Raw genomic sequence first — 132603 nt, 5'->3', positions numbered from 1 at the left:
CTAATCAGCCGGGTTGCATTCGGTATGTTGTTGTTCCTCAGAAGCAAGGAGGAGGAGAAGGGCCTGAGCGATGAGAATGTGCGGAGGGCACTCGAGGACTCTCCGTTACCTCAGTGATTCACAAGCAGCAGTTTCCAACCTCATAGCTGCAGACCTGGGTGTCTGTTCTGTTCTGTTCTTCTCTCTCTTCTGCTCCTCTGTTTGCTTTACACTCTCATAACTGCTCAGCGCCTACAGGTCCCCACCCGGCCTCCTTCTGCTCCATCCCATGTGTGGAGTATCGGTTTAAACATTGAGACAGATTGTTTTTTAAACTTGCATTTAAGGGAAGATGCTAAATAATTGCATTACTCAGGAGTAACAAGAGAATGTCAATGCCACTCTTCTGTCGGTGAACTTAATAGCTTAATAAAAGCTATCCAGCAACAGCATGATAGCTCACCTACAGAAATATATAAAGCCCAATAACATACATAGTACATCCAATTTCTTTCATATGTGCAAAATCGTGCTGGACTATTTCTGGGATTGGCCTTAATTAAGTGGTCCAGGCTTACTGTGAATGCACATGCTCCTCAGACGGCCCCATTTCCCGAATAAATAAGTTGTTGTTCCGACTTCTGTGTGTTCAAGTCCTTTGAAGTCAGAACGTGAGGAAAACTTGGAGGCTGTAAACAAAGTGTGTTGTATTTAAGTGTTCTGAGTATTTAAACAGCTTTTTCAGTTATTAGCATAATAAGGAGGAATGAAAAGGAATCAGGAGTGACAGGCAAGTAGATAATTTAAAATAGGCTGAAAATACGTATGCATAACAATCGTAAAATCGTCTATTTTGTGGTGTTTGTGAGAAACAGACATTCAGCATGAATGTGATAAAGCTGATTGTAAAATGTTGGTTAATAAGTGATGACGTCAGCAACTCGCCAAAAGGTGTACCTACATTTTTGCCAACTTTCCGACTTGTTCAGACTTGAGCTGACCTTCACATGAATTTTTCTAGTTGAGAACAAATTCTTCTGATATTGCGACACCACGTGAAAGCACTATTAGTAACCTCCTGCCTGGCTCACTGCTGATCCGTTGCCAGGAGGTCAAGAGTTTGTCCAAAATATTGCATTTCCTCATTATGCTCAGCTCAGCTAACCAGCTGCTGCTGTTGTCTTACAACTAACAAACATAAGAGGAGACCAACCACTAATGTGATCGGAGGAGGTAGAACATCTCTCCACAACTCTTTCATCCTACATGCCAATATTCCATCCTCCTCCCTTCATTTCACATTTGAAACAACTTGACTGATTTCTCATCCACTCCATCATTATTTCTGCCCCCATCCAGCCAATCTCATTTTGCTGGAACAGTTTCATTTGAATGCAGAACCGCAGCTTTTCGAAGTCTCGCTTTTGCTGCAGGCCGTCTATTAGATCAAGGCCTTTTGCTGTTTCATCTTTAGAAAAGGAGAAGAAGAGGAATTTCCCCAGTTCCTTTCCTGTACCGGTGGCTGCCCGGCCTTTACACGACACATCATCAAATGGATAGTGAGACGGCGGAAAGGAGCCATGGAGATTAAAGAGTGATAGACGGAGCTGAGATCAAGGTCCCGACGGAGGCCAGCACTCCCACTCACTCCACGCTGATGACTCACAGAAAGGACATCAGCCGGTCAGCTTTCCATCTGCCGCACAAACAGGCCGAGATGAGACACAGAGAACTACACCTCCTGCTACGTTCAAAGAAAACATTGGCTGTTTGAGTTAAAAAACGTCTAAGTTGACATAATTTACAGCACTTGGTACACAAAACACCCATTCATCTGATCAGGTGTCTGTCACACACAGATACATGCAAACATTGAGTAGAGAGCCCTCATTGATTTGTTCACCCCGGATGAATTTATCCTGAACCATGAAATAACAGTAACAGGAACAACCATGATTAGTACAATCCTCCCACAATGCACTGGGGCAACAGATTGATTGACATGTCTAATTTTAAGTGTATTTCTCTTCACTTCACTTTTCTAATTTTGCTATGCTATTGCAATTTGAACTTGATTTATAAATGTTTTAATATCATACATCCGGTGTTTCGTCATTTGCATTTTACTAAATTTATAATGACGTTTTCTCAGCCTCAAGGGGCTGCCAGTCAGCCATGTCTCAGGTTGGCTGCCTGGATGAGGTGGCTATTAATGATAAATATTAAGATCTATTACCTTATAAGTTACATGCAACACTGACATCACTAGATTAAAGGTGATTAAATATGCTACACAATGGTTGTAAAAAACTGTATCAGATTGTGCTCCTTTGCTCCTCCTCAGTTTTAGCAGCTGTACCTAGACCTGTGTATGGGATGATTCTGGGGTGTCATTCAAACCGGCTTTGTCCCGAGTCTTACTGTCATATTTGGGCGTTACAGGTTATTTTTTCTGGCCTGCCAGATTCAAGCCAATATTGGGTCAAATCGTTTATGTTTCTCTATAGGAGCATGTTTGTGAAACAGGAAAAAGCTTAGACAGAATCTAATTAACATTTATAATTTTGATAATACTTAATTATTCGGTGGTGGTGTGATGTCAAAACTCGAATTAACTTACCTCAAGTTGCATCTACAACCACAGCAGCGTGAGACAGGGTACAAGCAGGTCTTCCCTGATTGGACAGTTTAACTTCGATTGGATGGTCACGGGACACTATGCTGGTTAGCTGGACAGCTCAGGAATAGCATCAAAATCATGCCTGTAACTCTTAGCTGGAAGCATGTAACTGCACTGTCACATGCACAGGTAAGAAATTATTTTTAGTGGTTTTAGTGAAACACCAATGTGTAAATTGTTCCTGCACTCATTGAGGGTGATACTTGCAGAAATAGAAGATATTGCTATGACAATGGCCTCAGCAGATTTGTTTGTAGATTGAAGAACGAAGAAATCCTGTCTAATGAGAAATCAACGATCAAATCAAACTCCAAAATCCCTCTTCCATTTTTAAGAGCCGTTTCGAACTAATGAACTGAATAATGCAGTCACAATTACAATCCTTTCGCTGTCCACTCAACTAAAAGTGGATCACCTTAACCGACCCAAGTCTCATTAATCCGCCTGCTTTAGTTAAGCGTATTGCAGACAGTAAACATGCACTCATCCTTTCTCATCTTACTTAACCACCAGAGCTCAGGCGTTGCCTTGAAGCTTTGTTTTCCTGAACGCCTTGACAGTTCAGATTCCACTGAAACAATAAATCAAACACCAGCAGCGACGAAAGCTTTACAGGCTGCAGACATGCATTCAGCCTTGTTTGGTTTGTAAAACATTTAGAGACAAACCGCAGAGGAAATGAACTCTAAATGTTGCTGCAGTGAGGTTGTAATGAAACTTGGAGTTCAACACATCTGTCATTTGTCTTCGGCAACACCCATAAAGGTCAAGGGAATTTTTCAGAGTAAGCAGCATGCAGATAGTTTTTTTAAAGCCTCTGCAACTGATTGAACTTGTGGGTGTCTGCTCAAGTGAATGATGACCCTGAAGACCGGGTCGGTATAGACCATTAACTCTGAATGTAGAGAAGGAAAAAAAAACCACATAGGCTTTAAAAGAATGGCCCACACTCTGGGTAACATGGAGCAGAGCTGGAGGGCTGTGTCCATCTAGTGTTCAGACATGGTAACTGAAAGACTTGTGATAACTATATTACAGTAGAGCAAGCTACAGGAACAAGTGTGGTTTCCGTATCTTAAAATATCAGCATGTTTCTGTAATCGTGACTCATTTCACACTCACACACTTCAGTTTAATCTTCCATTTTTACTATGCCTGTGAAACAATGAGATTATCATGACTGATACAAGAACTCTTCTGTCAAGCGACAAACCAGCGGAGGGAAATGGTTTTAACCACCATTTTATTTGGCATAATTTAAAATCATCTCACTGTTAGTTCATTTATACAAATATGCTTTTGTTATATATAAAACAATTACAAACAGATTTCTACAAATCAAGTTCCCAGTGTAAAAGCGCAGTACCACGCACACGATAGCATACAGCTCCGGGACACAGACATACAGAGCCCACAGGTGTATGTTCCACTTCAACAGCATTATCTGAGTGAAATCCGGACATGGCAAAAAAACACGCTCACCACAGTTGACAGTTTGACATATTGTGCACTTACATTCAACCCTCCACACACCGATCTGGACAATTTTCACACATCTCTAGGCAGATCTCAAACCGCATCGCTGCTATTACACAAACCCTCCCGCTCGTGTTACGCTTCGGTTGTTCTGGACTTTACACAGGCCACGATCTAAGGTTGACTTTTAATACACCCCGCTCGAGTGAGTAGATGAAAATGACTATTTTTAAAAGGGCTGCTTTTATTACTGGCAGCTGTAAGCACAAATGGGCACCAATTCTTACTTAAAATTGTTTTTTTTTTATAAAATGTATAAAAAAGGCACGTTCCACCGACACATCTCCTGCTAACCATATGTGCAAGTTGTGCTTGTGCCTTGCCCTCACTGCACCATGCAATGCAGGGAAGTAAACCACAATCTTTTAAAGGGATGTGGGTCATGAGCGCTCTGTTCAAAAATAAACATGCACAAAGACTTGCCGCGGAAGATGTCAGTTTAGCACCTGTGTCTTACAAAGAGTGCCGTACATGGGAACTAAGTCAGAGAGCTTGTGAATGTTTTCATAAACGAAACCCAGGGTTGTTTGGACCTGTATTTAAAAAAGGTCTTGTGGCACTTATCGCTGTAATGAACACCTTTGGGTTGGACTAGGGAGCACTGCTAAGGTCTTTGGTTGAGATAAGGCACCTGACCCAATAAAATGCTCCTTCCATACTGTAACTCAACTGCTGTTACATTGTTAACAAGGCAGCTATGACAATGATTATTCCAAGGTGAAATGATTTTCACCTAATCAAGACAATAAAGGTAAAGAAGTATAAAGCCTAGGATCAGCCAGTTAAGAGATGTTCTGGAATGATATGCTTCAATAAATCAATTATGCAGTGGTAATAGGCTGCTGACCTTTAATGTCAGGCAATCACTGACAATGATGAAGTTGCGGTTTATCAAATCTGAGTATTAAGTACAAAATCTTAATGATGAAATAAACATTACAAAAAAATATATTCCACTTTGGCCATTACCACACTCAAAGGTTAAAAAACATTTGAGGGAGAGAAAAAAAAATCATTTACAGAGACAATTAAACATAATTAGACAAAATATAGTCTATTTGACACCACCCTGTCATAAAGTCACTCTTAGGCATGTTTTAATGGCACTGTGTGTGTGAGCATTAAGAGTTAAGAGGAAGACAGAGGAGAGCTGTATTACAACCTGACTTCCGGATGATGGAAGCCCAATAAATCCAGTACCGGTGTGGCCTAATTTGGCAGAGGCCTTATGGCACCTGCTCCTCGATTACTGTTGGGGGAGAAATGGTTGGCCGCTTCTAATGGTCCGGTTTATCATCAGAGGCCTACTGGCTCTTCCATGCGTGACAGTGACAGAGCAGTGCGAGAGGCTGGAGGGGGGGCAGCCTGCCAGACAGCTCTAACATGCCACAGTGAACACAAGGGGAACTGCAGCTCAGCAGTTTAACCTCTCATGTGGGGATATCGGGTCAGGGGTACTGGCATTTGTCCAGGAATCATTGCACCTTTTTCTGGACTCAAGCTGCTTGAAATGAAAAACGTGTTCACCTGCTGCTTGTTGGTTTATTGCATCTAAATAGGCAAGTCGAAGCATTTGGATGGTGACGTCGCTTGAGACTCATGAGATGCAACCTAGGTGAGACTGAGGTAGTCATTATTTCTCCACCTGAACAAAGGCAGATCTCTTCTCTCCAGTCAAACAGGGTAGCTTGGTTGGTTGGTTGGATGTTATTATGGCTTGTAACAACCACTATCAGCATTTTATGAAGCAAAGCAGAGTATCTATAAATCTAGAACAGATGTAAAACTGGGGGGGGGGAAGAGTGTAAATATAAAAAGTTAAAATGTAAGAAAAATAGAGGAGATTCAGTCTGTTGCCCCCATTTTGGCATAGTCACTTTGGTGATGATGGCAACGGAGAGAAGTCCTCCAGGAGATGAGTAAGGAAGAGAGCAGTAACAGGGTAGCTGAGCAGAGTCTGAACTGCTGGAAGTGGCGTGGAGGCAGCCGGGTGATGCCCTTCGTTCCTCAGCCTTCCTTTGCATCTGTGGATCTCCATCGTTTATCGACACAGTCCAAAAGTGGGAACCATTTATTACAACAGCACGCACTTCTTGGGGTTCTTTTTCGTGACTGGGTACAACACTGCCCTCACGGCGTCGGCGAACACCTCCCTGACTCCATCCTGCTGCAGAGCTGAACACTCCATGTATTTGACCGCCCCGATCTGCTTGGCGAGGGCGTTGCCCTGCTGCTGGGTGGTCGGGGCCAGGCTCTGCTCCTTCAGCTTCTTCACCGTCTCGGCGTCGGCCCTCAGGTCCTTCTTGGTGCCCACGAGCAGGATGGGCACATTGGGGCAGTGGTGGGACACCTCGGGGTGCCACTTGTGTCTGACGTTGGCGTGGGAGGATGGGCTGCCGATGGAGAAGCAGATGATGAAGACGTTGGTCTGGGGGTAGGAGAGGGTGCGCAGGCGGTCGTACTCCTCCTGGCCGGCCGTGTCCCACAGGTTGAGGCTGACGGTGCGGCCGTCCACGCTCATCTGAGCGCTGTAGTTGTCGAACACGGTGGGGATGTACTCCTCGGGGAAGGCGTTGGTGGTGTAAGAGATGAGCAGACAGGTTTTACCCACTGCCCCGTCACCCACAACCACACACTTAATGGTCTGCATCCTGCCTACGACCACTGGGGCTGCAGCACCTGACAACAGAACACAGGGCACCTGGGTCACATCGAGTTCCACCACTCAAAGCTCCAAGAGGCGGATGAACACTTCACATTAACACTGATGAGCGACATGATTATTATACTTTGAAGAACAGATGTAAAATCACCGACTAGTGCCTCAGTGAAGTCACTAATGCAGCTCTTCACCCAGTTAGCAGACAAGCTAACCGACATTAGCTCATCGTCGGTAAGTAACGGTACATGGCTCTAACTTCAGCGACTATTTCCGCCCTTCACTTATAAACAAGGTCTAGAAAGTTTACATAACTTCAACCAGGACGAGAGACAACGAGTGAAGCCGGGGGCCCCAGTGCTGTACTGGTTTGTATTACTTCGCACTGGTCACCTATGATACTAGGCGTTCCCCTACTAACTAGCGTCAAGCTAAGGAACTAGCGCGTTTGGTGGCTAGCAACCTAGCTAGTTAGCAAACAAGCTGGAAGTTTTCCTGGCGAGCCGCTCCTCCAGACGGTCTGTTCCTGAGCCCGAGACTCGCACAAGTTACTTTAAAAATCACGCCATGTTCCAACATGTGTCTCCGCGGCGGTTCTCTGCTGTAAGAGTGAAATGTGGAGGATTGGAGGACTTACCGCCACTTGGCTTTCGATCTCTTTTTGCCTGGTATAGTCAATCACAGCCGCATCCGGGGAGCTGTCCATTACGTAAAACACGACGTGCGGCAGCAATGCACGCCGGGAGTTGTGGTTTCATTTTGCCACTGACGGTTATCGGACACTGGGGGGCGTCGTTACGCTGTTCCTGCGATTCCTCGGAAACTCCTTGAGGCATAAATAGAGTTAAAGCACAGATACTTCAGCACCTTAGTCAAAACAACAGCCAGCCTTCAGCAAAAATACAGAAGTACACAGTTAAACACAGTACAGTCAGGTGCACCATAAACACAAAGTCTTGTAAAAGGTTGAGAATATTTGAATAAAAATACAAGGCAAGTAGTGTGATCGTCTTATAGTACAAGGTGCATATATGTTTACAGTGCTAAGAAATTACTCATTTAGTCCAGTGTCATGTTCACATGACATGAATTGAAAAGTCTGATAGAAGTCAGCAGGAATGACCTCCTGTACCATGAAGTGGAAAATAAAACAAAAACAAATAAGTTGAAGTATATAAGTACCAGTAGAGGTATCATAAACATAATCCAATTATACGCAAAAGTAAAAGTACAGTATAATACAGTGTTTAGGATAAACTGAGCCGTTATAGCTGGTCCAAGTGCAATGATTTTTACTGTTCAATCCACTGGTGGAAGCGGAAACGTCATATTTGTTGTAAAAGTAAAATCTTAATCTGCAAACACACAGCCTTGTGAATGAGAGAGAAAAAGATGTATGATACTGATGAAACACATTAGACAGAAATCCCTACTTTTAATAAAAAGTAGGAGAAAATGGAAATACTAAAGTACATGCACATCAAAACTGAACTTGAGTAAATGTACTTTACAGATATCTCTGCTATATCCTCCTTCATGTGCAGAACACGTCCTCACACAGTTGCACCTTTAAATAAGGGCATATTAAACTGCCAGGTTTATGAATGGAGTGTGATGTGATATTTTCCCCTGCCACTGACAGCATTTATTTCCTCCAGTAATTACAACAGATTATACCAGACAACTTTTCCATGAGAGTAATCCCTTCAGCCACCATAATGAGCATTTAAGATTGCATTACATCTTGTGTCAAATATTGAGAAGGGAGTCCCTAAACTTTTCTCACGTCCAGTCTCACACTTTAAATCCAGTCAATGTCACAGCAAATGAGGGAGGCTTGGCCCGGGTTTTATCTGCCTGTCAAGATTTCAAAAGTTGTCTGAATGCCTTCTGGACACCTATAGACTTGTTACTTTGTCCTAACCCTTTCTCTTGAACTTGGGACTTTATGCAATTAAATGCCACCGACAACACTTTAAGTATACAAACAGGCCATAAAGCAACCCTGTCTCCCTTCTTCTGGGCCTCGTCCTCTCTGTGGTCAGCTCCGGTCTTAAAGCCCATACATCATTTATTGACCTTCAGACGCGACATTATTCTCACTGAGCTTTCAGATCAATGCAGAATACATGAAGGCCTCTAAAGAAAGGGGATCACTTTGGACGACTCCATCCTGCACCCTTGGAGACCTGTTGATGATGTCACCTCCATACACTGGTCCGGGTTAAGAGGCCAACGCTGACCGACAACTGGACACTCAAGAGCACAAAGAGGCACCGGTTTATTGCCTTTCCCAAGAGGTACTGGCGTCACTGCAGGCCTATAAAGAGAGACTTCCCACTGGGAGCCTACACCCACAGTCACCCTCCACCGCCAACCCATTGCACCCCAATTACTCTGCCAGAAGATTCCACGGGACATCCCTGGCATTGCCATAACAACAGCCACCGACAGGATTGGGGGTGACTGTGTCAAGAGATGCAACGAGCGGCACTCGGGATAAAGAAGGAGACAGAAAAATGAGGGTGACTAGAAGAAAGAGGACGGGGTGATGCAAGTGCAGCAGTTGATGAGGTAGAGTGGGAACCTTGAAAGTGAAAGCTCTCATAGTAAGTGCTTTCCTGAATACAAAACCCACAAAAACAGATTCAAGAACATCACTTACATTCACTGGAAGTGTAATCGACACAACAAAAACTCTATTCAAATCAACATCTTTATTCATCTTCTTTTATTTACAAATCCACATAATGCAGTGAATAACAACCAATGCTATTCAATAAAGTTATAGATTTTTTTTTAATATAAAACAGAAATGACACAATTCATCTCCTCGCAGCCTCTTCTTCAGGTTGTAAAGTGCATCAGACTGATGAGGCCTCTCTACAAGAGGATGAACAGTTCGATAGTACCAAATTAAGTTTGGACTGTGAGACAGTCATGTGTGAGAACGCAGTGATCACTTTGCAGAAGGGTCACAGTATTCAAAAAATTTGGATAACTCCTAAAACAAAATATATATTTTTTTTTAATCTGCGCCAGAGTGATTGAAACAGTTCCCCATATCATAGCTCTTACAAAGCAAGCTCCAACAACACAGTGTTTTCACTTGGTTGAATCTTTTTTACTAACATGGAATTTACTGTGTTAAACTGTTCGATAGGTCTCTTTGTAGTGTCCTATTGCCTGCATAGGACACAATCCGATGTAAAAAGAGGTAGGATTTTAAGAATCTATTTCTGCTTTTCTAACAGTGGGTGAAATACATGAGACAGGATCCCAGCTGCTCCCAGTGCAGCTCTGTGTCACATTTGTGAACCTACGCACTTACAGCTACACACAAATGTCAGAAAGTTGACTTTAGATGAACTTAAGTTGATGAGAGAGCTGATTGAGACCAGTTGACTTACATCATTCATGTCTGCCCACGCTGAATATATTAAGACTGAAATACATAAAAAATCCTGAAGAAAGCACAGTGTAGGCACTTTTTCATTTCCGTCACCTCCAGAGTGCCGGAGCTGCAGCAGCTCGAGCCATTTTGGGACCAGGCAGCCGAGAAGCTGCAGGGATTTTGGAGCTAGTGGGGGACGAGCTTGTGCTTGTGGTCTTGGCAGTTTTATTGCGGGCTGCAGATATGACTGCCGTGCGTATGGTCTTGGCCGTGGTGGAGGATGGACTGTGAGCAGTGTGAGGCTGGGAGGAAACCTGAGTCTCAGAGTGTGGGGCAAGTCGTTTGGACACACGCAGAGGAGACCCTCGGACGAAAGCCTGCTGGGTGCTGCTTGACACCTTCTCTAAAACGGATCTGTCCGAGGCCCTACGGGTCAGGGTGGGCTTTACTGGAGTCTGTGATTCACTTACAGTCCTCTCTCGAGTGCTATTGCTTCGTTTCGCCTCTCCCTGAGCGGTGGCAGGCCGAGTGATGGGAGATGAGCGCATTGATACACTGCGAGGATTAGACAGCCGGCTGGGACTGGAGGGGTTTGTAGTGGCTGGGGAACCATTTGGAGACTCAGTTTTAGAGCGTACCCTGGGAATGCCTGTGTTGCTGGAAAGTCCTGGCCGTGACACAAGTCCCCTTTTGGATCCTATTCCGCTGCGCACAGGGACCTTCATGGTGTGACTCCCATGTGATGAAGGAGACCCTGGAGTTGTCCCCTCTGGAAGGTCAACCTTCCTCTCTTTCCGCCACTTGGAGCAGAGGCTTGGCGCAGGTCGTGGGAGTGGAGAGGTTGGGGCTGAAAAGGCGTCATAGGATCGGAGGCCTTTCACCAAAGTGTGGCACTCCAGCGTTTCACCGACACGGGAGTACGACCTCTCGGGGCTGGGCAGGTCAGAGCACTCCACTGGCTGCGACGGGCTGAACTCCGGTAAACTGGGGGGCATCCAGCTTTCTCCCACAGGTGTTGGCGCCACTTCTGTATCCGTCTGCTCAGTTAATCCAGCGTCGGGCAAAGACAACACAGCATGCGTCTCTCTCATCTGCGATTGTGACTGGGCTTTATCGGGACTATTTACAGATGTTTGCGATGGTGATTGGCTCTCAGATCTCTGGTACCTCAACAGGCGAGGCCGGGCGTCACTATGGGAAAGTACTCCACTCGTACGAACAGACTGGGGAACAGGCTCAGTGACTGAAGGGGCATTAGGTTTACTCTGGAGAGAGGGATTATTGTCCGTTAGAGGCGGGCCAAACCTTTGACTATGAGGAGAGGTTTTAACACACAGGGCAGGTGTATCAGTGTTTATAGCAGCAGGAATAGTACAGGAATTGTGTGAAGATTCAATGTTCATGGAAGGCATGTGTTCATGTGAAAACTCTGCTTCTTTTTCAAGTCCTGCTTCCTTCGGTTGTCCTGGTAGCACAAAGGAAATTCTCTCAGACCCTTGTTTGACTCTGAAGCTACGTCCATGCTGAGAATGACTAAATGTAGCAACAGGCGAATCCTTAACTACTTCCATGCTCCGACTAGTGGTTGGACTGGGCTGAACCCTGCTCCCTCTGGTCGGTACCGACTCACGGCCAGTGGGGGAACATATCCCGTCAGTCTCTGGTGAGCTACAAAGTAGTATGGTGCTCTCGTGATCAGAGGAGCAGTTTGAGTGACAACTGGTCGGGCTGCTGCCCAACTCAGGGAAGCTCTTTAGTATGGATGTGCTACAGAGGTGGGTGTCACTGTGCGGGTGGTGTGAATGTCTCCGGGAGTCAGAGCTTCTCAGGCTACGACGACTCCAAGTGTGGCTCAGGTTCTTCTCTAAGAGTTTCTCCAGCTCGTCTTGGTTCTCCTGACCATGTGGCTCCCTGACAAGACTCGGGCCGAGGTCCAGCCCCGTACAAATAGCCACTGACCGACGTTTCTCCTTCTCCCCCATCTCGCGCTGACGCTCTAGACGTTTCTGTTCCTTCAGCTCTCGCTCTGCATTCTCCTGCAGAAAAGGGATCTTTTGTTAAAATTTGTTCAATCATCATGCTAGGCTCTTAATGATAACAAATGAGATCAAAAGACTTTTCCTCTAGATCTAACCTGGACAGCTCTTTGGAAGCGGTAACAAAACAAGTGGAAGACCCGGCAGGCCTCCTCAAGTTTGAAAGTGCTGTCGTCCTCACAGAAGAACTCCACCAGAGCCTGACTCGACATCCTCATACCCTCCACTTCATCCTCGGCTTCCTTCAGACGTTCCTCAGCTACCTGCACAAAGACGGAAAGATATTTTACCACTGTAAGATTTTCTTCCTCCTTGCTTTTTTTACCTTTCATGAAAATGCTAAATCATGCGGAAGATCGTTGGCGTGTTGAAAATCGATAAATGTTGTATACCTCCAGGTAAGGTTGTGTGAGCTGCTGAATCTCCGTTTCCGTCTGGATGTTTGCCTTGAGGGCAACCACCCTGCTTTTTAGCTTTGATAAATCCTCCAGCACAGACTCCTCAGAAAGCCTGCAAGGAATGAGTACACATGTGATACACAATTACGTTAACAACTGTATAGACATAGCTGTGTAACATGTCTTGAGAAAGGTTTTTCAACTGAAAATAGAAAATCAAATGCAAAGTGTGCAGGAGTTTTACAATGAACTCGGACTTGAGTTGTCAGTTTAAATCCAACAAGAAAGGAAGCAGTAGCAAAACAATATGCTTCATCTTAAAGAAGTATCAGGAACTGTGCAAAACTCTCTAGCAGGGCTTGAATATTGTCTTGGAGTATCTATGTTGTCATGACCCACTTTTAATCAGGCAGAAAGCTGATGCTAACAGCTGGGTTCCTCGCCTTGACAGAGAAGGAAAATAGATATGGATTGTGTTTGTTTAAATAGGAGTCAGATTTTGGCGATATAAGGCAGGGCAGGTAGTGTGTTCCAGACTCTGCGACTGTTGGATATGATGGCGAGTGAGGTTTGGGAAAAGACTGACCTGGAGGCGGAGCCAACATGGCCTAGTTGGCTGGGAAACGACAGTAAACTCTGGTCCTTTTTCACAGCTTCCTGTGGAGACAAACACAAATGATTATCCAGCTATTGTTTCAGAAAGAGCAACACACGTCATTTGCAATTGTAGACTAAATCATATGCTCTGTGGAGCAGTCTGGATGGACGGGCTACTGTTCCCTGAACTCTCATCACAACTTGTTTGTGTCTCACAACAACTGTTAAATACTCATACAAATGCTGTCAATATTAAAACCCTTTTTACTTTTAGACCCTGTACAGTCCTGGTATTAACATCGATCCTGAGTGATCCCGTCACAAGTTGTCAGCCCTAAAAACACATCTTATTACAACCAAATGTTCCTGAATGTGTCAGAAGATCCGATCGCTCAGACCACATTAGGAGATGGTGTGGGACGCATGTGGCCTCTTTTACAAATGCATCCTTGGCCACATATGAAGGACCACCTACTTACCATATGCCCTCTGACGTGCTGCAGTTTAAAGTTTCTTTTTTATGTTTCTCAGCTCCCAAACGTTTTCAAAAAATAATCAACACTGATCACCACAGACTGACTGATACCGTTATACAGCTGTGCGCATTCATTCACTCCTGGCTGACTTCAATTGTTCTCCAAACAAAATGACATCAGACATAACTGTGAACTCCTATTTTTCTAAACTTTACTTTGTTTTGTCCAAAATGTCCAAATGGTTTGTTTAAACTATTAAATTCATTCAGAGCCTGTGTTGCCTTTATACTTCAGTTCTTACCATGGCTACAAAATGCAGCAGATTCATGCCAGGCTTGTTGGCTTTGGTGTCGGCCAGTTTGAGCAGCGATGAGATTCGGAACCCAGCGGCATTCCCCGAGTATCCACCCTGAGAAACCACGAACAAGGTTAGAATAACACACACACACACACACACGTCATGTGACAACTTTAAACAAACAAGACAAAGCCCAGGTGCACCGTCAGAGTGACGCCCCTGAACACACACTCAGACCACTGGTGACTGGTGTACACAAATTTTAAAAAAGAAAAGAGGGACTGGCTCTGCTTTGTGAAGCTGAAGAAAGGAAAATAAAACAGATAAAATAAAGACGCACTCACAGCGTTCATATAGTTCCCAGCTTTCAGCACCAAACGAAGGATGGAGTGTAATTCTGGACAGCTCAGCAGTTCTAGGAGGGTAAAACACAGATATTGGATATTGTACCGCAAGGTTGATGCATAGTATCAAATGTACATGCAAGTTGCAAGTAACATCGAGGTTTTAAAATACATCAACAACTTTGTTTTGAAGAACTAAGGCTCAAATTGGCTGATGAAATATACAAAACATTTTAACAGAGAGCAGGTTTCTCCCCCCGAAATCAGTTATTTAATCTGAATTCTAACAATGTTATATAGTGTTTGCATATTGGATCCGCATGTTGCCACAATACATGGGAGGACTTAAACAGAAAAATAGTAAGAGATCTTTATAGTGGTGGACTACACAACTCCCTGCTGTTACTCTACCTCTGGCCGCCTCCCTCAGACATCTGGCTGCCACACACAGAGAGGTCACAGCAGGGTCAAACTCTTGTTGCAGGATCATGGCATCCAGTCGAAGCCGAAAGCTAATGGAACAGGGAAGAGAAAGACGAATGGATGAATGGACAGGGTTGACGACAGAGACAAAAAGGGCACTCCTGATCACTCATCACTTAAACAAGCACATGTCATCGCAAAGTGAAGCCTGTCAGATGGACAAGTGTCCCATAAAATAAACAGGAAACAAAGAGGAGTTTTAAAGGCTAAAAACAACTTAATCAGTTGGAAATGCAGTTTTGGAAAGCAGTTTTCTCCAGATCTGAGGTGGGGGTGTACCTGGGGACTTCCACTAGCAGCAACATTAAAAGATCCGGCTCTCCAAGCCAGCTCCGCTCCCCACTGAACCTCCTCAGGCGGGACTCCTGAGAGAGAACCGATGCAGAGTAAAAATCTGGAAAACAGCTTCAATAAAAACCCCAAAATGTCTGAAATACTAAAAACCCCACATGCCGTTAACAGTCAATTCCAATATCTTTCCGCGTGTTGCTTTGCTGGAAACAGACCACATCTTAGGACATGGAGTAATGGCAAACTTTTGATCATCCTAACCAGAGCCAGATGATGAGTAAGAGGAGAGGTAGTGGGGGTGGGGTGGGGAGGGGGTCGTCACTGTAGTATTTGTATGCCAAAGAAAAGGCACTTTACCTCCTCGCTGTCGGGGAGCAATTTGCAAAGCTCTGCGAGCTTCTCCGCTCCGTAACGGTCCCCAGCACCATGCCTGATATCCTCAACTATCTCTTTAGCAGGCCTGCGGAAAAAACAGCAAACATATTTTTAGTATGACATCATAGCTGACGTGCACGTGGAGGTTTGCAGCCTGAGAAAAGGCATGACACCCTCTAAGAAAACTAATTTAATGAGCAGTATCAGCCCTATTGTTTCACACGTTATTGAGGCTTATCCTGCTCTTATCAGTCACAGTGTCGGGACAGAGCCGGTTGTTCAACGCCACACTGGCGACGCCGAGCGGCATATCCAGTCGGCAGATAAAGGGCAGACAGGGAGAGAGGACGTCAGAAAAGGCCTCGGGGATATCAAGGTGAAAGACCAGAAACTGAGCCGGCTGACTGTTAAGCCTCTGACTTACTTCTTCCGATTTGACACATCTGTCCTTTATTGCAGCACTTTTTCCTTCATCCTCTCCCCTCCCCCCCGTCTCACCGCCCATCGCACACGTTCATAATCCATCACGTGTGCACGCTACTGTGTGTAGCCTTTATTCTCATTCACATTCAAGTCTTTGACAACAACACATCCACAGTACACTGAGAATATTAATACAACAAAACTCTTTAAAAACTCTTTATCATTTGCCTCTACTAGTTCTAAAAAAACACAATGCTGAGTGAAATGGCCTATAAATAGAGCTGGGATGAAACGATTGTGAAAGGGCTGCTGAGACACAGATGACATTATAAAACCGCATTTATTTAAACTACACCCACATTTGAACAGTACCTGTATCTCTGCTCACAGCAGAGGGAACATAAGCTCCCAACAAGATGAATGTTTGTGTACAAAAGAGGCTCTTTGCATAATGGCTTCCCGTACAAGTCCTGACAAATCTAGTGCTCTTCAGTTGAAAGGTGGGATGAGAAAATAGCAGCTCAGCTCTTTCTTTCTATTCATTTATCTATTTGATTTCTACCGGCACACTATTCCCAGTGATAATGTCTCAGATGCCAAAACCTGGCAAAGACGCTTAAGAGGATCTGAGTGGATGAATATGACAGTCCACCAGTGGGGTCTGTCTCTCTCACTCTCTCTCTGCAGGGGGTTGTATCTTTAGCTTTTTACAAGCAGGTGTAAACCCTTGACTCCTAAACCTATCCACGGCTACTTACCCTTCAAGACACCCCCCCCTTGCCCTCAACCAAAGTCCAGCTGCTCAGTTCCCCTGAACCTTTACCCTGCAATATACTCCAGACTCTTCTCTGTGTCTCAATGAGGCTTCACACTTCTTACACACACTGAACACACACACGCCCATCCCTGCTTGATATATGGCCACACACTCCAGTTCAATCTCAAGGGAAGTTACTGTTCCCCTGGGCCCAGTGGGACACACTTCTGTTTCCTGCACTTAAAACTTCCTCCATCTTTGACTGATGGTGACCTCCAGCAAATGCCATTGAAAAGTTGTAAATGGTCAAGTCTAACAAGGCTGCAGATTACAATAATTTACATCAGTGATCGGTCGGGTAATTCATAGTTTTTCTCCACTCATCGTTCTACCAATGGTTTCTACCCATCTTTTTTTTTCCAAAGTCTAAAGTGCCTTGAGATAATGTATGTTATGATTTGGCGCTATACAAATAAAATTGAATTTATGAATTGTCAAACTAATTTGTGGAAATAAATGTCCATTACAATTCCTCACAGCTCAATACGAAATCCTCGAAATGTCCAATGTCTAACCATTGAACCGAAACACAAAGATTTTTCATTTCCAGTGATAGAAAATAGAAACTAAAGGAATCTTCCCATTGGAGAAGTTGTAACTTGTTTTTTTGGCACTTTTGCTCGTACATAATTGATCATTTAAGAGTTGCTAAGCAATCCTTTGTTGAATAAATGACTAACATTTTAGCTCGAGTTAGAAATGAGGAGGCTTACATCTTGAACTGGCGGAGAAATATTCCGATGTTCATACTGCGTTTGGAGTCCAACAGGGAGATCTGTGAAGAGGCAAAGGAAACTGATAAGGGTCTGTCTTCATTTACAGAGAAACATCACTGCAGTCCTTCTGATCTGACCTCTTCCAAACTGTCCTGAGGTGATCTGCAGCGAAGCAGAGAGGAGCGGCGCCTCAGGGTGCTGGTCCTGTCCCGAGGCTTACTGTCCTTCTGACCAAACAGCTCATCCAGAGAGTGGAGGTCGATGGGGAACTCGTCCTCGCCCGGGGCCGCCCCATTCCACACACTCTTCCTCCCCTCCACCTTCTCTATGGGGATACGCTCCCAGTTCAGCTTCCGCAACCGGCTCCGACAGACACTGTCCGCCCTGCTGAAAGGTGAGGAGGAGAAGGAAGCAGGCGGAGGTGGGGGAGGAGGAGGTGGCGGCGGAGGTGGTGGAGGTGCTAGGGAAGGCGTCGGAGGGGTGACCAGCACCGGACGTGACTCCATGGCCGTCACTTCCACAGCGTCAGGGGCAGCAGCCGGGTGGGCAGGCACTGTTCCATGAAAGGCAAGAGTATCCTTGAAGGCCACTGTCAGGTTGATGAGCATAGAGACGGCCTGGGAGCAGGAGGGGGGGGGAGGAGATGCCCGACGAACACTCTCTGCTTAGTCAGACAGTAATATTCCCCTTTCAAGTTCGGTTCAAAGGTCCATCGATAATTCCAGCCTTGGGAATAAGACAAGAAAAATGTTAAATCCCGCACAGACAGACAGTAAATCACTGCTGTCCTGCAGGTTTTCCCATATTTAGTAACTCCGGCAGTTTGAAGTGCGGCCAATGACCTCACCTGAGCTGACACCTGGCCTGACTTCTCCTTTCATTAGCATTGTTCCACTGAACTCACTGAACTTACCAGTGGTTTCCCCCGAAAATATGTAACCCCTGCTTCAACTTTCAGTAGAAGTTCAAGGCGTTTTTGGGGAAAGTACAATGCCCCCCCCAGCACCACCTCCCTCTGTAGGCCTTTTGAACAGCTTGTCCCATCCTGTTCAGTTTCTCCTCTCCTCGCAAATACACACACACACACACAGACACACACACAGACACACACACCTCTACCGTGCGCCCTCTCCCTTCTAATTAGAATACATGGAGACACCACAGGCAACAGTAGATGATTGGTCAACCCCAGGGCTGCAAAACTGAGGGTCTGCTACAGAATCCATGAGTTTATGATATTCTTAGGGTTAGGCCTTAAGTTATATGCGAGACTCCTCATCTCAAAGCCGGTTGCGCACACTTGCACCAGCAAGTTTGAAAGGAGGAGTAGTAATGCAGTTTGGGAATGACTCAGAGGATTCAGGCGTCTGGTTCAGGAGGTGGAGGAAGTCTTTAATCATGACATGGCTTGCATGTCACCAGAAAACACATCGTCCCCTCTCCTGCTCTAGACGTGGGTCACACAACTTTGGGGGGGGCGGGGGTTCCACCGTGCGCCGCAGGACAGCCCCGCCAGCGGGTCATCTCATGCCGCCTCCATCATTTAATGAGATGTGTGTCTTTACAAGCGCCAAGACCCATTTGTCAGATATTATCGCCCAAGTAAAGATACACGTAAACATTAATAACATTTAAAAAACACACACAAAACGCAAACATAACACCGCCAAATTAGATTTTCATTGAGATTAATGCAACAAATTCCGTGTTGACATTTCTGAAGTATGATCACACTATCTCTCCTAACCTCAGACTTGATCCCGCTTTAACCAGCATTACATGTTACGCGTCAGTGACAGATCACCACAAGACCGATCACCTCACTCTGAGTCAGAGATTCAACACAAACTAATCACTTCACTTACCGACTGTTCCTGACTCCTCTTCTCTGTGAGGTAACTCCACAAACACGAACAACAGCCTCCGCTTTACTTAGAGCTGAAACTAGAATAAATCTTTCTCTCAGTAGTTTTTGTTTCGTTTGTTGGATCTCCTTGTTCCTGGCGTCTAGTGCCGCTCCACTCCCAGCAGTCCTCTCGTCCTCCTCAACTTGCAAGGAAACTTCCAACACGAATTACCAGGCGCGCGCAGGCGCGTACCCGCACGCTGATATGCCTTCATTGTATCCTCCCAGTTTCCCATGGGCGGATTTAGGGGTTTCAGGTGCCAGAGAGCTCGGTCCTCATTCTATGGAAGAGCATTTCCACCACTTTGTCACTCAACAAATCCTGTAAGCCATTATAATGACAAGCTCTCAAAAAAGTGGCAAAAAGAAGGACCTAACTTAAAAACGGAATTAGTAACTCTAAATAATCTCTTACTAATTCAAAAAATGATATACCAACTTTAAAAAATGACATACCAAATCTAAATAAGGTCTTACTAAATCAAGAAATGACGGATTAACTTGTTAAATTACCTTCTAACTATAAATAAGGACTTAATAACTTAAAATTAGTAAATTAGAAAAAAATGACATACTAATTAAAAAATGACTTACTGACTCAAAATAATGACTTAATATCACACAATTTCTATTTTAATCTCATATTTTCGATTTAGCATTCATCCTTGATTTCTTTCCCCTGGCAGAAATTGGCCTCCATATTGTTCCACTCATCCATGTTTACAGGCTTAACATATGTTTTGGTTGAGATAAATGTCTGGCCTGTTTACCAAGTGGGGAAAAATAGATAAAGTTAGAAGATCCTCAACAATATAGATAACTCAAAGGTTTAAAGTATTATTTCTGTAATCCTTTGAAGTTAATAACCTTGATATGTCATGTTATGTTTTTACACCAATGTTTGACAAGACTGGGATAAGGTTGTAAATGAAAGCTTATACTGTCAGGAGTTGTATGGACAACTCAATAAGTCTCTATTTCAGGCTAATCATCCTAGTGGGCAGGACTCTGATCTGTAATTGGTGCAGAAGGCCTTGATCAGGCAAAGAAGAGGCTGCTATTGTGAACCTGAGCGCAGGAGCAGATTGCTATCGGATATGGGAAAGGATGTCCACATCTCCTCCCTGCACCAAGAACCGGGCACCGGTGAAAGCCAAGAGGCCAGAAGTCCCAGTCGGGTGCTGAAATGGCCCCAGGTGCTGGGATGTAGACCCATAACACCGACCTTTCATCCAAGGTGCTGGAGCGTTCTTGGCCCATGTCACCTGGGGCTCCCGAGCCGGGCTCAGGTAGCCCCTGTCACAGGCCACGCTGACAGGCCTTCGTCATCACTTCTCGGGCTGCGGTAATTAGGGGGTTACGACCCATGAGACCTGGCTATTGTTGGGCCTGTACAGCAGGGCATGCTATAGTGCAGCCGTGCCAGAATAAACTCCTCTCAGGAAACTGCGCTTTCTAGTCAGTCACTTCACTTCTCAGAATACAAGGAAATGCCAGTGTTGAGAGATGGCAGCTTTATAGTCCAGAAAGGGGCTGAGCAACCCTGCACAATTCCACATATTATCCTAGAGATAATGCTACAGGGACATTGTGACAGTGATTAATGGACAGCGAGGAGTTAACATGGCATTCCTTACTTGTTTTACCAAGACGGTCAAATTGCATGGAGACAAAACAGTGTGTGATGTGTTTACTGGGCTCACTCACAGCCGGTCCCCCCTTTGCATAACAGTGAGCTACAGAGGCCATGCTGCATTCGGCCAATTCTTTAGAGGATGAATGTGCATGAGGCTGCTCATGTGTAAGGTTCGTGTGTGAGTCTGCGTCACTGTGAGAGGGGATCCATGCATTCGAGTTCGTGCTGCTCAAACAAAACTCATTCAGAAAAACATCTCAAAACTGGCGGATCATGAGCTCGACTTTTCTCTGATGTCCTCGAGAACCTCGCTACCTTTTCCTCGAAATTGAGAAATCAGGATTAACACATGAGACCCCAAACGCCAGCAAGCCTTTAGAAGCTCAGGTTGCTTAGTTTGATGGGGCGGTTGCAGCCATGCAGCAAGTGTTAGCCCTTCGCCATCTCTCCTTCTTAATCTTACTTTGAAGTTCCAGAAGGGTTACATAAAGGTGAAGGCTATTAGCTCCCTCCTCCCCGAACTTACACACACATAATCACTAGTGCTCTCTCTCTTTCTCTCTCTTTCTTACACACACACACACATTTACAGGGACAAAAACACAGAATTGTATTTGTTTTACTGAGTACTTTTCCTATGTGGATCAAATTCTCTGCGGTGACCTTTGCTACAGTTGCGTTTTCACACTGCAGAAATGAATCCGGATGTAAAGAAATCAATACAATAGATTTTTTTATGCCCATATAACCCATTTATATAGCGTGTAAACGTGGCTGTAAAAGTCTGGTCGGCCTCCTGGGTCTTGGCTATTTCCATGGTGGAGTAAATAGGTCAGTGTGACTGCGACTCTGTGGGGGTATGAAACACATGCATAGACATGCACCCGCACATGGGTCTGATCCCAGACTGGGACAGTAGGTCTGGGGGAGGTATTCCTAATCCAAACCAGCTTCCTCAGATAGCTCTCAGTTTCTCAGCTGCACTCGGATCACGTGCAGTTATCCAGAATGGCCTGACAAGGATCTCTGGCTTTGGTCAGACCGCCGGCCTGATAAGGAGAGACAGCGAAAGACAGACAACACAGATGTACTTTAAGTGTCTTGCTCTGTTTTCCTCCAAAAGTTATCTTGCGCACAAACACACACATGCACTTATTCGGACTTATATATGACTGCTGCACACATGAGAATGCATAGTATGTTCACTCCCACACAAACTTATGTTATACATGATAGTAAAGGGTTCACAGACAGGTCACTGGATAATGACACAAACATCACAGAGACAGAAAGAGGAGAGCGTTGTGAGTCATCCTTGTGTATAAAAGAAAGGATTTATCTGTCACAGCGTCTCGTCTCTTAGTCAGAACAGGTTTGTGTGTTTAGAAGTGTCCTTAAGCTTCCTGCGCATTGATTACTGATGAGCTTCCAGTGTGTTCCTTTCCGACAACATAAGCCACGGCTCCTCCGACCTTTATCGATTGAGAGAGCCGACGAACCTGAGCACAGCTGAACCTAGGATCTCGATTTGTTTTCATGGACTGTCCTAAGTACACAGCTGATGCCTTGCTTTGTTTACCAAGCTGTCTACTGTTACAACATTTTTAGCACTGAATCCCTGTGTGTGTGTGTGTGTCTGTCAGGCAGGTGGTGATAAAGTAACATTCCCCAGGCTGGACGTAGGAGATGCTAGTGGAGGGCCTTGTGGTCCGTTAGGGGTGTGTGTGTGTGTGTGTGTGTGTGTGTGTGTGTGTGTGTGTGTGTGTGTGTGTGTGTGTGTGTGTTTGTGTGTGTGTGTGTGTGTGTGTGTGTGTGTGTGTGTGTGTGTGTGTGTGTGTGTGTGTGTGTGTGTGTTTGCGAATTCAGCTCAGCAGGGTGGCAGGGAAGGTGAGGAGCTTGTGTTCATTTGTCCTTGGGGGGCTGCATCGACCGCGTTTGTCTTTGCACATCTGGCCACTAGAGCCACTTCCGACTCCAATTAGGATTTCCTGAGGCTCAATAAAGGGGATTATTGGCCTGCAAAAAAACACTAGGCCAGACTCTCCCACCCTAAGTCGCCTTCCTGCCCCAGCTGCTACGCTCATTACACCAGTCAGAACTACAGTCGCACTCCACTAGAGGCTCACAATGACACGGCGACATAAAGCGACATAGACGTATCGTCCCCTTTCGTCCCCTTGCTTTTCTTGCATCTCCTCTCTTTGTTTGCGAGATTTAAGACCCCTCTCATATTTGATCCCCGGTTTAAACTCTCCTCATATGTGAAACGAATCAAGTGCTGCATCAATGATGTCAGAGAACCAACGGAAAGTAGAATTTTTCCCTAACTGGCCGATGTGAGACCACAAGAGTCTGTGTGGACCAAGCTGTGGTCGGGCACAAAGCCCTGGTGCAGAGAGCAGGGGAGCTGGGCTGCGTCGATAGGGGGTCCCGAGCGGCTGCTTGTGTGGCAAGAGTGATCACACAGTTAATATTCAAAGGGCTGGGCCTGTTGTAAAGAAGCCACTAAATGGGGGTTGACAAAGCGCATCGTACTGACAAAGGCTCCTTCCTAAGTAGGCTGTGTATATAGCAGGGAGCGCAGTGAACGGACGGGCTTTTCTGGGGTGGTCATGTATGGAGTCTATAGTGAGTTATTAAAGCAGTTCCTCCTGCTCGTCCTCCCCCAACATCACCAGCCCAGTTACTCATTCTTTGTTTCATGTCTCTTTGGCTTTAAATTCTTTTTTTTTATTAGATTCTGGTACATCTTATTGCATATGTAAGTTCATTTTTATGAATTAAGAAGTGCTAGTTAGATACAGACTGTATTATCTATTTTTATTTTATTGCAATGAACGCATTCCGATCAACGGCATTATTTCCCCTAGTTTCCATTCGAGTAATGATTATAACTTCTACGTGCTTCATGTTGAGTATAGCCTTGCAAATTCCCTTCTGCATCAGCACGCACACACACAGTTACTTCAGCCATCTAAACCTAATTATTCTCCCCCTGCTTCCCTGTGCCAACAAGTGATGTCACCCACAGAAGAGAGGAGAGGAGAGTAGAGGAGAGGAGAGGAGAGGAGAGGAGAGGAGAGGAGAGGAGAGGAGAGGAGAGGAGAGGAGAGGAGAGGAGAGGAGAGGAGAGGAGAGGAGAGGAGAGGAGAGGAGAGGAGAGGAGAGGAGAGGAGAGGAGAGGAGAGGAGAGGAAGAAGGGAGAAGAAAAAAGGGGAGGAGAGGTTAGCAAAGAAGGAAAATGAGGGGGGACCCCAAGAGCTTGGCTGGCCCCTGTGTTGGGGCTGCAGGGATTAACCAGCCTGCTTTGCCGCTGAACCCACAGAATCCAGCCCCCTTCTTTTCTGTTCCTTTTCCGACTTCGATAAACATTCAGCCAACACATTTAAGGCTGAATGGAAAAACATGGAGGAGCTATGAGGGGCCGGGCCCTGAGGCGACTCCCTCTGGGATTAACCTGCGTGCACCTCTCTTCCCATCATCTCCCCTGGCATTCACTTGACCTGCGCTGAAAACCTATTCATCCACACTAAACTGTTGCATAACAATGCGGTCTGCCTTTTGCTGCAGCACTGAAGCTTTCGGTAAAACAAGGCACTCCTGGGCCCCCAAAACCCTGTGCCCAAGGTCCAATTTCTCGTGTTGTGGGGGAACCTTTGGCAGCTAGAGCTGTTGTTGAGTGACCGGACATGAGGGACACACGTCAGAGTGGAGCCTGGAATTAATAAGTGGCGCGTAAGATGTGAAATTAGTCAGAGTAAAAAGGTAAACAATCAATTAGAGAATTTCAGATATATACTTGTTTGCTTTCTTGCCCAGCTAAAATGATCCATCACTCCTTTAACTGAAGCTGTCAATATTTTGACCTGATGTACTCTGGAAAATGTCTGGAAAATTGGTACCGGACCTTTTCCGGACTTTGCCCATCACATATGAAGAACGCAGCAGGAGATTATCCAAGTCAGGAAAATGTCTGGAACATTCAGGGGTGGGTTGGCTTCTGGGTATATCATTCAGGAGGCAGGACATAATGCAAAAATTTCACTGCAGAAATCATGTATTTTTCCTCACAGCACATTTACACTTGCGTCAGCCCTTATCGCCAAAGGTTCTTGAATCTCGCTGTCTTTCCAAGTTGACATCTTTGTCTTCCACATGTATGGCGCCTCTTTTTCATCCTGAGATATATGTATTCTTTTATTAAGTTTAGCGTCTGTTACATGTTAGTGACGTCATCAACACACCCACTCGCTGGAAGGGAATTTTCCAGACATTTTCCTGCTGTATTCTCACTTGGGCTAACTTTTAAATTTTCCAGACATTTTCCTCTGGGGCTAAATGTTCCGCATAATGTCCAGAGCAACTAACTGACATTTGTGCTCTCACGTGCAACTCCGGATAATTTCTGAAAAATATCTTGAGTTCAGTGCATATATGAAAGTGATTTTAGTTGCTGTGTTTGTTTATGGGCCAAGAAATGGAGTATAAACACCTGTATTGTCAGGCATTGCCACTTTAAACATCGTTTTTTGTATATGATAAACAAACAGGTCTGTGTTAATTAACTATGTTTAAAGGTGTTGCAGATTTGGTTACCCCTGGACAGTGCTAGGCTGGATCTTACCCTTTGTTTTCTGTCTTTATGCTAAGCTACCCTCACAGAAAGACATATAAGAGCTTCAATACAGGTCTTTCCAAAAAAGTTGAAGTATTCCTTTAAGTGTTGCTGAGAGTATGAAGTTGTCTCTGACTTGGGGTCCCGCTGGTCTCCTTAAACATGACAAAGACAGCCTCTGTCAAAGGCACCAGCAGTTAACATCACCTCTTGAAGGACAAGACGATCTCAAAGCCACAGAAGGAGACGGACAGAATCAGGCAGCAATGACTTAATGTGGGTCAGATAAATGGGAAGACAGCATGGGGTTCGTTCTGCGCTCTGGAAATCACGTGCAAAGCCTCTCTCCCTTCCTTCCTCTTTCTCTCTGACACATGGAGATCTGGCATGTTTGGCACGGAGAGAAAAGAGCGGTAACAAAAGGATGGGCGACCAATGCAGAGTTGTGATGGCCAGCTGAGTTATTTGGTCAAAACCCAGTAAAATGGAAGGACAGGCTGTTGCTAGGCTGTGCTGGGAGAAAGGGAGAGCACTCTGGGGGTGAGCTCACTGAAAAGAACCAGGCCTCTGTTTACTCACACAGATATTCCACTTTAGGAGCTCTGCAATCAGCACCAATTAGTATTATTACCCACTATTACCTCCTATCACTCTCTTTGAGCCTTCATTAACCACTCAACCTGTTGAAGGGGATCTTAAGAACTTACCAAGAGGTTGGGAGGAGGCCCAAGTAGGACTGAGTGATGGGTGTAAAAGAGGTTTCAGACTTGAACTCTTGGGAAGGCACTCTGGTCACAGCAGGAGATTGTCAGACGCATTCCCAACAACAGGGAAATGTGGGTAAACCATGCAGGAGGCAGAACATGACGTATAAATTCTGCTGCGGAGAGTACAGTGTTTTTGTTTGCAGCTCATCAACATGACATCAGCCCTTATCACCAAAAGTGTTTCATCTATTCCAAGTTGACATCTTTGTGTGGCACCACTTTTTCATTTCTATTCTTCCAGTTTTGCATTTGCCTCATGTTAGAAACTCACATAGGCTCACTCTAATATTTCCTGGACATTTTACTGGGAGCTATCTTGTAATTTTGCGTTGTCACCTACAGCTCCTCTGGAAATTTTCAAGAGGAGTTCAGCAGCTGAAGATAGTGGACCTGGAAATTTACGATGCCCTGAATATGTTTTGTAACTCGCATTATTACATATAACTGCACTTAAATATGACACATATCCCCACCCTGTTCAAACCACTCCCTATTGTCTGCTTACACTCAACAACTCCACAACTCTGAATCTACAGTCAACTGTTTGCACACTGTACTTTCATCGCTTTGGACAAAATGTGAAAGTGTTGAATCAAATGTCCACACTGAGTGTCAGAGTAATGACCTCTCTGTTCTTGACAAAACACCACACACCAAAACACACACAACTCACACTGAGGACAAATCACACCCCTGTTTAACCCCTGTGTAATAATTACAGGCCACAATGGGCCAAACTCCTGGAAATATATGGTTCTATGTAAATTATATATGTAAATATGTAAAAATATTTAGAGAATAAGTCGATATTCTATACTTCCAATAGTTTTATTTTTTCCAGCAAATCAAAACGTGTTGATCCTGCTAAGAAGAATGATTTAGCTTAATATCTGTTTTTGTTTTTTTATTATGTAAAAATAAAATATTTTTATGTAAAATTTATTTTAGTTATTCTCACATTCATTGCATAATACTCAAAAACACACTATTTTGTCCTGCTTGGCAAATCTTTGTTTCCAGCTGTTTCGAGTTACAGACTTGTTTCACTAAGAAAGTGAAACAATATATTTGTGATCCGATATCAAAGATTTACACCTTCTGAGAGGATTAGAAAAACACACAAACTATGCAGCGCTGTTCACTCCTCAAGTGTACACCACAGCAGCCTCTGGCTCCGTGTTGTGAAAACTTAGGATGGGCTCCGCAGGAGACAGACTCAAAGGATTAGCTTGGGCCGGCCCTACGCAGAAACCACAAAAAGAGAGAGAGAGAGAGAGAGAGAGAGAGAGAGAGAGAGAGAGAGAGAGAGAGAGAGAGGGAAGAGAGAGAGAGAGAGAGAGAGAGAGAGAGAGAGAGAGAGAGAGAGAGAGAGAGAGAGAGAGAGAGAGAGAGAGAGAGGAAGCAAAACAGAGAGAGAAAATGGAAACCCCGTTAAGATATATGTGTTGAATCCCTAGAGGCCAATGTCTTGTTTGAAGAGCCCTGAGGTTAAGGTCAGAGGTCACAGGTTAGGCCCAGAGGTTATCAGTGCCTGTTTGGGGTTAACAGCGATTGTCCGAGTTGATGAGCACTCCTCCAGTTAAACGGATTAACCCAGTGAAGGTATTCAGGGGTTACAACCAGAGTGCCCATACAGCCTCAAAGATACAAAAGAAAAAGTGTATACACTTTTTGCGCAGATGTATCGTACTCTGGCAGACACACACGGGGGATCGTCGTGTCTGTTGTTGCTCGGGGTGTGGTCCAATGTGGAGCTGGGGTGTGAGAGGAAGTCCATGGGGAGCAGAAGTGTTGAACCCTGTCATCCTGTTGTTACTGGTCACACCTGCCTGTTGTTCCCACACAGTGTGGAGAGTTAACAGGAGGTGCTGTGGTTGTGTATCTGAAGGCCATGAGGTCCAACATATAGGAACCAGGTAATTAGGACGATGTAATGATAACTCATTGCTGAGAGGCCCAGGGGATTTACAGAGCACATGCAGCTACAACAACCCCCACTCCCCCAATACACACACACACTCACACACATTCATATACACAGACGCACACGTAAATGATAATGGTTGTTTTACACCTCTTTCATTCAGCAAGCTGGGGGATTACCACAGTGTAGTTCTTAGTGGTCCCCCGACTGTGACCTGAGCAAGTGGTGAGGAATAGGAGAAGGAGGAGGTGGTGTTAAGAATAGAAGGAGGGATGAGAGGAGAGAGGCAATAACTTAAAGATTTAGAAAAAGAAAAAGCTTTGTATACATTCTCCTCACTGGCCTAAATCCAAGGCACCACATATTTGACCTATTCCTTTGTGTATTCACTTGTTTTCATTCAGAATCACTTCTGTACATTCCTGGAGTTATTGCATTTGACTAAAGCTATTTGCAGAAGTGAGAAGTAAAAATACTTTGTTATTTTAGTTAAGTAGAGTTTTCAGGTATCTGTACTTTGCTTTAGTAGACTTTTTATTTGTATTAACACTATTATTTAACACTATCTGTACTCTCTCCTCCATACATTTTCAAAACAGGCTCGTTTAGGCTGTGTAGGTAACGGACTTCCCCATAATCGAGACAGATTTCAACCTGAATGGACAACAACACAGAAACAACGGTTCCTTATCTATAAGTGCATATTACACACAACGTTTAGAGCAAGCCGTAAAAGACTTATCTAGACCAATCAGGCAAGCCAGGGAGACTCGACCATGGGGAGGGAGTGACTCATCACACATGTCATATATGTGACAAGGAATAACAACATAGAAGAATGTGAAGAATCAGCCAACATCACACATAATGTCGAAACTAACTTCCACAATGAAGCAGAAAACATACCTCATCCCTGGCCTTATTCAAATGAAGAATACCTCACTCAACACATTGGGATAATTTCCAGTGCAGCTCAATATTCATCAAACTATATTGATGTCACATGAGTCTCAGTTTGCTTTGCGCAGATACAGACAGTGGAGGGGGAACTTTTTATTTAAACTTAAACTTGAGTAAAGGGATTGAATCAGTACTTCTACTTGAGTAAAGAATGTGTGTACTTTTGCCCCCTCTGGCTATTTGTCAGAAGTGCAGCCACCACACATTACAGCCCAGTCACAGCAGCCGTGTCCATGAAAGACACCCATCTCTGCTTCGACTTGGCAAATGTCATTATTTTGGTCCTTGTCGCAATGGAGACCCCACGGTGAATTCTGTGTATTTTCGGCCGACATCAGTCGTCTCTAGTGACCCGCAGAGGCGTTGCACATGGGACACGGCAGTCAGAAGGTCCAGCTCTGGTTGACTGGTGCTGTGATCAAACATAAACAGGGCACGCCTGATTACTTCCATAGGACTCGGTGACAATGTGGACATCAAAGTAGAGATGGGTGCCACTATGTTGAATGTCAGAGCTGTAGGGTCCAGGGGCACAGATCTGGGCACAGAGCGGGTCTTTCATAGCGGGCACCCTGATTCCTGACTGACATGGAAGTTCTTTTGAAGTGCTGCTTGGTGAGGCCTAAACTCCGAAGCTGGTTAAACGTGTTGAAATGGATCCTTTGTGTTCCTGCTCTCGGATCCCATTTCCCCCGTGTATGTTACACAATGTTTGATCTTTACTGATGACTGAGATGTGTGGAGGAGAGGCTTATATATAGAATTGTAATGACATGTTTGAGTCTTAATGTTAATTCTGTGCTTGACATGGGGGTAAAAAGAGGGGAGGGCCACAGATTATGCGGTCACAGTGCTCCAAAGGCAATAATAACACAGTGCACATAAAAATAGCAGATAAGGTAGAGGTGCTTATTACAACTGACAGAGATAATAAAGTCTGCTCGGCAGTGGGATGCTCTGGTCTTTCTCTGGCAGAGCCGATTATAAACAAGCAAACCTGTGACAAAACATACCCTTGCATATTTGTCAACATAAGTATGTTAAATGAAAATTGAAATGTGTCATGAGAGTGTAACAGACATGGTATAATGTGCTGCACATTTGCATGACTCCAATATAACCGTTCATGCAATAGTCCCTCTTTCACTCCCAGTATCCCCAGGTGCACTGGGCAAGTCTTGGCTGGGTAATACTAATTATGAGATCGTTGGTTTCAGCATTGTGTTTCACACAAAGGGAATTTGCTCCAAACCAAACCCATGCCGTAAAAACAGGCCTGCACACACCGCATAAAGCCGGAATGTACGACTTGCTGGTTATGTCACGTCACTCCTTCCATTTGGCAATAATATCTGCAATATAAGCACAACTACAACAACAGGTCAAATAATGATATTGCAAATAATAAGAAAAAACGGATATTAATTCACGAGAGATTAAAAGTAAAACAATAGACTGTATTTAAAGATGGACCACGCGTCCCCACCTCCTCCCACTATCTAGGAATGACGATAATATATCGTGGACAAGAATGTCCAGTAGTGATTGTATTGAGGGGCTGCGGTAACGAGGTATCACCAATGCACAAGGTCAACCAATTGGGAGTCAGTCTGAGCTCGATCATGACATCTAATCCTGTTTTTGTAGCATCAATATTTAGTAGGGCACCGTCATGTCAACCATCTTTATATTCAATATATGGTAAAACACGATGTGAGGTACTGTATGTACATGACATTTTTCCTTACTAGTCAAATGTTCAAAAACCTTCAAAAATCATAATAATTGCTTGGACATCTTTATTTTATTTATTCTATCCATGGCTTCTGTTCCCCTCTCACTCTGAATGAATTAGTCTGTAGTTCTTGTTTCTGTGGCCAGCGTCACTGTTCATAGCCAATTTGACAACAGGGCGGCCACAGTCTCCATTTTCCTTCAGCTAAGTGTTTCTCTATCTTGACTTCAAAGTGACTAAACGTTAGGGTCAACATTTGTTATCTGTCTTTTCCTGCTGTTGATATATTATGTTCTCGTTTGGAGAAGCTGGAACGGCCGACATCCTTCATACTTCACTTGGTCGTGTTTTTCTCCTGTTTTAGGTGAAAAAAAGATTGGCCCTTATCTGGAAGAAACATGCCCTCATATGGTCGAGTCAGTGCTGCAGTCTGAGCCAATATTCATTTCTAAATTAACTTTCACTTCCCTTCGTATGGCTGTCCGTCTCTCTTTCACAGCTGGGCGTTCGACACCTTCCAACAACAACATGAAGGCAGGCCCGTGAATACTAGTCTCTGGACTGCTGCCTGCAACTGACATTTTGGATTCAATTAGCCAATATGTAAATACACAAACACACCTAGAGGCTACTGATGGACTATGCTGAATACATTAGCCAAAATGTTTGCCCATTCTTCATATTCTCATACCTCATGAGTTTAGCATGTTCAATTTTGATCATTGTGATAAAATACTGATTTAAGAAATTAGCTTCCCTAGCATAACAGTTATAATAATGAATATCTTAAGTTGTGTAATGCAGGTCATGAATCCCGCCTCCTCCATGTTAGAGGTTAGGACATGAACCGAAAAACATAGTGTAATTCATCTTCATTTATACTGTGTGCATGTGACACAAAATACAATAATACGTTATTTATTGTTGTTAGCTACATATCGGCTAGTTTATTAGATTATTACGATATTTACAATACATGTGTTATCAATATACATTTGAGCTCTCTGAAGAGCTTTTATATATAGCATATAGGAAAATGAATAAGTGGTACAGTATAATAACAGCTGTATTTCATTTAAATGTGTCAATATCTCCAAGTGTTGTCCAATAGTTAACTGGCCTGGCTTATTGAGACAGTTGAATGGAATAGAGCCATTACATGTGCTATTACTTCCACCTGTGCTTTTGATGAGTCAAACTGAGCACTGTGAAAAAGTTGTTCTGTGGGGAATCTGACATAAAACCTAAGGAATGTAATAGCAATAGCAATCAGATTATATGATCAGGGAAACACCACTCAGTATGTAGCAAGACTATAAAAATGTGTTCACATGCAATAGCAGTAAGATCACATTTGTAATTCATATTGTCAAAATAATAATTTATGTTACTCATTTGACCTGTGCTGCATATTCTACAACTGTATGCAGCACACTTTATTTGGCCCTCAGTGGGTTCATTGAATGCTTATAAACTGGATCTATATTAATATATAATAGACCAGAGATGCAAACACATAGTGAGTAATTGTAACTTGATAGGTGATTAAAGGCTTGGAGTCTGCAACTCTGTGACTGGGATGTCAAAGGTCACCCCACCACTCCCCATGGCCCCTGTTTCTGCACCAGCAACCTCTGACCTCCCCCCAGCCCAGCCCCCCATGTTTCCCCCTGGTTGGTCCCATCTCTCAGCGGGGCTGTCTCCGAGGTGAGACCCTGAGCTGTGGAGAAGAAGAGTAAAGATCACTCAAGAATACAGAGCTGCTAATGAGGGAGGTAAGACTTTAGTGCAACACCTGTAGCTTTGTGTAGAGGAATGACTCTTAACACCTTCTGACAGATTTCAGATGAGTATTGTGTGATCACCAACATACGGATCACCAGTTCTACTTCTTCATATAAACCTTGCAAAAAAAAGAAAGAGTGCCCGACCTTGGGCCCAGTTTAATAACCTCGTTGTTTCACTTTCAGTCAATGGACTCAGCAAGACAAAAGTCCCCTGTAATTCCTGCCATTGTTTTGTGGGAGATAACACAGGAAAAAGAGAGGATGTAATTCACGAAAATGAATTACATTTAAAAAAAATTTAATTAATTAATTAAAATTAATTCTCTTGGAATTGACAGTATTATTAGAAAGTACAGTAGATTTCACAAGTCTCTCCTCCCTTGGTGGCCTTTGCCCCTGAGGGTTTCTCCACCGCAGCGGTTTCTGAATACTGTCCCATGTCGCCTACTCCGTGTCTACACTTTTAACCTGAACAGCTACAACAAGAATAGTAAGGACCGTTTTCCTAAAGATTTAAACTCATATGCTCAATAAACAATTTTTTAATTTAAAATATAATTGTTGTTGTATATGCCTAGTAAGAGTCTCAAAAGAGTTTAGTTTTGCCATGATTTGATTAAGTCAATATGTTGTGTGACCTTGAGTAGATAATGACATAATCCCTGTCTACGTGAATTGAACAGCCCAGTTTAAACAAAGATCGGGAGATGATCAAAATGAGTGCTCATTGCTCCACGGTAGCCAAGTCCCACACAGATTAGTCACTCAATTATCCTTTCTACTAAGAGGTCAGCACGTCTACAATAATAGTCAGCTCTGTACCTTGTCATCAGGGTCTCATATCTGAGCATACACGTGTGTAAATGTGTGTGAAGTTGTCTCCAGCGTGTGTTTTATTGCACCCTGTGGCAAAGGCAGTGGATGTGGCGGCCAACAGGCAGCAGCTACGCCTTTTCCTCCAGACTCCTTCCCTGTTCCTTCCACGGCCGCTGTGGTCCAGCCCGTTTCCGACCTATGCTGTGTACACACAGATACAGACGCACAAAGACACACACACTTGAATCGGCAAGATGTGATTGCACACGTTACCCTAACATAGAGTAGTTCAGTTATCTTTGGCTAAGAGATATAAAGACACCTTAGCTGTCATATGGAAAGACCCAGACTTGAGAAAAGTTAGAATGACAATATTTACTAAATGTTGTCGGAACCTTTCCTTCATACACCCACTAAAATCTAGTCCGTATTGTATTTTGAAATGTGTCCAAGTTTCCGCAATATTTCTACAACTGTGCATGTCGTATAAACAGGATATCTAGAGAGGAAAAGAACAGGGTGGGAAAAAGACAGAGGCAGGCTGAGATTAGAGGTGAAGTGTTAAACAACTTGCAGGAACAAATAGTCGAACAACTATTGTATGAGAGGAATCACCACATGAGAGAATGGGCCAAATAAACAGATCCATTTATGAACTATAGGTGGGAGCTGCAACTGATGATGTTGAATGGGAGCACATGTGAAATGTAAACAACTCGCAGGTTGGAAATCCAGCCCTGAGCTGCTGCTTATTATTATTATTATGAAGCTTATTTTCTCAAACTTGGTCTAATCCTTTATTGTGGCATAGTATGCAGTTACATAACTTGGAACAGCATCAATAAGAAAGAGAGGGAAATGTTCTCACACACAGGGGAAGACCATAATAATTTTGTCGTGACTCAAGCAGCATCAGCCTGTAATATGAACAGGTGCAGTAAGTACAGTTCACATGGGCATAAGCTGCTTATAGGAAGGTGGCAAGTGGAGACCTTTGCTTTTAGGACGAACAGTGGCGTATTGTGCCCTGAGCCGGGTGAAAGGCTGATTTCTACTCTCTGGACGTGACCCTCTTTTCCGAACAAAGTGCTCCCCCCACCAGAACTGACTCACAAGGTACGGCCTATTACGCAACCAGTGGGAGGAGAGGGGCTACGAGAGGGGAGAGGGGGTTAGTGATGGATGATCCATTTTTCTGGATAAAAGGTTTCACAAAGTGGATGACTTCTGCGTGAGAATGGGGCACAACACAAGTCCTATTTGCTGAGGGCTGGCCACAGGTCAATTATGCTGTAACTGTCACTGGTGAGGAAAGCCGTTTGAATGATGCAGAGAAACCCAGAGAGACACCAGAGGAGGTAGAAACTACCTGGTGAATGACTAGCCTCATTAGTCCAGAGAAAGAGGACCACCGCACACGCAGATTGTTGTTTTATGTGGTAGAAACGTGGAGCGTGAGTCCATGAGTCCCACCGAGCAACATCCACACATGTATCCCTGTGTTTATAGTGCATGTACGGCTAGTAATTATAAGGTTTACCCCTGACAGCTTGTTTGTGTTTTTCATTTTACGGTCCCACCTCCAGCTGATCCTGACCAAACACAGGGATGGGCCACAACAAGTGCTCTGTTCACAATGGAAAGAGCCGAGAGGTCACAGAGGAGCAGTGAGCGTGTGTCCAGAGTTATGGAGTGGACAGACACTTTGTTATCAACTTCATTTTGAATTAGAAGACACAGCAAGACATTAAAAAGAGGGTATCAAATAAAGGATTAACATCTAAAAGAACGAGTTTATAAAGTAATTAAACAAACTGAGGACAAGACTCAATGTTTGAACGAGCAAGTGAAAGCCCACATCACACTCATAAAGTAAATGAAAACAAGCTTGAAGATGAAGAACTGTTTTAAAAAGCATCTGTTAAACTGTGAGAGTAAACATGAAAAGACACAAGGGAGTTCCAATCTAAGGCTGCACACTGATTCACAGAGGATGAAATGCAACAGCAACATCAAATGGTCACATAGACTCCAGGGCGAGCCTCTCAGATAGTCTAGGACCCCGGCCAGCCATGGGGAGAGTCTCCTCTAATCCCTCCCCACCCCAGACATGCCGTCTCTGGGATTGCACGCCACTCAATGCCCCCTCAGGTGGATCTAAATGAGATCAGGCAAAGCTGGGATAAGTGGGGTTTTTCTTCCAGGACTTTTTTACATTGGAGAGTGAGTCTCTATTAAACCCTGGGAGAAGTCAAATTTTCCCCATGAAAATACAAATGCTGTGTGCAGTGACCTCTTTTAAATATTCCTATAGAGTTCGGGTAACGGAGGAGGTGCTAGGTGGGAGTGGACTGGAGGAGGCTGCTGTTGTGACTGGTCGATTCCTACAGGGGTGAATATAAACTAAGAGGGTCAGAGAGGGTGTCAGTCAGCCGGTGCAACTGTGAGGAGAGACGGACAGCTGGTGTCAGGAGAGGTGTCGCCGGGCCTTTGGTCAACGCTGCCACTCCGCTCCTCCTCACAAAGAGAGGAGCTGAAAAAGAGAGGAGCGGTCAGGGTGAGATGCGAAGGGTCAGGGAGTCAGAGGAGGGATGACAGGTGATAAATGCAGAGATTTAAAGGAGGCACCAGACGAGTCATGATACCTTTGCTGCAAAACACCAGCCCTGACCTGCCCCCGTTTCGGCCCCCTGACGATGTGATGGACACAGAAACAGACAGGGTTAAAGAGTAAAGCAACCTGGAGCAATATAAAAGCACTTCAAAGAGTCGTTATATGACTTGAATCATGATGAACGATAATGATCTGCTATTTGTGTTTTTATCCCCGTCTGCACTCAGCGACTTAGCTCAATGTGAGAGTAACTCAAAACAGACGTATGTTTCCACCTGTACAGAATAACTTGGAGGACATGAGTATTAAATGTAACTTCAAACAGAAACAGACAGTTTACAGCTGTGCATTTTCTTTTTGCATAGTTGAGATGCTCAGACACAACTTCTAACCGCAAAATGTGTTAGCCTATAAAAGATCCGTCTGCACCTGACAAATGTCTTAAATAAAGACCACAGGAGCATGAATCAAACGACTAGTACCTGGTGATTAACCTAGCTGGCAGCGAGAAGCCAGAAGTGTTCTCTACAGAGAGCAGTTATTCTTAGCACTCTCCAATTATATGAAAAGTCATCACCAATGGGATAGGGCTGTAATATCCTAAATTACACTGATATTACGCTTTTGAAAAATGCCTCAGTTTCATCTTGTGCTAGTTTGTCAACAATCACAGCAGGTATGCTGGCTCGTGCTCTGGAGGAAATGCCTTTGTTCTGCGTCTTTTTTCACGTCTGTCTTACAGAGAGGAAGCCTAACGTGACAAATATGTCTGTCGCTGGAGGCCATCTGGAAAAGCAATAAAGCGCTGCGCTTGTGCAGGAGTTACGGTCGTCTACCTCTCTGCCATTTACTTAATCGGAACCTTCATCTCATTTACCTTTTACTAGGGATCCTGTAAGTGCAGCAATTTGTTGTTGTTCCCATCACCACGCTCTACGTGAAGACAGCTCACACATTCAGGAGGAGGCATACTTGCACTAATGGTTCTCCCTTCACATGCAAGTTATAATCCAGAGGGCAAGTCTGGCAGCTGCAGGATCGCTTGTTAATGTCCTATCTTGCAGGGTATTTATGTACAAAAATGTAATTCTAAGTGGAACATATTGGTTCAGCTATCGTCATCACTTTGGTCATGCTATGTCAGCATCATAAAGTGGAATTTAGCATGTTCATAAAGGTCTACTTTTACAGATGGTTGGGTCTAATTTCACCCAGAAAATGAAATAAAAATTGTATTTTAAGCATAACTTCAGGACATCAGCTCTGAATTATATGAACTGTAAAACACAAATAACACAGCCATAAAATCAGGAGCGTGCATTGATCAGCGAGCCTGAAGCTGCAGATGGGAGCTGAGAACGCGACTGGCCCATGATAGCTGTTCCAGATGTAAGTGAGCAAGAGTCACTCAGGAAAATATGCTTCTCTGTCTTCATGCACCATAAGACATGAGTAGTTTTGAGTTACGGAATGGAGCAAAAAGATATGTAACTGATGAACAAATAACACCCTCTGTAACCCAAAGCAACCCTATTCAAGTTTCCAATAAACCATTCCACACACTTCAAATGATGTGGGTCATCTGCTTGCGTTGGATCGTCTCCTGAAATAAATGGGCTGAAATTACAGCGCAGCAAACTCCCGATATCTCCAGGCCGAGCTGAGATGTCAATCGCGGCCAGTCGAACTTGACCTGGGAGTGAATGAATCTCTTGCTCTCACGTGCTTCCTAAAATAGCCTTCTGTGAAAGCAGGGTCTGTTGTGGAGAGCTGTGGCCCACCCTTTAGGCAAGAAAATATGTGTTCACCCTGACCGGCTTCCTAGTGACTGTAGCTTGCACAAAGATAAAGCATGTCAGAGGCAATTGCCGTGAACACACAGTGGCCATGACATCATTCTGCGCACAAGTGACCGCGGAGCTGCCGTGAAGGGTGAGAGCAGAAGGAGAGGAACGTGTGGAAGAGTACACAAACCCTGCTCCCTATGCATGCGTTAAGCACACAGAGCAAAGCCAACATGGGCGATGATGTCAACTGTTTTCCCATAGAGGGGCTCTGGGAAAAAAGTGGGGTGCAGAAAGCAGTAGCCCCCTTTTCAGCATCTAACGGGCAGAGTGGCACATTAATTACTTCACGGGCCACATCCTAGAAACTGTCGTGTTAACCTGTGATGTGAAAAGATTCCGTGCAGAGTAAGGGGATGAAATGAGAGCCCTTGTTTTCCTGTAAGTAGGAATCAAATGAATATTGACTGAGGTTTTTATTCAAACTGTGATGTTGGTCAAAATGCTATTAAACTGAACAGAAGCCTTTTTTGGAGGATGGGAACATGCAACAGTATTTAATATTTTGCATAGTAATATTGCAATCAAGAGGATCCTACTGGCAAATAAAGACAGGTGAGTATCATATATGTGAGACCTGCAGAAATAACTAAATATAAACTGAATCTTGTGCAAAGTTTCACATCCACAGGGGCCCTAGGAATCTTTATTTGAAATAGGATGCCCCCTGTTGGTGATTATAAGTGCTGCATACTGTGTGTGCAGCAGCAGTGCTTTTACTGATGGGCTCTCATCTTAACCTTACACATTTTTGATCCCAAAAAATACAGGTCGGTCACATTTTTATGCAAAGGTAGTGCTCCTCTGCATAAGACTCAAACTGGATGTGGGTAGCGATGGGAAAATCAGACTTTTCTTGAATTGATTGGGAAACAATTTAATACATTTAATAATATTCAAAATGTCCCTGGACTTTGGCATAGCACAATTATGACAATGACAGACAATACAATTGCATGACTTAAAAATGGGTACAGGTGCATCTGTGGAAACATGCACTACTGAATGAATCTGTCCCTATTCTGATGGTTAAAGAAAACTGAGTTCATCATAGTTCTTGTAGTTCATTCTTTGATCTGCAGTTTTCAATTACATGTGCTGTTTTTAGGCTGCAATAACAAACTGCTGATTAAAAGTTAAAAGTGCTTTGTGTCTTCCTTCATGTGTGTGCAGTTTGTTTAAAGGTACATCCATTTTCTAACTTGGATGTAATGTACGTGCTGGAACTACAATGCAACTGACTGAAAATTTAATAATCTTGTTTTATTAAACATTAAGCTTTTGCACTAGTCGCTCCAATCCCAGCTGCGCAGGAATAGTTGTCTATACTTTTGTGCTTTTGCGTGCAGTTTATTCTGTTGTGTGCTGTATTTAAACAGGACAATTATGACATTATTTTAACTCAGGTCTCTGAATTAAAATAATGTCATAATTTTCCTGTTTGATTATTTTTTTATCTGTTGCCTTGAATCCTACAGACCTTACCATGTCAAATATATTTAAATGTTATATGACGTCCAATATTAAATGTATCCTATTTATACTTGAAGCATGTGTATGGTCCATGGCGCGGCTTTATCTTTGAAACACAGTGATATCGTTTGAGCGCGGTCTCAATGCACCAATGTCTCCTTCCGCCCAGTGTTATATTTCATTTATTTATCTCATGTTTCGCGTGTAGCAGGTGAAAGTTTAAAACCAAACGTCCGCACAGCACATTTCAAGGCCACGTCTGGTTGATTATCGTTTTCCTGACACGACATTTTACGCGGGTTTCGTGGTAATGGCGATGGGAGGATCTACTTTCCCCTGACAAAACGAGGTCCACCCACTTCGCCATTTCACGAACTGTGGCAGCTTCGCAGCGAGGAGCAGAGGAGTCGTGACTCTAGCGCCAGTTTGAGCTTCCACCATTTCAACTCTGGGTATTTCTGACTTCCTCAGATGATTAACTAACACCAGACCGTCCACTGACCAGTGTGGGACCAGCGGGGATCTGCTGTGCGAGGCGAGGACGAGACAAACCAGCCATCGAAGGTCGGGCTAGCTAGTGAGCTAACACTTAGCCATCGAGCTAACACCTAGCCTGCCCCGCAACGTGCGTGCTGGTCGCCGCCGACAAAGACTCCACGTCGGTCGCTTTTTCTTTCTGATCCCCGTCGCCTGCAGGAAGACACGTTGACGACCACCGTGCAGGACACGAAGGCCAAGGAGATGGCGAGCTCCGTGGGGAACGTGGCTGACAGCACAGGTTGGTTGACCCCCCCCACCCCCTGCTTGACTCACGTTTAGCAGCGAAGCGAGCTGCAGAGACACCGCCACCATCTTCCGTGTCGGCCCGGGCCTGTGGCTCCCCATTCAAGCAAATGCAAATCAATGAAAGGAAATCGAACACAACAGCATTAGCTTTGTTTGTCCACAACCACTCTCGTGTTTGATCACATTAAAGCAGAGTAAAGGGCCGTGGACTCGGGCTAATGCTATTGTTAGCATACCTAGCAGCAGTCAGTGCCAAACCAATGGATTTTCATCGTAATCAGATGGTCGATCATTTCGACGACTAACTTAGCAGAATACATGAATCTCGGAAGTATTACTGGTGCGGATTGTTTTTTGGATGGATTTTGCGTATGGGCATTTTGCTGGTGGCCATCATGTAGCATCATCGGTAGCCAAACGCTGTTGTTGTGTTGCACGCCAGAAAATGGCTCCCTCCATTTTCACACCACAGACAAACCACGTCAGGTGCCAGAGGACTGACACCAGCGACTGCAAGTCATGGTTTCTCCATCTATTAAAACGAGTCATGTCGTTCTCAGTTTGTGTCCATCACACTTCGGAGTATGCTTTATCTGATTGTGGTCACTCACTAAGTCTATCGTTATGTAATACAACCCCCCCGCCATGCACATGCATGTATGAGGACGTAGTTATTATGGGTGGATGAAGCTGATCTACTGCGATCATGACTTGTGATTCAGCAGAATGGCGGCTGTGTGCAGGTGTGTGTTTAAAGTTCCTCCCCCCCACCTGCTGTACACTGACTGTACAGTATGTGTCTGTGGCTTCATGTTGTTGCTGCCACACCCACAGTGAACTGAGCTCAGGTTACACTTCAGGTTCATATTTAATTTAAGATGTGGGTAAATATAACACATCGAGTAGCAATATAAACAGGGTTCCTACGGTCATGGAAAAGTCATGAAAATCATGGAAATCCATTGGTCAAAATGTGTATGAACCCTGTATAAATCAGAGAAGAAATATTGCTAATGATAAACAATATATATATTCAATACACACAAGGTGGTTTTTGAATTTAAGTTTGATGTGACAGATGTACTTTTGTCTTTTTCTAAGGGAGATGCCAGAATTTCTGAGTTGCTGTCATTGTATCCCTCCCCCTGTTAGTCCTTTCTTCCTGTGCATTCATATTTTTTTCCCACCTTTTTGTTCTGTTCTACTGACCATATGTGTTTAACTGATGGACACACAACTTCATAATTCATTCAGCCTGAACTTATATGAAGTTATAATCAGCAGCACATAGCAACGTACACAAATATTAAGGACTAAATTGTTTGACAATATGAAGTTACTGGTTAGTGTATGAGCAGTGCAACCTTACATTTTCTCAAGAGTAATATTCAACACAAACTAGATTTTTAATTCAACTGTAAATCTAAAAATGTAAATGTAAAGTAATATACATGTGTTAAGATTGCAACGCATGATCATTGGCAGCATTAGACAAATCTCCTTATTTGTTTGTGTGTTTTTCATTTGTCAGCTTTAATTTCTTCCATCACCTCTAACGTGTTGTTTCCCCCTGTTTGGGATGTGTTGGTGCTCCAGAACCAACAAAACGTATGCTTTCCTTCCAAGGGTTGGCAGAGCTGGCGCACCGGGAGTATCAGTCAGGAGACTTTGAGGCAGCCGAGCGCCACTGCATGCAGCTGTGGAGACAGGAGCCCGATAACACGGGCGTGCTGCTGCTCCTGTCCTCCATCCACTTCCAGTGCCGAAGACTTGACAGGTGAGGTGCGGGGGGGCCGACCACTGAACATGCGGAAGTGGCAGCGAACAATGGGGGATTCTCTTGACTTTCAAAGCACACAGCTGCTCTGGGGAAGTGATAGGCAACAACTGCGCTGGAAATAGTTCTTGCTTGGTTTAATCTTGTCTTTTGCTTTCCTCTCAATCATAACACTGTTGGTGGGAATCACTTTGCTTCACAGGTGCCATGGTGGAGGTTATGGGTGTTGTGAATCACAGGTTAAAATGTTTGATGATGTTTCTGCTTCCTTTAATGCACCTAATGCAAACCGTATACTCCAAGGTGATTTTGAAGTTCATTTGCTGGCATTCTCCTGTCAAGTGCAGCACTAACAGAAATCAGTCAGTCATCTTACATTGTTCATTAAGATGAACATTTAACTTTAAAGAATGCATATGTTCTGCTGTGTGTGAAGTATTAATCTTTTCAGCGTTTTAAGGATATTCATCCAAATGTGCTGTTTCAGTGCTCACCCTAACTTCTTAAAACAACTTTTTCCTTCCATTCACTCGCACCTTGACGCTGCCTCTACGCAACCCATCGAGTCAACACTGCCAGCCACTCCCTTCAGCACTGTAACCATTATGTTAACTGTTCTGGTCCTACAGGTCCGCTCACTTCAGCACCTTGGCCATCAAACAGAACCCAATGTTGGCGGAGGCCTACTCCAACCTAGGGAATGTGTACAAGGAGCGCGGCCAACTGCAGGAGGCCATAGAGCATTATCGCCATGCTCTGAGACTAAAGCCCGATTTTATTGACGGATACATCAACCTGGCAGCAGCGCTGGTGGCCGCGGGAGACATGGAGGGAGCAGTGCAGGCTTATGTGTCGGCATTACAGTATAACCCTGTGAGTGAAATGGTATATGTTGAAATCTTAATCTACTGAGAGTTCGAAGAAAAATACATACATATGTGGTTTATTATAGCAATAAAATATATTTTTTTTTCCTCCTCAGGATCTTTACTGTGTGCGCAGTGACTTGGGCAACTTGCTCAAAGCCCTTGGGCGTTTGGAAGAGGCCAAGGTACGTTACAGCGCGATGGCATTTGTTTAGATGTGGTGTTTGTGTTTATTTTTTTGTTTCCTTTTATTTCCCCTTTCCATACATTTTAGTTTTAACTTTCCCCCACTAGGGTCATAGATGTCCCTTTTTCCTTCTGATATTTTTTAAGCCACGTGGATTTCTTTCCCTTCCACCCCTTTGGCAAAAATTAAGGAGGTCAAATTGTAGCTTTTTCACATAATTCAGTTCAGTGAGCTTCTCACCCTTAACCTACCAGAAACCATTGGGAAATTTGGACTGGAATGAGTCAGCAGCCATATAAGGCAACTGACCCTTCAGTAATTTTTAAAATCATACTACACATACTTTCCATTGCTAACTTTTTACACAGCCACATGTAAATCGTTTTTCAGTATAGTCTTTAAATTACATATGTCCCCATTCTGTATCACTTTTACTCACAATGTTCTTTGCTTTACCCCTGGCCTTTAACCAGAGGTCAGCCCCTCCCCTTTCAGGAAGAAAGGCTGGAGTTTAAATTTACAAAGTGAATCGATTTGGTTATTTGTGAACCTCGGCCTATGCATTTTCATATTGCCTTTGGAGGGAAAATGCTGGCTCGGTCTTTGAAGAATACGTGAACTGATGAGAAGCTAGTAAGACTTTGCCTTGCATAAGATAAGATGGTTTCTAGCCTGACCACTATACTCCAATGTAATTCATCAAGTTCCCAAAGACAAGTGTTTGGTCCCAGTTTGCTGTCAGCACATTTGCTGCCAGTGTGAATTTTTTTATTTTTTTTTTATTTTAAATGTTTCACTTGCAATGTTTTAACTTGCATTGTCACTCTATTACAGGGGGTTTCTGGGTTGGGTCAAATCTAGAGATGTGGAGTTGTCCTACTGGTTACAGGCCATCTTATCTTGTGCTAGAGGGGGGTTAAGGAGTGGGGAGGAGCATCAGGGAGCCGCAAGCTCCCCTGCTCTGTCGCTCCACCCCCCGCGCGCTCGCTAAGGATTGGTGGAGTGCGCGCATAGAGCTGTCTTCCTGACCCTTCTGCTATGACCAATTGGTGTTAGTTATTTTTATTAGAAATTTGATCGCTAATAAAATCTGTGCTCAGCTGGTTATCAACTCTGATCACCGCTGCCATTGAATCGATTTCTTTAACAGAGCTAGTTTTCAAGTCACTTAAAATGGTCCATGCGGCATCAGGCAGATAGCTCCCAATCTGCATTCCACCACCTGCGTCAGATGCTGGTATAGAAAGGCAAAAGTACGCGCAGCAACAGCGATGATCTCTTTATTTCAGATTTGTGGAGGCTTCTAGATACAAATAATTAAACCACAGACTTTTCTCCCTACCCCATTGGCCAGGATTCAAGAAAGCAGGCCAGGATAAAGAAATCCAAGTCTGAAAAACATTTCATGAAAATGCTAAAAGAATAACTGAAAGGCAATGATTAATACTTTTTCCCTTTTCTTTCAAACGTGTAATATTCCCGGAGACATGGGATCAGTTCATTTGGGTAAGATCAAGCCAGTAACTGCCCTCCTGTAGTTGGACAAGCAAACCAAATTGATGGACAGCTGGATGCCTGACAATATTTAATTGATAAACTGATCACATCAGAGCCTTTCTTCCCTCCTTGTTACTCTTCAAGCATTCCTTTTGTTTTCTTTGAAATGAAACATTCATTGCATGAATGGAAACTACGAATAGTCAGTTTTCTGTTTGTTGTGATTTGGAAGAACCTGTTATATCTCCATATTTTAAAAAAAGAATTTATTGTTTGAAAACTTTACTAACGATCTTGTTGTCTGATTTTGTCTTTTTTGGTTTTTCCACAACTGATATTGTTATTTAGAAGGTTTCAGGTGGGTGAAACTATTCCTGCGTAGGTGCCTGGCGGAAAGGAACACTAGGGCAGCCTCAGTCCTCTCCTCTTCTTCCAGCCAGCTGCGGCCACCACTCTGACAAAGTCCAAAAATATGGTAACGGGTTTGTAACTGCCAACAAAAGAAAAACCACCTCACTTTATGCTTGAGCTCCTCTATCTTGTGGCTTCCATTGAAGTAACAAAACAAATTACAATAAGCATTTCTTAAAATATTCTATACTAATTACCCAATTCTGTATTAGTAAAGAGAAACTTGGATTTGGAAGCAATAATCGTGAAAGAAAAGTAAGAACCCTCTAACTCTTACATGTTGGTTATTTTTCCTATTATGTTTTGTTTTTCCTTCTTTATTCGGAGTTGCAGCGTTCTGATGATGCAGATAGTGCGCTGTGAGTCTGCAGTAGCGCAGGGGCTGCGCAGCGAAACCCTCCAAGCGACCAAAAAGTCGGAAAGCGCAAGCATGCGACCCCCACCCCCTCTCTACCTTGGGCCTGTTTGTTGTGGACCTCTCCCCACTCTCAACCAGCCTCGCTCCCAAATGCCCCAGATCTCAGATTTAATATTGGCTTCTTAGAAACATTCCTGCCTTGTTCAGGAAATGTTGTTTACTCATTCAACGACAAACAATTGTAAAGTTCCAAATGCCCAATGTTTTAACATCAGTCTTGTCACTGGTTGAAATCTCCTTCCCCACAATTCCCCTGTATTCTGAGATACTTGATGGGTGCTGAGTGTGTGCCAGTCTGGTGTCGCAGGTGTTCTGCTAGGGGTTGGTGGTCTGCAGCTCTCTCATCTGGCCTTTTAGCGAGCGCACAGCGAACGCAATGACCTTTGCCAGGCGCAAGGTCACGCAAGCGGCATACTGTGGTGATAGTGGCAATACACACACCGCGCGCTTGCGTTTGTTGCGCATGCATTACAGGGACCATCACCTGCACAAGACGTCATTCATCCCAGGTTGTGAGATATAATAACCACATCAATTAAGCATAATTTGTGGAGACAAACTATTTTATTCAAATTTTAATTTAGGACACTACAAATCTATAATGGTATTATTCAAGAGCCATTTTTATACCAGAATGTGGAAACCACTACATTTGGCGAGTGTTTTCATAACTGCAGGATGAGGGCTGACGTGTGGGTGTTGGTTGGATTTGCGCAGCGCAGGAAAAAGCAAAGCAGCTTAGCGCTGCAGACGTGCGCAAGCAAGCCCATGCTGTAGACTCACTTTTTGCCATCATGGAGAATTGTCACTAATTTTGCTTTCTCTGCCCTTTTTGTTTTTTTCTTACTTTTATTCTCAATCTTCTATTTATTTTTTTTATTTTACAATCCCTTGTCCTCCCCTCTACAAACTATACCTCTCCCACTCTACCTCTCCTCCTTTCCTGTGGTTTTTCAATGTGAACCCACTGAAGGCTTGTTACCTGAAAGCCATTGAGACTCAGCCCAACTTTGCAGTGGCTTGGAGCAACCTGGGCTGTGTCTTCAATGCCCAGGGAGAGATATGGCTGGCCATACACCATTTTGAAAAGGTATTTGTTGTCACACCTTCTACTACTTTCTGTCTTTATATATTCTTGTTGTGATCCATGTTGCTAAGCTTGGTTTCATTTTTTAGGCGGTCACTCTGGACCCAAATTTCCTGGATGCTTATATCAACTTAGGAAATGTTTTGAAGGAAGCCAGAATCTTTGACAGGTGAGTCCAAATCATGACATGTACCCTAATACTCCATTAATGTATTAATGTCTAGTCCTTTGTATTTTTGAAAAGTAACCACACCTCTTGTGGAATTTTAAAATGAGTCAAGAACATAGTTTGTTTTATTTCCTCCCTGGCTGTGTTGGTCTTGCAGCTGTGTTTTCACATGCCATTGTTAAAGCAGGGGAAGTGAGCTGTATCTGCTTAAACAGCTATTATGGCCAGGACTGTGAGTTCAGCTGCTGAAACTGGTTTTACTGTAGATTTCAAAAGTTAAACAATGTGCCCCAATAGTTTTGAAGTCTGAAATATTTTCAATAAGGCCTCTCTTAATACCCCTAATGGCTTGTTAAAGATATTTGAAGAAAATAAAACTACAGTTAAAATGTCAGTATATTGAGGCCTTGTCTTCACCTTGTGTTTCCAGGGCTGTAGCTGGTTACCTGAGAGCCCTGAGTCTTAGCCCCAACCACGCGGTTGTCCATGGAAACCTGGCCTGTGTCTACTACGAGCAAGGTCTCATTGACCTGGCTATTGACACCTACCGTCGTGCTATTGAACTGCAGCCCCACTTCCCAGATGCCTACTGCAACTTGGCAAATGCCCTGAAGGAGAAAGGCAATGTAAGGCACTACTTGATATGTGTGACCGTTTTCAACAACACAATCTTGAATCTTTATCGGGTCTTTTTGAGTCATAAGCATTTACTGAAATTAGCTTAAAGTCCCACCGTCTCTCCCAGGTGTCGGAAGCAGAAGAGTGCTACAACACGGCCTTGCGTTTGTGTCCAACCCACGCGGACTCCCTTAACAACTTGGCCAATATCAAGCGTGAGCAAGGCAACATTGAGGATGCAGTGCAGCTGTACAGAAAAGCCCTAGAGGTGAGTTAAGAATTGTATCCCTGTCTGGTATGATGGGGAAATATTGCTGTGTTCTGTATATTAGCATGGTATATAGGACTGTTCTGTTGTAACCTTTTTTTTTTTTTTTTTTTTTATCCATCAGGTGTTCCCAGAGTTTGCAGCAGCTCACTCTAACTTGGCCAGTGTCCTGCAGCAGCAGGGGAAACTCCAGGAAGCACTCATGCACTACAAGGAGGCCATTAGGTTTGAAAATGCTTTAGGAGCCTTCTGGCTTACTTTATGTTAATGAGGTGTTATGCCCACATAGTAGAGGCAAAAATACCAGTATTGTGTAATACAGTAAATCTGACCATATTTGAGTTTCTTACATAGGTTGGTGTTTTTCTTTTTGATTTTAGAATCAGCCCCACATTTGCTGATGCCTACTCAAACATGGGTAATACACTGAAGGAGATGCAGGATGTACAAGGCGCTCTTCAATGCTACACCCGTGCCATCCAGATAAACCCTGCCTTTGCTGATGCACACAGCAATTTGGCCTCAATCCACAAGGTATGGATAGTTCTTACTTTTGATATCATTCTCTTATGACTTTCAGTTGCGATAAAGATTGTAATGGATTTGGAAACCCTCCCTCCTCTCCCTGAGACGTAGTGCAGCTCTCTGTCCTGTTTGGGGAAGTGCAAGAGCATGGCCAAGGTCAAAGGCTTCACTCCCTAGTCAACACAGATATGCGACTGCATAAGCAGGCAATACTGTATCCAGAACTAGAAAATACATTTACTAGTTCAGGAACTAGCCAAACACAAACTAAATGATCTTTGAGGGGTTTAAAGTGTGACCTCAGGAAATCAGACGTCAGAATATGAGAGGACATCATGCACAGTTGTATTAATTGATTCTGATTTTCTCCATGGCCTAGCTTCGATATATTTCAGCATAACGTTAATTGCAGATGTATTTTTAAAACATCAAAATTTCTACTTTACCAAGAGACAAATATATAATTTTACATTTTTGCAACTTCGGGCATTGTCGTATTTTAATCTTTGTCTTTAATTTCAGGATTCTGGAAACATCCCAGAGGCCATTGCATCTTACCGCACAGCCTTGAAACTCAAGCCAGACTTCCCAGATGCTTACTGCAACTTGGCACATTGCCTCCAGGTTCGTAGATATGTGTTCTTTTATACGAGCAGAAATTATTCAAAGTGAATAGTACATTACTAACTTCTGTAATTGTTATCACTCCTCCAGATTGTGTGTGACTGGACAGATTATGATGAGCGAATGAAGAAGCTTGTGAGCATCGTCGCTGATCAGCTGGATAAGAACCGCTTGCCTTCGGTGCACCCACACCACAGCATGCTTTACCCACTCTCTCACAACTTCCGCAAGGCGATTGCTGAGCGCCACGGGAACCTTTGTCTGGACAAGGTACACAAAATGATGAAAGCAAGTAACCTTTAATTCACTTTTTTGGGAGGTGGATGGTGATGGCAGTGGCTGTCTGCTGGGATAAGTGGGAAGGTAAGGGTTGGGTGAGATACAAGATGTTTCTGACTTTGTAGGAAAAGAGCAATATGGTGGTGAATGGGTTGCTTGCAGGGATTATGTTAAGGGTTGTTGCTGGACATGATTTGAGAACAAGATATGTCAAGTTTTTTTTATCCTATCTAAGTCAATGTAGAATGGGTTGTCTTGCTGTAGTTATATTTTTACCCTCGTGGTCATCCTACAGGTCAACGCGCTGCACAAACCTGCTTTTGAGTATCCCAAAGACCTGAAGGCCAGCAGTGGACGTCTGCGTGTCGGATATGTCAGCTCTGACTTTGGCAACCACCCGACGTCTCATCTGATGCAGTCCATTCCTGGAATGCACAATCCTGAGAAATTTGAGGTGGGTGATCTTAATAGTGATTTTATTTCTAGAGATGATCAACTCAACGTGCAATATAGACCCTTTTGTATGTTGAAGCGTTTATTTGTTTAACCCATCAGTGAATAACTTATTTTCCTCCAGGTGTTCTGCTATGCGCTAAGCCCGGACGATAGCACCAACTTCCGTGTCAAAGTGGTAGCAGAGGCTCATCATTTCACAGACCTCTCACAGGTAACTGTCACAGCCAGGAGTTGCTTCTTTATATGTGGTTTTAATTCCTTAAAAAATATAATAAATGATTCCCTTTCCTCCAGATCCCTTGCAATGGCAAGGCAGCTGATCGCATTCACCAGGACGGACTTCACATTCTAGTCAACATGAACGGATACACCAAAGGAGCCCGAAATGAGCTGTTCGCCCTCCGCCCAGCCCCCTTACAGGTAAACTCTTAAGATGTCTTCAAGTTGACACAATTGAGGAAAAACACGTAAACGCTTCCTTGCTTACATTCAGTCTGATCTCTATTGATGAGAGAATACAGCGAATGGTTTGCCTCAAATAATTCACTAAACGTTGGTCTCTTTTTTTTATATCAGTGTATGTGGCTGGGTTACCCTGGAACCAGCGGGGCTCCCTTCATGGACTACATTATCACTGACAAGGAGACCTCACCTTTGGAGGTGGCCGATCAGTATTCTGAAAAACTTGCCTACATGCCCCACACGTTCTTCATTGGAGATCACGCCAACATGTTCCCTCACCTCAAGGTCTGTCCATCCTCACAACGCTGCTCTCTTTCAAATAAAAGTAACTAGATGGTGAATAAAATTAAATTTTTTTCATTCACAGAAAAAGGCAGTGATTGATTTCAAGTCTAATGGACACATCTTCGACAACCGCATTGTCCTTAATGGTATAGATCTGAAGGCCTTCCTGGACAGTCTGCCAGATGTTAAAGTAATAAAGGTGAGTTTTGGGCTTCTACAGCATTGTTTCACTGTCCATGTTGCATTGTGGAGTTTTGGTCTCACTGACAAACCAGAATGAAACACTATGTTTATTGATGATACAGCACTGAACTATACCCAGGCATTAAAGTTGAAACTGTTCTTTTTGACAGATGAAGTGTGACAACAACCAGGAACCTGCTGGGGAAACTAATGGAGCTCTGTCCATGCCAGTTATTCCCATGAACACTGCAGCTGAAGCCATCATCAACATGATCAATCAAGGTCAAATCCAGGTCACAATTAATGGCTTCACTGTCAGCAATGGCCTGGCCACCACACAGGTACGTCTGGCTCGGACACACTTGACAGTATAAATGCACATAATGAGCTGTATCGTATGGGCCTAAAGAGTCTGCAAATGCTGATACCAAGTCCAGAGCAGCAAATTAATATAGCTCGCTGCTTTTCCAGATCTTTTCAGCAGCCTCTCAGACTATGTTCCTAAAGGTAATGTTCGATCATGAAAGTAAGGTGGTAGCGCAGAAGTGTTGGTGAAGGGAACTGGTGTCACAAGGGACTGGGCTCAACATAATCCTACAATCATAGCTTGGCAGGATACTAATATCAATTGGTTCAACAATTAAGACCAGTCACACAGAAGCACTTTGGCAACTTCACCGTAAAACACTTTTGTCCCCCCCTCCCCACCCGTAGATCAACAACAAAGCTGCTACTGGCGAGGAGGTTCCCCGCACAATCGTTGTCACAACCCGCTCCCAGTATGGTCTTCCAGAGGACTCCATCGTCTACTGCAACTTCAACCAGCTCTACAAGATTGACCCCCCTACTCTTCAGATGTGGGCCAATGTAAGTTAGCCATACATGGATATAACTACTTTGAATGTTCCTTCAACTCTGCAAAAAATGAATATTTGTCTCAACTGCCTTCTCATTGCAGATCCTAAAGCGTGTATCCAACAGCGTGTTGTGGCTTCTTCGCTTCCCTGCCGTGGGCGAGCCGAACATCCAGCAGTACGCTCAGAACATGGGTCTGCCTGGCTCTCGCATCATCTTCTCCCCTGTGGCACCCAAGGAGGAGCATGTGAGGAGGGGCCAACTGGCTGATGTGTGCTTGGACACTCCTCTTTGCAATGGTCACACCACAGGCATGGACGTTCTCTGGGCTGGAACACCCATGGTCACCATGCCAGGTGAGGGCACTAGGATTTCCGCATCATGATTTGTTTATTCTAATTCAAAAATTCTGAAACTACAATGGTACCTTCAGCCAGGCCCAAGCGCCCCTATGAAACCACATTTAAATTCAATGCATCTGGATTTTTATTTGGATCTGCACGAAATTACACACACTCATAAATATCATTCCAACATAAAGATCAATGAGTTATACTCTCTAGGCTGCTTTTTAATTGTGAAACCTCTTTGTAAAGGTGAGACCCTGGCCTCCCGTGTGGCTGCCTCACAGCTCAACTGTCTGGGCTGCCCTGAGCTCATAGCCCAGAGTCGTCAGGACTATGAGGACATAGCGGTCAAACTGGGCTCTGACATGGAATAGTAAGTACACCTGATCCATTTGATCCATTACAAAACATCTTTTCGCAACACCAAGTCTGAACATTTTTCTCCCTTCCCTCCAGCCTGAAGATGGTTAGAGCACGTGTGTGGAAGCAGCGAATCTGCAGCCCTCTTTTCAACACCAAGCAGTACTCCATGGACCTGGAGAGGCTCTACCTGCAGATGTGGGACCACCATAGCAAGGGCCACAAGCCAGAACCTCTGGTCAATTTCCAGACAGAGACGAGTGAGAATGCCTGAAGTGGAAGATATCGTTTCCCCATTTACCCGAGCCATGTATATCCCTTGCCATCTGGTTATTTGTTTTTTTCAGCCCCCCAGCTTGAATCGTCAGCCTCCACTCCCTCCCCCGTTTCTGAGCAACTCCATCTGTCTGTCATTTACTATTGATGGGACTCTTATTTGTGAAGGAGCCTAAAGATGCACACATGTGACACCCCATCACATCATCTCATCTGCATTTCCTGAGCCAGATAGAGCCTGAGACTTTCAGGCAGCTCATCTGTGACTCTTGTCCTGAAAGTATATTTGGTGACCATGAAGGGGTCGTGAATGCCCTGCTTGCCCCTTCCGTACTTGGATCAGTGGATTTTTGTTTCTTCTGTCTGTGTGAACACAGGACTGACTGCAGCTTGTGGAGAGAATGCCCAGCCATCATTACTCTTTGAATCTATTTATTAATGGATAAAGAGTTTTGCGTGTTTTAAAAGACAAATGTTGCACCATGAAAATTGTTACTCTGACTTGCTTTTCATCAGCTTTAACGTGCAAATGTAAAACATAGATTGCAATTGTTCTTTAGTTTGTCTTAAGCTGTTATTCAATGAATGCAATTGGTAGATGTGCAAGTTTTGAGGAATATGTCAAGATAAAGAGTTCTTCCCCTCACCTAATGCCAACTTATATTTTTGTTGTTAATCAAAGGATATGTTTAGTAGCTGTTGTCCTGTTTGATGTCACACTCTGATTTTTAAAAAATGATTGGACAAGGCCGGACAAAGAAGTTTCAGGTCATTGGAAAAGGCCCAAACTTCCGGTCAGATGTCAGAGCTAAACACAAATTGATCTTTTTTTTTTTAATTAAGGAACAGCCTAGGTAAGTATTTTCTAAGCAGTTTTTGTTTTTGTAATGTCTGTTAACCCTTTGCTGTCAATGATGCCATAAGGCTATAAATATAATAAAAAAATTAAAGATGGCAAAACTGTCCTGTATTCTACACTGCACAAAATACTGGGTCAACAGTAGCTAGATACAAAGCTAGCCTTTTATTAATGTGTGTGTGTTCACACCATAAACAGTCTATGGTTCACCTATCATGGATCAATCACTTAATAGGTCCTATATCCCCAGTGCTGGAGAATGACTCCAACATGGATAGTCATTTTTTTCCCCTACCCTGCACATTTTTGTGTATTTGACCTAGAGCTGAGGTCTGCTGCAGGGTAACGCCTCTAGGAATGCTCCATTAATTAGTCTGTGAGAAATCAGTAAAAAGGTTGAAAAACACCCCATTTCTCAATGTTTAAGAAATACTCCTGCATCTGCCCCCTGAGCCAGAGCTGCACCAGAATGTAATGAGTTCTTCCCTGACCTCAAACCACCAGGTTTCCGGGGGTTTCGGGGGCACCGTTCAGCCATTTTGCCACGCCCATTGAAAATTCCTCCAGAATACGTACATTTTCACTACTTTATAATTCTGCAAATTTGGGTAAGAATTTGAGCATGTTAAACCCCTCAAAAAGCCAGTTTGTTTGCCTGAATAATAATAACTAATGAAGTGTGACAGAAAAGGGCTAGCTGATTTCCTGATAGCTCCCTGTGTGAACAAGCTCAGGAGGGAAACAGCAGAACAAACCGTCCCCTCCTCTCTCTACCTTTGACTTGTTCGGTCCGCGACGCCGCACGAAGTGGACGAGATGCTGTGGAACAAGGATCCAGCAGCTCAGAGAGGAACCGACATGACGTCACTGGAACGTGGGATGAAGTTGTTTCTGATTCTGTGTTTTCTGTTTGATTAAAACCCTGAAAAAGGTAGATTTGTGCAAAGTAGAAATACTCATAGATTACAAATAAACACAGATTGTGTCCAATTATAATCCTGCATCTCGTTTCATGTAGTTAATTAGAAGATGAACTCTTTAAACTCAACAAATATTAACTTTGCTTAAAACCCTGACTTTAACTTTTCAAAAAACGAAATAATTCACATGATGAATAAATGTCTGAGTAAGAGACTGAATATGCTTTTACTTTGAAAGGTCTAAAACTGCAGCACCAGGACAACTGGAATCGCTATTTTGACTGAAGGTTCATTGTTCGGCAACAACAACATTACAGACAACAGTCAACTATCATGTGGAATAGTTTATCTTTCAGTATTGATTTATTTTTCAGTATGTCAGTATTTATTCGACAATTACATTTACAGTTAGTGGCCACGTTTTTATGAAACTAGCTAATAAACATGAGAAAACAAATAGATTTTGACATTAAGCCTTAAACCTTTAAACACAAGCATGTTAGAAATACATCAAAACGTAAAAAGTTATCTTGAATCCCTGATTTATAAATTCTCCAATACAAGCGTGTAAAAATTTGACATTCGTGTAAAGCATTATATATGTACAATTATTACAAACCATTAAAATCAGATATTCTTTCTTTCATTTACTTATATTGATTTTAAACAAGAGATTCTAAGGAAATTGGTAATGATTCAAATTGATGATATTCATAAGAATGGTGTTAAATGCCAAAGTGAAATGATGCATTAAGTCAAGGTAAAAAGAAACAAGGATTCGGTTAGAATTATTTTCTTATTTTAGGTTAATATTCACACTTAATTAATTGTAAGTTAATATTGATGGTGGTGATGATTTTAGGCACAGGTCCTGCTTTTTCCTTCTACGCACATATCAGAAGTGGAAAATTACGTCCTTTGTTTCACAAACTAGTAAAATCATTTGATTACTTTTCTTACTTTACCGGCATTTGATACTAAATACAGTTTTTTACTGCTTCACATTTCCTCTTTAGTCCCGTTCTCTGTCACTAAGTTAAACAGCAGCCAGACTTTTAATGAGTCCATTGTTTCATGCAAAATCAACATCGGAATGTCTTCATATCAAAATAACGTGAATTAAAAGTTGAGGTTTTGAAAGATAATTAAGAAAGTAAGATATCTGTAGCTGCAGGCGTTTGTTGAGCCAGCGAATGGTTTCCTCGGCGCCTCAGTGTGGCATAGCCGTGCTGACACCGGCGCCCATCTCCTTCTCACAGATGTACGGCAAGCCCATGTGACAGGGGGCGTCGTACCAGCTCCTCACGGCCACTCGCGTCAGCACCCGAGTTTTGATCATGTAGCCGCAGTCCTCGTTGATGTGGTTGTTGGGCTCGCCGACCTCCCAGAAACTGGAGTGAGGACAGAAGATTCAACGACTCAGTCAATTCATCCATAAACAGTCAATGATTTAATGGAAATCTTACTCTTTACCGTAGAATTATTAAATTTGGATACAAATTATAAAAGTTGCACAGTATTGAATAAAGATCAAATATTTAAGTCAATGTCAAATCATTGTGAGACAGCAGAGCAGAGTCAGGACAAAGAGGAAGGGAAGGAACAAGGGGCCATAAGAGGGACGACAAGAGGAGGGATGACAAAAGATCGGTCATCAGAAAATTTGATGATCAGAAATTCTTTTCAAAATGAGGAAGAAAAAATGAGGAAGAAAAAATCTGAAATTAGAAACATCAAGTAAACACAGAGGATAGCAAACAGAAGAAAAACATCTGTGTCACAGATTTCAGCTCCTCTCTCTTTGCTTTTCATCAGAGGTCAGAGGTCCGAGGACAGAGGTCAGAGGTCAGAGTCAGCGGCTGTTTGCTGCTGGCAGACAGGATCCTGCCTCCCTCCTGCTGTTCTCTCACATCTGTAACTTAGATCATCAAAACATGCACCGAAGTCTGCAGGTCTGGGACCAGTCAATGTTTAACAGGGTCCATTAGTCAGTCGTGTTTGTGTGTCTCAGACTGGAGCCAGAAAACCAGTTTGGGGCAAAAGTCAGTCTTTTTTTAAATGGTCAAAGCTTCTGGTAAATTTGTCTTAAATCTCTTTCAAAGCTCCTTCTGAAGTCTCTTCTTCCTTCTGGTTCTCTTTGCTCTTCAGGCCCTTTTGAAAACAAGATTCTAGTTGTAATTTGAGTGGATTCACGTGAAAATGGAAAGAAGGGTTTAAAAGTGATGGACTCTCGGTTAAAATGGTTATTGTGTCGAGGGGGAAGAGTTCTGTAAACAAGGGGATTTTTTTTTCACGAGATAGAGAACGAGATAAACATTTTTTTGGGATGTTTCTGTGTCAAGGCTAGAACCTCACACGATTCACCTCGAGAAAAAACTCAGAAACAGAAATTGAGAGAAATCCACAAAGTTCACAGTTCTTTGGACGAATGCAACAAGAAGCTCCAGCAGCATGTTGGAGAGAGGAGACTGTTAGAAAAGGGGGAAAATCCTCTGAACAACCAAAGACACCAACTCACTGAGTCAATCACAAGCTGCTGAATCCATGAACCTACCCTCCGACCACTGGAGTATCGTCCACCCATTTCCACTGGTCCTCTGTCTGCCCGTCAGTGATCCCGAACCAGTAGGCGTTCCAATGGCCTCTGGGAAGGAGATCCCACAGGAACGTCTGAGAAGGAAAAAGCGTATTCGTCACTAATTAACAGTTAATGTTCATGTTCTAACAGCAGCTGATGTGTTGTGACGAACCTGCTCCTCGGCCGAGTGGATGATGGCCAGGTGAGCTCCTTGGCTCTGGCAGTACGACTGACTCTCATGCCAATCCCTGGACAGCCTGGAGATGAGGTAACAGCTGTTGTTGAAGAGCTGCCACTCCATGGGGCAGACGATGGCGGCCTCGGTCGGTTTGATCACCTCAGGAGCTGAAGAAGGACACAGACGCAAACACACTTTGATTAATTTGGTCTCCTTGACCGTATTAAATGTTTTTAAAATGAATGGCCCCCGACAGTTTCATGACGTCTCCAGGCAACGACCAACCAACCAGTACCATGAATCTGAAATAATTGATTACTTATTACACGTCCATTTCAAAAGGTTTGTACCCTTAGTGGCCATCAAGGTGGCCAGTTTGACCAGCAGCTCGTCAATCTGCACCTGCAGCTGCTTCTTCTCCAGCATCAGAGCGCTGTTGTTGGCGGTCAGAGCCGTCACGTTCACATCCTGCGTCTGCTTCTGTGGCCCCGGGGCCACTTCACCGCCTCCCTGAGCTTTGTTTTTACCTGTGGAACCATGGACCAGAAAAAAGAGAGTGAATTCAGATGCAGCCCAAATATGACGTTCCAAATCTTTTAGAAGATTTTAACCTCGTCGCCTCTGTTGACTCACTCTAACCCAATGTCAGATACACTAAACAGCAGCAGGTTGTCGGGTCCGACACGTTCACACCAACAGGAACATGGGGGGAACATCCAGGCGAGGGGCGGAGCCTGTAGAGCAGCAGGAGGCGGGACATGACGTAGAAACTCTGCTGTGGAAAGATCAGTGTTGTTGTTTACAGCTCATCCACACCGGTGTCGGCCCTTATCCCTAAAAGATCTGGAATCTCTTCGTGTTTCCAAGTTGATGTCTTCGTCTTCTACGTGTACGGCTCCTCTTCTTCATGCTGAGATATTTGTGTTCTTCCAGTTTCACGTCTGTCACGTGTTAGAAACCTCCAGAAAATGCCCAGAGACACTGACTGAGACATTTGTTCTCACAGACAGAACCTCTACAACATGTGAGGAACACGTGAGGAACACGTCAGGAACACGTCAGGAACACGTCAGGAACATGTGAGGAACACGTCAGGAACATGTGAGGAACACATCAGTGGTTCAGATCAGGTCTGAAATCAGCCTCTGACTCAACTGGCAGCAGTTTAGTAAACGGGATGATTAAAAGCAGAATCAGCTTTTCAGCCTCTGCACTCCGCAGCTTTTTCAATATAACAAGTACACACACACACACACGCACAAACACACATGCACACATGCACACATGCACACATGCACACATGCACACATAAACATGGAATTATTGGAATATTAGCCAATAGTGTGTCACATTACACTATTGGCTAATATTCCATAAAATGTGTGGCAACGCTCAAACCACTAGATCCTCTTTTCTGGACTGAAAGTGTAAAGTCAGCAGTGGTGAATTCCTGCCATCCGAGCAGGTGAACAGTCGGAGAACAGAAGAGCTGGAACACGGGGACTCAGTGTTTACCTGCTCTCTGAGCTGGGAACAGACATGAGCCAGTTCACACCTCAGTCCCAGAACAAACCACCTGAGGAGCAGCAGCGGTCACCTGACGTCTACTCACCCTGTGCAGCCATGGCTATGATAGAGATCAGCAGGATGGCGCAGAGCGTGGCCAGGCAGATGATGGCGAGGCGGTAGGGCCTGGGGCCGCTCAGCCGGGGGGGCAGTCTGACCTGGGAGACTGTGCGGAGGGGGGGTAAAACAAATAAGTAAAAGAAATAATCCACAAAGCAAAAATACAGCAAATGAGTCTCGTTCATTGATTCACACGATGTCCTCACAAAACCAGAGACGTCAGAGGAACCTCAGTGGAGCCGAGGGGCTGAGACTTTCTTCAGCTCAACATTCCAAAGTTTCCTCTTTTTCAAAATGTGGATGCTCTTCTCTGTTTGTGGTCAAAGTCAACAGAATCTTCTCTACTTGTGCAAATTATTAATGAGAAAAAACGATCATCGCACTAATCAATAATAAAAGTGAGAATCACACATCTTTTCACATCACGATGGATTGATCCGAAGAGCTCTAACTTGGCTTTGGAATTTTAAAAAGACAATTCCATGGCTTCTAGAACTGTGTATAAAGAATTCAACACTAATTGTCTTAACCCTTTGATACACAACATGGGTCAAAAGTGACCCGATGGAGTTTTAATTGTAAATATCTTTACAATAAATGTATTTCATCATTCAGAATTCCAGGAATTCCTCAATTAACTTGTTTTTGATCATTACACATTCTTATTTTTATTTGTCCTTATTTACTTTTTTAATAAAAAATAATTTTTGTATCACTACCCTTCTAAGGCACAACATGGGTCAAAAACCCGTATTCATTTCACATGTTATTTCATGCATGGCTGTGCTTCTTTGCTATATCTTTTAAAATCTATTTATTTAATCATTTAATATTACAAAGTATTAATTAAAATATCTTGTTTTTGATTTCCACAAATCATTATTTTCATTTTCTCTGTCTTAATTTTTGAACTAAAATGGTTTTTGTATTACTACATCAAGTTAACGTATTAAGTATGCAAGTGTGAATTTGATGGGAACCTTTGATTTGTAAATGTTTGTAGTTAGGAACATGTTTACTGTGGACAACTTTTCACATGCCACACTTGTCAGAACTACTTGTCAGAACTAAACGGTCTGCTTTTGCACATCGGATTCATGTCTTATTTTACAATCGTTTTACCTAAGAAAATATTTGATATCTTGTGTAAAGATAACTGCAAATAACATTTGAACATTATTTCCCTCTACTCGTGGGAAAGATAAATATGTTGAATATTATTAGCTAGCTGTTAACATATTCTCTTTTAGCTAGCTAATGTTAGCTTATGTAAGCTAGGTAAATTCTAGCTTACGATAGCTAGGTCAACATGATTAAGTTCTGACAAGTAGTTTTGACAAGTGTGGCATGTGAAAAGTTGTCCACAGTAAACATGTTTCTAACTACAAACATTTACAAATCAAAGGATCCTATCAAATTCACACTTGCATACATGGGTCATTTTTGACCCGTGTGTAAACGTGATGAAGTAATACAAAAACTATTTTAGTTCAAAAATTAAGACAGAGAAAATGAAAATAATGATTTGTGGTAATCAAAAACAAGATATTTGAATGAATACTTTGAAATATTAAATGATTAAATGAATAGATTTCAAAAGATATAGCAAAGAAGCACAGCCATGCATGAAATAACATGTGAAATCATTTTTGACCCATGGAAGGGTAGTGATACAAAAATGTTTTTTATTAAAAAAGTAGAAAAGGAAAAATGAAAATAAGAATTTGTGATGATCAAAAACAAGTTAATTGAGGAATTCTTGAAATTCTGAATGATGAAATAAATTCATTGCAAAGATATTTACAATTTAAACTCCATCGGGTCATTTTTGACCCATGTGTGTAAACTTTATTTAAAAATACAAAAACTATTTTAGTTCATAAATTATGAAAGATAAAATGAAAATAAAGTTTTGTGGTAATCAAAAACAAGATATTTAATGAATACTTTGAATATTAAATGATGAAATAATTAGATTTCCAAAAATATAGCAAAGAAACACTCAGCCATGCATGAAATAACATTGTAAGTCAATACGGGTCATTTGTTTACCCATGTTGTGCCTAAGGGGGTTTGCATAGCTTGTGTATCAAAGGGTTAAGTTTGGAGCCTTTTGTTTACTAAGGAAAAGTTTGACTTGTATCTGAGACGTGTCGGAACAGATTCAGGGACGTGTGTGAACTGCACCACAATGTTCGAACCGAGCCCAAATTACTTTCACTTGTGTGGATGTGAGGCAGAAATCACCAGGTTATACACATATTCAGGATTTAATATTATTATTATTATTATTAATAATAATAATAGTAGAAGAAGCAAGCTTTGGGAAACTGGGAATATTCTCTGGTTCAAAGATATAAGAAGGTAAAAGATTTATAGATGTAAAAGAAAGTACATGTACTTCTCTCCACTCTGTGTTGTACATGATAGAGAAGAAGATCAACATCTGGATCTGATTCTTACCTTCCACATCTGATCTGCGGTGCTGCTCGTCCTCGGCCTCGATCAGATGCGAGTACATCCCGTCAAGGGCCTTCGAGCCGGGGGGAGAGGTCGTCATCTCACCTGAGCTCCACAGAGGAGATCCAGAGGAGATCCAGAAGGAGAGTTCAAAGGAGGTGCTGAAACTAAACTTCAGCCACTCTGTTTATAAGCAGAACCAAAAGTCAAGAGCCACAGAGTGACGCCACCGCACATCCGGGACTTTCAAAATAAAAGCCCTGATCATGATGAAGAACGGTTGGAAACATCTAAGGTTCAGTGTGAAAGAAACTGAAAATAAAATAATCCGAGAGATGTTTTCACATGTTTGTCTGATTTAAACTGTTTGAACTGTTGTTCTCTTTACCCTAGAATGGTAATTATAATAATAGATAGGAAAATAATAATAATAACAATAATAACAATAAATATAAGTAGGACTGCAAAGCAGCACTGGGCAGTCACGAGCACATGCATTTTGAAGCGTTGCATGTGTTTTGCCTGAAAAAAAAAATGACTGGAAATTTTGACACACAGAGCTGTTCAGGCTTGGACTCTGATCATGAGACAGAAGTTTGGTGGTGATAGGACAATGCACAGTGGAGTTGGGACAACATCGTCTCTTTTGGCGAAGGATGAACCTTCGCCGTACCTCAATGTTTACACGGTTTGAGGAAATGTCCCAATTCTGAGAGAGAGTGAGACATCTTATTTGCAAGACATAAAGATTCCTTCAGACCACTGACACAGCAGGAGTGGAGTTGTTTGTTAACGGCTCAGCATCGAAGGATCATGGTCCATGTATGTCCGCAATACAGAACATTGTGTTTTAATGGCATGTAATCAAACTTTGACGCCACAGTCACACAGTCTGGCGAAAAATTGATCTTTGAGTTAGTTTGTATCTTCATATTGTGTATGTGATGACACTCATCTCAATTCACAGCAAAACTCAAACAGCTTCGTTTGAAGATGAGGCGGCCTTCAAGAGTGGGGACATGGATAGTTTCAGACTGGCAAAATACTCGTTTGGCAAGGAGATTAAGGAGGCCAAACAACAGTATTCAAAGAAGCTGGAACAACAGTTTGCAGCCAACGACTCCTCGTCAGTCTGGAAGGGGCTGCGGGTGATCACCGGATGCAAAACCAAATCCCCACACTCCGTGGAAGACCTCAAACTTGCAAATGAACTGAATGACTTTTACTGTAGATTTGAAAGACAATGGACCAGTTCTAACCCAGACTCCCAGCCCCCCCACATAGCTATTACACCTCTTCACCCCAGCCTTGACAAAGACTCAACCCCCCCCCACAATATGGCCCCTGACTGCCCCCTCCCCCCCATCACACCTCTCTCAATTCAGGAGAGAGATGTCAACAAACTCCTAAAGAAACTGAACCCCCGCAAGGCACCTGGACCCGAAGCTGTCTCCCCCTCCACACTGAGGCACTGTGCAGACCAGCTTTCGCCAGTGTTCACGGACATCTTCAACACCTCACTGGCTGAATGTGTTGTACCCGTCTGCCTCAAAACATCCACCATCATCCCCGTTCCCAAGAAGCAGAGGATCACAGGCCTTAATGACTACAGACCTGTCCCCCTGACCTCTCTAGTAATGAAGACCTTTGAGCGCCTGGTGCTGACCCACCTCAAGACAATAACCAACCACCTCCTCCACCCACTGCAGTTTGCCTACAGAGCCAACAGGACCGTAGACGACGCAGTCAACATGGGACTCCACTTCATCCTCCAGCACCTCGACTCCCCCAGCACCTACGCCAGGATCCTGTTTGTGGACTTCAGCTCCGCATTCAATACCATCGCCCCAGCTCTTCTCCGTGACAAGCTGACACAGCTGAGCGTGCCTGAGCCCACCTGCAGGTGGATCCCTAACTTCCTGACTGACAGGAAGCAGCGCGTGAGGCTGGGCAAGCCTGTCTCTGAGTCCCGGTCCATCAGCACTGGAGCCCCACAAGGTTGCGTGCTCTCCCCTCTTCTCTTCTCCCTCTACACCAACAACTGCACCTCCAACCATCCCTCTGTCAAACTCCTGAAGTTTGCAGACGACACGACCCTCATCGGATTAATCACCAATGGGGACGAAGCTGCCTACAGAGAGGAAGTTAGCAGCCTGGCTTCCTGGTGCAGCCAGAACCACCGGGAGCTGAACGCTTTAAAAACTGTAGAGATGGTGGCAGACTTCAGGAGGAGCCCAGCCCAAACCGCCCCCCTCAGCCTGTGTGACTTCTCAGTTACAAAAGTGGAGTCTTTCAGATTCCTGGGGACCATCATTGCACAGGACTTGAGGTGGGCGGAGAACATCACCTCCATCACCAAGATGGCCCAGCAGAGGATGTTCTTCCTGCGGCAACTGAGGAAATTCAACATGCCGCGGAAAGTGATGGTTGAGTTCTACACAGCCATCATTGAGTCCATCCTCACCTCATCAATCACCGTCTGGTTCGTTGCCTCCACTGCCAAGGACAAGGGCAGACTGCAGCGGATCATAAGGTCAGCTGAGAAGGTCATCGGCTGCGACCTGCCGGCTCTCCTAGACCTGTTCCACTCCAGGACCAGTAGGAGAGCAGGCAAGATCATTGCTGATCCTTCCCATCCCGGTCACCGCCTATTCCAGAGACTTCCCTCCGGAAAAAGGTTCCGGGCCATCAGGACTAAAACATCTTGCCATCTGAACAGTTTTTTCCCCGTGGCAGTGGGGCTCACAAACAAGCCCCCTGCATCACACTGACTCTGCACCACACTGACTCTACCCCACCACACCCCACCCCCTGCACATAATTTATAATTTATAACTTATATATTACTGGCACTATGACCAATCTCTGCACCTTCGCACAGCACGTGCCCATAACTCTGTTACTGTATTTATATATATACTTTATTTTATTCTATTTTATTTTATTCTATTTCTTATATATTGTTGTTTTTTATATTGTTGTTTTATGTTCAAAAGTAGTGCACCAATGACACCAAGGCAATTTCCTGTATGTGCAAACATACCTGGCAAATAAAAGAATTCTGATTCTGATTCTGATTTGAAGTGGATCTGATGTAAGCCCTGGTACATGTACCTCAAAGTAAAAATGTGGAATATAGCCAAAATGGCCACTAAATGCAAAATAGCAGGCTTCCTGTTGCGTTTTTCCAATTGCACCTAGACTTTTTTGTTTGTCTGGTCATGATACACCTTTGTATTGATTTTTGTGAAGATCGGTTAATGTGAACACGTTCCGGGGGTCTCGGGGGGCACCGTTGAGCCATTTTGCGGCGCCTATTAAAAATTCCTCCAGAATACGTAAATTTTCACCACTTTATAACTTCGAAATTTTGGTAAATTGAGCATGGCAATGGCAAGATACTGAACCCCTTCATTTGGCAGAAATTCAATCACCTATCCATTGCACAATATCTTAAACTAAGTTAATTAAAAAAAATAAATAGATAAATGAAAAAAATTAAAGTAAATTCAGAAAAAAAAATACAAAAAAGATTAAATCAAATAAATCATGATCAGATCGCTACTGCGCAGGAGGTGCGCAGATCGCTTCTGTGCAGGAGGGAAATAAAAAAATAATAATTAAATTAAATTAAAAACAAAGCAAAACAAAACAAAAAAATTATAAATAAAATAAATAAATGAAAATAAATGAAAAGTACATTTTCACCACTTTCTCATTTTCTGCAAAATTTGGTAAGAAGCATGCAAGTTAAAGCCCTCAAAAAGCCAATTAATTTGCCTGAATAATAATAATAATAATCCTTACAATTTCAAATATCTGTCAGTGCCTGTCAGTGCTCTGGCCCTAATAACGAAATAAAATCTTAACTAGCCCTACTCTATGTAAGAGCGGTTTATTTAATGCGATGGTCATTTTATTGCTGAGGAAGATTTTGGGTCAACTTATTTAGACAGTAGCCTAATGATAAGCTTAGGTATTTACAATGGTGTTCTAAGCTTTATGAATAAAATAAACTGTATTAAGACATATAATTTTAGAAAAAGGGAAATATGGTTAATGAGCTACTTTAATTTTGAAGGAACATATAATGAAAATGAGGAATTATAAACACAGCTATTTCTGTAGTGTTTATGGTAATACATAATAAAACATTCTCACAGGTTTAAAACGTGTAATGAATAATTTCTTAAACTTTTTTTTTAGTTTTATGAAACCGAACACACGTCGCTCATGACGTCAAATGGGAACACGCCGCTCCGATTGGTCAAATGTCCTCTTTACAACTTCCGGTAAAATGGAGCACAAGATTTGAAATTTGCCCTGGCTACGTAACGTCTGTCTACCTCATTTTAACAACAGAAGCGTGGAGGTAATTATATCCCAAACCTAATATATTTAATGACGGTGACTGAAATGCTTCGCAAGGGAAACATTAGTTTTAAAAGTCAGTTAAGCTAGCGAGGTGCTAACGGTAACTTAGCAGTAGCTACCATCAGCTACCTCTGTCCTTTAGCTTTGTTTCCAGACTGTTTCCTCTCTTTGTAGCTACAGCTGATTAACCGAGCTGGTCTATGGATAAATGGACACGTTAACCAGCAGCTAGCCTATAACTGTGTGGCGTGTTCATCACATGTTTGACTCCAGCTCTGGACTTTAAATGTTAAATGACCTGAACGCCGCTGTTTCCCCAGAGGAAACCATGAATGATGACAACCGCCAGTTGTTTGAGAGAGTCGCCAGGAAGATGGGCTGGATGGAGAAGGGAGGACTGGACACAGCGGAGAAGAAGGTGTGTGTTGTGCACCTCGGCAGCCTATTGACGAACGAGTGACACTTATTTCTTCTATTTGTGTAACTTGTTGAAAACTATGTATCCTTAGGTTACTGGGAGAAGGAACACTTCACATGCAAACACTAATTAACTCTAGTTAATTGTAGAATTCATATTGTTCGTTTTTTGTCATTAAAAATCTCTGCTTCCTGTTTATTTAATGTGAGGATTAAGTGTTTTACCTTGTAATGTATCAATATAAGCTGAGTAAATGTTTAATTTTTGACTCTCTCCTTTAGACATGGGAAATTAGCTTTAGTTTAGTTTTGGCAGCATAGTTTATAATGTCTTTGTGTGTTGTCGTTCTCTCTCAACAAGTATAAATAGGACTAATGTGTTACTGGTAAATACACTGGTAAACACTTTGGATACTTGCCATCTTGATAAAACAGCAATCAAGGGTAATTATGTACTGAGCTACTTTCTTTATATTAAATTATTGGGGTGTGTAAGTGTTTGTGAGACTCATACTTATCTAAAATTTCATTCATTATGACCTTATTATGAAACCTGCAGAAACTCTGTACTCTGTCTGTCTCCATTGTTTCTAGCTGATCAGCTCGATTGGCAAGACTCGTTTTGGTGCCACAAGTGGTCTTCGACCCTCAGATCCATCAGCTTCGCCCCTGCTGCTCGGCCTCTCTGGAAGTGAAGATGAGTCGGAGAAGGAGAATCAGTGCTTCAAAAGCCACGATTACAGAGACAAGTCTTTGATTGAGTCCAGTGACGATGACTTTGACCAGTGTGAGTGAGTTGAATTGCATAACTATCTTTAAAGTGTATGGTGCACTTTACACAAACAGTAAATTGTTCATTTCGCCTTTTTGTTCCTCAGTTCTTGTGGGAAGGGCTACACCAAAAGCTAAGCCGACAACACAGGGAACTTGTAGCGCTGCAAAGAAAGACAAGTAAGAAAATCATTCTGAAGCACAATCTCTGTCCTGTATTGCTTTTAGTTTTACCTCTAATCTGTGAGTTTAACTTCCAAACCTTTGCTCCCTTTCAGATCAAATGTTCTTGTAGTGAGCTCAGACGATGAAGGCAGCTTTGAGACGTGTAAGTGTTCTCTTTCATTGTCATTATTTGTAACCATTAACCATAAATGACTCAAATGCGCAACAGAAATAAGTTGAAAACATATCCATACTATGGATCATGCTTTACTCAGTTCATCCTTTTGCATATTTCAGTTCTGCAACGAGTGAAGACACCAAACACCAAGACTCAGAAAGTGTCAGAGAGTGGAAGTGAAGACAGGTGAGTTGTGTCAAATTTGTTTCTGCCCCCAAAAGCAGCGTCTCTGTCCGGGAGAAAAAGCTTTAACCATCTGATTCACCTGTCTTTATCTTTAAAGCCTCAAAAACTTCATCGTGGACGACTGCTCAACAGACGATGACTTTATTGAGACAAAAATATCTTTGAAAGGTAAGACATATGAGATGCTTTCAGTCCTGATGTATTTCAAAGAACTGAACTAAATATGTGTAATGGTGATGTTTTTCAGTGCCGAAGAAGAGCAACACTCCAGCAGCCCAGCCTCCACGGAGGAGACCACTGTCTCAATGGGACTCGCCTGTCTTTGTCAGTGACAGTGACGACGATGATAACATCGTGGTCAAAAGCACGTGGAGAACTCGTCACTCAAAACCTAAACCGCCGGCAAAGGCCAACAAGAACAATGCTCTGCTCCGCGATGAAGACGACAGAGCTCCATCACTGCCTTCTCTCTCTGTCTCATCTCCTTTTTCATTCCGTCCACCCAAAACTCCAATATCTCTGGACACTCCTAAGTTTACGTTTAAAACACCTTCGATGTTGGTTGAGTCGGAGAGTTCTGAGGAGGAGTTCACATCGTTGCTGGAGAGGCTGAAAAAGAAAAACAAACTCCCTGGCACTTCATGCTCCCCAAAGAACACTAAAGGTAACTGTCTGTTTTTCCTTCATCTATACCACACCTTTTTTATTGAGGCCGTCATAAGTTCTTATATTAGTTTGCTAGAACGTTCACTTTTATTTTGAAATGTCATATTTATTCTCGAAAATTAAAACAAATCTCTGTTTGGTTAAGTTTGACTTTATTAACCTTTCGACTTTATTCTCGAAATTCAAAATGGGAAGAAAGCTCCTCCTTTTTATTTTTTAAGCTTGACTCTACACTCTTCCCAAGCTCACATCTTGTGTTTTTATTTTGAAATCTAGAGAACATTAAGGAGCCTCCTGTGTTAGCTCCTCCGGTGAAGGCACCAACAAAACCAACTTCTAAATCATTGGGGGAAACACCTCTGCGAGTGAAAGCCCCTGGGAAATCCACCACCTTGAAGCCGATGGTCAGTCAGACAGAGCCCAGACACGGCCCCACTAGCAGGTATTTATGTTGACATATCTATCTACAGTGTTTAAATGTGAAGCACTTAAATGGCACTTACTTATAGCACTTTGTAGTTTTGCTTTATTTTTGAAGAAATTGTACTTTTTGATTCTTGTTGTTCTTGGTTTGTACCCTCGGGTTGAATGCACTTTTTGTAAGTCGCTTTGGATAAAAGCGTCAGATAAATTAAATGTAATGTAATGAAGCAACATTTGTGTTTGTCACTCACTCAGTTTCACTCTGATCCTTCTGTCCTTTCCAGGGTAACTTTGTGTAAAACCCCCGGCTGCTTCCTGCAGTCACTGTCGAACCCTGGCTCCAGCTATGGCACCGGCTTCAAGCAGAACAAGGAGGACCTCACCAAGAAACTCTACCGGCTGTACAACACCTCTGTATTCGACAGCAAGGTGAAGACGGCAATTCCCCTTGTTTTGATTTTATAAATTTTAGAAATGTCATCTGATTTTAAATGTGTATGTTTCATTGTTTAACTTCTCCCTTTACATCTGTTGTATTTTCTCTCTTCCTGACATGACTTTCCCAGCTCCCTGTTGATATGTCAGTGACCTGGAATAAGAAATTGCGGAAAACGGCTGGTTACTGTGTCACGGGTCAGGAGCGCGGCGGTGGGAGCCGCTACGCTCGCATAGACCTGTCAGAGAAAGTCTGTGATTCCGCAGGTAATGTTTTAAAAACACAGGCAGACTGAAGTAATAAACCTTGTCTGTTTATTATTCTCTAACTGTAAATATGTGAATCTCCACATCCTAATTTTCAGTCTTCATTTATATCCCGTGCCTCTCAGATCGTCTCAGAGACACGTTGATTCACGAGATGTGTCACGCGGCGACCTGGCTGATTAATGGCGTGAGGGACGGGCACGGAAGCTACTGGAAGCTTTACGCACGCAAGTCCACATTGGCGCATCCCGAGCTGCCCATGGTCACCCGCTGCCACAGCTACGACATCACGTACAAATTCAAATACCAGTGCACCCGCTGCCAGAATACGTAAGTGTCGATATCAATCTTGCATTTCCCAGACTTGTGTTTTAATTTCCACTTTTGATATTCCTAACTTGTGATTCATTACAGTATCGGGCGTCACTCCAAGTCACTGGACACCCAGAGGTTTGCGTGTGCCCTCTGCACAGGGAATCTGGTCCTGCTGACTCCCCTCAAGACGCGCGCTCCTGCGCCTTTCGCCAACTTCGTCAAAGAGAATTATGGGACTGTGCGACAGGAGCTAACAGGACAAAGCCACGCGGAGGTGATGCGTAAGCTGAGCGCCGACTTTGCCTCAAAGACTAAACTCAGTCAAAGCTGAGATCCTGAATTTGTCTTTAAATGAAGCTGTGGATTGAGCTGGACAATTATAGGAAACCTGTTCAGATTCTCAAATACCTCAACCAGTTTTACAATAGTGAGCAGCTGTGATTATTGATACTGAATCTATTTTTATACTTTTCTACGTCGTATTTGTTTTTGTTGTTATGTGATTATTACCTGGAGCAAGTGGAACTGAGGAAACTGAGCCAGCTAATGTTTGTGAGGTAGTGTCACATCATGACGATTAATATATTCTGGAGACCAGTCTGATCCCTTTGTGTTTTTAATATTTGATCAATTTGTCATTTTTGTTATGAACTCTTTAAATAAATTTCAACTCTGATTGTACATTAAATGTTCTCTTGACATCTTCATGTAGGTAGATCTGCACTATGTATAAGCAATGTGGTTGTTTTCTTTACACTAAACTGTTAAGTATTAATCTGTTAAAAGTTAAACAATGTCAGATGAATACAGAGTCTACAGGGCTCATACTCACATGAAGTGGTTGACTTTTCTACTTAACACACCTCACTCACCTCTAATCACCTGTCAAGCCTGCATATAACCCAGTCAAACCATCACTATCTGTTTGTCTAACATTTCTCAAGCTGCATTCCCTTCATTCATTCACCCTTCTACCTCATCCCTTCATCCTCTCTTCCCTTATCCCTTCTTATTACGTTGGTAAATACTTCTTGCATGTCTACTTCTAAGTACTGCCTGATGTTAACCCCACCTTGAGTTTCCCCTCTGCCCAATCACCAGTACGTCCTGTCACACCAGCCTATCAGACACATCTTCACCTCGTCCCCTTCTCTCAACGTCCATTCCTTTTTCCTCAACATCTAATATTTCAAATCTCACCAACCATTTGTTGTGGCGTGGTCCTTGCAAGGGAAATGAAGCACTTCAAATAAATGATTGGGTTACAGAGAATGTTTGAACTTTTAAATACAAAACAAATCTATTTTTGTTGTCCGGGGTGACCTCTTTTAATATTTAAGATAAGTGTGTGTGGGTGAAATGGGGACAGTTGTTTCTGATGAGTCCTCGTCTGCCATCAGTCAAATATTGACAGATAGGAAGCAGTTCTTTTGTATGAATAAGCAAACACAATCCTTACAACAAACACTAGCTGTTGACACACTGTCTGCGTTGATGAGGTTTTAGATCACAGGTTCCGACATGATGAAACTATAAATGTACAATCTGCACCGCTGACGTAAAACAGGACGATGCAGATGGAACCAGTGCTGAGAAAGAAACGGGTGTGATGCTGCACCATGTTGTGTTTGAAGCAGATATGAGGGTGAGTGTGCTACATCTTTCTTCCCGTTTACAGTGAGGTCAAATTGAATTTAGCTCTTTTAAAATTGTATAAATTGAGGACGATCAGAAGAGCGAAGCACATGGAGCTTTCCATCATGGATGTCAGCTGCAATGTGTCGACCCTGGAGAGTCAGACACAGATCGAGTCCAGCCTCTACCACCTGATTGAGATGGTCATCATGTGTGTGAGCTGCAGCTTGAACACCATGCTCAGTCTTCCTTTGATCTGGGTCATCACACGCTCGCCGTCCCTCCTCAGACACACTTGCTTCCTGCTCCTCGCACATCTCCTGCTGTGCGACAGCCTCCAAGTACGTCTGAACCGTTATGTTTGTCTTTTTAATGACAGCGCGTCTATAGAATTCCTGTTAATCCTGAGATGAGATTGTGCTCTTTGTCAATCTCTAAAATTCCAGCAGCTCCTCTGGACGATCAAAGCGGTTCTGATGAGATCCAGAGAAGAGATGTCAGTGACCCAGTGTCTGATCTTCTCTGCGGCCTACCAGGCCTTCTCATTGGTTTGTAATGTGTTGATTTACACTTGTGCATTTAATTTTCTCTCGTTCAAACTCAGCCACAATATATTTCATTATGAAGGATAGTCTGCTTCTTTTTTGAAATTTAACTTTGTTTTTTTGTTTTTTTTACAGTTGGTTAGATAATAAAAAAACCCACTGATGGCCCTTTGTCAATGATTTTTCTTCAACCTATTAAATAATCCGTTTATTACCAAAATAATAATCAGATCAGTTGTGGAAATAATAATAATTTGTATTCGTATACAGATGAATTACAGCAGACACGTCTCTGTTTTGGTCACGGATTGGTTCTGTCTGCTTTTGGTTATTGCACAGGCTCACGTTTGCTCGTTCTCATGGGGTCAGCTTCACCAAAGTGAACTTCTAAATAGAATAATATCAAATGATGAATAATCAATACTGTGGAGAGAAGAACACTAAGACCAAAGGGCGTCCCAGTGAATAAGAGTAAGACATTTTAAACATCTATCATAGGTCATGTTTAGGTGAAACAGTTAGGCCACATTGTATTAGTAGTGTTTGTATTAGTCTAATTAATGCTGTGGTCCCTGTAAACAGCCTGTCTGCTCTGACAGGACAAAGTGAGGGCTGCATCTAACTTTAATGTCTCTTCTTGTTGCCCAGGTGGACTTCTTGCTGAGCACTGCCATGGCTGTGGACCGATTTGTCGCTGTCAAGTGGCCTCTGCGCTATGAATTGCTGATCCGTACTCGGAGGAAGCGAGCAGCTGTTACAGCCATATGGACCATATCGTTTGTGGTCATCGCTGTGGCTTTGGGTATCAGCCTCAGCAACATCCAGGTGAATTTTTCCTTTCAGCGCTGTCGCCCTCTCATCCTCATGCCCTGCCTGTCAGAGATGTCTGCCGCCCTGCTCTACTGCACCTTGGGCAGTGCTGTGGTGCTGCCTCTCTGCTCCCTGACCATCCTGGCATGCTTCTGCCTGCTCTGCAGGGACATGCACGCCGGGCTGCTCTGCTCCAAGAGAGCATGGGTGACGCTGACCCTCCAGGCTTTTCAGACTCTTTTCTTTTCAGGTCCTGTGATCATGGAAGGCTTCCTGATCCCTGGACACCTGCACAGTGATGCTGTGGATATAGCAGCAACCATCACCTACAACCTGGGGGTGTCACTCATCCCTCTGGTCTACGGGTATCGCTCACGGGAGCTGCAGCAGCGGATACGACAGGCTGCACACATGTGCAAAGTCCCAACTTAACATAAAATCTGATTTCGAAGACTTCACAGTTTTTACCTGCAGTGCCTGAATGAGAGCAGTTTCTACCTTTTCAGCACAGGGGATCTTTCTACAATCATTGCATCATGCTGGGAATTTACTCAGTTTGAATAGCTGGTACCAATATGCTGCTGTAAGGTCACAGCATCTTCCTGTGCTGCTTTTGCTCAAAGACAAACAACACACGTTGTATTTACTCCAGTAGAATGTTATCAAGCTTTGGTGATAAGAAAAAGAAACTGAGATAAAAACCCAAGCTGTTCAAATATTGATAATCACTGCAAACGTTAAGGACTTTATAATAGAACAAAAATAAATAAAGGAAGGATAAACCCCATTGACACTCACAAAGCTGATCTGTGGTCGGAATGTTTTCAACTCAATGATCGCAGAATCTCTCATTCTTACACGATTGGTAATAACATGCATTTCCAGGAAATCAGATACACATTTGCAGGCTCCTTCCAAAATTGGAAAACCTTGGAAAACCTGGACCCTCATAGTCTCACTATAAGAGTTAGAGTGAGAGATCCCTCTTTATGATCACAATCATTATGTGATTATTAAATCTTCCATTTGAATGTTCTCTGTGTTGTACTGATGCTGTCCCATATATCCTTGATAAATAATCATTGCTTTACATTGCAAGGTCATTCTTTAAGGACTTTAATTTAAATGATGCAGCTACTCTATGTTTTTACCATATATGCTGTAGACAAATGAGCAGTGGATTTATAAAAAAACAAACAATAAAATGTCAGTAATAATATAAAAGACAGGAAAAAATGCTTCAAGATATTTAATTTGTATATTAAACACTGATATGCTGTATATGCACCATACTCTATATCATACAAAACGATCATCAAGATGTACACAACGTCAATGCTACAAGAAAAAACACATCAACAATCTACCACGTTTTTGAAAGAGAATGAGACTTGTGGGGAAGGTGTGCAGGTCAGAGAGGTTTGGGCAGCTTCCCTGATTGTGATCAGCCGCTTTGAGAGGCACAGGCACAAATCCACAGGTAGCACTGAGGTGAGACAGCACGCTCCAGGCGTCAGCAGTGACCCAACCGCTCATATTACAAATCCCCAGTGCAACATCACGCATCGTACAGATGGTTGAATCTTTCTACACACACTTTGTGTTGTCAATAAAAGCACTGGAAGGTTCTGTGTCATCACGGTGTTGAGGCAGGCACTAAGAATTCCTTGAATAACTTTTCAAGCATTTTATCGTACTAAATGTGTTCTTCGTAAAAATTTGCAGCATTTCACAGAAAGAGCGTCTTCCTGTTTTTGGCAAATGCGATGTGAATAAATGGAGGATGTATCGGTGGATCATGACATATAAACCTTTATAAGTGACAATGTATGGCACCACATAAAAAGAAGGAGAAGATAGAGTTAAAGATATATCTGCGCAAGAGCAGCATTACATGTAAAACCATTGCTCTTCCCATCTGCACTCTATCAACAATCATTCCCTCAGTACAGGCAGGTTTTCTTCATAATGCGCAGGAACTCCTGCTGGTTGACTTCTCCGTCCCCGTCTCGGTCAGCCTCATCGATCATCTCCTTCATGAACACAAGACATAAGGACAAAAATGAGAAGAAGAAGAAGAATGATGGAGGGATGGAGCAAGCAAATAAAGATATTTTGATGCATTTACGTGCAAATGTGTCGATTTTTTACGAAATTACAGTCACGACTTTTAAAGGCACTTGTTTGTAACGTCGGCCCACTAAGAGCCTGTCAATCACAACAATAACACAAGACTTGATTTGATGATGTCATGATGCAGCTTAGGTTCATGGGAGTTTTTGTCTTTACAGCCATTGCAGATGAAAATTTGCGCGACTCCGACATTAACGTTTTATTTATTTTACACCGAAAACGGCAATGAATGATGTGACCAATAGAAACAGTTCACGTTCCATATTATATCTTTAATAAAAAAACAAGCCAGGGTCTGTTTCCATTGAGTAGGAGTGTTGGTACATGTGAAGACTGCTTTCATTAAACGTTCTTACCCGCAGCTCTTCATCCGTTAGGTTCTCTCCGAGCTCTTTGGCAACTCGCTTCAGATTCTTGAAGGAGATCTTTCCGGTCTCGTCGTCGTCAAACAGACGGAACGCTTTCAGGATCTCCTCTTTGGAGTCTTTCTCTGCCTGAGAGGGAAGAGGGAGAGCGGCTTTACCACGAGCTGCTCTTCTGCATTTGTGTAGTGGTTAAAAAACAACAACAACAACAACATAGAATGACAACATCAGCATAAGAAGTGTGAGTTTGTGTTTGTCAGATAGGCCTGGGCCTTAATATAAATAGTTATCATCAATAGAAATAAAACAAAGGTAAATACATATTGATGTTATCCCATAAAACATGAATGATCTACCTCAGATTTGTAAAACGCTTTGCTGTTTACCAAGTGTTTTCGTTCTCTGCTCATATAGATGAGTTCAGACTTCACTCTGAGGATAAAATCTGTCTTTAACCTTAAAGAAATAATAATGTGACATTTGTTGTGATGATGAACTCCACTCTATCTATCTATCTATCTACCTATCTACCTACCTATCTATCTATCTATATATCTATCTATCTATCTTTCAGCTTTATTGGTCAGTATAGGGCTGAAAACATGAAGTGATCATTGAGGTTTTTTGTAAATTAACTGATTGAATCAAATTTGTATTGCACATTAATTATAATACCTAATATAGAAATGTTACCATTTTATGTGTCATGACACTGAGGAAGTCAACAAAGGAGACCTTCCCTGTTCCCTCTTTATCCACTTCACCAATCATCTTCTTGATCTCCTCTTTCTTCGGTTCAAACCCCAGAGCTCTCATCGCCACCTGGAGGAACATGAACACACAAGTACACCTCGATCTCTCCCTGACACATGTTGAACGTGTCCAGTGTCTGAGCTTTTGACTTCATTTTTCTCACCTTGAGCTCTTTGACATCGATGAATCCACAACCATCAGTGTCAAACAGCTCGAAGGCCTCTCTGATCTCCTGCTTCTGCTCCTCGGTCAGCTCTGCCTTGGGGGTGGTCTTCTTACGAGGAGGGGGCACTGGGCCCTGCAGGGAGGGTCTCTTGGCAATGGTCGCCTGGTGTGGACACAGGAACAGGTACAATTTTAAAAAAAATCGAAAATATGGAATCACCACATCTATGATGACATCACAATCAGAGAGGTTTCTGGGAGAGGAAAAAAGCAATTACCCAAAACCAATAGAACAGAATAAGGAATAATCTAAACATCCACAACCTATGGCAACAGATTTAGGTTATTATAAGAGTATGAGATATATTCACTCACCATTAGTGTCTCTGTGTATTAGACTGACTGAGAGAAGAAACTGCTAATCTATGAAACGATCAATGTTTTCCTCTGGGCGATGAAGGCTCCCTGTCATTTAGGGAGGAGGAGGAGATAAGGAGACGTGTCTGTTTCACATCAGCTACTCACACTCATCCAGTCACCGCTCTGGACACAAGACAAACGAATAAAAACAACAACCTGCTGCTTATTTCTCAGGAGCAGCAGATAGAATAAAGAGAAAATGAGCGTCTGTAGCTGTAGCATGCAGAGGACCAGCTGCTCGATGGAGTCTGGGTGTTTGATTTACTCACCCTGTGTGTCAGGGGACAGAGCCCAGGGTGGGATTGTGTCAGCTTAAGATCTCAGGCGGGGTCCACAGGCACAAGCTGGAGAGGAAATGAAACGCACCAGTCGGGCAAAGAGATGATTGGCTGCTGGAAATCACGGGGCTCAAGACACGATCAGAAAATACAGAGCTGAAGAGAAGGGTATTAAATCTACCATAGAAATATTAAATTAATAAACAGAATATGAATAGTGGGGATCTTCTGTCATATCTATGTGCAAAATATATCGTGTTATATAAATGCTGCATATGCTCTGACTCTGAAATTTCCTCAATACACCCTCTAGTGTCAAAATGACACAATTCATCCATACACTGTGTTAATAGAGGCATTATAATAATACTCATTATAATAATACTAATCATCATCATCATCATAAATAGCTAATATATAATTACTATACAATAGAGTTCGTATAAACATCAAATGTTGCCCTTGCTGCCAAGAGGGTCATTATCATCTCTGAAGAAAACATATAAAATCACATATTATTCACAATGAAAAGGTAAATCTTTGTTTGTGTTTCCCAAAACAAATGAAAGATGGATGATTTTTTACCATGATAACACATAAGGTACAGAAAACGATTTAGTATATAATCTGTGGAAACTGGACAATAAGTTTCTACACATATTTCTCCTGCCTTTACGCTATATATTAATTTAATTCACACTTCACATAACACACTTCATACATGTTCTGTGATATCTAATCAGTGGTCACTTTATTAGGTACAACTCCTCAACACAATACAATGCATTTTCTACAGCTCTTTTACTTTTCAAAATGTTGTGTTTTTATCCCTCCTATTATAATAATAATAAACTTGATTTACATAACACTTTTCTTCACATTGTTACAGTGCTTTGACCAAAAATGGTAAACAGAGAAAATAAAAGCAATACAACAATTAAGATCAAATGAATAGAAATGAAAACAGTATAAACATAAAACTTTATTCTCCATCAGACTGATATTACTGTAGGTTTATGTTCTCTAGTTGACACGAGAAGACCAAACTGCAGCTTGAAAAACCATCAATATTACATGTAACTCAGGGGGTGTGGTCTTTTTGCTGGGAAGTGTTTAGAATCAGCTTGTGATCCCTGATTGGCTCAAATTGTGGCGTTCTTTGACGTATTCGGAACGCGATTGGCTGTTCGCGGACGTCCCCTTCGTGCCGAGCGTGGGCTCCACCAATCACAGGGCAGCTCCCACTCAGCTGATACACACGGTGCTCGGTCTGCCGGCGGGACGCTTGTTCTCTGTCAGGACTTCAGGTGAGAGACCGCAGCAGCTTGTTTAAAGTTAATATTCATATTTAATCATTATGATGAATCATTATTAAAAGTCATGTTTATGTGTCTGTTGGATATTCAGTAAAACTGCTCGTTACAAGCTGCTGCTGCGGAGGAAACGCTCCTCCCCTCAGAGTGTCGGTGGTTCGATCCCTGCTCTCACCTGTTGATCACCTCTGCTCCTCATGGCCACACGGGTTCGACCGGTGAGTAGCGGGAGGAACATCACGTTCCCGACATCCGGTTTCAAGATGCTGTGTGTCCCCCTGTCACATGTTGATGGTGTTAATGCTGTGTCCGCCCCTGCAGGGCAGCAAGCGCTGCGCGGTGATCGGGGGCTCCGGGTTCCTGGGCAGACACCTGGTGGAGAAGCTGCTGGACCGAGGCTACACTGTGTCCGTGTTCGACATCCGCCAGAGCTACGAGCTGCCCGGGGTCACCTTCCACCTGGGAGACCTGTGTGACCCGCAGGTAACACACCGGGCTGATATCACGCAATGAATCAAACGCACCCAAGTAATGTCTTGAGGTTGTGTGGTTCTGTAGCAACACAAACCAGGATGGCACATAGCCAAAGTAGAAGGGCCCTCAGATAGTTAGCGAGTGCAGAGAGGTTATAGTATCACGTAAAACAACAATGTAAACAGTTGTTTGTGCAAATTCAAGACAAATTTAAATACTTCACCGTATTATCCACCAAATATTTGATCATACTAATATCTACGGTGGCCGAGAGAGCTCAATGCACTGCAAATTAAGAAAACACATGCAAATAGGAAAAAACACATGGAACTTGAAAAAAAAACAGATACAATTTAAGAAAACTTCTTCATCAATTTGACGACACATGTGCTCCAAGTAGCAAAAATGACCGTTTCCAGGGGACCCCAAAAAGTGATGAGCCTGGCCGTAGTTCAGAATTCATAAAAATTTGATGAAGTTTTTAATTTGCACGTGTTTTTTCTCTTTGCATGGGTTTTCTTAATTTGCAGTTATTTGAACTATCTAGGCCACTGTAGATAACTCATTACTCCATGGATTACTACTGTGACATGTAGGGATTACAGTAATACACATTTCTTTATTAGTACCTTGTACACCAACATTTTACGGGTTCTATCCTGAACCTACCTTTTCCCTCCAAGTGTTGTGGTAATTCATCCTGCAGTTTTTGTGTAATGTTGCTCACTAACAGACAAACATAACCTCCTTGTTTTGATACTCTTCAGATAACTCTTCTACCTGCATTACAATTTCAAATGAGCACACGAGACTTTAAATACTTTGACCCGCACCCTTGACTCTTCTGTGTGGTTGGGCTGCTGCAGGCTCTGGCCCCGGCCCTGAGAGATGTGTCCCTGGTCTTCCACTGTGCGTCTCCGGCCCCGGGGAGTGACAACCGGGCACTGTTTGAGACCGTGAACATCAAGGGCACACGCACAGTTATTCAGGCCTGTGCTGAGGCTGGAGTACAGGTGAGGCCGCCAGGAGATCAGAGACTTCCAATAGTTTGTAATGGTTTTTAATAACTTCTAAACTTGTTTGCTTTGGGCAGAAATTGGTCCTGACCAGCAGTGCCAGTGTGGTGTTTGAAGGGACAGACATTAAGAACGGAGGAGAGGACCTGCCCTACGCTAAGAAGCCCATCGACTACTACACAGAGACCAAGATCGAGCAGGAGAAGGTAGGAGAGGGTGTTTTTAATTTACCTGACTGGTGTCATCACTGTGGTTAGACAGACCCCAGCCGGTGGAGTTCTAGATCCTCATGATGTGACAACAGATGTGATTTTTGAATGAATTAGTGATTTTTCTCCTTACTTTTGAGAAAAGCATCAATTCTAATTTCACTGTTTGTCTTTTATTTTTATCAGCATCCCTAACAAACATAATATCAACATCACTAGTAATGGTTGCATCTTTCCTCGGCTTCCTTTGTTATTTGTGTCTCATCTGCCTCCTCACCTTCCCTCTTGGACTCTGTCTTTGTAGTTGGTCCTGGCAGCTTGTGACAAGGAGAAGGGTTTCCTCACCGTCGCCATCCGGCCCCACGGCATCTTCGGCCCTCGGGACCCCCAGCTGGTTCCGATCCTGGTGGACACGGCTCGTAGGGGCAAGATGAAGTTCATCATTGGGTAAGTCACTATCAGCTCACTGCGTTGATGGGGACACTCTAGCTGTTCTATCAATAGAAATATGACAAGCTACTCTGCAGCATTAACTTTGTGACTTGCAGCCTCACAGATATGGATATTTGGCAGCTGATAGCGATATTGAGGAGTAAAACACTTATGATGCAGATGTATATATATATTTAAAAAACTGACTGATTTCTTATATATCTAATGATTATGGCAAAGAAATATAATTGAGGCTTGATTTTTTACAGTTTGACCATAAACCTTATTATTAATAACAAAGAGAAAGAAAAAGACAGTTACAAACAAATATATAGAAGTTGAATTAAGAAAATAAACGTAAACATGAATGCGCATTGTTTATTATGTAAAATACAAGTTTTCATATTGGAAAATATTGGCTAACATAAACGCTGATGATGCACATATTGATTAATTTCAACTGGCAAACCTCATAAATCTTTCAGGCTCTAAAATTACTTTCTGAAGTCAGTTTAATTTATTCTAACATCAGTCAATGTGTGGTGTTGAATTTCATGACATTTCATTATCTCTGAAACCTTTCTCTAAACTCACTTGAATCCCCTGTTCCACTGTTTACATTAGGTTAACATTTCTTTTAGAGATGTTTGGATGTGACCTGCTGTGTTTGTAATGTACCTTCTATAGCACTTATTGCACATGTAAGCAAATACTAATTTAAGCCCTGACTAAAGTACACAAGAAAGTATTTTCTATTCCATCTATTTAGTTATTCAGCCCATAGCTTTTACCATTGTGCAGAGGGACAGATGATTCTTGTGTTCTAAATTATTCTTCACAAGTATTTCTCTTTCATGTCATTTCTCTCAGTGATGGGACTAATCTGGTGGATTTCACCTTTGTGGAGAACGTTGTGCATGGACACATCCTGGCTGCTGAGCGCCTGAAAGCCGACTCCCCCATCTGTGGAAAGGTGAGTGGAAGATTAAAGGCAAAATCTTATTTCAAACATTCTGTCAGTGGTGAGATTTGGCTTCGAGATCCATCGCCCATGTAAGTCCGTGCCGTCTTTGTAAGATCAAACATCGGGTCTTTTCATCTCCTCCTTCACTTTCAGCCGTACCACATCACCAATGACGAGCCGGTGAGATTCTGGGACTTCATGTCTGACGTGCTGGTCGGGCTGGGATACCCTGCTCCTCGCTACCACCTCCCCTACGCCCTGGTGTATGGACTGGCCCTGCTCCTCTGGCTGCTGGCCCTCATCCTGCGCCCTCTAGTGTCCTTTAAACCCACCTTTACTCCAATGAGAGTGGCCCTGGCTGGAACCCACCACTACTACAGCTGTGAACGAGCCAAGCAGGACATGGGCTACAAACCCGTGGTGGGTCTGAAGGAGGGGATCGCCCGCACCGTGCAGAGCTACCCTCACCTCAGACAAGGGGCATGACGTTACCATGGAGATGAAGACTGTAGAAACATGTGAATCTGTGCATGTCATTAGTTATGTGCGTGGTTAGAATAAGAGGATCAGGTCACACTGAATGGACAAATCAAATTTAGAAAAGAGACAGTTTTTCTTTTTCCAAACCTCACTGTGTGTTAATGGTCATGTGTGAATTTCACCAGCAGGTGGCAGCAGAGACGGCCCTTGTTCTGGTTAACACTTTACTGTCTGATATTAGAAAAGTTTTAAAGCACTAAGTAAACAGGTTATGTAAACCTGAAGTGATCTTACACTGTGGAAAACGTTCATGTTTCACCTGTGTGCTGTACACACGCTGAGATGCTGCTGATTAACCCAAATGCCTTAATACAAGTTTGTTTTCTTCATACAACTGGCATGATCATGGTTTTTACTACAATGACTATCTTCACATCACCTACCCTGCCCACAAAAGTATGTAGACAGGAATGTTACATTACAACACGTCATTTTGAGTTATGAAAATCTGTAATCTCACAGCACACAGGGACTCTTATGTCAAATAGTGTGTTTCCAACTGGTGGCTTCAGCTTGTGATTGCCCCTTTCTTGTTTCAACAAGACAATTACCCCCGCTCTCGACACAACGTCTCATACATATATAAAAATGGTTTTCTGTGTTTTATATTGAAGAATTTAATATGAGCCCCAACCTCATCCTCAGCCAAATCTTTAGGATCAGTGAGAACTGCGGCTGTGAGCCGGGCTTTATCGTTCAAAACCAGTGGCTGAATAAAGGCAAATCCCCACAGCCAGGTTAAAAAAAACTCAAGAGTGTAGGATGTTGTAACACGCAGCACATTTCAGGTCGTATTTAATAGCATTGATTCTCAAATGTTGAAAAAGGTTTTGATCCCTCTTACCTTTTGTATATCTTGATAGGATTCTGGTGCAATAGAAAGTCTTCAGTATGTGTAATAATAATCTGAAGTTCAGTAACTATATGAGTGAAAGAGAGGGCATTTCTCACTGAAAGTACTTGAGCCTTGAAACCCACTTCCCCCCTCACCTTCACACATTAATTCAGACATTTTAACACAACTAGTATGACAATAGAGCTCAAACCTCCACCAAGACCCAACAGTCCCCTTGAATCCAATCAAGCTGCACCAAATGTCACACTCTCATAGAGATCAGTTCCCTAAACATTACGGATTATTCTTTTTATCATCAAGATCCTTGAATTATTCTCTGGGATATTTGTGAAAATATAAAACAAATCCCCTATCTCACAATGGTAAAGAAAGTGATGACATATTTCTGGATCTGTTACCTTTGTCTAGATCCACTCCAAAACTGACCTGTGCCCATGTCACATCCTTCCAAGTTTCAAGTAAATTGGATTTGTATTTTTTTCGTGAACCTGCTGACACTTGAGAGATGGAACAAGCATTCTTCCCTGAGTAGGAGGAGGGATCCCAGTGATCACTTACTGCTTGGTTGTACATATGAGCGTGTGAGCGGACTTACAAATGAGATGCTTCCTATTTAAATACAGGACTAATGTTGGGTATCCACACACATTCGACCAAGGTACTTTTTTATCTCCACTGTGCTGCTGCACTGACTCTGCCTCTCTGGCATTAGATCAGTGTAGGCAAATCATTGGAGTGCTATTCAAGGACTGTCACTGAACACAATAATGGGATGGGCAATGAAAATGCATCACGAGCCACGATCCCTCTGTTGCCACATTCGATCATCCTGTCATGTTCACAATGACGCAGGTGTGATACAGATGTCACAGACGTGTGGTTGTCAGAGTGACTCATTATTACACCGCTTACGTTCCATGTGTCAATTAGCTTCGATGCATATTGGCTTTTTTTTCGAAGTCAAATCATTTTTCTCATTCCAAGCTTTGGCGTGGTGAAGACGAGGTGGGCGTTAGGTGCAGATACCTTGCATACTCGTTCTTTAATCTATGCAAGCAGCACCCAAATGATTCACAGCGAGAGTCAGAGCCACCGGGCAAGGCCGTCCGACTGGTTTCCTTGAGGGACAGGGATCCAGGAAGATAATAGAGTGGAGCGTTGACACTTGCCAGGGTGTTTTTCTTTTTCTTTGGCAGAGTGAAACCTTGGCTCTCAGACTTGCTAATGTCCTCTTCCGACTAGTCTCTGTGAGATGTTGCGAAATGGACCCACACCCTGTTTGTGATTTGAAACAGCTTCGTAGATGTGTGCACAGCGTGTGTGAGATTGTTTTTATATTGTACAGAACCAGTGGTGGGTCGGTCTCCGTGTTGAGGCCTTTCACACGGGGTTGGACAATTGCAGGAGAATAGACATCAATCTTTTTGTTTCTTTCACCTGCACAAACACAGTCACTCAGATTGAGCAAACGTCTTGTTTATCTAAGGCTCATAAAGAGAGTAAAACAAGTCACGACTCACTTTTACCAAGCTTTAATTATTATTTGTTTGTTACTAATGAGTGGTTGCGGTTTCTTTTTATAGAAAAACACATAAGGAAGAACTGCAACTTTTTTTATTTAAAGTATAAAATCAGAAATGTGTGGGTTCTCATTATATAGTACATCATTAGAATGACTGGTTGTGCATTGTGTTTGGTGGCGTCTGGGCCCCTGTCTCTGTGTCTGTTTGTTGTCTCAGTCCAACTCAGTGTGTGTTGTTCTTGATCTCATTTTAATGATGTGCGCTGCTGCCTGGGTTTTCCTACCCACTGAGCGTGAGAGCCGAGCTCCCACAGGAGATGTTGCTGCGACTTGCTTCACTTGTATATGCGGCCTTGTCGTCGCTCTCCCTTCCGTTGGCCCGGCTTGCTCTCGGAGTTGATTGTCAGTCACCTGTACGACAGGTATACGCTCGCTTACCTACTCCCAAAGAACAAAGCGCCGCTGTAGTAAACAAAAAGTCAGTTCTTAGCAACCTCAGCTGCATGCATACACACACACAGACACACACCCACACAGAGGCAGAGACAAACACTCTGCTCCACCCCACGTCTAACTTCCTTGACTGGCTGGGCTTGTTAGTGCTCATACGCCCGTACTTGTTCACAGCAGCTCAGGGACCGAGGCACCTGTCAGACAGAGGAATACTTTCCCTCCACTCACACACAGGAACACACACACACACACATACTCAGTCACTGACTCTCAGCTGAACTGCATGGACTTTGCTCTGCTAGGCGGAAAGTGATCACAGGTAGGCAGACGTTTGTGATGATATTGTAAATACAAATTATCTAGACCTTTTTTCTGTATTTAAGAATTCTCTGTGATCAGCATTAAGTGTGAGAGTGTGTGAAAAGTGTTTAGTCACCATATTTCGGTGTGTTTTCTCTTCTTCGTGGCTTTTTCAGCTGTCTCTCCCGCTCTGTCCTCGCCTTAAAGGCCATTATTGCTCTCCATTAATCATTTGTCGTGTGTGTGTGTGTGTGTTTACTGATGTGTTAAACCCAGGATAAATATGCTCTCTGAGCTCTCTGTGTATTTGCTCTATCGCCAACCTTCGTATCCTTAAGAGACGATGAGTTGAGCATTAGAAAGAGTGAATTAACCTTCCCTCCGGAGTAATCGTTGGATTTGCATTCTGAAATCGGTAGCACCCTTTTTGCATGAGCTGAAGTCCGCTCCTGCTTTTCAGATAAGGTAACACTCGTCAGTGTTTCATTAATATTGTCTTTTTTCTTCCTGAAGTCCTTGGAGGAGTGTGTTTGCCTTTAAGCAGTTCATTTGAAATGTAAACAAAATCAAGTCATTTAGACGTATGAAAGGAGGCAGTATTTTTCCACCCTTATAAATCAGTCTGTGTGGGTATATTTTGTATGCAAAGATAAACGGTGATATGTCTGTGTGTGTCTCCCATTCATATTTAGGAAACTGAAGAATTTTCTTTTGTATTTTGGAAAGTGGTAGGACAGGCTGATCTACATGTCTAAATGATGAGACTGAGGAATGCTTTACAGAAAACATGCTCCCTACTGGGAGGGAGCAGGAGACATTTTGAAACTGTGACTGTGCCTTGTGACAAATTACATTCCGCTCTTGGAATCTTTTCCTTTAACGTGTCCTCTGTCGTTGTTTTAGGCGGCTTGTAAATTAAACAGAAGAAAGGCGGGAGAGAAACCTCGAGAAGAAACATGTCAAAAGGTGAGCACGATGACTGATGGGAACGTCACTGTGAGATGAGCTGTTCCTCCGTTTAGAGCAGAGGGCGTCTCCACATCGGGCTGTGGACTGTAAACTCTGTCATGGCCCTGATTTAAAGAAAAAACCCAAAGTGGTTGATGATCGGGCCCAAAGGAAGACTGAAAATCATGCATGGTATCATATGATGCAGGCTATAGGGTTATCTCAGATGGTGTGTAGGTGGATGATGTGTGTGTGTGTATGTGTGTGTCTCAGAGGGGAACAGAGCAGCTGTATTTTCCACCACCAAAGTGCGGACCAAGCTGAAGGGAGATGGCAGCTGGCTCCAGCGCACCAGTGAACCTCAGGCCGAACCCGAGGAGGAGGTGAAACCCTGGTAAGACCACGTGACTCAGCTCAGCTTCATCACGTCCTCCACATCCATTTCTCAAGTTCACCGCAATGACTAAACCAAGTGGCTGTGCCTCCATGCAGGTTGGCAGAGGTGAGGGCCAACCGTGTGAATGGAGCCCCCATCGAGACCAGTCCAGGGCCTTCGCCAACAAAGCCCGCACTGCCGCCCAACAAGCCTGACGCCGGCAGGTAAACACCGGTTTCTGATGTCACCCGTGCAGTTTTGTGTAGCTCACTGTGAAACCTGCAACCAAACAATGATTGTGCTGATAACGAGTCTCTGTTTTGAACCTAGAGCGCCAACGTCAGGATATATGATCAGGTAAGAGTTCTCATGAAATTATAAACACGTCAGGCCGGTGACATTTGTGTTTCTGTGTTTGGAGACAGCAAAGGAATAAACAGAACTTTTACAGTTAATGGTCACTATGAGGTCAAAATGAGAAGGGAAGTAAACTACTCCAACAACTTACTGCTCTAGATTTCTGAATTTCGATGGCAACTCAATCTTATTTTTGGCATCTTATCTTTTGTTCTGATCATTTATCTTTCATACTTAACATTGTTTTGTCACGTTTTTTGGACCCATTTTAAATGATAAAGATGCAGAAACTGTCAGACAGGTTTTTATCTTCTCGCGCCTTGAGTATTGCAACATTCATGCCTGAACCAAAAATGCTGCAACGACTTGAGTTTATTGAAAACCCGGCCGTTTGACTTTGAACAGGAACAAATAGTTTGAATCATATTACACCTGTTTTAACCACATTACACTGACTCCCTGTTTGTTTTAGGATTGATTTTCTTTGGAATTTAGACCTTTTAATCCCGGATGAGCCTTTGCGTAGCTTGTGATCCTCGGGTAGAGGAGCTTCTGCAGTCAGGGCCCAAAGACTCTGACCTGCATGAGGAAATAAAACTGGCAATCAGTGACACACAACTCTACTGAAAAGCCTCTCCTGATTTTATTTGAGTTGTTTGTTGACCTATTAGTTTATTAACACTGATAGAAGTACCTCAGAGCGAACTATAATTATGGAGCTCTTTGTGATTTCATCTGAACTTTTAACTTATTTTATTTCTGTCCTTTTATTTGATCTGTTATCTTTCTTATTGTTAAGCACTTTGTAATTGTGTTTTGAAAAGTGCTATATAATTAAAGTTATTTGGTTAAGTCATTATTATAACTAATACTAAGAATTCTAGTGCCGCGGGCTGCAGGGACTTAGTTGGTTCCATGTGTTGACATGAGTATTTCTCACTCACCATTAACTATTTACCAAATGATATCTTAAAAATAAAAGGTTCTTATTGACTTTTTCTACTACACATCATTCACACGCTGTCAGAGGCCAATTAGAGTTCAGTGCCTCGCACAAGGAGCCGAGGATTGAACCACCGACCTTGTTGTTAGTTGATGACCCGCTCTACCTCTTGAACCACAGCCGCCTAAATGTCATTACTACAACACTCACCTATAGGGTGTCATGCTTCCCTTGAGGTGTGATGAGAGGATACGAACCCCTGCAGAAATGATCAGGAGACCCTGTAACTTGGTCAAAGCTTCCAAAAACTAGTTTTGCTTCCAAATAGGATGAATGGAGGGAAACCTGACCAATAAAACTTAATATTACATGAATTTGCCGAGCAATTTCTAGTTTTTGTTTTTACGGCGTAGCTGGAATATCTGAGCTATGAAAACTGCACTTCAGGGGACTTTTTGTAATGAAATCATAGATTATTTATAGAGAGAAAAAAGTATATGTCTACTCACACTTTTTGTTTTGTCCTTCAGAGGCATTTTCACAAAACTGGACGAGAAGCCTGCATCATTGCCCACATCCAACGGCTCAAGGTAAGAGCTTCTCTCACCTGAACGAGCAGCGATCACAGTGGTTGCTGATGCACTCGCACTGACCCCTCAGATTCCCTCACATACTTCGTTGTTCTTTCTTGCAGTGGAACGACGCAATTCAACAAAAAAGCCTCGGAGAGCTACAAGAGAATGTGAGCGTGCACAAATAAGGTTCCCGGTGAGTGGCTGGCAGCTGTGTGATAATGTATTTTCATTAGGTGTGTGTGTGTGTGTGTTTCTGTCCCTCAGAGCCCCCCACACGGTGAGGCCCACTTCGGAGAACCAGGAGGACCTTCTGAGCACTGAGGAGCAGGAGAAACGGTGAGACTCCCCCTCGCACAAAGAACGCCATCCAATCTGAAGTCGCATGCCCCCCCCGAGAGATTACATTAACATCATAATGATTTATCTCGCAGGACGGAGGCAGCCAGCAATGTTCTGAAGACGTCGTCAGTCAGGCATCGGTCTTATGTGCTCTCTGCTGCTAAGAAATTTGAGTACGTACTCCATGTCTTGTGTCTCCTTATCTTAACGCTCAACCTGTTTCTGGGATTCTTAAATCGTAAAAGAAGTGAGTTAAAAAGCATTAAAAAAGGTAAAAAAAACCATCAGGAAATTGCTCTTTTCACTCATATATGATGAGAATGTATGATGGTGTGTATAAAAGCTGTGTGATGAAAACCCTCAGGTCCATTGACAAAGCCGCTGACACCTCGCCGGTCGTCAACAATATATCATTTGTGGCGAAAAGGTAAAGGCTCCCTCTTATATATTAAAATCTGGAAAATATGTGAATTTCTGATGTCTGATTTAATGTGTGTTTCGTCTTTCTGTTTTAATGTGTGTACTCATCTCCACCCATTTTTTCATGCACGTGTGCTTGGCTGCAAATGTGCAGGGTTGAGATTGTAGATGACGATGAGGAAGCCACGACGCCACCACCTGTCAGCTACCCCAGCCCCACTCCTGCCATCCCCGTCCCATATGTCGCTCCCGCCCCGATGGCCAGTCCAAGGAAAATGTAGGTCCTGCCTTTCCATTTCCAGTGGAACAAGGGATTTCTGTTCCGTTTCATTCATTGTCTGTCTTGTTTACAGTGCGGAAACAAACGTGAAAACATCCGCTGATGTCATCGTCGATGAGCCAGTGGCTCCGAAGCTTCTGGGGCCACTACCGGACCTTTTGAAAGAAGACCCCTCTCCAGTGTCTGTGACGCAGAAGGACCCGTTTGAAGGCATGAACCCAGGATGCACCAAGGTGGCCACACCGCTCCCTGAACTCATCCCAGTGTTAGTAGAAGCAGTTAATAAGGAGCCAGAACCTGAGGAGCCAGATGTTTCTGATCAAACCGACACCTCTCTGGTTAAAATCACCCCGGATTTACCAAACCTGGTGTCAACCACTCCAGCTCGATTTGTCCCAAAATCACCGGCTCCATTGTCCCCTGCCCTGACTTCAACTTTCCCAAAATTACCTGCTCCATTGTCCCCTGCCCTGACTTCAACTGTCCTAAAATTCCCAGCTCCATTGTCCCCTGCCCCGACTTCAACTGTCCAAAAATCACCGGCTCCATTGTCCCCTGCCCTGACTTCAACTGTCCAAAAATCACCGGCTCCATTGTCCCCTACCCTGACTTCAACTGTCCCAAAATCATCGGCTCCATTGTCCCCTGCCCTGACTTCAACTTTCCCAAAATTCCCTGCTCCATTGTCCCCTGCCCCGACTTCAACTGTCCAGAAATCACCGGCTCCATTGTCCCCTGCCCTGACTTCAACTTTCCCAAAATTCCCTGCTCCATTGTCCCCTGCCCTGACTTCAACTGTCCCAAAATCATCGGCTCCATTGTCCCCTGCCCCGACTTCAACTTTCCCAAAATTCCCTGCTCCATTGTCCCCTGCCCTGACTTCAACTGTCCAAAAATCCCCGGCTCCATTGTCCCCTGCCCTGACTTCAACGTTCCCAGAATCCCTTGCTCCAGTGTCTACAGTAACAACGATCACAGTGATAACAGAACCTATACCTGAACCTGAAGAAGAACCTGAACCACAATCTAAACCTTCTTCCATGACAAGGTCAGATTCTAACCAACTAATATCCGTGTTGTAGCTCAGCATTAGTGGTGGAAAGTAATGACTTCAGTCTATACTTATACTTGAGTATTTGCTATTTTATTCTCCAACTCTACACTTCAGACAAAAAAACATTTACTTCCTCTGCCAAGGAGGTTATGTTTTCATCTGTTAAAAATTTAGCAGGATCATGCAAATTTGGTCACAGGGTGGAAACCCTTAAAATTTGTTAAATTTTCTATTTCACTTTCTTTTCGCTTTTGATAGTTTTTTCTCAGTTTGTGCCGTGTGGGGCACATCTAAATAAAAACCTTGCTCTAGTGAATTTAAATGTGGTTTCATATGTGCTCTACTGAGTAGTTAAATATATGAAGATACAGGAGCCATGTTTATGCCACTCTTTACTCTATAAGTACATTTAGCTGGCAATAATGTTTATACTCCTCTAAAGCAAAAGGTTTAAACACAGAACTTTTACTTGTAAGAGCGAAATTAATTATTAAAGTATTGAATGAAGGAAAGTATTTGTATCGTATATTCTACCATAGCAACAGTATAACATACCGCAGTGCTCTGTGATTATGAGCCTCAAACATTAACCATGATGTTTGCACAAATATTATTAATAATGTTTGAATATCGAAAAATTCTCAAACAAAGCTTAAAATGGACTTTCAGAATGTTTTCTTTGTTCGTGTCAGCCGTATGTTTGCTCTCATTCCTTTCACGTGTGTGATGGAAAAACCATGTGTTTGTTCTCCATCTATCTTCACAGCTCCAGAGTTGACACGCTCGCTGCCTTTTACGACACTCTCGTTCCCACCAGGTAGTGGAAAGAGAGAAAGATGAAAGCAATATGTGTATATATATCCAACATGAAAAGAAAATCATTACCATGGCTCTGGCGTGCTCCAGCCTTAACAAAGTGCCATCTGATAATCTGAGTTTTTTCCTCCGTAGTCTCAAGGATGATGAGCCAGAGCTGGCAAAGGAACAAGGAGGCCCAGCAGACAGCCGCACCACAGAGAGCAGGTACAAAAACCAACAGTTTCCTCATTCCTGTCATAGCAGGGCTGGCAAGAAAACACATAGTCACAAAAAAATGCCGCTGTGTTCACTTCAGAGTAATCACAAAATACCCCAGATCTCAGTTTCAGTCACCTGAAAGCCCCTCACTCAAGAGGGTGTTCCAGATTGGCCTTCATATGTGGCACTTAAAAAGTGTAGTTTGTGTGTGTGTGAGTGTGTGTGTGTGTGTGTGTGTGTGTGTGTGTGTGTGTGTTTGTCAAACCAGGTGAACTCATTTGCTCTCTTACTTCCTGCAGAGCTGCGGAGGAGCCCGATCCAGTTTTTAGCGACGCTGAGCCAATGACAGACGATCTCCTGGCATTCGATGATGGGTTTGTTAACAAATATGTTCTCACTGATTGTGCAATAAAGCAAGGCTCTGAATATTTCCCACAAGGTGGCACTGTTGGACATCCTATGATTTTCCTCTATTCTAATTCAACCGGTCTGCTCCTGCCTATGAAATATCCTCTGAATCCTCCAACTTCGCTCATTATGTCCTCCTCTTCCTCCTCATCCTCCTCCTCCTCTCCACCGCTGCAGTCCACAGGAGGCAGTAGTGCCTGTTCCCCCGAGCCCAGGACGCTGGAGTCAGGATCTGCTCAGTGGATTTGATAGGTAAAGGAAGAACTCTCTCCCACCCAAACCCCAAATACATCTATCCATCCATGATCAGGGATATTGGGGAAAAGCATGTACACCCTGGACAGGGCGCCATCATAACACAGGGCTGACATATAGAGACAACATTCTTATTCCAATTCACACCTACTGTACAGATCAATGTCTTTGGAAGCCATACTCAGGGCAAACCCAGGTAAACACAAGGAGAACATGCAGACTCTACACAGAAAGACCCCAGCTGAACTGGGTCTTCCAAACTGGAAACCCCTCTTGCTGTGAAGCGACAGTGTTAACCACTGCTCCACTGTGCCACCCACCCCCTAAACACAGTCAGGCACAGACACATCCAAGCTGGAACATCACCTTAACTCACCTTTCCACAGTTTTAAAGGGAGCTGGTGCACAAACGTTGTATTTGACTTTGGTGTTCTGGGTTTTCTCCAGTGAGCCAAACCCAGAGATGACCAGCGGCGCCCTGGATCTCCTGGCTACTGATGTGATTCCATTCAGCACAGAGACACGCAGGTGAGAAAGAGTCCCATTCACTTTCATCACTACATATGGAGAAGGTAGAGGGGGTGAGAATCTCAGATCCCTAAGGTGGACGATTTGTAATAAACCCCCCCAATGTGCACCATAAAACCGGGCTCCTCCACCCCCTGTGCTCTATTCTAACCCCTGGACAGAGTCTGAGTGACTGAGTAATACTTTGAAAACAGAGAAGCTGCATCTTATCTGCAGCGCGGCTGGAAATAGAAGGGATTGTTGTACTGATTAGTATTGTGGCTTTGTTTTTGTTTCCGCCAGCCCCAGCGTGCAGCGAGAGGAGGAGAAGCAGACAGATGAGACAGCAGGAGAAACACAAAGGTAGAGGGGAGATGACAGGCTGCTCTTAAACAATTAACTATCTGCTCCGAGCTGCTCCCGCTCACAAATGCATTTTATTCAGATGTGGTTTACTGCATACTAACGCTCTCTCTGCCCACCAGCCGCACAGAGACCGTCACTATAACCACCAGGACAGTGATTATTACTGACCAAAGGTACGAGACCACACACAAGCAGAAGGCGTCTGGCCTGCACTATATTCAGACGGTTTTCCTGCTTGTTAAATAGTTCAGGAGATTCCAAGCTTATCTAATGGACTGGCACTTTAAATAGTGGATGAGAAGAACCACCCTAACCTTTACTTGCCCTCTTTTCCTTTCTTTTTGTATTCCCATCATGCCCTTCATCCGTACCTCCCTCCTTCTACCTTCCATCTGTGCAGTGAAGAGGACAAAGCAGATCCCTGGAGCTCACATGTGACAACATCAGTTACTGAATCGAGGTAGTTTGTTCACTGCCACATCAGATGAGTCCCAGTGCTTTAGGATGTCTGTGTCCCAGTGTATTTCATATATAGATATATGTGAGTGTGTGTAAAAAGTAGTTTGCCCCTTACTGATGCTGAGTAGAGAGAGTGAATTTACTTAAAATAATTGATTAAACTGGGAGAAACGTTCATTTTAAATAATCAAATTAAGTTTAAAGTGCTTAATAAGATAATATTGATTGTCTTTCAGAAAAAGTCTAATTGGTTAAATATCTGAAAAATATCTGAAAAACTCAGACAAAATGAATGACTTTGTTGTTTAATTGGTATTGACTGCGACCAGGGTTCAGTTTAGGTGAAGAAAACCTGAAATACACGGAGGTTTGTTTCTCCATGCGGCAGCACAATAGTCTTTCCATTTGTCAAAGACATCCCCATTCTGATTTTGATTGAGTCTGGCCGCCTCCCGCTCCTCTGTGTTTCTGTTTACCATTCAAACTGCATTAAATCTTTCCATTATGAGTCAATGTGATCAGAATTCCTCCGACACAAGATGGGCCACGCTGACAATTGAGAGTGAAATCAGTGTGAAATTGTTTTTCAGCTCGGCTGATCCGTTTGATCCATATCCGATAGGGACCACATCCCCTAACAGGTAATCATATTGGTTTGGAGCTGTGACTGTTTTCCAGGCAGCCAGATAGCATCTCCCCATGCATAATGCAGCACTTTCTGATTATGAGCCACTTTTCTCTGCTGCAGCTCCTCTGACCTGCTCCAGCCCCTCGCAGATATTTCCATCAACAGGTACATGAATGATAATGCAAATGCCTCTTTTTCTATACTCTAACCTCTGTTTGTCACATGTTACTGCATCTTATCCTCTTTACTACAACTGCTTCACTTTGAGACGTTATGGCTATCCATTCATAATCAGCAGAAAGCAATCTGCTGTGTGGCGACGGTGCATCTTATTGATATGCATTGATTTCTTATTTATGTCCTTATTTCTTCAGCGCACCAACCACATTCATGGAGAATAAAGATCCGAGTCCAGAACCACAGTACGTTGGGGATTTTATCTTTTCATCTGAAATGAAGCCAGTGAAATAAGGCTGCGACTAACTATGGCTTCCAGTGTTGATGAATTTGTTTTCTTTGTTAATTAAAACAAAAAAAAGATACGATCTGATAATGCTCTTAACAGAAAATTAATTGGAAAACAATTTTGATAATCGGCTCCAACTTTTAAATGTGATGATTTTCTGCATGTTGATTATATTTGGTATTCTGGACTATTAGCTTCAGTCCTGAGAAACTACAATAAGTTCTTCACTGTTTTACTGACTTTTGATCGATAAAACTAAGTAGACTGGCACCCAGTAGAGCACATACCTTCATCACGACCCAATAGACCCCTTCAACTCAATCAAGCCGCCAAACTCTAAAATATCAGTCCCCAATTTTGATAATATCAAAAAAAACATTTTGCATCCTTCCACCAAGTTGCGTGGGAATCCGTCCAGTAGTTTTTGAGTAATCTTGCTAACAAGGAAACGACTCTAACTTCCTTGGGGGAGAAAAACATTATCTGTAGATTAACCAATTATAGAAATGATGGGTAATAGCAGCTAAGCAGTACTTTTCGTAAAAATAGTTTAGTCAAATATCAGATTTTGAAAAACATTTGTTGGAATTTTTCAGAGACGTCAGACATTTGTTTTTAAATTTTGAGCAGTGACTTTCAGATGATAAGGTTATTAAACAGAGTAAAAGCAGTGAATTCCTCCCTTTGAGAAGAAGCAACTAGAAAATTGTCCCATTTTTGCTTTAAATTATTGAACTGCTTTTCAACTAAATGATTAACGAGTCGTCATTCCAGCACGGAAATGGAAATGTCTTTAGATGCAGTGTGTCTGTGTCTTGAATGATCCTTTTATTCTTCTCCACCCTCTTTGTGTGTGACAGTATTAGTGGCAACGCACTGAAATCCCCGGCAAGCTAGTGCTTAGCTGTGTCCTGACCGTGCGAGCTCAGACCTGCAGAAATCTATTTCTCAGACGGCGGACATTATTACCGATGTCTAATATGCTCCACCTGTCACAACGTTCCTCATTTCTCTTTACCTCTGTCTCCACTTTGGCTCCTCAGTCTCGGCACTCAGCGGTCATGGGCACGCACATGGGACACCATCACACCTCAGCAGGCCAGCACAGAGGAGAGGTGATGACACGCTTCGATTTCCTCTTACACTTCCACACACAATGAGGCCGACTGTGTTTTTTTCATTCATTCATCTACATGCGCCCACGTCCTTGTCTATTACGCGCTAAAAGCTTTTTACTGTACGTCCCCTCTCAGCCAAGAGGCCGAACCGGAGGACCAAGCCGGAGACCAACAGACGATGATCATGTTCGAGAGAAAGTAAGTCATCGGTGTTTTGTTAAAAGCCTCTCTGCTCCTTTTTTTCCCGTAACCTCCTTCCCTTTCACTGTGGGTGAAGTAACTAGGCTTTTGATGCGTCTATTCATCGAGCCATGAGACATTGTGCACTGGTGCTGATGAAAATAGGTCAGATACTACATATATTGGTTACAACTGTGACACACACAGATCCACTTCCAGCCTTCTCTCTCCTTTTCTTTTCTCCCTCCAACAACACCCATTGTGAATTTGTCACCGTACATCATGTAATGCCACGCTTTTGTTTGTGCTCAAGGTCCAAGGAGAACGACTCCCCATGGGACAGGTGGACATCCCCCACTGTCTATACTATCGCTACAGAAGAGGACGAGGAAGAAGAGGAGGAGGAGGAAGAGGAGGAGGAGTTGAGGTACCTCTACAGTAGCTGAGCTCATTAAACGCATATTAAAGCCCTTTTATTTTTTTTGTATCGTTTTAGCAGGATGTGATTATAGCACCTTAACATTCAACGGCTGTCAACCATTTAATTGAAAGCGAGCTAAATACAAGTTCCTCGCGGCTCACTCTGAGAATAATCATCTTCTCCTCAACTTGTTTAAAAAAGAAAAAAAAAACATTAATATGGTCACAGTTTTTCATCAGTGCTGCCAGACTTATTATAATGCTGGGTTGTTCTCTGTTTTGCAGCTCGAAGGAAACACACACAGAGACAGTCACAACCGTCACCACCATCAGGTTGGAGAAACTTTTGAAATCCTTTAAAAAAAAGAATTCCCTGCTTTGTGAAGATGAAACCCCACTTTGTTCAGTTTAGAAGGAGTGGGAAGCGTGAGTGGCATGTAGGTGTTGTTTATGAATTACAATGCACGGGAGGAGGTGCTCTCAGGATGAGGCAATGCCGCAGTGCAAAAGAAAAACAGACCACACCTGGTCAATAAACCCTGATCCCTCTGGAGCTGTGAGTTAGAAAGATCAGCTTTATCCACTTGGCTGGATCGCGTCCAGCTTATTGACTGCTATAGCCTCCAGTAAAAAGTCTAATACAGCTTTCTTTATTTTTCCAGGGAGATACACGGTGAGCCAGAGCCCGCTATGGATCGGTAAGTTTATGATTTTTGTTTGTGTCGGACGCAGCACAATGCGAGACGACTTTCTCCAGAGTGTTATTTTCAACTATTTGGTCTGCTGATTTTCTCACTTTTATAAAAACAATCCTTTTTTTCTGCTGGAGCGTTTGTTTTTTTATGACTGCAGGAGTTTCCAAAAAAAGGGAAGGAAATTATCAGCCACAACAATAAAAGGCAGTAACCTGTTTTGACTGTTTTAACACGGTTGTTTATGTTGATTATTAAACCCTGGATCTAAGGTTACATACAACCGTCTCCCGTCTCAACTCTGAACTAGCTTGAAGTTAAATGACAATTTTTTTCTCATTGTCTCTCCATTTGCCCTCATTTCCTTCCCCCCAATTATCAGTCTCCAGATGTCAGATTAATGATGCGTATTAGTGATGTCAGACCAAGGGCCGTTAAACAGCTTGCCATTAACAAGCGATGGCAGAAAATGATGATCTCCTGAGTTACATGTGACAGATGCATGAGTCCCTCTGTTTAAGTCACCGTGCTGCTGGCGTCAGTGAGTGAACGATGAGACTAACACCGCTGCACTTTGTCTCCAGGTATGAAACCTACACCAGGTCGGTGACTCAAGAGGAGCGCCCGGTCTCATCACCAGAGCCGGAGACCAAAAAGTGAGGGATTTGTCTAGTTTACAATTTTGAGTTTTAGATGACAAAATACATCTGTTTCAACCCCTCACACTGTTGCTCTTTCCCCTGTCTCTGCTCAAGGCCGTTTGTGTATTTGAAGGAATACGTCAATACCTCAGAGGAGTCCTCGCATAACGCCAGAGATGAATCCAATAGGTTCGGCCTCTACATTGTTTACACAATCAAATAACAGCATTGATTTGAAAACAGAAAACTGCTGAAAAACACGGTTTTCGTGATGAATCACTTATTTCTCCTGTTTCCACAGAGGGACGGATTATTTGACATCGAGCTCCACCAGTTACTCGTACAGCAGCCCCTCCACGTACCCCAGGTAATAACACAGCTCCCTAAACCTGGTTTAAACCAGATAGAAGACTTTTCCTCTTGTTTTTGCGATTTCAATTTAAATGATTTTTCCTTTTTTTTTTTACACTATTTATGTTTCACTTCCACTAACATTTCAATTCCTTTCAATGCTCGTGCTTCAATTGACGCTTCAAATCTTTTCACATCTGTTTCTTAAGCTTTGAACGGGAATTGAAACTTCCCACAGCTTCTTCTCTTTCATACCCAATTTCCTCAAACTGTTTTCTTCTTCTTCTTTCGCTTTATCCCCTTTGAGGAATCTCAAGCCCAGTTTATCACTTCAACTTCCTTTTTACTCTTTTCAGCTTTTTTATTTACCTAAAAACGAAAAATTAACTTCAATATTTTAACTTAAGCCAACAGTTGTTTCAGTTAATACATTTTCACAAAATAGCTGACACCAGCTCAATTTATCACTTATACTTGACTGACACTTCAAATCCTTTCAGATCGGAGGTATTGAGTTCCACAATAACCACTTCCCACAACTTCTACTGTTCATATCCAATTGCTTTCACGGCTTACGCTTCAGCCGACACTTCTTTCAGTTTACAGGCTTTTATTAAATCTCCAGCTCAATTATATTTCGAATGACAGTTCGAATCAGCATTTTCAAGTCAAAACATAAACTTGACTAAGAGCTTCCACTTACACGTAAAACTCTTTCTGTTCTACCACTTCACCTCCCCTCAGCTTTTGTATTGTGATTGCTTTATCATCTTTACCTTCATCTTCTTTGCATTTAAAATGTTTTAACCGTATTCAGCGAGTACATTTTGCTTTTGGCAGTTGCTCTTGTTTTCATAGTGGGTCAAATTATTTGATACCAAACTCCTCCACTTAACTCCGGGCCACAACGCTATTCCCTAAACCGGTTTTAAACCAGCTTTAAGCTTAAGGTCCCCCTGCCTTGTTTTTCCCCTTCTGAGGAAACTAGATATGTGTAAGCAGCAGGGCAGAAATTCCACCAAACCTGCTCATTAGGAGGCTAAGCAGGGATATGAAAGGATTATTTACACTTCTTAAATTCCCTCACTGGGGACGGAAATGGTCGCAGGTTATTGAAGCAGACAGAGCGGCTGCGTCTGCACGAGAGATGTGTGGGAATGAGCTGCCAAACTAACTTGTCTCAATCTTCCCCAGCGGCCCACTGTCATCCAGCTGTACGTTCTGCGGAGAGCTTGTGGGCGATGATGCTAAGATCACCATCGAGCACCTCAATATCAACTGTCATCCCGCCTGCTTCAAGGTAATTCATCTATCTGTGCCGATGCACTGTCCTTTTTATTGGCGTCTGTAAAAATGGAAACGCTCACATGTCCCTGGGGTAAATTAGCATTTCTGAATGACAGATACTAAAATTACACACAGCTCTGAATCCAGCATCTAAACAGTGGGGAACTCTGTGGCTCAACAGTTTGACTACACAAAGCTTTGTCAGGGTTCCTGTAGGTTTCAACAAGAGAATTTGAAGATCTTTTTAAGACAAATCTGAAGGATTATTATGGAGCCACATTTTTCTCACGCTTCTCGCTAATTGAATATGAGGTAGAGTAGCCTAGTAGAGAATAACTGCTTGAAACGCCACATTATCTATAGTCAGTAGTTATAATTTTTCCTACAGCCAAGCTGAGTGTAGTTATCAGTTCCACGTTGGTCTTGTTTGTAGTTTAAATACAGCGTGCTAATATCTGTCTTATTGAGAAAGAACACCGACAAAAATAGCAATCATCATTAAAATAACTAATAACAATCTAAAAGTAGTTGAGACTATTATCTATATGACGTATATAACACTTTTTAAATTTTTAGAACTCTTTATGGACTACAATTTTTAATTTATTCTATTCCTTTTATCCATTGGCAGAGCAGTTGATAAGCGTTTTCCCCAGTAATACAGAATTTTAACTTTTTAAAAAACAAATCATGTTCAGTCATTGTGTATTACCAGTCCATGTAACAATTGGTTTAATCAGTCACTAGCGCTAAAACTGTTTTCTGTCTGTTATGGAACGGAAAACAAGAGTGACTGAATTTCAAGGATTAAAAACATTGCTCTGCACCGTGGTTTCTTTTAATTATATTTTCTAATGGCATTCTCACCTTTCTTTTTCAGTGTGGTGTGTGTAATAAGGATATGGGAGACCTGCTCTTCAGTATGTTCCTACACGGAGGGAAAGTCCACTGCGAGAGCTGCTACTCCAAAGCTTTGGACTGATTGTCTGAGCTCTTCAGCGTCCTCTTATCCTCGTCCCCCTTCCCTTCATGTTCATTTGCATATAAAGTGAGAACTGTGCTTTAGCAGAAATGTTGGACTGTGTTCAGTTTGAACCTTGCTGCGGTTTAGGGTGATCAAAGAGACTCTCATAGTGAACAATATGATTTCTTCTGCTTCCATTAGGTAAAATTCCTAATTTCTCAAACATGTTATTCAAGCTTGTGTTTGTCTGTTTCTTCCCTGGTGGTGAGAGCTGTATCTTCCTCAGTAGACTATGAAGGATATGCCTGTACAACATGCTTTGCTGTGAACAGGCAAGTGGGGTGCAATATTATGATTTAGCTTTTTGAGTAGTTATATGCAAGATTATTACTTTGTTACATGTTTACTTTCTTTGTTCTTCTTGATACAAAACAGTGTGTTCACATATATGATGCCTTGTTAACAAAATAAAGTGATTTATATGAGCATGGTAAAAAATATGTCATACAAAGTTAGTGTCCAAAGAGACACACAATACTATCCTGGAGTCTCAAGCAGTTACATGTTTTAGAAAAGTATTTTTTTTTTTTTTAAATGATTGCACATAGAGATGATTTTAGCATCATGTAACAGAATACAGTTCGTGATAGAATAAAGTATCCACCACAGAAATTCATTAGCTAAGCTGTTCCTGAGAACTCCCTCACAAACGCAGTGGTGACTTCCCACCGGGAGCTGTGCTTAACTTTACATTCGCATCCAATTCCTCGGTGAAACAATATTCTCCTTGCATAGTCACTTGAAATAGCTGTGAACATGAATATGGCCTTAGCTAATAACCATCAGCTACCTGCTGGGTAACAGTAATGTAGTTCACTGGCTGCAGTCTTGATGGTCTTCACACACAGTCGGGCAGAACTCCCTCAGTAAAGAGGACAAGTCTTTGGCTCGGCCCCAATCCAATGAAAATGTGCCTCCCATGAGAATGAGCATCTCGAGGACAGCTGCACTGCATTCAGTTAGCGTTAACACCACAGGGCAGAGTAAGGGCAACGATGGCTACACAGTTAGAGTCATTAACCTACTTAAAAATATTGGCATATAGGACCATGAAACATAATTTCCCCATTATTGCACCTTGGATAAAGGACAAAAGTAACACGTCAGCTGAATTCAGTATCGAAATCTGCTACTAAACGGCTCCTACGAGTAAAAGAGTTTTGGCTCAGGTGCAGAAATGAGTAATTTCCGCTTCAGTCCCTCATTTCAACAGATGGGCTGCAGGATATCGGACCCTTCTCCAGCCTCGGTTAGTGTTTTCCTCTGGCTCTGCTCACAGCCATGTTCTGGATGTGCTTCCACAGCAGCGAAGGGTCCGACTCGTTGTGTCTTATCAGAGACTCCAGCCCCTCTGCTTGGTCCAGACTCTGCCAGTAATCCTGAGGCCATGTTTTCAACCATCTGCAGACAGATACAAACAGATAAGCCTCATCACAGAGTACATTTTAATTAGACAATTAAAATAGGGAGGATTTGTCTCCCCACGAGAACTTGTTATTCAAGTTGACACACAGGAGGTTGAAGGATTTCCCAGCTGGCACCGCGAGCAATTTAAGACAAACTCACCCGTCCTCTGCAGGTAAGTCTTGGACGTCTCCGAACCCGGGGCTGGGCATGGGGCATCCCATGTGAGAGTTGTCGGCCATTTTAGGCTGATGGGGTGGGTTCTTCTTAGGGGCTTTCCTATATCCCCGCTCTGCTGCCAGCCGTGCATTCTCCTGGTCGCACACGAAACATTCAAATCCATTCAGGTAGTTCGGTTTGCTCATGTCATTAACCCCCCACTCGCGAGTCTCCAGAGCCTCCAGCAGGAGGGTGTTTGTCACGTGGCTCGGCTTCTTAAACTCCAAATATCTTGCGTATTCATCGTCATTCTCGTCCAGTAGCTTGAGGAAGTCGGCCAGAGCTTTAGGTGAGGGGAAGTTATCGATGATGATGGCAGAGTGGTCGTTGGGCATCCAGTCCGCCACTACGGAGGAGCCTCGGTAGACGGGAACGCAGCCCTGATGCAGAGGCCGCCACAGCTTCTCCGTCATATAATCTGGACACAGACCGTTCTCCAGCGCCAGGTGGAACTTGTACCGCGCCACGAAGTTCATGAATCTGAGATCCTCGCCGGTAGCGGTGCCCGTGTCCTCCAGATGTGCAGGTAGAGGCTTGTTGTTCAAGCATTTCCCGTAAGAGTCCACCTACAGAGACAGAAATTATATGTGAGAATTGAGATCATGAACGGGCAATGAAAACGTGTAATAAATTACTGAGTAGACAGTGACAAAGATTTAATGGCATAAATGTTTCATAAAACCCTGATTAAACATTTTAATTAGAATCTCACTGATGGGAATTCACAAACATCACTGAGAGCATCATCACTGTTTATTACCTTCACCAACCAACCTGTGTACAAACTCTCAGCTAGATATTTATAATGCATGCAAGCTAACTGGTCTGTATTTTAAAAAGTGTTTACGGCATGATTCAAACTAAAGATGGGAAACAATACTGGTGAAAGATGTGAACTATTTGAGAATATTTAGTTTCAACAGTGAGATTGAACTGAAACACACATGACCAAATTACTACCACAAAAAATCAGAAACTATTTATTTATCTTTGGCTCATTCTAGCAGACACTGGAATAGTCATTGGAAATATTACAGCTCTCAACTAGGACAGAACGTCACTGCTTGGAATGCCAACAAGCACCAAGGAGAACAAGCACATTGCTCTTATACTTGCTAGTTTGCTCTAGTTGCCTGGTACATTCCACATTTTTTAATTATTAATCGCAAAGTTTTTATGAATGTTTGACATAAACTGTGTTTTATTTGTGTGTAACTTCATTTTATTCTCCTCTATACTATCAACTGATTATCTTACTCTTGTTTTTACTTTCTTTAAAATTAAATATAGGGTGTTGGTGGAGGCGTGTGTTCACTGAGCACCTTTCCAGTTATTCTTGTTATTTATTGCAAGTCAAATGATCACAGCACCTTAGTTGAACAATTGTATTTCCCTGGTCACATAGGTAATTATAGATAAATCATTAAGTGGCAACACCTACACTTATTTGGTATTAGTGGTAGTAAACATGGCCCTGAGAGACTTCCTCTGTTCTGTACCTGGATGTACTTCATCAGCTCCTTCACATATCTGTCTCTGTCGGATGGAACGTCGCAGTGAGACTGCATGTACAGCACAGGAGCCAGGCCCCCCCCCCTCAGGCGGTTCTTCTCCTGCAGGGACACGGCTGTGGGCTGCAGCAGGTAGTCCAGAGTGGGAAGCCACTGCAGACTCAGAGGATAGTCGGACTCTCTGCGAAACGTGGCTGTGTAGTTGAACAGCCTGATGCCCGGTCCGTGAGAGAGGAAGTAGTTATTCATGGGGGACTCTTCGTGGAACAGCGCCCAGGTCTGGTGCTGGAGACGAGGTAGCGGCGCCTCATAGGCCCTGAAGTCCGTCCCGTAGAAGATGATGGAAGCCGTCCGCTTGTAGAGCTGCACCTTTCAAGATCAAACTCAAAATTACTGGCAGGACACTTTGGGATGATTATTATTATGTAGAGAGGTTACATATTTTGTGGCACCTTGCGGTTACTCGTGGCCAGGCAGGAGGACGTGGCACAGTCGATGCGTTCGGTGTCACCGGGGAAATGCGGGAACAGCCCGCCGGTCCACCAGAGGATGATGGGCAGCTCCTTGTTGCCGCGGCGATCCACGTTGCCGGGGCCTCTGTAGGAAGTGATAATGGAGGAGAACTCCATGTCTGACAGAGCACTCTGGGGCTGAAAGGCTGCACGCTCCACCGCATCCAGATCCTCCAGGGTGACACGCTCGTCTGGGACGGAGGCGAAGGAGACCCACACCCAGCACAGGACTCCAAACAGCCCCAGACACACACAGGGCACCAGCCTGACCCTACCTGCCATCTGTGGGGGGGAACAGAGCAGAGAATGGGTTTCAGAGACTGTTTATAACCGGATATACGTGGTCAACAGTGAGATAACACATCCAACAACATGATTGGTGTTGGCCTGAGTCTTCAGATTATCATGTTGAGCTGCCTTAATAATCATATATGGAAATAAAGTGATGTTTATACTTTAAGCCAACTTCATTTGTTCAGCACCCAGAGGAGAATCACTTCACTTCATACGTGTCAGCGCTGTAAAATCACAGTCTATGTGTAAAACACGTATACATGTCGGTATACGGGGAGTAAAGGAGAGTTTCCTACCGTTATTACGGCTGTAAACACATCAAGATAGGTTTCTCTTTATTCTTCAACAACTTCTTCCGTTATTCTCCCTGAAAACTCGGTCCCGTCGAGCGATGACAACAAGATGCTGATGTGTGTGCAGAGGGAGCAAACAGCTGGACTCTTCTTCTACGTTTCTGCTTCTTTTCCTTCTTCGTCTCCTTCTTCTTTGGGTCGCAAACTATCGTGTCGTCGAACAGCGCCTCCAACAGGTCACGTCCCGCTAAAGACCTGTGAGATACACAGCTCCAGTTTGTTCAGTTCGTTTCTGTCACAGAATATTACAGACATTTTAAGATGTTTAGCGTTATGATTGTGTTCTTTTATTTTTCTGAATCATATATTTAATAGAATAATAATAAGAGGAACCGATGGAAATATAAAGCATTTTAATATAAATGGCCCATTCTAGGATAAATAAAACAACAATGTATACTTTTAATGAAACACACTCACATCCCCAGAATTATTTAATATTACATATATATCAATACATCCCTTTCCTTTATGGACCTTTAATTAAATAGTAAAACTGAACAACACCCACTGTGTTGTCATGTTGTTTTGAAGGGGGGCTGAACTTGTCGGACTTTAGGACCCCTCCTCTACCTGACCACCGTGCACGCGCAGCTCCCTCGCCGGCCGCGCGCACGTCACGTCAGTCAGATGCAGGGCACAGCAGCACGCAGCCTCACGGAGGAACCGGGTGAGTGGATAGACGTGTTTCTGTGTTTCTGTTCTGCTGAGTCACGTCTCCTCCTCTCCTCCTCTGCTCCTCTCCTCCTTTGCTCCTCTGCTCCTCTAAAAAGCTGTTGTTAGCGGCACAACCCACCGAGGCTAACTGTTAGCATGGTCAGGCTGGAATGTCAACAAGCCGTCGGACTAGCCCCAGCTAGCTTGGCTGCGGGGCTTGTTGCTAAAGCCTCCACACAGTGAAACAGTCTCATGTCCTGTCACATGAAAGTTTGTATTTATAAAACCGATGAGTGTTTCGCTTCCTGTTTAACTTCTGCTATGAAGCAGCGGGAGCTCAGTGCCACAGCAGCTTGATGGGAGTTGATCCTGCAGCATGTTTGTTGTTGTGGTCTGATCCTGGCTCGCCCTTCTCCTTCCTGTGGCGTAGGACTCACACATCACCTGATACCTAGCTCACTAAACCCAGGCTGTCATTTAGCATTGTATTGATCACAGCCCAACACTATGGCTCGCATTTCATTCCAGTCAGGCCCCGGATCATGTGTGAAAACCACTGCATCATGTTGCAAACAACAAGGTTGGGTTGTGCAGCCCAGAGTTAGCCTCCAGTCTCCAGCCAGAGACCTTTGGCAGACATCTTGGTCATTCACCCCTGTCACTGTGTTCCTAAAGCTGGTCAACCATTACACATCTGTCACTTATTGGCAGAAAGGTTAATTTGAGGTTCAAATGGTGCAAGGACAGGTTTTCTCTCCTGAATCAATTAGCAGCGTCAAACCCAGGGTGTGTGTGGTGTTTTTTTCTTGTTCTTGGATTGTAAGTGTCTATCTTTGCCTGTCTTCCTCTTTCCAGGTTAAATCGACCCTGGTCTGCCACCTGGTGTGGAGGGCTGTGACCCAGCGTGGGGGGGGGGGGGGCATTATGAGCGGGAAGAGCCTGCTGCTGAAGGTGATCCTGCTGGGGGACGGCGGAGTGGGCAAGTCCTCTCTGATGAACCGCTATGTCACCGACCGCTTCGACTCCCAGTCCTTCCACACCATCGGCGTGGAGTTCCTCAACCGGGACCTGGAGGTGGACGGGCGCCTGGTCACGCTGCAGATCTGGGACACTGCGGGTCAGGAGCGCTTCAAGTCCCTGCGCACGCCCTTCTACCGGGGGGCCGACTGCTGCCTGCTCACGTTTGCCGTGAATGACTTGCAGAGCTTCCAGAACCTCGGCGGCTGGAAGAAGGAGTTCATGTACTACTCGGATGTCAAGGACCCCGAGCGCTTCCCCTTCGTGGTGCTAGGCAACAAGGTGGACATGGAGCAGAGGGAGGTGGGGGGGGACGAAGCCCGGGCCTGGTGCGAGGAGAGCGGATGCTGTCCTTACTTTGAGACCAGCGCTAAGGATGACACTAATGTCACAGCTGCCTTCGAGGCGGCTGTCAGGGAGGTTCTCGCTGCCGAGGACCAGATTGACCACGCACTACTGAGTAGTACGATAGATCTCCATGGCAACCGCAAAGCCTCTCGCGCGTCTTGCTGCTGATTGGTCAGGTGTGAATCCACGATGTCTTAACCTCTCTGGCTGAAACGTGCCTGAGGCAGTTTAAAGAGCCAGTCATGTATTGTTTATGGTACACATGCTGTAGGTACAGGCTACTGATAACAGTATCCACTAAAGATTATACAGATACGATACAGCGGCTCTGAGGGGGCGGGGTCAAGGACTTCAGCTGGCGTCTAGATTGATGAATTAACAAACGGTACAGGCACACTCATCCTTTCTACTGCTTCCAGTGGTGTTGCACAAGAACATTTTAACCCAGCTTTGTCTGCCTAGGCAGGGCTTTTATCAAAGAGTGCTTTCACAGCATTTATTTTAATCAAAAATAATTAGAATTTTAATTAACACAGTGGAAGAGAGAAGATACCAGTCCTCTACCGAAGAGCACACTCCACAGCCACTCTACTATTTGTCTATGAGCTGATTCTACATGGTTTTAGAACGATCGAATAGCCTTCTCTTTTTATCAGATATGTTAGCGGTGGCTGGGGAGCCTGTGCATTTCTCTGTCAGCGACTAAGTTCTCGATCCATGCCGATCCTGTGATTGAGAACTCCTGACATCAGCGTGATGACCAATATGATTCGGGGGCTACGTGGAAGATTGATGCACTTTTGTCTTTAATAAGAAGGGAATTATTTATTGTTATTTTGCAGCTCTTGCCTCAGACATCGGGTACGGGCTAATGAGGTGCTCTTATTCGTTGATCTGTTACCACTGGTCGACCGATATTGTTTTTTAAGGGCTGATAAAGATTTTTAGTGGTTGAGAAGACCGATAACTACATAATATATAGGCTACATTTGCAGTAATGATTTAATTCTTATTGTCCAAATGTAGAATAACAAAAACACAAAACTACCGCTACAGGAAGTCAAGGTACAACTGCTGTGGTGTCCAGAAGATTCTATTATTTTGTTCACCCCATTTAACATCACCAAACACTACATCCTCCAGAATGATCAAACAGTTAAGGTTACAACTTTCTAAAAGACTTTGGATTAAAAGTGTCACACGGGAAAGGGTTTATTGGAAGACTGTTGTATTACACTGCATTAGTTTAGCTAGGTGTTGCCTAATAAAATGCTCACTGAGTTTATATTTGTAATTTTCAGATGAATGCACAGGATGTAAAGTTCCAGAATGAACTTAACTACTTGCTCTCTGTGTGGACCTCGATGCACATACGCCTGGTATCCTCAATTGATCTCTAATTTAATCATTTAAGATTACGTCATTATTTGACCCATACCCCTTTTAAAATGTAACTCATTAATATTTACCAAGAGTAGAGTTCAATTGACTCTCATTCTACTTTTGTCTGAGGACATTTTTACACAAATTACTTTAACTCCCCCAGATTAAAATTTCTTTTAGGTAACAACAGTTTTCATCTCAGTGTTTTGCTGTTTTCTTCATTACAGTGTTAATTACCTGCTCTACATTTAAACAGCTTTGCTAAAGCACTTATAGCTCTCTACTTTTTCTCATTAATTCCAGAGTTGATTACTACAAGTTATTGAGCGATGGCTCCCTCTCACTCTCTCACCCTCTCTTGCTCAGTGTGTCTTGGGTGGATCAACAAATGAACCCGTTAATTAGATTGTGATGGTTTTGCATCTTCAGCGAAGTGGATTGTGATGTCACAACCTCTGTAAAACGCTGCTTTACCTTCGGCTAACAGCTCGGAGCGTTCACCGCAGCTGCTCTAGTGTATAGGTTCGTCTTTGCCCGTCTGGACCTTCAGTTTTATAGGTTATTACTTGTGACGTGTGACCAATCGGTGATGTGGGCGGGACATTGCTAGAGACAGAGTGTTGATGACAAACAGGAAGCGGCGGCTACATCAGAACAAAAGTAGCTCATTTTTATTTGCAAAAAGAGACTGATAATCGTGAAAATGCTAAAAAGGCAAATATTCAGTCGTCTCCTTCACTGTGTAGCTGCAGGCACGACACCTACGATGCCAGACATCCGACCATATTCACTTATTGCTTTATGTTTATGGACCTTTATACTATTAAAGGTTTAGCAAATCTCCATTAAATAATCCTGCTGTTGTTGTTAAACTGCTGTTAAGTTTTTCTGAGAAGCACACTTTCATCCTTTAATGTTTTTTTCATAGTTTACTCATCTGATATTTGCATAAGGCATCTGTTTTGGATCAGCGGCTGATGAAAGTTGGTGTTTCCTGATATGTAGGTGAAGTTATAATTATTTTCATAGTCACGGCATGTTAGTAATCCCATGTCTGCCTCTGCTGGTCCCGTAGCTGGACTTCACTTTGCAGTCCTTCAGCTTTGCCAGTTCTCATAGTCTCCTGATCTTTACTGATATAACTGAAGCATCACACACACACACACACACATACAAACACAAACACACACATCTTGTGCTGTCACTCCGGTCACTCCTTGTCTCAGCTGAATGCGAGACAGCATGAGCACTATGATAATGCCGTTACTACTAATGTGTGTGTCGCCTCTCCTGTCCATTCATACAGCAACGTGTGAAACTTGCATCTGACTTTTCTGAGAACTTGATGAAATTGATCGGTACTTTATTTTTATTTCAGTGTTCTTCTAACAGACCGGTTTATTTACCACGGACCTTTGGTTTTAGCTGCTGTTGTCCAGAGGGCAGTGTTTTCTTGCCTGTGTGTTTTAAAAAAAATAATATTCAAACTGAGTTAAAGACGGTTTCAATAGAATCTCTTCGGTATTTCAGTTGCTGCTTGAACAGTATTTTATATCTCCTCAAACAACCAAACCTGTTGCATAAATAAGATCAAATCTTTTGGTTGTCTGAATGCACAAAGTCGCTATGGTTTCTAATTATGGGTCCACGTTCTCATACCTTTTTTATGTTGTGTTGATGCGATTGTGTAGTTTGTGTAGCACATTATTTGCCTTTCAAGTAGAAAAAATTGCAGCATTTTTCCATGACTGCTGACTAATGGTGAACATTACAATAGTTTCACTGTGAAAAGGAACTTGGTCCAATCAGGTACTAGCTTATTTACTTTTAATGTGGGTGAATAGCTCAAGTATATGTTCATTGTTAAAAGGTTTTATAAGATGTGATTGAGTTTACGAGAAAGTTTTATTAACTGTGAACTGATTAGGGCATTTTGAGTGGAGCTGTAAGCTAAATCAATTTTAAAAAAAATAAAAAATCAGGGCTCAAGTTAATCATTTTTCTGTGTTTTTATTTTTTTGGATCAAACAAAAATACTTTGTCTGTTTACTATATTTTTACCATTTCAGTTTATAACCTGTTCAGATAATGTAGCGTACCACAGTGTTGACCTGAAATGGAACATACCTGAGAACCAGTCGGCTGGTAGCATTACTCTAATGCTCTAGTATGTTGCTCTCATGTTTCTGTCTTATATCACTGCAACCCAGTCTCATGTCAGTGTTTCTTTTTAAATGTGACTGTAATATTTATGAATGTAAAAATCTAATTTCTTTGGGCTGTCTAAATTAATGGCCTATGTTGAATTGCAAAAGGCATTCATTTTTATAATTCTGTACAAAATGACAGTGAACGTCTGTTTTACCCTCGTCCTATGAGTGCGATTGAGTGAAAGTTTCCACTGTTCGTCTTGATTCTGTGTTGAACTAATGGTACGACTTTCCTTGCTCCTGTTCTTTTGCACTACGGAGGATGAGACCGGGTTGTGCCAACATGCTGGCAAAGCGTTGAACACCCTCCAGTGCTTGGCTACAAATAAAAACATGCGGCATACCAAAAGGAAATACCATCTTGTCTGTTGTTTTTTGTTCTGATGCCTTGAAAATCCATGAAAGTATACGGCTTCAAAAAACAACTTTCAAGTTGGAAACAAAAGCCTCTTTAGAACTATTTTTAAAACCTTAAATAGGTCACTCAGTTTTATTAGTAATTTAAGTTCTCCACCTTTCTCCAGTCACTTTACCATCAGGGAGAAAGAAGGCCTCAATTTCACCTCTAATAAGCAGCAATGTTGAAATGAATTTGCATTTCTGGATCTTGCAGTTCGATAAAACTCAAAATGCACCTTTTTTTACTTTCATCACACCAGACCTTGAATGTTATTGAATAACCAAGTATGTGTGCGACCCAGGAGACAGTGAACACTGTTTATTTTCCCTTCATTAAATAAGGATATCAAGCATGCACTGCACACTGGGAAATCTGACTGAGACAGAATTGTTTTTATCATGCTGCCTGCTTTTCAAAATACATATTTTTAAATCTCCAACTTAATGATATATTCAGCCATTGTAAAGAAAAAAACATAACTGCGTTGGTACCATGTTACAACTTAACAATGAAAGGGAATAGATCTAATAATTACTACAAAGTTGAAAACAAAACATTATTTTGATGATCAGCTCAGTTGTGAAGCTTCTGCAGCGAATCAGATGCGGCTGTCAGGAGGCGTCCGGCATGACTGCAGGGTACGGAGAACACAGCACCCCCCCTCTGTCCCTCTGCAGCCTCCCACACAGGTCGTAGCCTGAGCTCTCTTTCACCCTGCGCCTCAGCTTCCTCTGGTACACCTGGTACACAGCCAAGTGCACGCAACCGTGCACCTGTGGACACAAGAGGAGAGAAAACAAAACACCTTACAAAACACCTTGGCCCCCACACGAGGCAGGAAGCCAAGGAGGCCGCGCTAGTTAAAACGCTGCAACGCTACAACAGACTTCCACACACGTACTTCAAGCAGATATTTTGCACAAATAATTGAAAGAATACTCCTTTTATTATCAAACATTACCAATGCAATAAAAAAGGAATCATTAAACAACCAGCTGTCACTTGACAAATCCACCATTCAGAGTTGGGTAAAACTTCCACCACATAGAATAATTACGGTGGCAGAGAGTTCAACGCAATGCAAATTAAGAAAACGTGCAAATAGAAAAATAATTGTTAATTAGGAAAACTTTGACGACACGTGCGCTGCAAAAAGTCACAACATAAGCAAATACAGAAACACGCTGCAAATAGCAACACCTAAAATGTTTCCAGGGGACCCAAAAAAGTGATGAACCTGGCTGTGGTTCAATGCTTTGTGTAGATCCACCACCACTGACGAGTAGCAGACTTCAATTACTTCTGCTACTCGTCACTTTTCTGAGGTTGCTTGTGTTGTGACTTTTTGCAGCGCATGTGTTGTCAAATTGATGAAGTTGTTTTCTTAATATACATGTGTTCTTTCCATTTGTATGTGTTTTCTTAATTTGCATTGTGTTGAACCCTCTCGGCCAACGTAAATAATCTACTGATTATGTTACAATATGTTTCATTTATCTTAAGTAAAAGTGTAAAAAGCAAAAGTAAATTCAGATAAAGTAAGTAAAAACTGTTATTATACAATAACTACAACACAACTCCTAAAAGTATTAGAGACAAAACAAAGGTGTCCTAAAAGTACCTCTGTCAAGCAGGGGGGGGGGGGGTCACACCTCAACAATATTGTTTTGCATCTAATAAAATAAAGTTACTTTATAAGTTAGCACCTAGTGCTTTCGCCGTCTCAAAATGTTGAGAAACAATTTCAGACCTTTCTAGATCAGAACTAAACAATTATGTCCCTTTGTCAGAGGGAAACTATTCGAGAGCATTTACAAATTCCTTCAGTTGCCTCTTCATCCAATCTGAATCTATGATTTCCATTATTCAGGGGCGGGGGTAGGGGTCAGGCGGCAGCATGTGGATGTGTGGAGTGTGTGTGTGGTTGCTGCCCACAAGCAGAAGAGCTGCATTGTGGGGTTTGGAGAGGTCTAACCCGCTCTTTGTCCAGGCGACCCTTTCCCTTGACGTGTAATATAACCCTTGGCAGAGACTCGTAGGGCAGGTGGTCCCCGGAGCTGGCTCCTGATTGGCCAGCTCTCACAACAGGCATGACTCCATTGTTGAGGCCTTTCTCCAGCTCGTGAGAAAAGTCCTGAGGTCAGCGTGAGACTGCAATCGCACGCTCGTCTACCACCGTGGCAACCAGATGTGAGGGACGGTAGCTAAGGCAACCAATAATCCCCCATTCTCTGGAACAGCTGCATTCGAGCTGCAGATGTGTTGCCAGTTGGTGGTTATTTCTCGCACTTGTTAATTTATTAGTGTGGCGTTATTATTTCACTGTGATGGGAAAACGAAATTAATCTGAGACACTTGCCTCAGCAAGCAACGAAAGCAATGATTCACAAAGAGGTTTGGTGAACTGAAAAATAATGAAAAAACACAGCAGAAAAAACAATTGTATACAAAAAACAAAACAGAAAGAGAAATACAAAATAATGTTTACAACAAGGGAAATGAAAAACAGAACAAAGAAGAGACACAAAGTTCATAGTCCATAACCACAGGTGGCCGCGTGCAGGAGGATGTGGAAGTAGAGAATTGTTGTTTTGGCCTTTAGAGCCCCTTGTTGGTGGTGAAGAAGTGACAGAGCAGACAGGAAGCTGGCGAGCCTAACACCGTGCACCTATCCCCTTTCTCCCGTGATACCGCAGAACCGCAAAGTTATAGGTGGTCGACACAGTATAGGTCAGCTATGGAGGGAGAAGGAGAGACAGGACGTGTCAGGAAAGAAGTGAAAAGCAGAATGAATCCAGTAATATAAAACTAAACGGCTGCATATCATCCAGTTACGAGCTCCTGTAATGGAGCTGCGAGTACAATGGCTGCGGCATTTACATGACTGGAAAGCCCCAGACATTACAGCATTATTATGGTGTTTGTATCAGCCGAGGAAGACGAACAGAGGGCGACAGTGCAGACATCATCAGTCATGGAGGCCTGAGATGCCTCGCCGCCCACACTTTGAGCGTCACTTAGTCACATGAGCCAGAACGCTATTGTTGTGCCCTGCTCTGGACGATGTGCTGTAAAATTGACCCCGACTGAAGCGTAATCACTCACCAGAGCCAACAGAGTGATGCCCGCTCCGCCGAAGGCAGCGATGTAGAGGTCGTAGGTCGTTCGGTACTGAAAGGAGGAGATTTGCATTGAGTGGTGATAACGGGTCTACTTTATTTCGTGTCGGAACATGATTTACTTCCTGGTCCCTTTACCTCTCTGGTCTTGCAAACGTTGGACAGAGTCATACCACAGGCTTTCCCTGGCACTGCATTCCATGGCAGGAGCCCTGTGACAATGAAAAGCATCTCGTTAATCCCATTTAGTACAGAGGCAATTAAAGGACACAGCTATAGAGTTATTCTTTATTACATTTTTCATACTGTCCGCAAATTTGAAGGGGAACTCATTTCAAATTAATACATAATACATATTAATATTTGATGTGCTACTGAGCACCTACAGCATCAGGAGGCTACATGTGGGATTGATTCACAGGCTACAGTGCCACAGTTCTTTTGTGTTGTAGTTGCACTGTACTGACATTGGCAAGTACGGTTTTTAGAGCAGCGAAGAAGAAGTGATATTCTGCATAGCATTAGCCAGATATAGCTAAAATGTCAGCTTGGGCCAGGCCATCACTTCATACAGGGTTAATAGGATTCAGGTGTTAAACTACGTTCTGCAAGTTATTTCTTAAATGCACTGGTATCGGATCAGCAGGTCTGGGTATCAGGAAGTGTGTCAGCACATCTCCAGTATTAAGATCAATTCGTTGTTGGTCTTTGTGTTTTCATGGGATTTGTTAACAATAAGACAAAACTGTAGAAAATATAACAGAATTCATATGACAGGGCAGAAACACACTTGGCCATAAAAGGGTTTTATGTCTAGTTACCGTATTGCCTGGCGTCGACACAGAGCTGGTTGATACTCGCTGGGGTCTCGGTCAGGACGTCGATAGTGTGGCAGGTGGCGTCCATGTTGTAGAAGAAGTAGACAGGCAGGGCGGAGAAGGCAAACACCAGCAGCCACAGCACAGCCAGTACATATGTCAACACTATGAACTGCACACGGAGAGAAGGGAGAATGAACATTACGGTGCATCATCATTACACACTGATGCACGCAAGTCGTTTAAGGAGAGTGTTTTTAATGAGCAGCCGAGCAATGACTCACTTACTGAACACATTTATGTTTCCCTCTTATTAGCTTTGCTTATTATCTCACGCTCCGTTCGCCTCACTCCCCACCCCCACTCCAAAACCGCTCAAACACACTGTGCGCTTATCTTTTTTAATGTCCCCAAAGGTTCTTCAGCAGCCTTAAGATGTTCAGCTCAGCACCCACCAGGGAGTGATATTTCTATTAATCCCATCCAATCTCTCCATTCCCTTCTACTTGGCCCACTCTTGGCCCTCTCACCGAGGAGCTGAGGCAGCGGCCGCACATGGTGCTCCTGAACTCTCCGAAGGTTTGCCTGGCAACGCTGGTGGTGTAGAAGCCCTCGGCCAACAGCACGATGCAGTAGAGGAGGAAAAAGGAGGCCAGGCCGTAGATGACATACTGGAAATATTGTATGCTGAGGAGGAGAGGAAATATGGGGAAAAGAAAACAGAGATAATTCAGGGTTACAGAAAGCCCTTCGGAATAGGAGACTACAGCCCATTTGAAAGATTAAAAAGATGTCACTGTGATGACAGAAAGGCTCAGTTTTACGACCCACATGTAGGCAAGGGTGATGTAGTCCTGAAGGTTGCGGGCGAAGTAAGTCTCGATGAGTCTCTCGGTCTCTGTGAGCGCCTGGTGCCCACAGCCGCAGAAGAGGGCGATGCCAGAGAAACACAGCAGTGTGGCGACCAGGGAGCAATACGGCACCCCCCCCAAACAGCGCATACAGCAGTCGTAGCAACCTGTTAGCAACACGAGAGTCAGGACACGTTATTAACTGATGCTTTATGACGGACGACACGTGAGGAGAATTCTAAATTCTATTACAATGTACAAATTATGCACAGCAGAGTACAAATTATAACAACAATAAAACCTAGCTTTGGTTCCTTTTGCTAAGGTTTTGAAATATCGCTCTTTGAGATTTACCCAATACAGTTTTTGTTTAGTTTTTTCATCTGTGCTGCTCTACACTAGGTTTGCTACTATATTTCAGTATTGATAAACATAAATTGTTGTGTTTAGAAATATCCACAAAAATCGATTAAACGTCCACCACAGTTTCTCACAACCCATATTGACTTTTTAACAGCCCAAACCAAAGAATATCCCGCTATCCAGAAATTAAGCTAAAATATCTCAGTTATTAATTCCATCTTGCACATTTGGAGCAAGAGTCTGTGCAGGAGAAATCATGGTGTGTGACTGCAATAGTGTGGTCCCGTCAATACACACACGCGACCAATCAACAAATCTGTCTGAGCTGTCAATCAATGATAAGAACTAAATAAAATGATTTTTTTGGTCCACATCCATCCGTTAGTATGGAGGAAACAGGGTTTATGATCGACACTGCAGCCCGAAACCAGAAGGGGATTGAGACACTTCACTTTTGGGTGGCAGTCAGGTCTATGTCCAAAACCCAAGGATATTTTTGTAAAGCTGAGAAAAGCAGTAAATCCTTATACTGGTCAAGCTGGTACACAGAAATACCTTTTGTGTTATTGCAAACAAAAGAATGCAATTGATTCTCACAGTGGTCGAACTTTCATTTTCAGTGCATCCACAAATAAATAAAGTGACAAAGATTACGATATTGCACAAAATATGAAATCGCTACTATCAAGAAACCTTTTCCTGTTACACTGGACTTTGGATAGATCACTGCCACTGATATTTCATTTTCAATTGTGTGAATAGCACATGAAATTCCTTTGAACTGAGGGGATGGCAAAAATGTCCAGAGATGGACATCTTCAAACCTGGGCACATAAAACTGGAACTACCTACATTCCTAGGTGAGATTCTATCTGTAAAAGTCTTTACCAAGCATTGAAAGAAACAGTGATCGTGCTACAATTCCTCACTGTGGATTCAACTGCAGCTGTAAACACTTTAGTTCACTTGGTAAAGCTGTGCATTCTCCCTCAGAGTCATGTGCTGCCTGAATGGAAGCCAAGGGCCAAGGGCACGGGGACGTGTCTGCTCTGACCCCGGCTCGCACCCTGACTCCATTCACCGCCCAGCATGGGGAGTGTGAGAAAAAGGGGGAGGACGGAGAGGAGAGACAAAGTGAAAGAGAGAGAGAGGCTGCTTTTGTGACCGCAGAGACAACAGTCTTTGTCCCGCCGGCATCATGGGGATACAAGGGCCACCAATGTCAAGCAAACAAAGGCCAGAGGTACCTCCATGCCATTTACGCACAGTCGCACACATAGACTTCCTTCTGAGGGGGGGGGGCGCAGGGACAAGAAAGTGATAGTGGGGGAGCTGTCTGCGCTGAAAGAGGATGGAGAGAGAGAGAGAGAGAAAAAAAGATCATCTATAAACAAACAATGCAACTATGTGTGCATGTTTGCCATTACACGCATGCATGCAAACAGACACACACAAAAGGGAGCAGACTGGCTGCGGCTGGTACCATTACAGTAAACACAGATGGCAGCGGGGGCAAATGGAGAGCTCTTTAATTGAACACATCTACATGGCCGTGTGTGTGTGTGTGTGTGTGTGACAGGGACAGACAGGCAGTCTCTGATCACTCTTATTCATCGGACATCTTAACTGTAGTGTGGAAGAGGGCGCTTAGCTAATAACACACAGTTAATTTCAGTATTGTTCAATTAGAAAGGAAGTTAATTAAAGCAGGGCAATTACACATGCTTACGGTGGCCCTGAAGTGCTCAACACAACGGGCGTATCACAAGCCAGGGTGACACATTAGAGAACACAAAGACAAATCCAAACACACAATAGCAAATCGCAAGACATGGGACCCAATAAGAAAACTCAGCAGCAAATGACAAAAAAACAAATACAATTCACAAAACACAAAGAGCAAGACAAAACACAAGGGCAAATGACAAAATGGGACAAAAAGAAACAGCAAAACAACTGACAAAAAGGAAAACACATAGAAAAACAAAACACAACTAGCTTGTCGCTGATTGGATGAAAGCACTGTCTGTGTTTTTATGTTTTGGGGATTTGTCCTTGTGTTTTGTAATATGCTCGCTGTGTTTACTTATTTGCCAATCGTATTCATAATAAACTGCTGTGTTTTCGACGCTTTTGTGTTTTGCACTTCAGGGACACCATCCATCCTTCCATGCACGCACACACACAACAGGTGGACGCGGAGGAGCCATGCACACACACTTATAAGCGTTGCACACACACACACACACACACACACACACACACACACACACACACACACACACACACACACACACACACACACACACACACACACACACACACACACACACACACACACACACACACACACACACACACACACACACACACACACACACACACACACACACACACACACACACACACACACACACACACACACACACACACACACACACACACACACCTTGTAACCAATCAACTCATAAATGACAGAAGCAGCTCACGCGTCCTGACCCCTGTGTGTGTGTGTGTCGTTGCAGCTCAGGTGAAAACTCAGGATTCTAGAGTTTCTGGTGAAAACGCAGAGCTGAGGTCAAGCTGCTCCCGTTTCAAACAGATGGAGAAGGATGGAGAGAGAGAGCAGATGCGACAAGGCTCCTCTGGAAGAAAGTGTGTCGTGGTGAAGCATGAACTAAATCTCAACATGTGAGTGGAGGGAGCATCAGCCGGTGAGTACAGACCCCCCCCCCCCCCTCCTCTAAACTCACAATAAACTTTGTAACTCCTCACGCAGTCGCATGGAATCACGTTTGAAAACAACAGGTCTTCTAATAACTAATAAAGTTCGATTCCTGGAAGCAGCGGTTTTCTTACCCATGTCTGGAAGGAAGGATGCGTTCACGACCCGTCGGTGATTTCACTGTGTCTGCCTCCTCTGCAGCTGCTCCAGTGATGATGATGATGATGAGGATGATGATGATATGCGCAAACTTAGTGTCCTCCGGCCCCCGGATATCAAACCTCAACTCGCGTTCTGTTCCCTGAACAATGGACAGACCCGCCGATGAGTGCGAGCGCGATCTTAAAGAAACAATGTCGCTTTTCAACGGGCCCCAGGGCGGAGAGAATAATGAGGAGTTCAAGGTTCCTGCGCTTGTAGAAATGTACTAAGTTCATTGTTGACGCGTATAGAGAGAGAGAGCACAACTTGCAATTTATGCAAATTCAAAAGGGAGAAAGTGTCCCCTCCACCCCCCCTCTCTTCCCATGGAAAATGAATGTAACTTCTCTCATGAGCTGGTCATTCCAGCCCTGCAGGCCCTTTCAATCCCTGCTTCACCAAGGCCTCTGTTTCTCGTTTTTTTATTTCCAGCCTTATAAATAAAATCAAATGAGAAAACGCTCATGAATCACTCAGAAAGTCTGTGACGTGTCTAGCAGTGGAGGACATTTGTGAGATTAAACAGCATCAGTATAAACCTATGGACAGTCAGGAGATGCGCTCGACACATGAGGAAATGTCATACGTGCTTTTGGCTGTAATCTTAGAGATGTGCTACAAGGGCGATAATTATCAAAATAAATAATACATTATTTTATTTATATTGACTGAGTCATGCTCCTGGGTGAAGGTTGTGGTTTCAAACGTGCTCATAAACATTTGACCAAGTACATATAATTTGTTACTCAAGTACATTTTCATGTGTATTTAAGTAGATTTGTTTTAGGGTAATACACTTTTGCTCCACATAACAAATGTCTACTTTCTACATTTTTTTATGTGCATTGCGAGACATGTCCTCATGGATTTTAATATATTTTAATGTATTACTGATCCACTGATCCAATAATGCAGGCAGGTAACACTTGGCCCTTCCTCCTCCGATAAGTGTTTTCAGTAGCATCAGCTGCAGTTTTCTTTATTAATATGACATACTGTATTTTTCTTGTAATCAAACAAAATGTACTGTAGGCACAGTTATTAGTATAGTAGACTGCTGCATCAGGGAATATTAGGCTCGGCAGGTCGATTTTAAAAGCAAGTACCCACTTACTTTTACTCTAGTAGAAAAGTTTATTTAAGTACATTTTTGTCCATTTCTTTACTTTTACTTAAGTATTTGAGTGCTTCCACCATGCATGGAATCTGGTGTAGAGCAATTGTGTGTAACACTTCATCAACAATGTATAAGAATGAGCCTAAATGTATGTATTTTTGACTTTTGTTATATTGATATTTGTGAATTTTCGATAATTAGTGATTTAACGTCCGACTCTACATTGTACTGAACAGGAAAGATCAGCTGTCCCAGCTGGTAAAAGTAATAAAAGCTTAATCAGATATCTCTTTATATTCTATTTGGTCCTTGGATGTTCCTTCAAGAAATTCAAGCTTCAAGTGTTATTCACAGAACATGAATATGTGGAGGACTCAATTTCTAAAGAATTAAAATAGAAACTTTTAACGTGGGATGTTGAGGGGTGAAAAATCACTGGTATTTCAATTAGATCTGATTGTTATTTTGTGTGATCATAAAATCCCTGATGTGTTTTTTAGAGAATGAAATCCGCTAAGTGTTTTGGTTCAGTGCCAGCTGGTTTTTCTTTGTCCACTTCAACTCATGCAACCCCATAACCCACTATCAAACGTTTGTGCCGGAGATGGAGAAAAAAATAAATGAAATGTGCTGTGAGTGGAGCAGAGCAGCATGCGGCAGGGAAACATCACTGATCTCAGGCGACCTGACTGTGGCGGAGTGAGAGACTCTGATTCATCTCCTCCCTCTGGCCAAACACCAAAAGAGCCCGATTCAGCTGCGTCTGTGTCCAGGAGATGGCAGACTTTCTCCTGACATCGACAGTCAGTCAGCAGAACTCCATAGTTCCAGTCGTTTGTAGAGGAAAAATCAGCTTTGTCTCCAAACATGATGCAGTAAAAAACACTTTGTGTATCAGTGTTTTTCTTTAATGTCAAAATGTCTCTATTGAAAAACTCCACATATCCCCATTCTTCAATATTAATGTGCAAATGCTGTAATCAAATGGGATTTGTAATTCCTCATGTTAAGAGGCTACTTTAATTTGTAATTTTGTTATGGGGCTCTTTATTTCCTCTGAGTTAATGCCGTGAGTCTCAGAGTACAAGGCTATTAGATTATTTATTTTTTGAGCTGCTCGCTCGCAAATCCTCAGAGAGACACAACTCGCGTTGTACAAGCCTTGTCGAGCACTAACTAGGTTGTTGTACATTGTGTTTCACAGACTCCGACTCTCGGCTTCCCTCCTGCTCTCCGGCGCAGGTGCGTCTTGAAAGGATCACTCGATAGCTCACGATACCGTCAAGATAAAAACTACATTTTCTTTTGCAAACGCAAGCAATTAATGCATCCTCTTTCTGTAATTGTGTGTTCGCAGATTTGTGAACGCGATTCCTCCTCGACTCACTCATTCTAAACGCACCACTTAACCTGGTTTGATATCTCCATTGTCCTCCAGCATACAAATGTATCAGCGGCTCATGAGAGCAGCTGCCTTTTTGTAAAGATTTCTTTGAACACAGTGTGATTTCCCTCCAAACATCTGCTATCAAAACAAGCCCGGTTGCTTACTGAGCACGGCACACTAGGTTTTCTTCATTTTTGGGTGCGATCCAGCGCCGCAGGTGACGAGCAGCGCGATCAGGTAACAGGTGTGAGGCGGTGACTTGAGATGGCGGTGTCCCTTCCCACACGTCGCCTCTCACCTGTCCTCACCCGCTGTCCGCCTCCTGCGTTCGTCTCAGAGCTGGAGCGTCTTCTTCGGACGCTTTCATCACACCAGAGGAACGCCAAACCCCTTCCTGTAATGAATGACTTCCCATCACTCCCAGTTAGAAATCTGAGAAAGGCCCAATCCACTCAGCAGACCATGACTTCAGTCTTCCACTGGCTCTAGCACTCATAATCCCTATTGATAATACTTGTGTATCAGCAATGCTTTGCCATGATGCGCTTTATCTTGGTCGGGATTATACTGTATGCATCACCAGTGTCAATTTCTGGTGTTTGACATTTCTACAAGAAACTTCAAATATTTCTCTTATCGGATCACTTTTTATTTACTCTCCTGGAAGCTGACGGGGATTTTTATCGGAAAATGGATCGACCCTATTTCCACATATTTTTTCTGTTGACAAATGCTTGAACACACTGTCGGAATAATTCAACAAATTTGATCATTAAAATGCAAGGAGCCTTCGACAATTACTCAGAATACATTTATTTCACAGGCTGCATTCATCTTTGACACTGTATGAGTAAGGATTTTATTCTGTTATTCATCGGAGTAATATTTGTCTTTGTGCCTGAGCGGAATGTTATTCTCCTCAAACCCTTCGCTCGTCTTCCGCCGCGCTCTTCCTCTCCTCTGTTTCAGGTATAAAGCGACTGTCACCGAAAGCAAACATGCGGATGTCAGCATTAAACCCACGCCTGCCAACAATGTGAGCTGAGCAGATGACGGAGACTCCACTTCACACATGGGGGCCCGTGGGGGGGTTTGAGCCAGTTGCTGTGTCCCCGTCCAGGTGGGGGCCCGGTCCAAGTGGCAGGGCTCCGTGCTGTCGTTGACCAGCAGATTAACCCAGACAGTGCTGTAGAGAGGAATCGGTTTCCCCCCGTCTCTCACCACAATGAACAGGTGATGCATTCCGAGGTCCTTCTGTAGAAGCCGCTGAGCTAAGGTGATGTTCCCTGACCTTGAGTCCACCTGGAAAGGGCTGCTGCTCTGCACCGACTCTGGCGCCACGGCGGTGTACGTGATCTCTGAGTTCAGCCCAGAGTCCTCATCGATGGCATGGATCTTTGTCACCGTGCTGCCTGCCACCGCAGAGGGCGAGACGGTCAGGCATGAGGAGTTACTGCTGGGAAGGATTACTTTTGGCTGGTTGTCATTGATGTCCTGCACAAAGATAGTCACCCTGGCACTGGACGTCAAAGCCACCGGGTGCCCGTGATCGCTGGCCAGCAGGTAGAGTTCGTAGTGGCCCTCTGTCTCGCGGTCCAAGTTTGTGTTGGTGCGAAGCGTCCCCTGGCCGTTGTCCACAACAAAGGTTCCACTGCTGTTTACAACACGCAGCTCTGTGTTCCCGTTCTCCCCTTCATCTGGGTCGGTCACCCCAACTCTTCCCACCTGGGTGAAGGGCGGCACATTCTCTGGGACGAAAAAGATGAAGTGCGAGGTTCGGAAAACAGGTGCATTGTCATTCTGGTCGAGAACACGGATGGACACCGTGGTCACGGACTCCAAGGGAGGAGAGCCGCTGTCTCGTGCAAACAAGGTGAGGTTGTGTGCAGCCTGCTGCTCCCTGTCAAGAGAGGCCGACACAGACAGCTGACCTGTCACAGGGTCAATGTTAAAGATGGTAGATGTGTGTTTGTCCAGCGTGTAGGTCACCCTGCTGTTGTTTCCGCTGTCTGCGTCTGAAGCTGAGACCTGCAGCAGTGGCATTCCTGGCTGGTTGTTTTCCACCACCTCCAGCTGGTAATGAGACTGGGGGAAATGCGGAGGATTGTCATTGACGTCTGCCACCTTTACCCTGAGCACCTGCCTTGAGGGAGTAACAGCAGACACTTCCCCTGATCTCCTGTGGACGATCACAGAAATCTGATGTTCGCTTTTCAACTCGTAGTCTAGGGGCTTTGATGTGGAAAGCAGATATTTGCCATTCTGCGGGCTCAAAGTGAAAGGCACTTCGCCCTCGATGGCAAGAGACGAGCCTTTAAAGCTGCTGTCACCCTCCAGCTCTAGAACAGCTAAGACGGTGGGGGGCTGGTTCTCCGGTAACACCATCGTCTGGTTTTCATGCTCCACTATGAACCCGATCTTGATCGTCAGCTCCTGGGTCGCCTTGGGGAGCACACGCACCGTTACCTGAGTGTCTGCTGGGGGGCAGTGATGGCCGCTAGCTAACACTTTTAACACCAGCTCCTCGGAGTTGTCACTCCAGAGGTCCTGTGTTAGTGTGATGTACCCAGTGTGGCTGTCGAGGCTAAAGAGCTTCTTGGCCCGCTCGGAGACTTTGGGACTGAGGGAATAAGCGATGGCAGCGTTCAGGCCTAAATCTGGGTCTGCGGCTCTGACCTGAGCCACCAGCATGTTCTTCGGGGAATCTCCGGGGATGGTGACACTGCTCGGGCTGTCACTGCTAAAGCGCGGACAGTTGTCGTTAACATCTGTCACCGTGACTGTTAAAGTTGCTGTAGCACTTAAAGGGCCGGCGCCCCGGTCAGTGGCAACCAGCGCTATCTGATACTGGTCCTTAGTCTCTCTATCCAGGGCTGTTTGGACAACCAGCATGATGAAAAGCCCGTCTTCCTCGACTTTTAAACCGAAAACTCCATTATCATCAACATCAGAATATTCAAGGTGGTACTGTAGTTCTCCATTCAGACCGGCGTCCCTGTCCTGAGCCTGGTCATCCAATAAGAAACTGGTCCCCACAGACGCGTCTTCAGAAATCCTCAGGTGTATGTCACTGTTTTCAAAGCAAGGGGTGTTGTCATTGATGTCTTCTATGATCACAGGGAACTGTATAAGGTCTCCTGAGGGCCTGACAATGGCATAGAGCAGAATGATGCATTCCTCTGCTTTTGTCTCCTCGGGGCACAGGGCCTCACGATCCATCTTTTTCTCGGTGGTGTAGACATTCCCGGTGTTTGTGTCCATCGACAGGTAGTCCTGGCTTAGGAGCTGGTACGGGGGTGGGAAGTGTTCACCAAGCGACCCGACGAAAGTGCCAGGCTCCTGCTCCTCCAGGACGGAAAACCGGACAGAACCACATACGATCTGCCTGAGATGGACCAGAAGCAGCAGATTCTGTCGGAGAAAAAAACTAACTGTGAGCAGAACATACATATATATATTTTGTATTATTTGAAGCGATTATTTGTCAACCATATTTTTGCCCTTTATTCTGACATTAAGTTTTCAGGTAATTTAAACCTTATGCCTCAGTGAGCTCTTTGAAAGGCATGCAACTGCACAAACAAGGTAACGTGATCTCTATCACTGACGTCCAAACAATTACACTCCCATATGAATGGTACACCCATAACAAAAGGCAGACAGGAAATCATGGACTTGATGTTAGAAAAAAACAAAACATTTGTGTACATTTCTACAGTTTTTACAAATTTTTCAGTATTTCATATATTTGAGGATAGCTTGTTAAATATAGCTGTTGTCTCCATCGGGTCCTCCAGCACATACTCAGTACATTGTTTTAATGACACAATACAGAATAACACTACAGTTTCACCCCGTCACTCAGAAACACAGAGACCACAATGGCTCACTGACCTGCAGCAGTCCAGCCCAGTTCATATTATCAGGAGTCCCATGACCCATCGCCCGCACACATGTTTCCCAGGTTCCACGGCAGCGACTGAACGCCGCGGACGGAGGCAGCAACCTAAACCTGTACAGCTGAAGGCAGAATGCATCACATGCCCCTCCCTCAACACTTGGCCTACCTTGTCTGTGTGTGTGTGAGCCTGACACAGGAGACGTCAGGGAGGGACAACAGGTTTCACCGGCATCACTTAAACACGTGTTATTACAACAACTCAAATTCCTGAAGGATAAAATAATGAGTAGGCACATGCTCATGTTTTGTACATATCTCTAAAGTCTACACAACAGGATTTAAATGGAGGTGTCAAATGTGATTGCACGCATATTTCTGTTCACGTTCCACAATGCAGTTTTCTGTATTAAACAAAAAATGAATATCATAATTAACTGTTAACTTTACCCTAAGCACCTTAAGTGCCTGGGGCAACGTTTTAGTTTCAGTTTAACCGTTGACCTTTTCCTTGTAATAGAGTATTTTAAACTGTTTTATATATTTTATCTGAGTATTTCTACCACTACTTTAAACAGCAAAGGGTCTTTAGTGAAAATGGCCTCATGTGACCCTCATACCTGCATAGCTGCTTTTTGGAAGGACATTTTCCTTTGAGCGGCCTCTATCGGCAGAGCAAGGTACTGCAGCACTAACAACATTTATAAAATGAAACTGTTGTGTGGATACGTGGAGAAAGAGCTCTTTTATTCCGGTGCGTTTACTTTCCGGAACACTATGGTCAGGACCTTCAGTAAAAATGCCGCCAATCAAAAATATATTGTGGAATAAAAAGCATCCCGGTAGACTGTATAACTTTAAAGATGGTACCTGACTGTGTATTGTGTCAGAGCTTCTACAGTGTACTTGGATTGATGGTCACAGTTTTATTCTTCCATAAAGCTTATACACTAACTCTTAAAGTTCCTCTGTAAAACCTCTCTGTTGCCAACTGCTGAAGTGTGAACACCCTTTCAAACCACACGGAGGAATATCAACTTTTTTTAAACTCCACGTTTTACTTTTAATTCGAAACCATGGAAAAAAAACAAAAAAACCCAAGCGACCCTAAAGTGGAGTTGCATACTGTCTTCTTCTTTCCCTCCGTCTGTCTCATGCGTGTGGTTTTCCGTTTCAACTTTCCGCCCCCTTTATTTCCCTCATGTGCTCTGAGGTTTCTGTGTGACGTGATTGGCTGAGGGCTTCATGATAAAAGACTACAGTGCTGTCCTGAGTTTAAACCACTCAGGTCACACACTCACTCACTCTCTCGCTCACGCACACACACACTCACTCTCTCTCTCACAGACACACACAGAGCAGCTCGACGGCGTCTTCATTTCACTGTTCCAGTATGTCCTGCCCCATTAATGCAGGTGAGTCCCGACCGACACTGAGCAATTAGATTTATATGATTACAGGCCTTTAACAGACTGCTACCACCAGTGTCACATTTATTTTACTATTAATTTTCCACAAATAATTTAATTTTACACGTTTTCTATACCATGTTATTTGTTGGTATATTTTACATCGACTTAAACCAAAGGGCACATTTTGATTTTGAGTACATGTTCATGCTATATCCTACAAAATTAAAAAATGTTTATAACCTTATTTCTTATAGTGAACTTTAGTTGCAGCTTTGTCGCATGCCTGTTTTGATAATTAAATTAATTTGTGTTGATCCTAAACTGCATCTGTTATTTTATGATTGTGCGTTTACTGCAGTTTTGATCTACTGCAAAGCACAGATCTTTTGATTTGTGTAATATTTTTCCATCACAGTTTAACAGACCAGGTATTTTTAGTTGTTATGCCTTATGGGCTAGTTTATTTTTACACAGTTTTCTGACACAGCCCATTGGCATACGATAGAACTCCAGGGTTTTTTCTTTTAGCTTTTTATTTAATTCTGACCCAGAAGATATTTGTAAGCTATTTATTTTGGAATCTCCTGAGCTTAACTAGGGCTTTTAAACGTGATTTGACCTTGACGGGTTTTTGTACACATGCATATAATTTAAACTTATATCACAGAGTAATTTACTGCCCGTCAGTGCTAAGATGCCTCGTATGAAAATGCCTCAGCTGATCTTAACATTCTCCTCCGGTGAGGTAACGTGACTTCCTTCCAACTGCTGTCACTTTTTCCACAGACTTGGAGCTGGAACTGGACGAGCTGCTCCAGGAGTTCCAGGACGTGGTGGAGGAGCTGAAGGCTCCGTCTCAAGGCAAAGCGGACGCTTACCAGCAGATCCTGCAGGAGGCCAAGAGTCGCACAGGGCAGGGGGAGGACAGCGGAGTTGAGGACTCTGATTACAGTGAGTGATGAAGGGGACATGTCACTGTGATTATAACAATGTCTTGCTCTAATAGTCCATGCAAAGTAGCGTTTTACGACAGACTAATTGTAAAATAATTGTTCAGCATAGATAATTACTATGAGGAGTCCAGAACAACATACTTAAAGTCTTAAGAAATCCTAGTTGAGGAAATATGTTTAATTCTCATCAATCCGAGATGTGTGCCAATAAGGCCAGGCAAAAGAAACTTGTAATACAAAATAAGTTACTTTTCATGTATACTTTTACCATGTAAAGTTTAATTGTGGTAAGAGTAAAGGAACAAATAAAGCCTATTTGGGTGTATTTTGGGCATATTCGATTAGTGTATAGCTCATTTGCATATTTAAATTAATTTCAAAGAAACCTTTAATACAAAAAAGGTTACTTTTCATAGGTCAGGTACTTTCATCTCGGATTGATGAGAATTAAACATATTTACTCAACTAGGATTTCTTAGGACTTTTAGTATGTTGTTCTGGACACCTCATAGAAATGATCTATGCTGAAAAAAATTCTTTTACAAATAATTAGATTTTTGGCTCCAAATATGAGTTAGTTTGCCTGGACTATAAGTAAAGAGCACAAGGAGGGAAAGACATTATTTACTGCATCATTTGCTGGTGAGTGAGCTTTTGGGAAGGCCCCGTGGGCGGTGGCTGCGGCCCTTTATCAGCCCTAACAACTGCCGCATGACACTTTTAATTTGCATGAAATTAGTGTTACAAGAGGACACTTCCCTGTACACTCCTTTTATAAATGGGCTGCTTTTTGTCTCATGACAATAGCTGTGTACTGGAATGAACTGCGTTTATGGAAACCCCATCTTTTGTAATCGTCGAGTTTTTTTCTTTTTGTTTTCTTGCTCCCGTTGTTTGGCGGTTGCGAGATGAAAGAAGAGTGTGTTTTCTTTCTCCCATGTGTCGTCATTATTGAAAGTATTTTGGCCCCCTAATGTTTCAACAGGCAAGCCGCTTTCAAAAAGCTGACACATGGGAGCCGCTAACAGTGAGGGCGGTTACCTTCACTTTACTGCATGTTATTATCATTATCTGCAACTCCTGCATTGTGTGGAAGAAATTACTGTTGTTGTTGTTGTTGATCATTTGCATTGGCAGGCCTCAGTGCTCGTCTTCAGTTTATTCTCCCCTCCGCTCACTCCCTCCTCCCTCTCTCCACCAACCCCCCCCAGGCAGCGAGGCTTCTTTGGGAAACAGTTTGAACACCAGCGAGGAGGAGCTTCACACAGCAGGCATCACGCTGGCACCGAAAGGTACTGGAGGCTTCCATCATTCTCTCTCTCTCTCTCCACATAGCCTCGCGTCTTACACTGATCACTATCACTGTTGCTCTGATCACTATCACAGCCACACACAAAACTCTGTACATAAGGCTGCGAGCGCTTTTTTGTTTTTACACAACAAAGCCCCTGCCGCTGCGTCTGCGACGTCTCAGCTACCACCCCCACTGCTTTTCCGAGGTTGTTCATGCTGATGGTGGCTCAGGTGGGGGGAGCTGTTGAATTTAGTTTAATGCAAATGCACAGACTACTCTTAAATCTCAATGGATGAACCCAAGAAGGTGACCGGGAGGCGTCTGTGTTTTCACAATATACCTTTCCTCCCATATATTCAGCAGAGATCCTAGTGGGATCCATCATACTGCCGAGGACTTATAGTGCTTAAGATCAGCTTTATCTCCGTGCTTTAGAAAAGAAGCTTGAAAATGTTTTTTGCCAGTCCAAAAGCAGTTTGGTTCAGATGTAATTCTGGGACTTAGATTAGCTTTCAGCTTTTTGGTCCAAAGGAAATAGCAGTGAACTGAGCTGCACAAAAAAAAAAGTTCCATGCTGGCTTATATTTTTTTTCTATACTTTCTCAAATTCCGTTTCTTTCTGTTCCTCTCTCTGCAGCCAAGCTGGGAGACACAAGGGAACTTGAGAGCTTTATCGACATGTTGGACCGGGAACTCGCTGGTGCGTATTTAAAAGAATTACACCCACTATCACTCAATCTTAGCTTTATTCCTTTTGCACTTAAGCTGACAAGGCAGAGGACTGCAGCCTGTGATGGCGGTGCGGCGGGTCCATGTGGAGTCCGTGTTTTGTTGCAGATTGAAAAACAGAGCATGTACTAGTAGCCGGCTTGTTTCTCCTCTGTACTACCCCCCCTCTGTGCTGTTTATCTCTGAGCACCTCTTGTGTGTAAATGCCATGTCTAGGGACTCAGGTGGACTATCTGCACTGCCTCTAGTGATAATAGCGTACTTGACTACATAAGCATGGTGATCCTGCTATCAGTTCTAAAGCAGTGGTGTTTCAGAGGACTGCCAACACATGCATGTCTGTCTCTGCACACAGACACTCTACAAAGAACAAAGCATGCGTTCTCCGCTATCAGTTATCTCGACACAGAGAGAATTAATGTTATGAATTAATTGCAACTCCCTCTGTATCTTTACACTATTAGTCTGTGCATGCTTGTGTGAGTGTTAATATGCCTGTGTGCCCCTTATTCAAGCTCCTGAGCTTTTGTGGTTTTTCTCTCTCCCACACTTTCTTGCAGAGATGTGAACAGAGAGCGGACAGCGAGCCACGCAGAGGGGGGGAGAAACAGGCCGGGGGCGACATGGCTGGCTACTGCCGAGCAGACAGGCAGATCTTCACCCGAGCAGATCCAAAGGGAACAAATGCTCCCCTAGCTGCTCTGGGGGAAAAGGTTAACATCAGAAATTAAAAGGGCACTTCATTCCAAAAAAAAAATGCAAGAACACCCTCAGACCCTCGGCGGCGCCGTGTCCAGCTGGCGAGATGACGTCCCTGCAGCATCAGATCCAATATGTGTAACATATTCTCCAAACTAGACAAAGCTTTCATCTGCCTTGAGTATAGAAAGTATGTTCACGCCACATTAGAAATTCCTCAGGGCTATGTGAGAGTCCTAAATCCGCAGTGCCATACATACCTTTTTTTTTTTTTTTTTTTTACAGGTTGATCTTTATGTTGTTCAGAATCACAGATGGCCCTTTAGTTAACTAATCTCAAATCCTTTGGGTTCAGATCTGCTGTTTAACATTAAATGCAATTTTGATGCTCTCCTCTTTTCCAGTGTACAGTTTTGAATAATATATTTTTTCATATAAATTGTTGTATAGATGGATTCAAATATAAATAAAGACTTTTTTGACTTATTTTGTACTATATTTTATTCTTTGTTGACATGGCTAAGTAAATTTGACCTCGCTGTCCTTACACACACAAACACACACTGTTGAAAGTTTTTCACATCTCATTTCACATCCACATAGACCACAACAAACTATATTCTCTCTTTCCCCTTCGCTAAACCTGCTGTCGCCGGCATCGCACCACATGTCTCGAGAACCCTTCACCCGTTCTTCTTTGGTTGTTGTGTCTGCTTCCTGTTTGTCGATTCTGGTTATGCTCTGAGTTTCACTTCTGCCAACTGTGATCAGGAAACGCACATCTAACTCAGAAACCATGTGAAGACAGCCTGAAGAGGAAATGCGTTGGTTGTGCTGAATAGAAACAATGCTAATTTAGACTTTGTGCTCTCATCATAACACTCTTACACAATTCTGAGCTCTGTACTGGAGGAAGGAAACGATCTGCTTTGCTTCCCTGTAAAACAACCTCTCAGAATCTTACCTCGCTTGACTTCTCCAATCTGTCACTCCGTCACTTCAGTGTAGCCATGGACAGTCACATGTCTCCAACTTTACCAGCAGCTCGGCTTAGGGAAACCGATGAGGTGGCGAGGTGAAAGTTGCAGTTGTACATGGGATTTTTCACTTTTATAGTAACCAACAACAGCAGTAATCCACCTGAAATATGCAATAAATAGTTTTACACTGCTAAGGTCGACGAATCCTAATCTATGCTGTTTATTGGGGAGCGGCTGCAGCTCGGAAGGAAGAGCGAGGCGTTAATCGAAAGGCCGTGGTCGATCCCCAACTCTGAGCGTCAATGTTCTTGGGCCAAACACTGAACTGCAAATTAATTTCCGTTCATGTGTGAATGTAGCATGTAGTAAGTGGTCGATCAGACCAGAAAAAGCGCTATAAAAATGCAGTCCATGTACTGTAAGTACACATAAGATTCTGTTTAAAGTAAAGGAAAAGTTTAGCCTTCTGGAAACAGAGAACTCACAGTCCAGCAAGTTATTGAGTCTTTATTCTCTCCTCCTTAAAAATCCCCGGACAGGTTGTTGATACAACCAGCCATCCATACCAGCGGCCCTAGTGATATATTGTGGAATAGACTTCTTTGGTGGAGCTGCTTTTTGACATGTCAGCGGAGGCGGTCGAAGGAAGGAAGGCTGGACATTAAAGATTTAGCACCGTCTCTTGTTTATGACTCCTTTTTAAAGACACAAAGTTCAGGTCAGCTCTGAACTCGGGCCAACTATTTAACCCCGATGACCAGGACGAGAGCTTGTGCCGGTGCAGGGGGGGATAGGGGCTGAGAAGGGTGTAGCACTGAGAGCAAATCTGACATTACTGTAGAGAAAAGAGGAATAGTGGCAGCAGAAAGTGACCATGACTACAGACAATAGGGAAATACACAGGGGGGGTGGTGAGTAGCCTGTTCCTCTCAGAGAAAGGCGAATATGACTGATTGAGGCTACAGCTGCTGCAGCCGGTACATTTTCTTCGGGATGATGGAACTTCCCTCAGACAAAGGGCACATCCTGTTTTCTGAGGCTCTAGGTGAGGAACTGCAACTATGCAGGAACATGTCGGTGTAGTAAAGATGAAACTGAAAGGCATTCAATTAGAATTCCCAGCTTCCCAGAGTGCTATTGTATCAGTGTGTTTGAGATCAGTTCCCAAGGGCAGATCCAAAGGTGGGGCCAGGGGGGGCACTGGCCCTGCTGATTTTGGCCCCCTGAGGGGCCCCTGTCCTGTCGATAGTCATTTAAAATACAAACTATTCTTTTATTCTTGTTCTTGAATAAGGAACAATTTCCCTAATCTATTCAATGATGTGTGGCTTTGCTCAAAGCAATAGAGATACAAGAAAACAAGGAATGATCTGGACACTGCTCCCACACTGAGGCTTCATCCTTACTGATCCGTTCTTGTTTGAAAATGAATCAACTCTGATACAGATACATTCACGTTTAGAGATGCTAAACCAGAGACAAAAAGAGAAATGCTGCTGACCCAGTTTTAGTTTTGCCCACGTTTTGGGGTTGACGGGCAGAAATGGAGACATTTGGAAACAATGAAGGAATGCAACATGGATAATTAATGACAAGCGTTGGTGACCTTGTTGTCTTTGCTAACAGCTGTTGTGCAATTAAATTCAGCTTTTTACAATAATACAACTGCTTATCTGCGATAACTCTGCAACAACCAACTAAATGCTTTCTGTCTACACTGGCACGTGCTTGCCCAGTGTACGTGAGAGGTCAGGTGAAATGTGTTTTCAGGCCTGTTAGTATGGACAGGGATTAAAACTGATGCTGAGTCAAAATGCTTGTGTGGACAGAGCTCATTTTATTGTAGACACGCTGTTTTCCAACCAAAACAGTGGGATGGATGTAGCCTTGAATGTTTGACTCCATGCTGTCATTTTCATTGCATGTGAAAAACTGACCATCTGATAATGATGCTGTGTGATTTTTCTTTTTATTAGATTCCTCTTCAGTGGGATCACATGTAATATATCAGGTTGTCTTATGGGAACACCCCCTCTTTGTTTGTGTGCTAATTACTGTGAGGCTGGTGTTTGATTGACAGCGCACTAAAGTAAGAGGCCAATATGTTAGCCAGTCGCCTTGTTTAGATAACAGAGTAAATGATGAATGAACCGAGTCCATTAGCTGATAAATTAAAATGAATTGATGTTATGATGAGACAGTGAATGGTCTTAAGAGATGAAGACATAATGAATATCATGTTGTAGCCCTCATCACCTATCGTCGGCGGCATCATGGTAATAAATGTCACGTATAGGCTCTGAAATCTCTTCACACAATGCT

At 43.3% G+C, this 132603-nt stretch overlaps 14 protein-coding genes across 22 annotated transcripts; 7 read left to right on the top strand and 7 right to left on the bottom strand.

Moving 5' to 3' along the window:
* Positions 1-3785: 3785 nt before the first annotated feature.
* On the bottom strand, positions 3786-7555 carry rhogd (ras homolog gene family, member Gd). Its single transcript, XM_061079397.1, has 2 exons — positions 7492-7555; positions 3786-6874 (listed from the first exon to the last, which is right to left on the bottom strand). The coding sequence occupies exon 2, from the start codon at positions 6843-6845 to the stop codon at positions 6270-6272; it is 576 nt and encodes a 191-aa protein (XP_060935380.1). The 5' UTR covers positions 6846-6874; positions 7492-7555; the 3' UTR covers positions 3786-6269.
* A 2142-nt stretch (positions 7556-9697) lies between these two features.
* On the bottom strand, positions 9698-18110 carry fhdc2 (FH2 domain containing 2). The gene is made up of 11 exons (XM_061079396.1): positions 17640-18110; positions 17500-17561; positions 15529-15631; positions 15160-15245; positions 14809-14909; positions 14398-14468; positions 14057-14164; positions 13269-13339; positions 12677-12794; positions 12383-12547; positions 9698-12284 (listed from the first exon to the last, which is right to left on the bottom strand). Exons 1-11 carry the CDS (start codon positions 18108-18110, stop codon positions 10356-10358), a joined length of 3285 nt encoding a protein of 1094 aa, XP_060935379.1. The 3' UTR covers positions 9698-10355.
* A 21840-nt stretch (positions 18111-39950) lies between these two features.
* Positions 39951-52961, top strand: ogt.1 (O-linked N-acetylglucosamine (GlcNAc) transferase, tandem duplicate 1). 5 transcript variants are annotated; one of them, XM_061080118.1, is made up of 22 exons: positions 39951-40357; positions 41992-42142; positions 42772-43015; positions 43125-43193; positions 46495-46611; positions 46698-46777; positions 47208-47403; positions 47523-47663; positions 47788-47888; positions 48044-48197; positions 48711-48812; positions 48903-49082; positions 49387-49545; positions 49669-49758; positions 49842-49967; positions 50124-50294; positions 50377-50493; positions 50648-50818; positions 51192-51344; positions 51436-51688; positions 51929-52052; positions 52136-52961. In XM_061080118.1, exons 1-22 carry the CDS (start codon positions 40321-40323, stop codon positions 52311-52313), a joined length of 3114 nt encoding a protein of 1037 aa, XP_060936101.1. In that variant the 5' UTR covers positions 39951-40320; the 3' UTR covers positions 52314-52961. The 5 variants fall into 5 exon arrangements, with proteins under 5 accessions (XP_060936101.1, XP_060936100.1, XP_060936097.1 ...); XM_061080117.1 differs by having other exon boundaries at positions 48903-49100; XM_061080114.1 differs by having other exon boundaries at positions 41962-42142.
* Positions 52962-54430: 1469 nt separating this feature from the next.
* LOC133011528 (CD209 antigen-like) lies at positions 54431-61137 on the bottom strand. Its single transcript, XM_061079264.1, has 6 exons — positions 60940-61137; positions 58463-58582; positions 57201-57377; positions 56845-57017; positions 56649-56764; positions 54431-55485 (listed from the first exon to the last, which is right to left on the bottom strand). The coding sequence occupies exons 1-6, from the start codon at positions 61034-61036 to the stop codon at positions 55305-55307; spliced, it is 864 nt and encodes a 287-aa protein (XP_060935247.1). The 5' UTR covers positions 61037-61137; the 3' UTR covers positions 54431-55304.
* Positions 61138-65638: 4501 nt separating this feature from the next.
* On the top strand, positions 65639-69464 carry gcna (germ cell nuclear acidic peptidase). The gene is made up of 12 exons (XM_061080283.1): positions 65639-65728; positions 66322-66514; positions 66606-66678; positions 66777-66826; positions 66961-67027; positions 67125-67195; positions 67275-67691; positions 67970-68135; positions 68401-68545; positions 68683-68818; positions 68944-69148; positions 69233-69464. Exons 1-12 carry the CDS (start codon positions 65639-65641, stop codon positions 69462-69464), a joined length of 1845 nt encoding a protein of 614 aa, XP_060936266.1.
* Positions 69465-70893: 1429 nt separating this feature from the next.
* LOC133011382 (olfactory receptor 1J4-like) lies at positions 70894-72555 on the top strand. Its single transcript, XM_061079114.1, has 3 exons — positions 70894-71109; positions 71215-71316; positions 71962-72555. The coding sequence occupies exons 1-3, from the start codon at positions 70894-70896 to the stop codon at positions 72553-72555; spliced, it is 912 nt and encodes a 303-aa protein (XP_060935097.1).
* An 802-nt stretch (positions 72556-73357) lies between these two features.
* cetn2 (centrin, EF-hand protein, 2) lies at positions 73358-76288 on the bottom strand. 2 transcript variants are annotated; one of them, XM_061079723.1, is made up of 6 exons: positions 76229-76288; positions 75915-76082; positions 75538-75702; positions 75315-75443; positions 74613-74750; positions 73358-74156 (listed from the first exon to the last, which is right to left on the bottom strand). In XM_061079723.1, exons 2-6 carry the CDS (start codon positions 75915-75917, stop codon positions 74067-74069), a joined length of 525 nt encoding a protein of 174 aa, XP_060935706.1. In that variant the 5' UTR covers positions 75918-76082; positions 76229-76288; the 3' UTR covers positions 73358-74066. The 2 variants fall into 2 exon arrangements, with proteins under 2 accessions (XP_060935706.1, XP_060935705.1); XM_061079722.1 differs by lacking the exon at positions 76229-76288 and having other exon boundaries at positions 75915-76154.
* A 1206-nt stretch (positions 76289-77494) lies between these two features.
* On the top strand, positions 77495-81519 carry nsdhl (NAD(P) dependent steroid dehydrogenase-like). Its single transcript, XM_061079576.1, has 8 exons — positions 77495-77544; positions 77645-77768; positions 77872-78033; positions 78891-79037; positions 79118-79246; positions 79554-79696; positions 80552-80654; positions 80799-81519. Exons 2-8 carry the CDS (start codon positions 77748-77750, stop codon positions 81129-81131), a joined length of 1038 nt encoding a protein of 345 aa, XP_060935559.1. The 5' UTR covers positions 77495-77544; positions 77645-77747; the 3' UTR covers positions 81132-81519.
* A 2655-nt stretch (positions 81520-84174) lies between these two features.
* znf185 (zinc finger protein 185 with LIM domain) lies at positions 84175-99852 on the top strand. 3 transcript variants are annotated; one of them, XM_061078968.1, is made up of 33 exons: positions 84175-84335; positions 85220-85282; positions 85538-85658; positions 85757-85864; positions 85971-85997; positions 87471-87530; positions 87635-87682; positions 87780-87851; positions 87947-88027; positions 88219-88281; positions 88429-88551; positions 88628-89602; positions 90375-90425; positions 90560-90631; positions 90925-90999; positions 91211-91285; positions 91736-91816; positions 92099-92158; positions 92281-92334; positions 92562-92621; positions 93211-93261; positions 93369-93413; positions 93623-93670; positions 94758-94829; positions 94968-95030; positions 95326-95439; positions 95718-95765; positions 96095-96130; positions 96709-96780; positions 96880-96954; positions 97067-97132; positions 98311-98416; positions 99284-99852. In XM_061078968.1, the coding sequence occupies exons 2-33, from the start codon at positions 85273-85275 to the stop codon at positions 99383-99385; spliced, it is 3114 nt and encodes a 1037-aa protein (XP_060934951.1). In that variant the 5' UTR covers positions 84175-84335; positions 85220-85272; the 3' UTR covers positions 99386-99852. The 3 variants fall into 3 exon arrangements, with proteins under 3 accessions (XP_060934951.1, XP_060934953.1, XP_060934952.1); XM_061078969.1 differs by lacking the exon at positions 84175-84335 and adding an exon at positions 84565-84781; XM_061078970.1 differs by lacking the exon at positions 93211-93261.
* On the bottom strand, positions 99397-103879 carry fut11 (fucosyltransferase 11 (alpha (1,3) fucosyltransferase)). 2 transcript variants are annotated; one of them, XM_061078971.1, is made up of 5 exons: positions 103664-103879; positions 103014-103355; positions 102550-102930; positions 100994-101616; positions 99397-100828 (listed from the first exon to the last, which is right to left on the bottom strand). In XM_061078971.1, exons 2-5 carry the CDS (start codon positions 103353-103355, stop codon positions 100678-100680), a joined length of 1497 nt encoding a protein of 498 aa, XP_060934954.1. In that variant the 5' UTR covers positions 103664-103879; the 3' UTR covers positions 99397-100677. The 2 variants fall into 2 exon arrangements, with proteins under 2 accessions (XP_060934954.1, XP_060934956.1); XM_061078973.1 differs by having other exon boundaries at positions 102550-102924.
* Positions 103880-104351: 472 nt separating this feature from the next.
* rab9b (RAB9B, member RAS oncogene family) lies at positions 104352-109689 on the top strand. Its single transcript, XM_061079557.1, has 2 exons — positions 104352-104390; positions 105233-109689. Exon 2 carries the CDS (start codon positions 105302-105304, stop codon positions 105908-105910), a length of 609 nt encoding a protein of 202 aa, XP_060935540.1. The 5' UTR covers positions 104352-104390; positions 105233-105301; the 3' UTR covers positions 105911-109689.
* Positions 109690-110346: 657 nt separating this feature from the next.
* Positions 110347-117749, bottom strand: plp1a (proteolipid protein 1a). The gene is made up of 7 exons (XM_061079113.1): positions 117746-117749; positions 114504-114690; positions 114203-114359; positions 113676-113844; positions 112993-113066; positions 112841-112906; positions 110347-110508 (listed from the first exon to the last, which is right to left on the bottom strand). Exons 1-7 carry the CDS (start codon positions 117747-117749, stop codon positions 110347-110349), a joined length of 819 nt encoding a protein of 272 aa, XP_060935096.1.
* Positions 117750-121183: 3434 nt separating this feature from the next.
* pcdh20 (protocadherin 20) lies at positions 121184-124272 on the bottom strand. The gene is made up of 2 exons (XM_061078980.1): positions 124211-124272; positions 121184-123727 (listed from the first exon to the last, which is right to left on the bottom strand). The coding sequence occupies exons 1-2, from the start codon at positions 124256-124258 to the stop codon at positions 121184-121186; spliced, it is 2592 nt and encodes an 863-aa protein (XP_060934963.1). The 5' UTR covers positions 124259-124272.
* Positions 124273-125508: 1236 nt separating this feature from the next.
* On the top strand, positions 125509-129767 carry si:dkey-27i16.2 (regulator of cell cycle RGCC-like). Its single transcript, XM_061079654.1, has 5 exons — positions 125509-125629; positions 126413-126577; positions 127791-127871; positions 128511-128573; positions 129163-129767. Exons 1-5 carry the CDS (start codon positions 125608-125610, stop codon positions 129168-129170), a joined length of 339 nt encoding a protein of 112 aa, XP_060935637.1. The 5' UTR covers positions 125509-125607; the 3' UTR covers positions 129171-129767.
* Positions 129768-132603: the final 2836 nt, after the last annotated feature.

The sequence above is a fragment of the Limanda limanda genome, chromosome 10 (genome assembly GCF_963576545.1).
Source record: "Limanda limanda chromosome 10, fLimLim1.1, whole genome shotgun sequence".
NCBI lineage: Eukaryota > Metazoa > Chordata > Actinopteri > Pleuronectiformes > Pleuronectidae > Limanda > Limanda limanda.
Note: the sequence above shows the minus strand (reverse complement) of the source record. Positions and strands in the feature narration are given on the sequence as shown.

Bases quoted from the DNA above. Each gene is read 5' to 3' on its own strand.
- LOC133011528 (XM_061079264.1), bottom strand. From the start codon at position 61,036: ATGACGACCTCTCCCCCCGGCTCGAAGGCCCTTGACGGGATGTACTCG. The intron at 57,018-57,200 runs GTACAAACCTTT...GTCCTTCTTCAG, and splicing joins CACCTTGATGGCCACTAAGG to CTCCTGAGGTGATCAAACCG. The intron at 55,486-56,648 runs GTAGGTTCATGG...TCCTCACTCCAG, and splicing joins GATACTCCAGTGGTCGGAGG to TTTCTGGGAGGTCGGCGAGC.
- ogt.1 (XM_061080113.1), top strand. From the start codon at position 40,321: ATGGCGAGCTCCGTGGGGAACGTGGCTGACAGCACAG. The intron at 46,778-47,207 runs GTGAGTCCAAAT...TTGTGTTTCCAG, and splicing joins GAAGCCAGAATCTTTGACAG to GGCTGTAGCTGGTTACCTGA. The intron at 47,664-47,787 runs GTGAGTTAAGAA...TTTATCCATCAG, and splicing joins TGTACAGAAAAGCCCTAGAG to GTGTTCCCAGAGTTTGCAGC.
- fhdc2 (XM_061079396.1), bottom strand. From the start codon at position 18,110: ATGCTCATCAACCTGACAGTGGCCTTCAAGGATACTCTTGCCTTTCAT. The intron at 13,340-14,056 runs GTAAGAACTGAA...TTGTCTCCACAG, and splicing joins TGCTGCATTTTGTAGCCATG to GAAGCTGTGAAAAAGGACCA. The intron at 12,795-13,268 runs GTCAGTCTTTTC...CATTCCTTGCAG, and splicing joins CATGTTGGCTCCGCCTCCAG to GCTTTCTGAGGAGTCTGTGC.
- pcdh20 (XM_061078980.1), bottom strand. From the start codon at position 124,258: ATGGGTCATGGGACTCCTGATAATATGAACTGGGCTGGACTGCTGCAG. The intron at 123,728-124,210 runs GTCAGTGAGCCA...TTTCTCCGACAG, and splicing joins ACTGGGCTGGACTGCTGCAG to AATCTGCTGCTTCTGGTCCA.
- cetn2 (XM_061079723.1), bottom strand. The intron at 75,444-75,537 runs GTGAGAAAAATG...ATGTTCCTCCAG, and splicing joins TCGATGTCAAAGAGCTCAAG to GTGGCGATGAGAGCTCTGGG. The intron at 74,157-74,612 runs GTAAGAACGTTT...GTGTTCATGAAG, and splicing joins TAACGGATGAAGAGCTGCGG to GAGATGATCGATGAGGCTGA.
- znf185 (XM_061078968.1), top strand. The intron at 90,632-90,924 runs GTACAAAAACCA...TACTTCCTGCAG, and splicing joins AGCCGCACCACAGAGAGCAG to AGCTGCGGAGGAGCCCGATC. The intron at 93,414-93,622 runs GTACATGAATGA...TTATTTCTTCAG, and splicing joins GCAGATATTTCCATCAACAG to CGCACCAACCACATTCATGG.
- plp1a (XM_061079113.1), bottom strand. The intron at 114,360-114,503 runs GTGGGTCGTAAA...TCTCCTCCTCAG, and splicing joins TACATCACCCTTGCCTACAT to CATACAATATTTCCAGTATG. The intron at 113,067-113,675 runs GTAACTAGACAT...TCATTGTCACAG, and splicing joins TGTCGACGCCAGGCAATACG to GGCTCCTGCCATGGAATGCA.
- rhogd (XM_061079397.1), bottom strand. From the start codon at position 6,845: ATGCAGACCATTAAGTGTGTGGTTGTGGGTGACGGGGCAGTGGGTAAA.
- fut11 (XM_061078971.1), bottom strand. From the start codon at position 103,355: ATGGCAGGTAGGGTCAGGCTGGTGCCCTGTGTGTGTCTGGGGCTGTTT. The intron at 101,617-102,549 runs GTACAGAACAGA...CTGTCTCTGTAG, and splicing joins AGCTGATGAAGTACATCCAG to GTGGACTCTTACGGGAAATG. The intron at 100,829-100,993 runs GTGAGTTTGTCT...ATCTGTCTGCAG, and splicing joins GACTTACCTGCAGAGGACGG to ATGGTTGAAAACATGGCCTC.
- si:dkey-27i16.2 (XM_061079654.1), top strand. From the start codon at position 125,608: ATGTCCTGCCCCATTAATGCAG. The intron at 126,578-127,790 runs GTGAGTGATGAA...AACCCCCCCCAG, and splicing joins AGTTGAGGACTCTGATTACA to GCAGCGAGGCTTCTTTGGGA. The intron at 127,872-128,510 runs GTACTGGAGGCT...CTCTCTCTGCAG, and splicing joins CATCACGCTGGCACCGAAAG to CCAAGCTGGGAGACACAAGG.
- gcna (XM_061080283.1), top strand. From the start codon at position 65,639: ATGAATGATGACAACCGCCAGTTGTTTGAGAGAGTCGCCAGGAAGATG. The intron at 65,729-66,321 runs GTGTGTGTTGTG...CATTGTTTCTAG, and splicing joins TGGACACAGCGGAGAAGAAG to CTGATCAGCTCGATTGGCAA. The intron at 68,819-68,943 runs GTAATGTTTTAA...CGTGCCTCTCAG, and splicing joins GAAAGTCTGTGATTCCGCAG to ATCGTCTCAGAGACACGTTG.
- LOC133011382 (XM_061079114.1), top strand. From the start codon at position 70,894: ATGGATGTCAGCTGCAATGTGTCGACCCTGGAGAGTCAGACACAGATC. The intron at 71,110-71,214 runs GTACGTCTGAAC...CTAAAATTCCAG, and splicing joins TGCTGTGCGACAGCCTCCAA to CAGCTCCTCTGGACGATCAA. The intron at 71,317-71,961 runs GTTTGTAATGTG...CTTGTTGCCCAG, and splicing joins CCTACCAGGCCTTCTCATTG to GTGGACTTCTTGCTGAGCAC.
- nsdhl (XM_061079576.1), top strand. From the start codon at position 77,748: ATGGCCACACGGGTTCGACCG. The intron at 77,769-77,871 runs GTGAGTAGCGGG...CCGCCCCTGCAG, and splicing joins TGGCCACACGGGTTCGACCG to GGCAGCAAGCGCTGCGCGGT. The intron at 78,034-78,890 runs GTAACACACCGG...GGGCTGCTGCAG, and splicing joins GAGACCTGTGTGACCCGCAG to GCTCTGGCCCCGGCCCTGAG.
- rab9b (XM_061079557.1), top strand. From the start codon at position 105,302: ATGAGCGGGAAGAGCCTGCTGCTGAAGGTGATCCTGCTGGGGGACGGC.